Genomic DNA, 144,179 nt, shown 5'->3' with positions numbered 1-144,179 from the left:
ACAACCTGATCCACATGTTCAATGTGAAAGAAAAAGTGAACCCAGTTCCTACATTTGAATATAAAATTGATTGTTTTAAACAAAACAATGCTACATTTTATCTCTGGGACCCTCAGGATGACAGATCAGGGCAAGATTACTGAATGTAAGTACATTATTTACCTTCAGAGGTGAATGTATCAAACCAGTTGCCATGATGAAATGTTTTTGTTGTTGTGCACTCTCCTCAAACAACAGCATGGTATTTGTTCACTGTAATAGCTATTGTATATTGGACAGTTCAGTTAGATGAACAGGAATTTAAGCTTTCTGACCATATAAGACATGTCTGTGTCCCAGGAAATGGTCTTGTTACTTACAACGTCATGCTAATCACCTTAGCTCAACCATACTTGTGGAGGGACACCGATCCCATAGAGGTCATTAAGCTTATTTTTAATCATTTAGCAGATGCCCTTATCCAGAGCAATTTACAGTAATGAGTAAAACATTTTTTTTACTTGTCTCCCATGGGAATTGAACCCACAACCTTGGCATTCCAACTCACTGTGTGCAATAATAGTGTTTAACATGATTCTTTAATTATCTCATCTTTGTACCCTACAAATACAATTATCTGTAAGGACCCTCAGTCGAGCAATGAATTTCAAACACAGATTCAACCACAAAGACCAGGGAGGTTTTACATAGCCTCGCAAAGAAAGGCAGCTATTGGTAGGTGGGGAAAAACAACAGACATTGAATATCCCTTTGAGAATGGGAGAGTTATTAATTACACTTTGGATGGTTATCAATACACCCAGTCACTACAAAGTTACAGACGTCCTTCCTAACTAAGATGCCGGAGAGGAAGGAAACCACTCAGGGATTTCACCACGAGGCCAATGGTGACTAAAACAGTTTCAGAGTTTAATGGCTGTGATAGGAGAAAACTGAGGATGGATCAATAACATTGTTACAGACAACACAAAGATTCCTTGATGTCCTTCCAGACTCCCTCTGTCTACCCAAGGACTCCAGAGGACAAAAATCAGTTAACCACCTAACTGAGGAACTCAATTTAACCTTGCGCAATACCCTAGATGCAATTGCACCCCTAAAAACTAAAAACATTTCTCATAAGAAACTAGCTCCCTGGTATACAGAAAATACCCGAGCTCTGAAGAAAGCTTCCAGAAAATTGGAACGGAAATGGCGCCACACCAAACTGGAAGTCTTCCGACTAGCTTGGAAAGACAGTACCGTGCAGTATCGAAGAGCCCTTACTGCTGCTCGATCATCCTATTTTTCCAACTTAATTGAGGCAAATAAGAACAATCAGAAATTCCTTTTTGATACTGTCGCAAAGCTAACTAAAAAGCAGCATTCCCCAAGAGATGGCGGCTTTCACTTCAGCAGTAATACATTCATGAACTTCTTTGAGGAAAAGATCATGATCATGATTATTAGAAAGCAAATTACGGACTCCTCTTTAAATCTGTGTATTCCTTCAAAGCTCAGATGTCCTGAGTCTGCACAACTCTGCCAGGACCTAGAATCAAGAGAGACACTCAAGTGTTTTAGTACTATATCCCTTGACACAATGATGAAAATAATCATGGCCTCTAAACCTTCAAGCTGCATACTGGACCCTATTCCAACTAACCTACTGAAAGAGCTGCTTCCTGTGCTTGGCCCTCCTATGTTGAACATAATAAACGGCTCTCTATCCACCGGATGTGTACCAAACTCACTAAAAGTGGCAGTAATAAAGCCTCTCTTGAAAAAGCCAAACCTTGACCCAGAAAATATAAAAAACTATCGGCCTATATCGAATCTTCCATTCCTCTAAAAATTTTTAGAGAAGGCTGTTGCGCAGCAACTCACTGCCTTCCTGAAGACAAACAATGTATACGAAATGCTTCAGTCTGGTTTTAGACCCCATCATAGCACTGAGACTGCACTTGTGAAGGTGGTAAATTACCTTTTAATGGCATCAGACCGAGGCTCTGCATCTGTCCTCGTGCTCCTAGACCTTAGTGCTGCTTTTGATACCATCGATCACCACATTCTTTTGGAGAGATTGGAAACCCAAATGGGTCTACACGGACAAGTTCTGGTCTGGTTTAGATCTTATCTGTCGGAAAGATATCAGTTTGTCTCTGTGAATGGTTTGTCCTCTGACAAATCAACTGTAAATGTTGGTGTTCCTCAAGGTTCCGTTTTAGGACCACTATTGTTTTCACTATATACTTTACCTCTTGGGGATGTCATTCAAAAACATAATTTTAACTTTCACTGCTATGCGGATGACACACAGCTGTACATTTCAATGAAACATGGTGAAGCCCCAAAATTGCCCTCGCTAGAAGCATGTGTTTCAGACATAAGGAAGTGGATGGCTGCAAACTTTCTACTTTTAAACTAGGACAAAACAGAGATGCTTGTTCTAGGTCCCAAGAAACAAAGAGATCTTCTGTTGAATCTGACAATTAATCTTAATGGTTGTACAGTCATCTCAAATAAAATGTGAAGGACCTCGGCGTTACTCTGGACCCTGATCTCTCTTTTGAAGAACATATCAAGACTGTTTCAAGGATAGCTTTTTTCCATCTAAGTAACATTGCAAAAATCAGAACCTTTCTGTCCAAAAATGATGCAGAAAAACTAATCCATGCTTTTGTTACTTCTAGGTTAGACTACTGCAATGCTCTACTTTCCGGCTACCCGGATAAAGCACTAAATAAACTTCAGTTAGTGCTAAATACGGCTCCTAGAATCCTGACTAGAACCACATTTTTTAAATCATATTACTCCAGTGCTAGCCTCCCTACACTGGCTTCCTGTCAAGGCAAGGGCTGATTTCAAGGTTTTACTGCTAACCTACAAAGCATTACATGGGCTTGCTCCTACCTATCTCTCTGATTTGGTCCTGCCGTACATACCTACACGTACGCTACGGTCACAAGATGCAGGCCTCCTAATTGTCCCTAGAATTTCTAAGCAAACAGCTGGAGGCAGGGCTTTCTCCTATAGAGCTCCATTTTTATGGAATGGTCTGCCTACCCATGTGAGAGACGCAAACTCGGTCTCAACCTTTAAGTCTTTACTGAAGAATCATCTCTTCAGAGGGTCATATGATTGAGTGTAGTCTGGCCCAGGAGTGTGAAGTTGAACGGAAAGGATCTGGAGCAACGAACCACCCTTGCTGTCTCTGCCTGGCCGGTTCCCCTCTTTCCACTGGGATTCTCTGCCTCTAACCCTATTACAGGGGCTGAGTCACTGGCTTACTAGGGCTCTTTCATACAGTCCCTAGGAGGGGTGCGTCACTTGAGTGGGTTGAGTCACTGATGTGATCTTCCTGTCTGGGTTGTGCCATGGCGGAGACCTTTGTGGGCTATACTCGGCCTTGTCTCAGGATGGTAGGTTGGTGGTTGAAGATATCCCTCTAGTGGTGTGGGGGCTGTGCTTTGGCAAAGTGGGTGTGGTTATATCCTTCCTGTTTGGCCCTGTCCGGGGGTGTCCTCGGATGGGGCCACAGTGTCTCCTGACCCCTCCTGTCTCAGCCTCCAGTATTTATGCTGCAGTAGTTTATGTGTCTGGGGGCTAGGGTCAGTTTGTTATATCTGGAGTACTTCTCCTGTCCTATCCGGTGTCCTGTGTGAATTTAAGTATGCTCTCTCTAATTCTCTCTTTCTCTCTTTTGGAGGACCTGAGGCCTAGGACCATGCCTCAGGACTACCTGACATGATGACTCCTTGCTGTCCCCAGTCCACCTTACTGTGCTGCTGCTCCAGTTTCAACTGTTCTGCCTGTGATTATTATTATTTGACCATGCTGGTCATTTATGAACATTTGAACATATTGGCCATGTTCTGTTATAATCTCCACCCGGCACTGCCAGAAGAGGACTGGCCACCCCACATAGCCTGGTTCCTCTCTAGGTTTATTCCTAGGTTTTGGCCTTTCTAGGGAGTTTTTCCTAGCCACCGTGCCTCTACACGTGCATTGCTTGCTGTTTGGGGTTTTAGGCTGGGTTTCTGTACAGCACTTTGAGATATCAGCTGATGTACCAAGGGCTACATAAATACATTTGATTTGATGATTGTAGTTACTCAAGAACACTAACCTAATTGATAGAGTGAAAAGAAGTCAATCTGTAAAGAATAAAAATATTCCAAAACATGCATTGTCGTTGCAACAAGGCACTAAAGCAATACTGCAAAAAATGTGACAAAGCATTTAACCTTTTTTCCAGTGCCTTAAGAAAGTATTCAGACCCCTCAAACTTTTCCACATTTTGTTACGTTACAGCGTTATTCTAAAATTGATTTAAAAAAACTGAGCAATCGGGAGAGACGGGCCTTGGTCAGGGAGGTGACCAAGAACCCGATGGTCACCCTGACAGAGCTCTTAGAGTTCTTCTGTGGAGATGTGAGTACCTTCCAGAAAGACAAACATCTCTGCAGCACTCCACCAACCAGGCCTTTATGGCCTTTTACTACAGAAGCCACTCCTCAGTAAAAGGCACATAACAGCCCGCTTGGAGTTCGCCAAAAGGTACCTAATGTATCTCAGACCATGAAAAACAAGATTATCTGGTATGATGAAACCAAGATTGAACTATTTGGCCTGAATACCAAGCGTCACGTCTGGAGGATACCTGGCACCATCCCTACGGTAAAGCATTGTGGTGGTAGCATCATGATGTGGGGGTATTTCTCAGCAGCAGGGACTGGGATCGAGGCAAAGATGAACGGAGCAAAGTACACAGAGATTCTTGATGAAAAGCTGCTTAAGAGCGCTCAGGATCTCAGAAGGGTGGCGAATGTTCACCTTCCAACAGGACAACAACCCTAAGAAAACAGACAAGACAACGCTGGAGTGGCTTTGGGACAAGTCTCCGAATGTCCTTGAGTGGCACAGCCAGAGCCCGGACATGAACCTTCTATCTATATCTATATCTCTCTATCTATATCTATATCTATATCTATATATCTATATATATCTCTCTATATCTATATCTCTCTATATCTATATATCTCTCTCTCTCTCTCTCTCTCTCTCTCTCTCTCCTCCTAGTAAAACAATTCGCTGTCTTAGGTCAGTTAGGATCACCACGTATTTAAGAGTGTGAAATGTCAGAATAATACTAGAGATAATCATCACATTCCCAGTGGGTCAGACCTGGCCAAGATAAAGCGTAGCAATTCGACCACACATTTTCTATAGGATTGAGGTCAGGGCTTTGTGATGGCCACTCCAATACCTTGAATTTGTTGTCCTTAAGCCATTTTGAAGAACCATTTGCGACCAAGCTTTAACTTCCTGACTGATGTCTTGAGATGTTGCTGCAACATATTCACATCATTTTCTTCCTCATGAAGCCATCTATTTTGTGAAGTGCACCAGTCCCTCCTGCAGCATAGCACCCCCACAACATGATGCTGCCACTCCCGTGCTTCACGGTTGGTATCGTGTTCTTCGGCTTGCACGATGGTCATTATGGACAAACAGTTCCATTTTTGTTTCATCAGACCAGAGGGCATTTCTCCAAAAAGTATGATCTTTGTCCCGATGTGCAGTTGCAAACCGTAGTCTGGCTTTTTTTAGGGCGTTTTTTGAGCAGTGGCTTCTTCCTTGCTGAGCGGCCTTTCAAGTTATGTCGATATAGGACTCGTTTTACTGTATATAAAAATAATTTTGTACCCGTTTCCTCCAGCATCTTCACAAGGTCGTTTGCTGTTGTTCTGGGATTGAATGGCACTTTTCCCACCAAAGTATGTTCATCGCTCCTTCCTGAGCGGTATGGCGGCTGCGTGGTCCTATGGTGTTTATACTTGCATACTATTGTTTGTACAGATGAACGTGATACCTTCAGGTGTTTGGAAATTGCTCCCAAGGATGAACCAGACTTATGGAGGTCTACAATATTTTGCTGAGGTCTTGGCTGATTTCTTTTGATTTTCCCATGATGTCAAACAAAGAGGCAGAGTTTGATGGAAGGCCTTGAAATACATCCACAGGTACACCTCCAATTGACTCAAATTATGTCAATTAGCCTATCAGAAGCCTCTAAAGCATGACATAATTTTCTGGAATTTTCCAAGCTGTTTAAAGGCACAGTCAACTTAGTGTATGTACATTTCTGACCCACTGGAATTGTGATACAGTGAATTATAAGTTAAATAATCTGTCTGTGAACAATTATTGGAAAAATTACTTGTGTCATGCACAAAGTAGATGTCCTAACCGACTTCCCAAAACTATAGTTTGTTAACAAGAAATTTGTGGAGTTGTTGAAAAACGTGTAATGACTCCAACCTAAGTGTATGTAAACTTCCAACTTCAACTGTATATCATAGCACTTGTTGGTTTTTGCGACTACACTTGAAGAAACTTTCTCGAAATGTTCTTGAAATGTTCGGGATTGACTGACAATCCTGTTTTAAAGTAATGCTAGACTGTCATTTCTCTTTGCTTATTTGCGCTGTTCTTGCAATAAAATGGAATTGGTATTTTAACAAATAGGAATATCTTCTGTATACCAACCCCACCTTGTCAAAACACAACTGTGAACCAAGATGATGTAGCAGCGCAGACGTGGTTTCTCGTCCTCTCGTTTACTTTTTGTATTGTATCGTCTTTTTTGTATATATTCCAATTTAATTTTCAATATCTTTTTCCATTTTAAAATTAAATATACCTTCCGGTAACCCGCCTCACTCAATGTGACACCGATCCGCAATTTTTGTTTTAGACCTTATAGCCAAAACTTGCATCAGAAGCTAGGCAGCTACTAGCTATTTAGTCATTGTTAGCCACTGCTAGCAACCTTTACCCTCTGCTCAGGCACCAGCCTGTTTTTTAGCCTGGATAATACCTGCCAGCCTCGGACTGTTAATCTCCACTTCAACGCCCGATTCCTGCCGTAAACCCTGGACAATTGATCATCACAGCTAGCTAGCTGCCACTGAGTGACCCAGCCCCGAAGCTAGATCTGAGCCAGGTGCACAGCTCCGCACCACCCACAGCTACTTGCCCGAGCCTCCCCAGCTTCTCCTTCACCCAAATCCAGATCGCAGATGTTCTGAACCTCTCTTTAGTATCGTCCGAGATCCCTAAAGATTGGAAAGCTGCCGCGGTCATCCCCCTCTTCAAAGGGGGTGACACTCTATACCCAAACTGTTATAGACCTATATCCATACTGCCCTGCCTTTCTAAAGTCTTTGAAATCCAAGTTAACAAACATATCACTGACCATTTCGAATCCCTCCGTACCTTCTCCGCTGTGTAATCAGGTTTCCGAGCTGGTCATGGGTGCACCTCAGCTATGCACAAGGTACTAAACGATATCATAACCGCCATCAATTAAAGACAGTACTGTGCAGCCGTCTTCATCGACCTGGCCAAGGCTTTCGACTCGATTCTCAAATGACTGCCTCGACTGGTTCAAAAAACACCTTCATAGACAGAGTTCAGTGTGTCAAATCGGAGGGCCTGTTGTCCGGACCTCTGGCAGTCTCTATGGGGGTACCACAGGGTTCAATTCTCGGGCCGACTCTTTTCTCTGTATATATCAACGATGCCGCTCTTGCTGCGGGTGATTCCCTGATCCACCTCTATGCAGATGGCACCATTCTGTATACATCTGGCCCTTCTTTGGACACTGTGTTAACAAACCTCCAAACAAGCTTCAATGCCATACAACACTCCTTCCGTGGCCTCCAACTGCTCTTAAACGCTAGCAAAAACAAATGGATGATTTTCAATCATTCGCTGCCCGCACCCACCCTCCCGACTAGCATCACTACTCTAGATGGTTCTGACCTAGAATACGTGGACAACTACAAATACCTAGGTGTCTGGCTAGACTGTAAACTCTCCTTCCAGACTCATCAAACATCCTCAATCCAAAATCAAATCTAGAATTGGCTATCTATTTCGCAACAATGCCTCCTTCACTCACGCCGCCAAACTTACCCTTGAAAAACTGACTATCCTACCGATCCTCGACTTCGGTAATGTCATCTACAAAATAGCTTCCAATACTCTACTAAGCAAATTGGATGTAGTCTATCACAGTGCCATCCGTTTTGTTACCAAAGCACCTTATTTATTTTTTATTTTACCTTTATTAAACAATGCAAGTCAGTTAAGAACAAATTCTTACTTTCAATGACCGCCTAGGAACAGTCGGTTAACTGCCTTGTTCAGGGGCAGAACGACAGATTTGTACCTTGTCAGCTCTGGGGATTCAAACTTGCAACCTTTTGGTTACTAATCCAATGCTCTAACCACTAGGCTAACCTGCCAACCTTATACCACCCACCACTGTGACCTGTATGCTCTAGTCGGCTGGCCCTCGCTACATATTCGTCGCCAGACCCACTTGCTCCAGGTCATCTATACATCTATGCTAGATAAAGCTCCACCTTATCTCAGCTCACTGGTCACGATAACAACACCCACCGGTAGCACGCGCTCCAGCAGGTGTCTTTCACTGGTCATCCCAAAAGCCAACACCTCCTTTGGCCGCCTTTCCTTCCAGTTCTCTGCCACCGGTGACTGGAACGAATTGCAAAAATCACTGCAGCTGGAAACTTACATTTCACTCACGAACTTCAAACATCAGCTATCTGAGCAGCTAACCGATCGCTGCAGCTGTACATAGTCCATCTGTAAATAGCCCACCTAATCTACCTACCTCATCCTCATATATATATATATATTTTTTTTTTACTTTGCTGCTTTTTTTGCACACCAGTATTACTACTTACACACCATCATCTGCTCATCTATCACTCCAGTGTTAATCTGCTAAATTGGAATGACTTTGCTACTATGGCCTATTTATTGCCTAATGCCATTTGCACACACTGACTTTCTTTTTTTCTATTGTGTTATTGACTGTACGCTTGTTTATTTTTTGTGTAACTCTGTGTTGTTGTTTCTGTCGCACTGCTTTGCTTTATCTTGGTCAGGTCACAGTTGTAAATGAGAACTTGTTCTCAACTAGCTTACCTGGTTAAATTAAAAAATATATTAAAAAAATAAACTGATTGGCTCAAACGCATTAATTAAGAAGGAAAGAAATTCCACAAATTAACTTTTAACAAGGCACACCTGTTAATTGAAATGCGTTGCAGATGACTACCTCATGAAGCTGGTTGAGAGAATGCCAAGAGTGTGAAAAGGTGTCACCAAGGCAAAGGGTGGCTACATTTGAAGAATCTCAAATATAAAACATACTTTGATTTGTTTAACACTATGAAATAAAACATATGGAATCATTTTTTACTACATGATTCCATATGTTTTATTTCATAGTTTTGATGTCTTCATTATTATTATACTATGTAGAAAATTTTAAAAATAAAGACAAACCCTTGAATGAAAAGGTGTGTCCAATCTTTTGACTGGTACTGTATATATATTTATTTTGATCCTGACAAACTCATCTTTCCCTGCCGGTAACAGGCATAAACATAATATAATGCTACCACCACATTACTTCAAAATACAGAGGGGTTCACTCTGTGATGTGTTTTATTGGATTTGTCCCAAACCTGAAGGCAAAAAGTGTATTTATTTGCCATGTTGTCTTGCAGTGTTACTTAAGGACCTTTTTGCAAACATAATGGATGATTTGAAATAGATTTTTTAATAAAGGCTTCCTTCTTTTCATGTTGTCATACTGGCCAGCAATGTGAGTGAATGTCATATTGTTGATCCCTTTTGTGGTGGCAGCATTATGTTATGAGTATGCTTGTCACTGGCAGGGGCTGTAGAGTTATAAAAGGATCAAAAGAATATGAAAGGAGCAAAGCCCAGGTAAAAAGGTAGAGGAAAATGTGCCTCCGTCTTCTGAATATATGTTCTGAACCCTGGAATAGAGTTGTATTTTTCAGTGGGACAATTAAACAAATGTTTTTGCCAAAGCTAACAGAATGGCTGTCCAAGAGTTGTTGAGTGTTCCTGAGGGGTCCATTCTCAGTCCTGACATTAAAACAGCTTGCAAATGTTTGAAGATTGCCGCCAATAATGATTCTCAACCAAATCTACCGAGCTTCAGCATTTTTTACAAAAAACAATGGATATACACTGAGTCTACAAAACATTGGACCATTCTTGATGCACACGGCAAACTGTTGAGCATGAAAAACCCAGAAGCATTGCAGTTCTTGACACACTCAAACCAGTGCGCCTGGCACCTACTACTATACCCTGTTCAAAGGCACTTAAATCTTGTGTTTTGCCCTTTCACCCTCTGAATGCCACACATACAAAATGTCTCAGTTGTCTCGAGGCTTAAAAATCCATATTTAACCGATCTCCTCCCATTAATCTACACTGAGGTAGATTTAACTAGTGAAATCAATAAGGGATCATAAGTTTCACATGGGAAAAATCTAATTGAATCCCCTTTTAGATCCAATTTTAAGGCAGCAAAATGTGACAGGGGTGTGTAGACTTTCACTAGACACTGTATTTGTATGATAGATGTATGTGTCCTGAAGTGTGTGTTGTTGGTGTCTGGAAAGAGTACAAATTGTGAGTAGTCTAGGTCAGTGGTTTTTAACCGGTTTACCACGGCACACTGGTGTGACTTGAGGAACTCTCAGGTTCAATTTTTTGGAACACTCTTCTAACACAAACGTGACCTGTGGAATGAACATGGGATTTTGACTTGGGCGCACCAGTGCCACTTACAGTCGTGGCCAAAAGTTTTGAGAATGACACAAATATTAATTTCCACACATTTTGCTGCTTCAGTGTCTAGATATGTTTGCCAGGTGTTACTATGGAATACTGAAGTATAATTACAAGCATTTCATAAGTGTCAAAGGATTTTATGGACAATTACATGAAGTTGATGCAAATAGTCAATATTTGCCGTGTTGACCCTTCTTTTTCAAGACCTCTGCAATCCGCCCTGGCATGCTGTCAATTAAATTCTGGGCCACTTCCTGACTGATGGCAGCCCATTCTTGCATAATCAATGCTGGGAGTTTGTCAGAATTTGTGGATTTTTGTTTGTCCACCTGCCTCTTGAGGATTGACCACAAGTTCTCAATGGGATTAAGGTCCTGGCCATGGACCCAAAATATTGATGTTTTCTTCACCGAGCCACTTAGTTATCACTTTTGCCTTGTGGCAAGGTAATCCATAATGCTGTAAAAGGCATTGTTTGTCACCAAACTGTTCCTGGATGATTGGGAGAAGTTGCTTTCTGAGGATGTGTTGGTACCATTCTTTATTCATGGCTTTGTTAGGAAAATTATGAGTGAGCCCACTCCCTTGTCTGAGAAGCAACCCCACACATGAATGGTCTCAGGATGCTTTACTGTTGGCATGACACAGGAATCATTGTAGCGCTCACCTTATCTTCTCCAGACAAGCTTTTTCCCCGATGCCCCAAACAATCGGAAAGGGGATTCATCAGAGAAAATTACTTTACCCCAGTCCTCAGCAGTCCAATCCCTGTACCTTTTGCAGAATATCAGTCTGTCCCTGATGTTTTTCCTGGAGGGAAGTGGCTTCTTTGCTGCCCTTCTTGACACCAGGCCATCCTCCAAAAGTCTTCACCTCACTGTGAATGCAGATGCACTCACACCTGAATGCTGCCATTCCTGAGCAAGCTCTGTACTGGTGGTGCTCCGATCCCGCAGCTGAATCAACTTTAGGAGACGGTCCTGGCGCCTACTGGACTTTCTTGGCCGCCGCCCTGAAGCCTTCTTCACAACAATTGAAACGCTCTCCTTGAAGTTCTTGATGATCCGATAAATGGTTGATTTAGGTGCAATCTTACTGGCAGCAATATCATTGCATGTGAAGCCCTTTTTGTGCAAAGCAATGATGACGGCATGTGTTTCCTTGCAGGTAACCATGGTTGACAGAGGAAGAACAAGTATTCCAAGTACCACCCTCCTTTTGAAGCTTCCAGTCTGTTATTCGATCTCAATCAGCATGACAGAGGGATCTCCAGCCTTGTCCTCGTCAACACTCACACCTGTGTCAACAAGAGAATCACTGACATGATGTCAGCTGGTCCTTTTGTTGCAGGGCTGAAATGCGTTGGACATGGTTTTTGGGGGATTCAGTTCATTTGCATGGCAAAGAGGGACTTTGCCATTAATTGCAATTCATCTGATCACTCTTCATAACATTCTGGAGTATATGCAAATTGCCATCATACAAACTGAGGCAGCAGACTGTGAAAATGTATATTGGTGTCATTCTCAAAACTTTTGGCCATGACTGTAGATAATATATTGAATGGCACACATGGTTGCATCTGTACCATTGTTTCAAGTCCAATGCGCTGGAGCTGTTGTTACATTTGTATCATTTGAGGGGTGCACAACGAGCATGGTCATTCGTATAATTTTACTTCTCTTGTGAGAACCCTTTGCACAGGCAAGTCTGACGAGGCTTAGCAGTACCATAGCCTCTGCCAAAGAATCAAACGGAGCATTGCTTTGTGTTTTTGGTTGCACCTTTACAATGCCGAAAACCTCTCAGCTCTAGACTCTTCCATTCAAAATTAACCTATTAACCTATAGACCTATTTTACTGGAGCTACAAGAGTTTTTCTTTATATTGGAGATTTGCAGGATGCTTTAAATGGGTCCACACAAATTAAACATGAGTAAGGAACTATGAAAGTAGTTTAAATAAACCCTATTTATTCTATGAAAGAAAAAATGATACAGAAAATTGATTATTTGCAGTATGCATCAGATCACCACAAAATAAATTATTAGGAAAAGTTTAGGTGTGCCACAGAATGTTTTATCCCATCAAGGTGTGCCACGGTTAAGAAAAGGTTGGGAACCAATGGTCTAGGTTTATGTTATAGACAGAAGTAGAAAATAGCTGGTAGTGAGTGCTACTACTTTCCTAATGTTAAGGAAAGGTACAGACAGTAGTGTTTGTTGAATGAGACCACAAGTCTATGTTAATGTATGTATTGTCTTGGCAGATGTGTTGGTTGTGAAGTGTGTGTTGATTTTGTCTGAATAGATCAGGTATGTATTGTCAGTAGCCTACATAATCTCCCTGTGTATAACACTATATGATGTATTGATGTGTATAAGACTGTCCTCCTTTCCATGAACAGTAAAACACAGTGTCATCATTGACCAAGGCTTATATAACAGTAAATTCAAGTGTAGACATTACGGTCATCAAATATTCAATTATTCAGATAGGAAGTTTAAGCAGTATTTATGTAATTGTGAAACATGGCCCACTGCATGTTCATACACACAAACACACAAATACACAAACATGCACACAGTAAGACATTCATTTGAAAACACACATAACAACAAATGCTTTTTCAGCATTCTCACAATATATAGACAAGGACACAGACACAAAAAGGACACAGAAAGGGAGGAATGACAGAACGATTTGACAAGGTTTTATTTTCTTGGCCTCTGTTTTGATTGGATGACTTTCAGTAGGATAGGCCTTCTGTTTTTAGTTAGACTACTTCTTCTAAGAGCTAGGGAGTGAGAATGAAGAAGGCTGGATAGCTTAGTTCTGATTCGTGCAAATGGTTGAGTGACCTGTCATAGTGTGTGTGTGTATATGTTTGTGTGTGAGTGAGTGTGTGTGCATGTTGTTTGTGTATTGTGTGTGTAGCATGTCACTTCTGAAGCATCATATGCTGCCTCCCCAGAAGAGAGATACATATGTATACATCAATGAAACATGTTCAAAAATGGTTGATCACTCATAAAGAGATATAAGAAAAGTAAAAACTTGTTCCATAACCAACAGCATACACAAACACATAGTGCTCTCAATAAACATTCCACAAACAGTACCAGTCAAAACTTTGGACAAACCTACTCATTCAACGGTTTTTCTTTATTTTTTACTATTGTCTACTTTTTAGAATAATAGTGGAGACATCAACACTATAAAATAACACATATGGAATCATGTAGTAAAAAAAAAAGTATATTTTAGATTCTTGAAAGCAGCCACCCGTTGCCTTGATGATAGCTTTGCACAATCTTGGCATTCTCTCAACCAGCTTCATGAGGTAGTCACACGGCGGATGGAACCAAAAATCTCAAATTTGGACTCATCAGACCAAAGGACAGATTTACACCGGTCTAATGTCCATTGCTCGTGCTTCTTGGCCCAAGCAAGTCTCTTCTTCTTATTGGTGTCCTTTAGTAGTGGTTTCTTCACAACAATCCAACCATGAAGGCCTGATTCATAGAGTCTCCTCTGAACAGTTGAGGTTAAGATGTGTCTGTTACTTGAACTCTGTGAAGCATTTATTTGGGCTTCAATTTCAGAGGCTGGTAACTCTAATGAAAGTTATACTCTGCAGCAAATGCAGAGGTTGGTTGAGAGAATGCCAAGAGTGTGCAAAGCTGTCATCAAGGCAAAGGGTGGCTACTTTGAAGGATCTAAAATATATATATTGAATTGTTTAACACTTTTTTGGTTACTATATGACTCCATATGTGTTTTTTCATCATTTGTCTTCACTGATGTCTTCACTGTGATTCTACAACGTAGAACATAGTAAAAATAAAGAAAAACCCTGGAATGAGTAGGTGTGTCCAAACTTTTAACTGGCACTGTATGTTGTGTATACATACAGTGCTGCGGAAAAGCATTTGCCCCCTTTCGGATGTTCAACATTTTTGCATATTTGTTATTAGATTTTGTAATCAACCAAAACCTAATATTAGATAAAGGGAACCTGAGTGAACAAATAACACAACAATTACAACATGATTTAATTGATTTCATAAACAAAGTTATGCAACTGATCAACAATTACAGGAAGCTTTCTTTGCAGTCATTGCAGTTAAGGTGGCACAAACAGTTATTGAGTGTAAGGGGGCAATGACTTTTTCACACAGGGGAACTGGGTGTTGCATAACTTTGTTAATTAAATAAATACAAATAATAGATCGATTTTTTGTTATTTGTAAACTTAGGTTCCCTTTATCTAATATTAGGTTTTGGTTGAAGATCTGATAGCATTCAGTATCAAAAGTATGCAAAAAAAGAGCAAATCAGAAAGGGGCAAATGCTTTTTCATGGCCCTGTATATACATACATCAAACATGAAATTAGTCACATTTGGTCATTTTTAGAAGTAGAAGCTGCACATCTGCTAGGGGTTTGGGAACTGAAGGTGCTGCCAGGGAGAAAAGCAGGTAAAATGCTGTGTAAAAGACAGAACAGTTAAAATGCCAGGCATAGGTCAAAGTCCTGATCAATGTTTAGATTAAAGGGTCAGGTTATAGCATAGATGGTCATAGAGGTAAAAGAAAAGGGAAGATGGAAGGTGCCAGTTATGGACCAGATCGAAGTCCAGGTTAAGGGCCAGCTAAAGGCACAGGTGGAGGTAAGGTCAAAGTGCAGTGGTACGGTTCCAGTAAATTGGAAGATTCAGTCAGTGTACAAAGGGAAGGGATTAGCTGAAGTAAGTAAGGGCCAGCTAAATTAAGGAGGGACAGGTAGGTATAGTGTTAAAAGTAAAAGGAGGAGGGAGGAAGAAAGTTTGCCCTGGCTCCTTGTCCTGAGATGGAAACAGATTATTATATCACTGAGGTTTGATGTCTGTATATATGAGTATACCATTTAACTTGAAATACCACAGGATGAAGATGTCTCCACAAAAACAAAACACAAATAAGCAGAGTGACCCTGGATAAATGCAATACAGACGAGACAAAACAGCTACATAGTGGTTGGACAGGTGACAGGGGGATGGTGCTACGGGGTGATGAAAATACAATTTGGGGATGGGGTCAGACAGCCGACACACAGGTGAACACAGAGAGACAGGGACAAGGGCCCCACATGGGCTCACAAGCACTTTCTTTCTAGCTTGCTCTCTTATTCTGTGGTGGCATGCGGCGGTACCTGACTATAGCCTGTCTGGGGCTCGGAGGGCTGGTGCTGGGGAGTCCCGCACGGGGAAGGAACCCCCGATGTAGAGGCTGACCGGCCCAGCTTACACACCGCTTTGGATTCTGTAGGGAGACATGCTCAGTCGGTTAGGATGTACAGTACATTGTTGCTAGGGATGGTCTGAGGACCTGTGTTGTAAGGGCCGATAGTGTTCTCAGGACCTATAGGCACATTTGCCCTGTCCTTCGTTTAGCTGTGCTTTAGCCTTCAAAAGGAGTTAAACCCCAAATAATGAAACATAATTCTTTCGGTTAGCTAACCTTGACTGCTCTGTCCTCAGCACCTGCATTTTATTAACTTCATCTCAGTTGCACTGAATGTCAGAAATGCATAGTGGTCACACAAGTTGCATTTCAGTTGCATATGACTTTAACCAACTCAACAGTAAATTCAAGAAGAGATCAATCTTAATTTACAGTGCATTCGGAAAGTATTAAGAACCCTTGACTTTTTACAAATGTCACAGGCTTATTCTAAAATGAATTAAATGTTTTTTTCCCTCATCAGCAGCAGGCACTGGGAGACTTGTCAGGATCGAGGAAAAGATGAACGGAGCTAAGTACACAGAGATCCTTGATGAAAACCTGCTCCAGAGCACTCAGGACCTCAGACTGGGGTGAAGGTTCACCTTCTAACAGGACAATGACCCTAAGCAAACTGCCAAGACAACGCAGGAGTGACTTCGGGACAAGTCTATGAATGTCCTTGAGTGGCCCAGCCAGAGCCCAGACTTGAACCTGATCAAACATCTCTGGAGAGACCTGAAAATTGTGGTGCATCAATGCTCCCCATCCAACCTGAGAGAGCTTGAGAGGATCTGCGGAGAAGAATGGGAGAAACTCCACAAATACAGGTGTGCCAAGATTGTAGCATCATACCCAAGAAGACTCAAAGGTGCTTCAATAAAGTACTGAGTAAAGGGTCTGAATAGCTATGTAATTGTGATATTTCATTTAAAAAAATCTAAAAACCTGTTTTTGTTTTGTCACTATGGGGTATTGTGTGTATATTGATGAGGGAATAAAAAAATTAAAAAAACATTTTGGAGTAAATCTGCAAAGTCACAAATTGTCAACTGGTCTGAATCCTTTCCCAATGCACTGTATCAAGGATTCTGAGCCACATTTTGTACACATAAATATTTGATGATGTAAACATTCATTTCTTTCACCATATCTGAATTATTTAGCCTTCCATGATATAATGCATTTTTTTCTGTTATAAAATACTCATATAGCCTACTTATAATTCTCAGATGTCATGCCAATACATTTTGTAGACACTTTTCATGTGTCTTCCAAATTATTAGCTCTTACCATTCGAACACTATGGGCTCCAACATTGGAAGTCTAATAATTGTTTAACTATTTCCATCTAAAACACATTCTCTTTTACATTCATTTCTGTAATTAAAAACAATGTGTGTAACTCCAGGCAGAGGCCCTCACCTGTGACCCCACTCCCCAGCATCATGGTGGGGCTGACAGAAGAGCGTCCCAGGCGGCTGGGCATGGCAGTGGGGTTGGATGAATGTCCGGAGGGTCCATCCCACTCCTGGGATCAGCCAGCTAGATCTACTGTCTCTATTATATTATGACAGACCAGCTAGATCTACTGTCTCTATTTATTATGACAGACCAGCTAGATCTACTGTCTCTATTATATTATGACAGACCAGCTAGATCTACTGTCTCTATTATATTATGACAGACCAGCTAGATCTACTGTCTCTATTAATATGACAGACCAGCTAGATCTACTGTCTCTATTATATTATGACAGACCAGCTAGATCTACTGTCTCTATTATATTATGACAGACCAGCTAGATCTACTGTCTCTATTATATTATGACAGACCAGCTAGATCTACTGTCTCTATTATATTATGACAGACCAGCTAGATCTACTGTCTCTATTATATTATGACAGACCAGCTAGATCTACTGTCTCTATTATATTATGACAGACCAGCTAGATCTACTGTCTCTATTATATTATGACAGACCAGCTAGATCTACTGTCTCTATTATATTATGACAGACCAGCTAGATCTACTGTCTCTATTATATTATGACAGACCAGCTAGATCTACTGTCTCTATTATATTATGACAGACCAGCTAGATCTACTGTCTCTATTATATTATGACAGACCAGCTAGATCTACTGTCTCTATTATATTATGACAGACCAGCTAGATCTACTGTCTCTCTATTATTATGACAGACCAGCTAGATCTACTGTCTCTATTATATTATGACAGACCAGCTAGATCTACTGTCTCTATTATATTATGACAGACCAGCTAGATCTACTGTCTCTATTATATTATGACAGACCAGCTAGATCTACTGTCTCTATTATATTATGACAGACCAGCTAGATCTACTGTCTCTATTATATTATGACAGACCAGCTAGATCTACTGTCTCTATTATATTATGACAGACCAGCTAGATCTACTGTCTCTATTATATTATGACAGACCAGCTAGATCTACTGTCTCTATTATATTATGACAGACCAGCTAGATCTACTGTCTCTATTATATTATGACAGACCAGCTAGATCTACTGTCTCAATTATAATTTTCTTTATTATATTATGACAGACCAGCTAGATCTACTGTCTCTATATATTATGACAGACCAGCTAGATCTACTGTCTCTATTATATTATGACAGACCAGCTAGATCTACTGTCTCTATTATATATGACAGACCAGCTAGATCTACTGTCTCTATTATATTATGACAGACCAGCTAGATCTACTGTCTCTATTATATTATGACAGACCAGCTAGATCTACTGTCTCTATTATATTATGACAGACCAGCTAGATCTACTGTCTCTATTATATTATGACAGACCAGCTAGATCTACTGTCTCTATTATATTATGACAGACCAGCTAGATCTACTGTCTCTATATTTATGACAGACCAGCTAGATCTACTGTCTCTATTATATTATGACAGACCAGCTAGATCTACTGTCTCTATTATATTATGACAGACCAGCTAGATCTACTGTCTCTATTATATTATGAAGAGACCAGCTAGATCTACTGTCTCTATTATATTATGACAGACCAGCTAGATCTACTGTCTCTATTATATTATGACAGACCAGCTAGATCTACTGTCTCTATATATTATGACAGACCAGCTAGATCTACTGTCTCTATTATATTATGACAGACCAGCTAGATCTACTGTCTCTATTATATTATGACAGACCAGCTAGATCTACTGTCTCTATTATATATGACAGACCAGCTAGATCTACTGTCTATTATATTATGACAGACCAGCTAGATCTACTGTCTCTATTATATTATGACAGACCAGCTAGATCTACTGTCTCTATTATATTATGACAGACCAGCTAGATCTACTGTCTCTATTATATTATGACAGACCAGCTAGATCTACTGTCTCTATTATATTATGACAGACCAGCTAGATCTACTGTCTCTATTATATTATGACAGACCAGCTAGATCTACTGTCTCTATTATATTATGACAGACCAGCTAGATCTACTGTCTCTATTATATTATGACAGACCAGCTAGATCTACTGTCTCTATTATATTATGACAGACCAGCTAGATCTACTGTCTCTATTATATTATGACAGACCAGCTAGATCTACTGTCTCTATTATATTATGACAGACCAGCTAGATCTACTGTCTATTATATTATGACAGACCAGCTAGATCTACTGTCTCTATTATATTATGACAGACCAGCTAGATCTACTGTCTCTATTATAATATGACACAGACCAGCTAGATCTACTGTCTCTATTATATTATGACAGACCAGCTAGATCTACTGTCTCTATTATATTATGACAGACCAGCTAGATCTACTGTCTCTATTATATTATGACAGACCAGCTAGATCTACTGTCTCTATTATATTATGACAGACCAGCTAGATCTACTGTCTCTATTATATTATGACAGACCAGCTAGATCTACTGTCTCTATTATATTATGACAGACCAGCTAGATCTACTGTCTCTATTATATTATGACAGACCAGCTAGATCTACTGTCTCTATTATATTATGACAGACCAGCTAGATCTACTGTCTATTATATTATGACAGACCAGCTAGATCTACTGTCTCTATTATATTATGACAGACCAGCTAGATCTACTGTCTCTATTATATTATGACAGACCAGCTAGATCTACTGTCTATTATATTATGACAGACCAGCTAGATCTACTGTCTCTATTATATTATGACAGACCAGCTAGATCTACTGTCTCTATTATATTATGACAGACCAGCTAGATCTACTGTCTCTTATATTATGACAGACCAGCTAGATCTACTGTCTCTATTATATATGATGACAGACCAGCTAGATCTACTGTCTCTATTATATTATGACAGACCAGCTAGATCTACTGTCTCTATTATATTATGACAGACCAGCTAGATCTACTGTCTCTATTATATTATGACAGACCAGCTAGATCTACTGTCTCTATTATATTATGACAGACCAGCTAGATCTACTGTCTCTATATATTATGACAGACCAGCTAGATCTACTGTCTCTATTATATTATGACAGACCAGCTAGATCTACTGTCTCTATTATATTATGACAGACCAGCTAGATCTACTGTCTCTATTATATTATGACAGACCAGCTAGATCTACTGTCTCTATTATATTATGACAGACCAGCTAGATCTACTGTCTCTATTATATTATGACAGACCAGCTAGATCTACTGTCTCTATTATATTATGACAGACCAGCTAGATCTACTGTCTCTATAATATGACAGACCAGCTAGATATCTACTGTCTCTATTATATTATGACAGACCAGCTAGATCTACTGTCTCTATTATATTATGACAGACCAGCTAGATCTACTGTCTCTATTATATTATGACAGACCAGCTAGATCTACTGTCTCTATTATATTATGACAGACCAGCTAGATCTACTGTCTCTATTATATTATGACAGACCAGCTAGATCTACTGTCTCTATTATATTATGACAGACCAGCTAGATCTACTGTCTCTAATATTATGACAGACCAGCTAGATCTACTGTCTCTATTATATTATGACAGACCAGCTAGATCTACTGTCTCTATTATATTATGACAGACCAGCTAGATCTACTGTCTCTATTATATATGACAGACCAGCTAGATCTACTGTCTCTATTATATTATGACAGACCAGCTAGATCTACTGTCTCTATATATTATGACAGACCAGCTAGATCTACTGTCTCTATTATATTATGACAGACCAGCTAGATCTACTGTCTCTATTATATTATGACAGACCAGCTAGATCTACTGTCTCTATTATATTATGACAGACCAGCTAGATCTACTGTCTCTATTATATTATGACAGACCAGCTAGATCTACTGTCTCTATTATATTATGACAGACCAGCTAGATCTACTGTCTCTATATATTATGACAGACCAGCTAGATCTACTGTCTCTATTATATTATGACAGACCAGCTAGATCTACTGTCTCTATTATATTATGACAGACCAGCTAGATCTACTGTCTCTATTATATATGACAGACCAGCTAGATCTACTGTCTCTATTATATTATGACAGACCAGCTAGATCTACTGTCTCTATTATATTATGACAGACCAGCTAGATCTACTGTCTCTATTATATTATGACAGACCAGCTAGATCTACTGTCTCTATTATATTATGACAGACCAGCTAGATCTACTGTCTCTATTATATTATGACAGACCAGCTAGATCTACTGTCTCTTATATTATGACAGACCAGCTAGATATATACTGTCTCTATTATATTATGACAGACCAGCTAGATCTACTGTCTCTATTATATTATGACAGACCAGCTAGATCTACTGTCTCTATTATATTATGACAGACCAGCTAGATCTACTGTCTCTATTATTATGACAGACCAGCTAGATCTACTGTCTCTATTATATTATGACAGACCAGCTAGATCTACTGTCTCTATTATATTATGACAGACCAGCTAGATCTACTGTCTCTATTATATTATGACAGACCAGCTAGATCTACTGTCTCTATTATATTATGACAGACCAGCTAGATCTACTGTCTCTATTATATATGACAGACCAGCTAGATCTACTGTCTCTATTTATTATGACAGACCAGCAGATCTACTGTCTCTATTATATTATGACAGACCAGCTAGATCTACTGTCTCTATTATATTATGACAGACCAGCTAGATCTACTGTCTCTATTATATTATGACAGACCAGCTAGATCTACTGTCTCTATTTATATGACAGACCAGCTAGATCTACTGTCTCTATTATATTATGACAGACCAGCTAGATCTACTGTCTCTATATATTATGACAGACCAGCTAGATCTACTGTCTCTATTATTATGATGACAGACCAGCTAGATCTACTGTCTCTATTATATTATGACAGACCAGCTAGATCTACTGTCTCTATTATATTATGACAGACCAGCTAGATCTACTGTCTCTATTATATTATGACAGACCAGCTAGATCTACTGTCTCTATTATATTATGACAGACCAGCTAGATCTACTGTCTCTATTATATTATGACAGACCAGCTAGATCTACTGTCTCTATTATTATTATGACAGACCAGCTAGATCTACTGTCTCTATTATATTATGACAGACCAGCTAGATCTACTGTCTCTATTATATTATGACAGACAGCTAGATCTACTGTCTCTATTATATTATGACAGACCAGCTAGATCTACTGTCTCTATTATATTATGACAGACCAGCTAGATCTACTGTCTCTATTATATTATGACAGACCAGCTGATCTACTGTCTCTATTATATTATGGACCAGCTAGATCTACTGTCTCTATTATATTATGACAGACCAGCTAGATCTACTGTCTATTATATTAACAGACCAGCTAGATCTACTGTCTCTATTATATTATGACAGACCAGCTAGATCTACTGTCTCTATTATATTATGACAGACCAGCTAGATCTACTGTCTCTATTATATTATGACAGACCAGCTAGATCTACTGTCTCTATTATATTATGACAGACCAGCTAGATCTACTGTCTCTATTATATATGACAGACCAGCTAGATCTACTGTCTCTATTATATATGACAGACCAGCTAGATCTACTGTCTCTATTATTATGACAGACCAGCTAGATCTACTGTCTCTATTATATTATGACAGACCAGCTAGATCTACTGTCTCTATTATATTATGACAGACCAGCTAGATCTACTGTCTCTATTATATTATGACAGACCAGCTAGATCTACTGTCTCTATTATATTATGACAGACCAGCTAGATCTACTGTCTCTATTATATTATGACAGACCAGCTAGATCTACTGTCTCTATTATATTATGACAGACCAGCTAGATCTACTGTCTCTATTATATTATGACAGACCAGCTAGATCTACTGTCTCTATTATATATGACAGACCAGCTAGATCTACTGTCTCTATTATATTATGACAGACCAGCTAGATCTACTGTCTCTATTATATTATGACAGACCAGCTAGATCTACTGTCTCTATTATATTATGACAGACCAGCTAGATCTACTGTCTCTATTATATTATGACAGACCAGCTAGATCTACTGTCTCTATTATATTATGACAGACCAGCTAGATCTACTGTCTATTATATATGACAGACCAGCTAGATCTACTCTCTATTATATTATGACAGACCAGCTAGATCTACTGTCTCTATTATATTATGACAGACCAGCTAGATCTACTGTCTCTATTATATTATGACAGACCAGCTAGATCTACTGTCTCTATTATATTATGACAGACCAGCTAGATCTACTCTCTATTTATTATGACAGACCAGCTAGATCTACTGTCTCTATTATATTATGACAGACCAGCTAGATCTACTGTCTCTATTATATTATGACAGACCAGCTAGATCTATGTCTCTATTATATTATGACAGACCAGCTAGATCTACTGTCTCTATTATATTATGACAGACCAGCTAGATCTACTGTCTCTATTATATTATGACAGACCAGCTAGATCTACTGTCTCTATTATATTATGACAGACCAGCTAGATCTACTGTCTCTATTATATTATGAGACCAGTAGATCTACTCTATCTATTATATTATGACAGACCAGCTAGATCTACTGTCTCTATTATATTATGACAGACCAGCTAGATCTACTGTCTCTATTATATTATGACAGACAGCTAGATCTACTGTCTCTATTATATTATGACAGACCAGCTAGATCTACTGTCTCTATTATATTATGACAGACCAGCTAGATCTACTGTCTCTATTATATTATGACAGACCAGCTAGATCTACTGTCTCTATTATATTATGACAGACCAGCTAGATCTACTGTCTCTATTATATTATGACAGACCAGCTAGATCTACTGTCTCTATTATATTATGACAGACCAGCTAGATCTACTGTCTCTATTATATTATGACAGACCAGCTAGATCTACTGTCTCTATTATATTATGACAGACCAGCTAGATCTACTGTCTCTATTATATATGACAGACCAGCTAGATCTACTGTCTCTATTATATTATGACAGACCAGCTAGATCTACTGTCTCTATTATATTATGACAGACCAGCTAGATCTACTGTCTCTATTATATTATGACAGACCAGCTAGATCTACTGTCTCTATTATATTATGACAGACCAGCTAGATCTACTGTCTCTATTATATTATGACAGACCAGCTAGATCTACTGTCTCTATTATATTATGACAGACCAGCTAGATCTACTGTCTCTATTATATTATGACAGACCAGCTAGATCTACTGTCTCTATTATATTATGACAGACCAGCTAGATCTACTGTCTCTTATATTATGACAGACCAGCTAGATCTACTGTCTCTATTATATTATGACAGACCAGCTAGATCTACTGTCTCTATTATATTATGACAGACCAGCTAGATCTACTGTCTCTATTATATTATGACAGACCAGCTAGATCTACTGTCTCTATTATATTATGACAGACCAGCTAGATCTACTGTCTCTATTATATATGACAGACCAGCTAGATCTACTGTCTCTATTATATTATGACAGACCAGCTAGATCTACTGTCTCTATTATTATGACAGACCAGCTAGATCTACTGTCTCTATTATATTATGACAGACCAGCTAGATCTACTGTCTCTATTATAATTGACAGACCAGCTAGATCTACTGTCTCTATTATATTATGACAGACCAGCTAGATCTACTGTCTCTATTATATTATGACAGACCAGCTAGATCTACTGTCTCTATTATATATTATGACAGACCAGCTAGATCTACTGTCTCTATTTATTATGACAGATATATTAGACAGACCAGCTAGATCTACTGTCTCTATTATATTATGACAGACCAGCTAGATCTACTGTCTCTATTATATTATGACAGACCAGCTAGATCTACTGTCTCTATTATATTATGACAGACCAGCTAGATCTACTGTCTCTATTATATATGACAGACCAGCTAGATCTACTGTCTCTATTATATTATGACAGACCAGCTAGATCTACTGTCTCTATTATATTATGACAGACCAGCTAGATCTACTGTCTCTATTATATTATGACAGACCAGCTAGATCTACTGTCTCTATTATATTATGACAGACCAGCTAGATCTACTGTCTCTATTATATTATGACAGACCAGCTAGATCTACTGTCTCTATTATATATGACAGACCAGCTAGATCTACTGTCTCTATTATATTATGACAGACCAGCTAGATCTACTGTCTCTATTATATTATGACAGACCAGCTAGATCTACTGTCTCTATTATATATGACAGACCAGCTAGATCTACTGTCTCTATTATATTATGACAGACCAGCTAGATCTACTGTCTCTATTATTATGACAGACCAGCTAGATCTACTGTCTCTATTATATTATGACAGACCAGCTACTAGATACTGTCTCTATTATATTATGACAGACCAGCTAGATCTACTGTCTCTATTATATTATGACAGACCAGCTAGATCTACTGTCTCTATTATATTATGACAGACCAGCTAGATCTATTACTGTCTCTATTATATTATGACAGACCAGCTAGATCTACTGTCTCTATTATATTATGACAGACCAGCTAGATCTACTGTCTCTATTATATTATGACAGACCAGCTAGATCTACTGTCTCTATTATATTATGACAGACCAGCTAGATCTACTGTCTCTATTATATTATGACAGACCAGCTAGATCTACTGTCTCTATTATATTATGACAGACCAGCTAGATCTACTGTCTCTATTATATTATGACAGACCAGCTAGATCTACTGTCTATTATTTATTGACAGACCAGCTAGATCTACTGTCTCTATTATATTATGACAGACCAGCTAGATCTACTGTCTCTATTATTATTATGACAGACCAGCTAGATCTACTGTCTCTATTATTATGACAGACCAGCTAGATCTACTGTCTCTATTATATTATGACAGACCAGCTAGATCTACTGTCTCTATTATATTATGACAGACCAGCTAGATCTACTGTCTCTATATATTATGACAGACCAGCTAGATCTACTGTCTCTATTATATTATGACAGACCAGCTAGATCTACTGTCTCTATTATATTATGACAGACCAGCTAGATCTACTGTCTATTATATTATGACAGACAGCTAGATCTACTGTCTCTATTATATATGACAGACCAGCTAGATCTACTGTCTCTATTATATTATGACAGACCAGCTAGATCTACTGTCTCTATTATATTATGACAGACCAGCTAGATCTACTGTCTCTATTATATTATGACAGACCAGCTAGATCTACTGTCTCTATTATATTATGACAGACCAGCTAGATCTACTGTCTCTATTATATTATGACAGACCAGCTAGATCTACTGTCTCTATTATATATGACAGACCAGCTAGATCTACTGTCTCTATTATATTATGACAGACCAGCTAGATCTACTGTCTCTATATATTATGACAGACCAGCTAGATCTACTGTCTCTATATATTATGACAGACCAGCTAGATCTACTGTCTCTATTATATTATGACAGACCAGCTAGATCTACTGTCTCTATTATATTATGACAGACCAGCTAGATCTACTGTCTCTATTATATTATGACAGACCAGCTAGATCTACTGTCTCTATTATATTATGACAGACCAGCTAGATCTACTGTCTCTATAATATGACAGACCAGCTAGATCTACTGTCTCTATTATATTATGACAGACCAGCTAGATCTACTGTCTCTATTATATTATGACAGACCAGCTAGATCTACTGTCTCTATTATATTATGACAGACCAGCTAGATCTACTGTCTCTATTATATTATGACAGACCAGCAGCTAGATCTACTGTCTCTATTATATTATGACAGACCAGCTAGATCTACTGTCTCTATTATATTATGACAGACCAGCTAGATCTACTGTCTCTATATATTATGACAGACCAGCTAGATCTACTGTCTCTATTATATTATGACAGACCAGCTAGATCTACTGTCTCTATTATATTATGACAGACCAGCTAGATCTACTGTCTCTATTATATTATGACAGACCAGCTAGATCTACTGTCTCTATTATATTATGACAGACCAGCTAGATCTACTGTCTCTATTATATTATGACAGACCAGCTAGATCTACTGTCTCTATTATATTATGACAGACCAGCTAGATCTACTGTCTCTATTATATTATGACAGACCAGCTAGATCTACTGTCTCTATTAATATGACAGACCAGCTAGATCTACTGTCTCTATTATAATTATGACCACAGGGTTCAATTCTCGGGCCGACTCTTTTCTCTGTATATATCAACGATGCCGCTCTTGCTGCGGGTGATTCCCTGATCCCACCTCTATGGCAGATGGCCACCATTCTGTATACATCTGGCCCTTCTTGTGACACGGTGTGTTAACAAACCTCCAACAAGCTTCAATGCCATACAACACTTCCTTCCGTGGCCTCCACACTGCTCTTAAACGCTAGCAAAAACAAATGGATTGATTTTCAATCATTCGCTGCCCCGCACCCACCCTCCCGACTAGCATCACTACTCTAGATGGTTCTGACCTAGAATACGTGGACAACTACAAATACCTAGGTGTCTGGCTAGACTGTAAACTCTCCTTCCAGACTCATCAAACATCCTCAATCCAAAATCAAATCTAGAATTGGCTATCTATTTCGCAACAATGCCTCCTTCACTCACGCCGCCAAACTACCCTTGAAAAAACTGACTAATCCTACCGATCCTCGACTTCGGTAATGTCATCTACAAAATAGCTTCCAATACTCTACTAAGCAAATTGGATGTAGTCTATCACAGTGCCATCCGTTTTGTTACCAAAGCACCTTATTTATTTTTTTATTTTACCTTTATTAAACAATGCAAGTCAGTTAAGAACAAATTCTTACTTTCAATGACCGCCTAGGAACAGTCGGTAACTGCCTTGTTCAGGGGCAGAACGACAGATTTGTACCTTGTCAGCTCTGGGGATTCAAAACTTGCAACCTTTTGGTTACTAATCCAATGCTCTAACCACTAGGCTAACCTGCCAACCTTATACCACCCACCACTGTGACCTTTATGCTCTAGTCGGCTGGCCCTCGCTACATATTCGTCGCCAGACCCACTTGCTCCAGGTCATCTATACATCTATGCTAGATAAAAGCTCCACCTTATCTCAGCTCACTGGTCACGATAACAACACCCACCGGTAGCACGCGCTCCAGCAGGGTCTTTCACTGGGTCATCCCAAAAGCCAACACCTCCTTTGCCGCCTTTCCTTCCAGTTCTCTGCCACCGGTGACTGGAACGAATTGCAAAAATCACTGCAGCTGGAAACTTACATTTCACTCACGAAACTTCAAACATCAGCTATCTGAGCAGCTAACCGATCGCTGCAGCTGTACATAGTCCATCTGTAAATAGCCCACCTAATCTACCTACCTCATCCTCATATATATATATATATTTTTTTTTTTACTTTGCTGCTTTTTTTGCACACCAGTATTACTACTTACACACCATCATCTGCTCATCTATCACTCCAGTGTTAATCTGCTAAATTGGAATGACTTTGCTACTATGGCCTATTTATTGCCTAATGCCATTTGCACACACTGACTTTCTTTTTTCTATTGTGTTATTGACTGTACGCTTGTTTATTTTTGTGTAACTCTGTGTTGTTGTTTCTGTCGCACTGCTTTGCTTTATCTTGGTCAGGTCACAGTTGTAAATGAGAACTTGTTCTCAACTAGCTTACCTGGTTAAATTAAAAAATATATTAAAAAAATAAACTGATTGGCTCAAACGCATTAATTAAGAAGGAAAGAAATTCCACAAATTAACTTTTAACAAGGCACACCTGTTAATTGAAATGCGTTGCAGATGACTACCTCATGAAGCTGGTTGAGAGAATGCCAAGAGTGTGAAAAGGTGTCACCAAGGCAAAGGGTGGCTACATTTGAAGAATCTCAAATATAAAACATACTTTGATTTGTTTAACACTATGAAATAAAACATATGGAATCATTTTTTACTACATGATTCCATATGTTTTATTTCATAGTTTTGATGTCTTCATTATTATTATACTATGTAGAAAATTTTAAAAATAAAGACAAACCCTTGAATGAAAAGGTGTGTCCAATCTTTTGACTGGTACTGTATATATATTTATTTTGATCCTGACAAACTCATCTTTCCCTGCCGGTAACAGGCATAAACATAATATAATGCTACCACCACATTACTTCAAAATACAGAGGGGTTCACTCTGTGATGTGTTTTATTGGATTTGTCCCAAACCTGAAGGCAAAAAGTGTATTTATTTGCCATGTTGTCTTGCAGTGTTACTTAAGGACCTTTTTGCAAACATAATGGATGATTTGAAATAGATTTTTTAATAAAGGCTTCCTTCTTTTCATGTTGTCATACTGGCCAGCAATGTGAGTGAATGTCATATTGTTGATCCCTTTTGTGGTGGCAGCATTATGTTATGAGTATGCTTGTCACTGGCAGGGGCTGTAGAGTTATAAAAGGATCAAAAGAATATGAAAGGAGCAAAGCCCAGGTAAAAAGGTAGAGGAAAATGTGCCTCCGTCTTCTGAATATATGTTCTGAACCCTGGAATAGAGTTGTATTTTTCAGTGGGACAATTAAACAAATGTTTTTGCCAAAGCTAACAGAATGGCTGTCCAAGAGTTGTTGAGTGTTCCTGAGGGGTCCATTCTCAGTCCTGACATTAAAACAGCTTGCAAATGTTTGAAGATTGCCGCCAATAATGATTCTCAACCAAATCTACCGAGCTTCAGCATTTTTTACAAAAAACAATGGATATACACTGAGTCTACAAAACATTGGACCATTCTTGATGCACACGGCAAACTGTTGAGCATGAAAAACCCAGAAGCATTGCAGTTCTTGACACACTCAAACCAGTGCGCCTGGCACCTACTACTATACCCTGTTCAAAGGCACTTAAATCTTGTGTTTTGCCCTTTCACCCTCTGAATGCCACACATACAAAATGTCTCAGTTGTCTCGAGGCTTAAAAATCCATATTTAACCGATCTCCTCCCATTAATCTACACTGAGGTAGATTTAACTAGTGAAATCAATAAGGGATCATAAGTTTCACATGGGAAAAATCTAATTGAATCCCCTTTTAGATCCAATTTTAAGGCAGCAAAATGTGACAGGGGTGTGTAGACTTTCACTAGACACTGTATTTGTATGATAGATGTATGTGTCCTGAAGTGTGTGTTGTTGGTGTCTGGAAAGAGTACAAATTGTGAGTAGTCTAGGTCAGTGGTTTTTAACCGGTTTACCACGGCACACTGGTGTGACTTGAGGAACTCTCAGGTTCAATTTTTTGGAACACTCTTCTAACACAAACGTGACCTGTGGAATGAACATGGGATTTTGACTTGGGCGCACCAGTGCCACTTACAGTCGTGGCCAAAAGTTTTGAGAATGACACAAATATTAATTTCCACACATTTTGCTGCTTCAGTGTCTAGATATGTTTGCCAGGTGTTACTATGGAATACTGAAGTATAATTACAAGCATTTCATAAGTGTCAAAGGATTTTATGGACAATTACATGAAGTTGATGCAAATAGTCAATATTTGCCGTGTTGACCCTTCTTTTTCAAGACCTCTGCAATCCGCCCTGGCATGCTGTCAATTAAATTCTGGGCCACTTCCTGACTGATGGCAGCCCATTCTTGCATAATCAATGCTGGGAGTTTGTCAGAATTTGTGGATTTTTGTTTGTCCACCTGCCTCTTGAGGATTGACCACAAGTTCTCAATGGGATTAAGGTCCTGGCCATGGACCCAAAATATTGATGTTTTCTTCACCGAGCCACTTAGTTATCACTTTTGCCTTGTGGCAAGGTAATCCATAATGCTGTAAAAGGCATTGTTTGTCACCAAACTGTTCCTGGATGATTGGGAGAAGTTGCTTTCTGAGGATGTGTTGGTACCATTCTTTATTCATGGCTTTGTTAGGAAAATTATGAGTGAGCCCACTCCCTTGTCTGAGAAGCAACCCCACACATGAATGGTCTCAGGATGCTTTACTGTTGGCATGACACAGGAATCATTGTAGCGCTCACCTTATCTTCTCCAGACAAGCTTTTTCCCCGATGCCCCAAACAATCGGAAAGGGGATTCATCAGAGAAAATTACTTTACCCCAGTCCTCAGCAGTCCAATCCCTGTACCTTTTGCAGAATATCAGTCTGTCCCTGATGTTTTTCCTGGAGGGAAGTGGCTTCTTTGCTGCCCTTCTTGACACCAGGCCATCCTCCAAAAGTCTTCACCTCACTGTGAATGCAGATGCACTCACACCTGAATGCTGCCATTCCTGAGCAAGCTCTGTACTGGTGGTGCTCCGATCCCGCAGCTGAATCAACTTTAGGAGACGGTCCTGGCGCCTACTGGACTTTCTTGGCCGCCGCCCTGAAGCCTTCTTCACAACAATTGAAACGCTCTCCTTGAAGTTCTTGATGATCCGATAAATGGTTGATTTAGGTGCAATCTTACTGGCAGCAATATCATTGCATGTGAAGCCCTTTTTGTGCAAAGCAATGATGACGGCATGTGTTTCCTTGCAGGTAACCATGGTTGACAGAGGAAGAACAAGTATTCCAAGTACCACCCTCCTTTTGAAGCTTCCAGTCTGTTATTCGATCTCAATCAGCATGACAGAGGGATCTCCAGCCTTGTCCTCGTCAACACTCACACCTGTGTCAACAAGAGAATCACTGACATGATGTCAGCTGGTCCTTTTGTTGCAGGGCTGAAATGCGTTGGACATGGTTTTTGGGGGATTCAGTTCATTTGCATGGCAAAGAGGGACTTTGCCATTAATTGCAATTCATCTGATCACTCTTCATAACATTCTGGAGTATATGCAAATTGCCATCATACAAACTGAGGCAGCAGACTGTGAAAATGTATATTGGTGTCATTCTCAAAACTTTTGGCCATGACTGTAGATAATATATTGAATGGCACACATGGTTGCATCTGTACCATTGTTTCAAGTCCAATGCGCTGGAGCTGTTGTTACATTTGTATCATTTGAGGGGTGCACAACGAGCATGGTCATTCGTATAATTTTACTTCTCTTGTGAGAACCCTTTGCACAGGCAAGTCTGACGAGGCTTAGCAGTACCATAGCCTCTGCCAAAGAATCAAACGGAGCATTGCTTTGTGTTTTTGGTTGCACCTTTACAATGCCGAAAACCTCTCAGCTCTAGACTCTTCCATTCAAAATTAACCTATTAACCTATAGACCTATTTTACTGGAGCTACAAGAGTTTTTCTTTATATTGGAGATTTGCAGGATGCTTTAAATGGGTCCACACAAATTAAACATGAGTAAGGAACTATGAAAGTAGTTTAAATAAACCCTATTTATTCTATGAAAGAAAAAATGATACAGAAAATTGATTATTTGCAGTATGCATCAGATCACCACAAAATAAATTATTAGGAAAAGTTTAGGTGTGCCACAGAATGTTTTATCCCATCAAGGTGTGCCACGGTTAAGAAAAGGTTGGGAACCAATGGTCTAGGTTTATGTTATAGACAGAAGTAGAAAATAGCTGGTAGTGAGTGCTACTACTTTCCTAATGTTAAGGAAAGGTACAGACAGTAGTGTTTGTTGAATGAGACCACAAGTCTATGTTAATGTATGTATTGTCTTGGCAGATGTGTTGGTTGTGAAGTGTGTGTTGATTTTGTCTGAATAGATCAGGTATGTATTGTCAGTAGCCTACATAATCTCCCTGTGTATAACACTATATGATGTATTGATGTGTATAAGACTGTCCTCCTTTCCATGAACAGTAAAACACAGTGTCATCATTGACCAAGGCTTATATAACAGTAAATTCAAGTGTAGACATTACGGTCATCAAATATTCAATTATTCAGATAGGAAGTTTAAGCAGTATTTATGTAATTGTGAAACATGGCCCACTGCATGTTCATACACACAAACACACAAATACACAAACATGCACACAGTAAGACATTCATTTGAAAACACACATAACAACAAATGCTTTTTCAGCATTCTCACAATATATAGACAAGGACACAGACACAAAAAGGACACAGAAAGGGAGGAATGACAGAACGATTTGACAAGGTTTTATTTTCTTGGCCTCTGTTTTGATTGGATGACTTTCAGTAGGATAGGCCTTCTGTTTTTAGTTAGACTACTTCTTCTAAGAGCTAGGGAGTGAGAATGAAGAAGGCTGGATAGCTTAGTTCTGATTCGTGCAAATGGTTGAGTGACCTGTCATAGTGTGTGTGTGTATATGTTTGTGTGTGAGTGAGTGTGTGTGCATGTTGTTTGTGTATTGTGTGTGTAGCATGTCACTTCTGAAGCATCATATGCTGCCTCCCCAGAAGAGAGATACATATGTATACATCAATGAAACATGTTCAAAAATGGTTGATCACTCATAAAGAGATATAAGAAAAGTAAAAACTTGTTCCATAACCAACAGCATACACAAACACATAGTGCTCTCAATAAACATTCCACAAACAGTACCAGTCAAAACTTTGGACAAACCTACTCATTCAACGGTTTTTCTTTATTTTTTACTATTGTCTACTTTTTAGAATAATAGTGGAGACATCAACACTATAAAATAACACATATGGAATCATGTAGTAAAAAAAAAAGTATATTTTAGATTCTTGAAAGCAGCCACCCGTTGCCTTGATGATAGCTTTGCACAATCTTGGCATTCTCTCAACCAGCTTCATGAGGTAGTCACACGGCGGATGGAACCAAAAATCTCAAATTTGGACTCATCAGACCAAAGGACAGATTTACACCGGTCTAATGTCCATTGCTCGTGCTTCTTGGCCCAAGCAAGTCTCTTCTTCTTATTGGTGTCCTTTAGTAGTGGTTTCTTCACAACAATCCAACCATGAAGGCCTGATTCATAGAGTCTCCTCTGAACAGTTGAGGTTAAGATGTGTCTGTTACTTGAACTCTGTGAAGCATTTATTTGGGCTTCAATTTCAGAGGCTGGTAACTCTAATGAAAGTTATACTCTGCAGCAAATGCAGAGGTTGGTTGAGAGAATGCCAAGAGTGTGCAAAGCTGTCATCAAGGCAAAGGGTGGCTACTTTGAAGGATCTAAAATATATATATTGAATTGTTTAACACTTTTTTGGTTACTATATGACTCCATATGTGTTTTTTCATCATTTGTCTTCACTGATGTCTTCACTGTGATTCTACAACGTAGAACATAGTAAAAATAAAGAAAAACCCTGGAATGAGTAGGTGTGTCCAAACTTTTAACTGGCACTGTATGTTGTGTATACATACAGTGCTGCGGAAAAGCATTTGCCCCCTTTCGGATGTTCAACATTTTTGCATATTTGTTATTAGATTTTGTAATCAACCAAAACCTAATATTAGATAAAGGGAACCTGAGTGAACAAATAACACAACAATTACAACATGATTTAATTGATTTCATAAACAAAGTTATGCAACTGATCAACAATTACAGGAAGCTTTCTTTGCAGTCATTGCAGTTAAGGTGGCACAAACAGTTATTGAGTGTAAGGGGGCAATGACTTTTTCACACAGGGGAACTGGGTGTTGCATAACTTTGTTAATTAAATAAATACAAATAATAGATCGATTTTTTGTTATTTGTAAACTTAGGTTCCCTTTATCTAATATTAGGTTTTGGTTGAAGATCTGATAGCATTCAGTATCAAAAGTATGCAAAAAAAGAGCAAATCAGAAAGGGGCAAATGCTTTTTCATGGCCCTGTATATACATACATCAAACATGAAATTAGTCACATTTGGTCATTTTTAGAAGTAGAAGCTGCACATCTGCTAGGGGTTTGGGAACTGAAGGTGCTGCCAGGGAGAAAAGCAGGTAAAATGCTGTGTAAAAGACAGAACAGTTAAAATGCCAGGCATAGGTCAAAGTCCTGATCAATGTTTAGATTAAAGGGTCAGGTTATAGCATAGATGGTCATAGAGGTAAAAGAAAAGGGAAGATGGAAGGTGCCAGTTATGGACCAGATCGAAGTCCAGGTTAAGGGCCAGCTAAAGGCACAGGTGGAGGTAAGGTCAAAGTGCAGTGGTACGGTTCCAGTAAATTGGAAGATTCAGTCAGTGTACAAAGGGAAGGGATTAGCTGAAGTAAGTAAGGGCCAGCTAAATTAAGGAGGGACAGGTAGGTATAGTGTTAAAAGTAAAAGGAGGAGGGAGGAAGAAAGTTTGCCCTGGCTCCTTGTCCTGAGATGGAAACAGATTATTATATCACTGAGGTTTGATGTCTGTATATATGAGTATACCATTTAACTTGAAATACCACAGGATGAAGATGTCTCCACAAAAACAAAACACAAATAAGCAGAGTGACCCTGGATAAATGCAATACAGACGAGACAAAACAGCTACATAGTGGTTGGACAGGTGACAGGGGGATGGTGCTACGGGGTGATGAAAATACAATTTGGGGATGGGGTCAGACAGCCGACACACAGGTGAACACAGAGAGACAGGGACAAGGGCCCCACATGGGCTCACAAGCACTTTCTTTCTAGCTTGCTCTCTTATTCTGTGGTGGCATGCGGCGGTACCTGACTATAGCCTGTCTGGGGCTCGGAGGGCTGGTGCTGGGGAGTCCCGCACGGGGAAGGAACCCCCGATGTAGAGGCTGACCGGCCCAGCTTACACACCGCTTTGGATTCTGTAGGGAGACATGCTCAGTCGGTTAGGATGTACAGTACATTGTTGCTAGGGATGGTCTGAGGACCTGTGTTGTAAGGGCCGATAGTGTTCTCAGGACCTATAGGCACATTTGCCCTGTCCTTCGTTTAGCTGTGCTTTAGCCTTCAAAAGGAGTTAAACCCCAAATAATGAAACATAATTCTTTCGGTTAGCTAACCTTGACTGCTCTGTCCTCAGCACCTGCATTTTATTAACTTCATCTCAGTTGCACTGAATGTCAGAAATGCATAGTGGTCACACAAGTTGCATTTCAGTTGCATATGACTTTAACCAACTCAACAGTAAATTCAAGAAGAGATCAATCTTAATTTACAGTGCATTCGGAAAGTATTAAGAACCCTTGACTTTTTACAAATGTCACAGGCTTATTCTAAAATGAATTAAATGTTTTTTTCCCTCATCAGCAGCAGGCACTGGGAGACTTGTCAGGATCGAGGAAAAGATGAACGGAGCTAAGTACACAGAGATCCTTGATGAAAACCTGCTCCAGAGCACTCAGGACCTCAGACTGGGGTGAAGGTTCACCTTCTAACAGGACAATGACCCTAAGCAAACTGCCAAGACAACGCAGGAGTGACTTCGGGACAAGTCTATGAATGTCCTTGAGTGGCCCAGCCAGAGCCCAGACTTGAACCTGATCAAACATCTCTGGAGAGACCTGAAAATTGTGGTGCATCAATGCTCCCCATCCAACCTGAGAGAGCTTGAGAGGATCTGCGGAGAAGAATGGGAGAAACTCCACAAATACAGGTGTGCCAAGATTGTAGCATCATACCCAAGAAGACTCAAAGGTGCTTCAATAAAGTACTGAGTAAAGGGTCTGAATAGCTATGTAATTGTGATATTTCATTTAAAAAAATCTAAAAACCTGTTTTTGTTTTGTCACTATGGGGTATTGTGTGTATATTGATGAGGGAATAAAAAAATTAAAAAAAACATTTTGGAGTAAATCTGCAAAGTCACAAATTGTCAACTGGTCTGAATCCTTTCCCAATGCACTGTATCAAGGATTCTGAGCCACATTTTGTACACATAAATATTTGATGATGTAAACATTCATTTCTTTCACCATATCTGAATTATTTAGCCTTCCATGATATAATGCATTTTTTTCTGTTATAAAATACTCATATAGCCTACTTATAATTCTCAGATGTCATGCCAATACATTTTGTAGACACTTTTCATGTGTCTTCCAAATTATTAGCTCTTACCATTCGAACACTATGGGCTCCAACATTGGAAGTCTAATAATTGTTTAACTATTTCCATCTAAAACACATTCTCTTTTACATTCATTTCTGTAATTAAAAACAATGTGTGTAACTCCAGGCAGAGGCCCTCACCTGTGACCCCACTCCCCAGCATCATGGTGGGGCTGACAGAAGAGCGTCCCAGGCGGCTGGGCATGGCAGTGGGGTTGGATGAATGTCCGGAGGGTCCATCCCACTCCTGGGATTTGGGAGACTCCTGGCTGCCTCCGTGGTGAGCTTTGCTCTCGTGCCTAGATAGAGGTTCTGTACTGTGGCTCCTGGTCTTGGCCTCACCTGGGAGGGAGAGGGTTGTTTTGAAAAGGCTATTACATTTTGTAAATGCTTATACACAATCTATATGCACGCCACCACTACACTAAAACCTCTGGACTCAGTGTACCATAGTCCCCTTCCTGTTATTACTGAAACCAGGCCACCATCTAGGGTGGACTGGTTTCCATTGCTACATAATGCAGTTTTACAGAAACTCCCTACAGCTGCATTTACACATACAGCCCAATTCTGATCTTTTCCCCAAATATTGTAGAAAGAGCTGTCAAAAGACCAATACATGGAAATAATACCAGAATTTGTCTGCCTGTTTAAGCGCAGCATACCGATCTTTCATCTCTTTTTAATTGGAGGCATACCACCTGTGTCTATACTACCAAACTAATTCAGATTTGTTTTTCATATCCAATTTTTATTTATGACTGTCCACACTCAGATTTACATGTGACCCATATCAGATTTGTGCATTTACACTTTTAAAAAAATCAATTATTTCACCTTTATTTAACCAGGTAGGCTAGTTGAGAACAAGTTCTCATTTGCAACTGCGACCTGGCCAAGATAAAGCATAGCAGTGTGAACAGACAACACAGAGTTACACATGGAGTAAACAATTAACAAGTCAATAACACAGTAGAAAAAAAAGGGGGGAGTCTATATACATTGTGTGCAAAAGGCATGAGGAGGTAGGCGAATAATTACAATTTTGAGTGATAAATGATCAGATGGTCATATACAGGTAGAGATATTGGTGTGCAAAAGAGCAGAAAAGTAAATAAATAAAAACAGTATGGGGATGAGGTAGGTGAAAATGGGTGGGCTATTTACCAATAGACTATGTACAGCTGCAGCGATCGGTTAGCTGCTCAGATAGCTGATGTTTGAAGTTGGTGAGGGAGATAAAAGTCTCCAACTTCAGCAATTTTTGCAATTCGTTCCAGTCACAGGCAGCAGAGTACTGGAACGAAAGGCGGCCAAATGAGGTGTTGGCTTTAGGGATGATCAGTGAGATACAACTGCTGGAACGCGTGCTACGGATGGGTGTTGCCATCGTGACCAGTGAACTGAGAACTGTGAACACTGATGTAGCCAATGAAGTAGCATACAGATGGAATGCTCATTTTCTGTCACTGTTCCTTTACATTTTGGGTGCTTGTCATAGTAGCGGCAGGTCATATGCAAAAAAGCCAATTCACAGCAAAAAAAATCTGATATGAGGGTCCAGACTGAGGTCACATATGCAACATGAGAATTGTATCAGGATTGAGATCTACCAGCGGTGGTCAGTGCCGTTTAAGATGAGGGAGGACAAAACATGTTTATGAGCAAGGCCTTATTTCTATTACTGCATATTGGATGACTCTCATTCATATTCAATTCACCCAGTTCACATGGTACTTTCATTTTCCCTATACTCATGAGGTTGCTACAACCTAGCCTATGAATGAAAGTTTACAACATAGGTGCACACAGGTCGAGAGACAAATTTGAGGTGATAGACAGTGACATTCAATACCACCTTGCACACTCTAGCCTGCATCTAGCTGCTATAGGGTGTAATCATTAGTCCAACAGTTGCAGTTTTTTTTACTTTTAAGAAACATTTTTTAACAGAATCAGCGGAATGAATACACCTTTGATCACACGTAAACAGAGTTCACTCTCATAACAGCCACATAGTATTTGTTTGTGGACTTTAATGCACAACAAATCAAAAGCTTACCTTGACATGGAAGAGTTCCAGTGTTGTGTTGGAAAGTCATAGCCAGCTAGCTAACATAGCATCCCTCTGTTTGAGCAGTGTGTTTCAGTAGGCTAGTAGGCTAAGCTAGCTAGATGCATTTGCTGAAACTGAGAGTGAAAGAAATGACAAAATCTCTCTCTCTCTATTTCTCTCTTGCTTCTCCTTCTTTTTGGAAGAAATTAATTTACTCAAAACTGTTCAACTATTGTCTCCCTCTCTCTTTGAGTCAACTACTCACCACCTTTTATTCACCGCAGTGCTAGCTAGCTGTAGTTTATGCTGTCAGTGCTAGATTAATTATCTGATCCTTTGATTGGGTGGACAACATGTCAGTTCATCATTCAAGAGCTTTGATAGGCTGGAGAACAACCTCCTGAAGTTGTCATAATGTGTAAGTCTATGGGAGGGGGTGAACACCATGAGCCTCCTAGGTTTTGTATTGGATTCAATGTACCCAGAGGAGGACGGAAGCTAGTTGTCCTCCGGCTACACCATGGTGCTATCCTACAAAGTGCTGTTGAGGCTACTGTAGACCTTTGAATAGTGTGTTTTAATCAGTTATTTGGTGATGTGATTATGTTTAGTATAGTATTATCTAAAAGGGTTTTACTTTTAAAATGTTTTACAATTTACATTTTTATGAACTTCACTGAGGAGGATGGTTCTTCCATTCCTCCTCTGAAGAGCCTCCACTGAGATCCGCATTTGGAAGTGGTATAAATTGGAAGTCAAAAGATTAGATTCCATATTTATTTTGTCTGTTCACCTATTTCACCTGTTCACCCATTAGTGAAAAGATCAGATAGGTATCAGATATGGAAATAATTAGCATAAGATCTGATTTGGGCTTCCTGTGCAAACACAGCCATTGACTTGCTCACAGAACTGGCTTGTTCTTGATGTCCCCCGTACCTCATCATGATTAGAGAAAACTGCATTCGATTATATGCTACCCAGACATGGAATGAACTCCAGGAAAAATTGGACAAACCTTATGGTTGTTTTAATGCCATGATTGGTTGATTGATTATGTGTATTTTGTATTTGCTTCCCTGGTGTATACATTACATTTGATATGACTTCCCTGTCTAAGCAAAGGTTCATGTTTACTTCCAGAGTATATTTATTTTGTATTGATGTATGTGTTTATTATTTTGTATGCTGTGCAAGGGTCACAAAAAAAAAACATGAGTTTCAATATGACATCCCTGTCACGCCCTGACCTTAGTTATCTTTGTTTTCTTTATTATTTTGGTTAGATCAGGGTGTGACGAGGGTGGTATGTGTGTTTTCATCTTGTCTAGGGTTTTTTGTATATCTATGGGGTTTTGGTTTGTCTAGCTAAATGTAGGTCTATGGTGGCCTGAATTGGTTCCCAATCAGAGGCAACTGTTTATCATTGTCTCTGATTGGGGATCCTATTTAGGTTGCCATTATCCATTTTGGTTTTGTGGGTTATTGTCTATGTGTAGTTGCATGTCAGCACACGTGTTTATAGCGGCACGTTTGTTTAGTGTTCTTCGGTGTTCTTCGGTGTTCTTCGGTGTTCTTCGGTGTTCTTCGGTGTTCTTCGGTGTTCTTCAGTGTTCTTCAGTGTTCTTCAGTGTTCTTCAGTGTTCTTCAGTGTTCTTCAGTGTTCTTCAGTGTTCTTCAGTGTTCTTCAGTGTTCTTCAGTGTTCTTCAGTGTTCTTCAGTGTTCTTCAGTGTTCTTCAGTGTTCTTCAGTGTTCTTCAGTGTTCTTCAGTGTTCTTCAGTGTTCTTCAGTGTTCTTCAGTGTTCTTCAGTGTTCTTCGTTTAAATAAAGAGGAATGTATTCATCTCACGCTGCTCCTTGGTCTCCTCGTTATGACGAACGTGACAATCCCTGACTAAATAAATGTTAAATCACCCCAAATAAATAAAAATAAAAATTTATGTAGATAAGAAAGGATCAGATCTTCAATCAGGGCACCACTCCAATCCTCTCAGATCAACACTGCACAGGTCCCTAAGGAGTCCTTGGGTCTTTTGGGATGTTAAGATACTGCAGTATGAGTACAGCCTGTGTCACTATAGAGCTGAATACTGTTGGGTGCAGAGGTGTGTAGCTAGAAAGGAGGAGGCCATATTTCCAAAAATGTTGCAGATGTCTAAGGAGGCCAAGAGGAAGCTATAGCAATGCCAGATGGCCTATTATCTCTGTACAACCCCTCAGGTTGAATGGTCTAGCACCCTACACCAGCGAGATCATGGTGTCGTGTTCTGGTCATCCCTTCTCTTCTACACTGTCCATTTATGCATGCTTATTCTACTCATGCTTTCTCCGCCCGCCCACACTTCCTCATGCCTCTTTTCCTGTCCTCTGCTGGGCGGCTGGGCTGTCTTTTTAAACCCTGCAACCTGCGCTCACAGCCTGTCCATTTGCCACCACATTCATCACGTCCTTCATGTGCGCTAAAGGCATTAAGGAAATTGCTTTGCTAGCAGATGAAAGCTTTTTTCAATTATATTCACTGGCAAGTGTATGAGCCGTAATAACCTTCTTGAGCATGGTCCATTTGCCAGCCAGAGCAGAGGATAGAGAGAGGGCGAGAGAGAGAGAGAGAGAGAGAGAGAGAGAGAGAGAGAGAGTGTTTTCGTGTTGCTATGTCGCCCTGTAGCACTCACATCTCTAGTCAAGAAATGCTTTGAAAGGCTGGTCACAGCTCACATCAACACCATCATCACACCCTGGACCTACTCCAAATTGCATACTGCTCCAACAGAGCCACAGATGATGTAATCTCTATTGCACTCCACACTGCCCTTTCCCACCTGGACGAAAGAAACACCTACATGAGAATGCTGTTCATTGAGCACCTTGGCATTCTTGGGCACAGGGACTTCAAACATGTAGGTATTACAGACTTGGTCAAGGAGAGGTTGAAAAACACAAAATAGCACAATTGGTCAGGAGCGTGTGTGTGTGTGTGTGTGTGATCTGCCTCATGATAGGCCTATGGGAGAAGCAGTGTTTCACAGGAGTTCTGGTCTCCCGAGTGGTCTAAGCTACTGCATCGCAGTCGTCTAAGGTACTGCATCGCAGTGCTAGATGTGCCACTGGAGATCCTGGTTCGAGTCCAGGCTCTCTCACAGCCGGTCGCGACCGGGAGACCCATGGGGTGGCAGACAATTGGCCGAGCGTCGTCCGGGTTAGGGGAGCGTTTGTCCGGCAGGAATGTTCATGTCCCATCGCACCCTAGCGACTCCTGTGGCGGGCCGGTTGCAGGTGTACGGAGTTTGCTCCGAAACATTGGTTACGGCTGGCTTCCGGGTTAAGCAGGCATTGTGTCAAGAAGCAGTGCGGCTTGGCTGGGTTGTGTTTTGGAGGACGCACGGCCCTCGACCTTCGCCTCTCCCGAGTCCATACGGGAGTTGCAGCGATGAGACAAGACTAACTACCAATTGGATACAACGAAATTGGGGACAAAACGGGAAATATATTTAAGTTCTTAAGTTTAAGAAATATATTTAAGTTCTGGGCTCATGCTACTTCTCCTGGCTGGACAAACACTGACTGACAGCGTCTGTGCACACACACACACCACCTGTTAGTCTTGCCTCCTCCATGCTCCCTCAATTCCACAGCAGATAACATACACACTATAAACACATACACATGTATTTTGTGTTGTAGATATGTGATAGTATAGTAGTGGCCTGAGGGCACACACTTAATAAAGTCGGAAGTTTACATACACTTGGAGTCATTAAAACTAGCTTTTCAACCACTCCACAAATTTCTTGTTAACAAACTATAGTTTCGGCAAGTCGGTTAGGACATCTACTTTGTGCATGACACAAGTAATTTTTCCAACAATTGTTTACAGACAGATTATTTCACTTATAATTCACTGTATCACAAAATGGGTCAGAAGTTTACATACACTAAGTTGACTGTGCCTTTAAACAGCATGGAAAATCCCAGAGAATGATGTCATGGCTTTAGAAGCTTCTGATAGGCTAATTGACATAATTTGAGTTCATTGGAAGTGTACATGTGGAAGTATTTCAAGGCCTACCTTCAAACTCAGTGCCTCTATACTTGACATCCTGGGAAAATCTAAAGAAATCAGCCTCAGAAAAAAAATGTAGACCTCCACAAGTCTGGTTCATCCTTGGGAGCAATTTCCAAACACCTGAAGGTATCACGTTCATCTGTATAAACAATCGTACGCAAGTATAAACACCATGGGACCACGCAGCCGCCATACCGCTCAGGAAGGAGACTTTCTCTCCTAGAGAGTACTTTGATGCGAAAAGTACCATTCAATCCCAGAACAACAGCAAAGGACCTTGTGAAGATGCTGGAGGAAACGGGTACAAAAGTATATATATCCACACTAAAACAAGTCCTGTATCGACATACCCTGAAAGACCGCTCAGCAAGGAAGAAGCCACTGCTCCAAAACTGCCATAAAAAAGCCAGACTACGGTTTGCAGCTGCACATTGAGACAAAGATCATACTTTTAGAGAAATGTCTTCTGGTCTGATGAAACAAAAATATAAATGTTTGGCCATAATGACCATCGTTATGTTTGAAGGAAAAAGGGGGAGGCTTGCAAGCCGAAGAACACAATCCCAACCGTGAAGCACGTGAGTGGCAGCATCATTTTGTAGGGGTGCTTTGCTGCAGGAAGGACTGGTGCACTTCACAAAATAAATGGCGAGATGAGGTAGGAAAATTATGTGGATATATTGAAGCAACATCTCAAGACATCCGTCAGGAAGTTAAAGCTTGGTCACAATTGGTCCTTCCAAATGGACAATGACCCCAAGCATTTTCCAAAGTTTTGGCAAAATGGCTTTAAGGACAACAATGTCAAGGTATTGGAGTGGCCATCCCAAAGTCCTGACCTCAATCCCATAGAATATTTGTGGGAAGAACTGAAAAAGCTTGTGGGAGCAAGGAGGCCTAGAAACCTGATTCAGTTACACCAGCTCTGTCAGGAGGAATGGGCCACAATTCACCCAACTTATTATGGGAAGCTTGTGGAAGGCTACCCAAAATGTTTGACCCAGGTTAAACAATTTAATGGAAATGCTACCAAATACTAATTGAGTGTATGTGAACTTCTGACCCACTGGGAATGTGATGAAAGAAAGAAATAAAAGGTGAATGTAAACTTCTGACTTCAACTGTATGTTGTGAAATGTATTGTAATGTTTTTTAAATGGTATATAACTGCCTTAATTTTGCTGGGCCCCAGAAAGGGTAGATGCTAATGGGGATCCATTATAAATACAAACACTGTCTGTTTTCTCTCTCCACATATCACTGGCTCTCTGATACACACGACACACACACATACACAAACACACATATACACATATGACACTGCCTCCCTCTCTCTTTGTGCCTCTTAATCTATTTCCAACACTGTCTATCTTTCTCATTCTGAAAATGCCTCCACCTGCCCCTCCTCTTTTTTTATTTCTTAAATGGCTTGTCTCTCTTTATTTATCTCTCAGGGTATCTGGGTAGAAGACAGGTATAATCCGTAGGTGGATATATTCAATACTTTTTTGCAACTTTTTAGCAGTCACTCTGAATTTACCTAGATATTTTGAGACATTTGTAACAGAACTGAAGATTAACATTCATTGAAGTATTACTTTAAGAAGCTACACTTGAGGTGGGGCTCCAGGAAAATCTGGTTCAGTCTCTCTTAGTAAAACATTCTCAAACCAACCTTTCTCAACCAAAATAAAAATAAATATAGCAGCCATCTGTCATTCAAAAAATAATTTCCATATTTGAGTAAACATCTACAGTACCAGTCAAAAGTTCAGACACACCTACACATTCTAGGGTTTTCTTTTATTTTTACTAGTATCTAATCTAATAGTAGACATCAAAACTATGAAAAAACACATATGAAATCATGTAGTAATCAAAAAAGTGTTAAACAAATCAAAATATATTTTATACTTAGGTAGCCATCCTTTTGTCTTGATGACAGTTTTGCACCCTATTGGCGTTCTCTCCACCAGCTTCATGAGGTAGTCACCTGGAATTGCATATCAATTAACATTTGTGCCTTGTTAAAAGTTAATTTGTGGAATTTCAAATAAGCTCAAAATAAAGGAAGAGAAATAACAGTCCATAATTTCTTTAAGACACGAAGGTCAGTAAATCTGGAAAAATGCAGGTTTCTCAGAAAGGAAGACCCAGACTTCCCTCTGCTGCAGAGGATACGGTCATTAGAATTTCCAGCCTCAGATTGCAGCCCAAATAAATGCTTCAGAGTTCAAGTAACAGACACAGCTCAACATCAACTGTTCAGAGGAGACTGCGTGAATGAGGCCTTCATGGTCGAATTGCTGCAAAAAAAACGCCACAAAAGGACACCAATAAGAAGAGACTTCCTTGGGCAAAGAAACACGAACAATGGACATTTAGACGGTGGAAATCTGTCCTTTGGTCTGATTAGTCCAAATGTTGGTTCCAACCGCTGTGTCTTTGTGAGAATCAGAGTAGGTGAATGGTTGATGATCTCTGCATGTGTGGTTCCCACCGTGAAGCATGGAGGAGGAGGTGTGATGGTGTGGGGGTGCTTTGCTGGTGACACTGTCAGTGATTTATTTAGAATTCAAGGCACACTTAACCAGCATGGCTACCACAGCAGTGGGACTATCATTTGTTTTTCAACAGGACAATGACCCAAAACACACCTCCAAGAAGGAGTGTGATGCAGTGCTGCATCAAATGACTTGGCCTCCACAATCACCCGACCTCAACCCAATTGAAATGGTTTGGGATGAGTTGGACCGCAGAGTGAAGGAAACACAGCCAAAAAGTGCTCAGCGTATGTGGGAACTCCTTCAAGACTGTTGGAAAAGCTTTCCAGGTAAAATTGGTTGAGAGAATGCCAAGAGTGTGCAAAGCTGTCATCAAGGCCAAGGGTGGCTAATTTGAAGGATCTAAAATCTAAATATATTTTTATTTGTTCAACACTTTTTTGGTTACTACATGACTCCATAAGTGTTATTTCATAGTTTTGATGTCTTCACTATTATTCTACAATGTAGAAAATAGAATAAATTAAGAAAAACCTTTGAATGAGTAGGTGTGTCCAAACCTGTGACTGGTACTGTATACATATTTTCCATGTGGGTAAACACTACGACTCTCGACTATCATCCGTACCATGTGTTTGTTCCTATTCCTGTTCGTGTGTTGTATTCCTGCTACTCTCTGTGCTGTGCTGTGCTGTGCTGTGAGTCTCAGGATGCATGCAATGCCAGGCCTATAAATAGGCCAGCCATGCTGTGTTATAGTGCTGCTACACTGCTATGCTCCAGAATCTTCTAACCTCCCCTGTCTCTCTAGCCCCATGCTGCTGGATCCTGGAGGTTATACTTTTATTGGATGCACAGAGCTTCGTTGAGGTATCGCAGCCAATCAGAGGGCCCAAAATATCTCCCCCATGGCACAGAGCAAAAGCCAATCGGAAACTATAAAACAATAAGACAAGCACAGCCAAGTCCATTGACAGGAGACTGATATCAGCATGGCAAGTCAACACAGAATTATAGTGTTGCTGTGAAGAATAGATTCCTAATATGGACACCAAAAATTAAAAAGCTCTGTGTATTATTTCATAAAAACTGAAATCAATGGATTTAACCTAAATCAGTGCCATTCTAGACACAGAAATCAGACCTTACCCTCTTGATCCCATTTAGGGTGCATCACCTTATGGCTTGCCTTGCCGTGCATTACTGTGTGGCTTGCCTTGCATGCCAGTATGTGGTTGATGGTGAAGAGGTCCTCATGAGAGTTTACTATAATCTGTGGCGCACTTGCACTATAATCTGGTTCAATCTTCGACATCCACAGCAACGTTAAAGTTCCTATCTAACAGAATTCCAAGTGGGGATTAATAATCTCATTGAGAAAACTGGTTTGGAACATGTTTTTGAGTTGAGTACTTCAGTTGCTTTTTTATTCTTAGTCTGCACATGTGTGGGGGGATGAGTATGTGAGATTGAGGGAGTCTTTCTGTGTGTGTGTGCCCGTGCTTGTGATCTGCGTCATGACAGGTTTATGGGAGAGGCAGTGTGTCACAGAAGTTCTAGTCTCATGCTAATCCTCCTTGCTGGACACATACTCCTAACACTGGTTGACAGTGCCCGTGCACACACACCACCTGCTGATTTGGCCTCCTCCATGCTCCCTCAATCCCACAGCACACACTGTCTGCTGTCTCTCTCCACATCTCGCTGGCTCTCTGATACATCTGGGCTCACACACTACTGCTGAGTGATTAGTATTTTTTGAGGTCGGTTTGGTTACGGTTCGATGTTGAAAAAATGATCACACGTTTTTATTAGATTTTTACATTATGTGGGTTGAATGCTGTAAACAACACACAATATTTTTTTTAAAATAAAAGTCACATGATGGTAGTGACTGCCCATTACTGCTTCTCACTTATTAACCATAATTTATTGACGTTAATTTACTTAATAAAATATTTGTTTTATTTAATAACTTCCCATTTTTAACCATTTAATGTGTTTGAAGGGAGAACTCTGCATAACCTGCAGGCCCAGAGAGAAAAAATTAATGCAGCTATAGGCCTACTGCCGACCAATCAGAAAGCTCAGATTACTGTGTTTGCACAGTTTCAAAGACTGTAAAAACAAGCCTCGAGCGGACAGCAAATCAAATCAAATCAAATCAAATCAAATGTCTTTATATAGCCCTTCGTACATCAGCTGATATCTCAAAGTGCTGTACAGAAACCCAGCCTTAAAACCCCAAACAGCAAGCAATGCAGGTGTAGAAGCACGGTGGCTAGGAAAAACTCCCTAGAAAGGCCAATACCTAGGAAGAAACCTAGAGAGGAACCAGGCTATGTGGGGTGGCCAGTCCTCTTCTGGCTGTGCCGGGTGGAGATTATAACAGAACATGGCCAAGATGTTCAAATGTTCATAAATGACCAGCATGGTCGAATAATAATAAGGCAGAACAGTTGAAACTGGAGCAGCAGCACAGTCAGGTGGAAGTTGAAACTGGAGCAGCAGCATGGCCAGGTGGACTGGGGACAGCAAGGAGTCATCATGTCAGGTAGTCCTGGGGCATGGTCCTAGGGCTCAGGTCAGTTGAAACTGGAACAGCAGCATGGCCAGGTGGATACAGTGAAATTTCAAAACTTTTAAAACCCTGACTAGAGAGAGACTCATTTAATACAACAAAGAGCTGATGTTTTTATAAGTTCCTGCTTAAATTAGTATTGACAGTGCTAAATATCATCTTCAACACTTTTATTGTCACGCCTTGGTCATAGTGTTTTGTGTTTTCGTTATATATTTTGGTCAGGCCAGGGTGTCACATGGGTTTATGTGTTGTGTTTCGTATTGGGGTTTTATAGGATTTGGGATTGCTAATGATTAGGGGTGTGTCTAGTTAGGCTTGGCTGCCTTAGGCGGTTCTCAATCAGAGTCAGGTGATTCTTGTTGTCTCTGATGGGGAACCGTATTTAGGTAGCCTGAGTTTCACTTTGTATTTCGTGGGTGATTGTTCCTGTCTCTGTGTAGTGTTCACCAGATAGGCTGCATTAGGTTTCACGTTCCGTTTGTTGTTTTTGTATTTAATAGTTATTTCATGTATCATTCCGTTTTTTCTTCATTAAAGACATGAGTAACCACCACGCTGCATTTCGGTCCGACTCTCTTCCTTCTACAAACGAAGAACGCCGTAACAGAATCACCCACCACACACGGACCGAGTGGCGTGGTAACAGGCAGCGACAGCAGGAGCAGCAAAAGGAGGATGAATTATTCGGAGAATGGACATGGGAAGACGTGTTGGATGGTAAAGGTTGTTACACTTGGGAGGAGATACTGGCTGAAAGAGATCGCCTCCCATGGGAACAGGTGGAGGCACTTAGGAGAGCAGAGGCAGCCGGAGACAGGAGCCGACGATACGAGGGAACACGGTTGGCAAGGAAGCCCGAAAAACAGCCCCAAAAAATTATTGGGGGGGGGCTTACAGGGAGTATGGCTATGTCAGGTAGGAGACCTGCGCAAACTCCCTGTGCTTACCGGTGTGCTAGAGAGACCGGGCAGACACCGTGTTATGCTATGGAGCGCACAGTGTTTCCAGTGCGGGTGCATAGCCCGGTGCGGCACATACCAGCCCTTCGTATTGGCCGGGCTAGAGTGAGCATCGAGCCAGGTAAAGTTGTGCAGGCTCGGTGCTCAAGAGCTCCAGTGCGCCTGCACGGTCCGGTCTATCCAGAGCCACCTCCACACACCAGTCTTCCGGTAGCAGCTCCCCGCACCAGGCTTCCTGTGCGTGTCCTCGATCCTGTAGCACCAGTTCCAGCACCACGCACCAGGCCTTCTGTGCGCCTCGCCTGTTCAGCACAGCCAGAGCCTTCCTTCCCTCCTGCGCTGTCGGAGTCTCCCGCCTGTTCAGCGCTATCAGAGCCTTCCTCCTCTACAGTGCTGCCGGAGCCTCCTGCCTGTTTAGCGCAGCCTGAGCTGCCAGTCTGCAGGGAGCTGTCAGTCTGCAAGGTGCTGTCAGTCTGCATGAAGCAGCCAGAGATGTCAGTCTGCAAGGAGCTGTCAGTCTGCAAGGAGCTGTCAGTCTGCAAGGAGCTGCCAGTCTGCAGGGTGCTGTCAGCCTGCATGGAGCAGTCAGTGCTGTCAGTCTGCATGAAGCAGCCAGAGCTGTCAGTCTGCAAAGAGCTGCCAGTCTGCAAGGAGCTGCTAGTCTGCAAGGAGCTGCCAGTCTGCAAGGCGCTGCCAGCCTGCATGGAGCAATCAGAGCTGTCAGCCTGCATGAAGCAGCCAGAGCTGTCAGCCTGCATGAAGCAGCCAGAGCTGTCAGCCTGCATGAAGCAGCCAGAGATGTCAGTCTGCATGAAGCAGCTAGAGTTGTCAGTCTGCATGAAGCAGCCAGAGCTGCCAGTCTGCAAGGAGCTGTCCGTCTGCAAGGAGCTGTCAGTCTGCAGGGAGCTGTCAGCCTGCATGGAGCAGCCAGAGCTGTCAGTCTGCAAGGAGCTGTCAGTCTGCAAGGAGCTGTCAGTCTGCAAGGAGCTATCAGTCTGCAGGGAGCTGTCAGCCTGCATGGAGCAGCCAGAGCTGTCAGTCTGCATAGAGCAGCTAGATCCGCCAGTCAGCCATGATCTTCTAGATCTGCCAGTCAACCAGATTCTTCCAGATCTGCCAGTCAACCAAGTCTCTTCCAGATCTGCCAGTCAACCAGAATATTCCAGATCTGCCAGTCAACCAGAATCTTCCAGATCTGCTAGTCAACCAGAATCTTCCAGATCCGCCAGCCAGCCAGGATCTACCGGAGCCTACTACCTACCTGAGCTTCCTCTCAGTACTGGGCTTCCTCTCAGTACTGGGCTTCCTCTCAGTACTAGGCTTTCTCTCAGTCCCGAGCTGCCCCTCAGTCCCGAGCTGCCCCTCAGTTCCGGGCTGCCCCTCAGTCCCGGGCTGCCCCTCAGTCCCGAGCTGCCCCTCAGTCCCGAGCTGCCCCTCAGTCCCGAGATGCCCCTCAGTCACGAGCTGCTCCTCAGTTCTGTGGGGTTCTGGGTGAGGACTATTAGGCCATGGTCGGCAGCGAGGGTGGATTATCCCAGGACGCAAAGGGGAGGAACTAGGACATTAATGAAGTGGGGTCCACATCCCGAGCCGGAGCCGCCACCATGGACAGACGCCCACCCGGACCCTCCCTATGGTTTTGAGGTGCGTCCGGGAGTCCGCACCTTAGGGGGGGGGGGGGGGGGGGGGGTTCTGTCACGCCTTGGTCATAGTGTTTTGTGTTTTCGTTATATATTTTGGTCAGGCCAGGGTGTGACATGGGTTTATGTGTTGTGTTTCATATTGGGGTTTTATAGGATTTGGGATTGCTAATGATTAGGGGTGTGTCTAGTTAGGCTTGGCTGCCTGAGGCGGTTCTCAATCAGAGTCAGGTGATTCTTGTTGTCTCTGATGGGGAACCGTATTTAGGTAGCCTGAGTTTCACTTTGTATTTCGTGGGTGATTGTTCCTGTCTCTGTGTAGTGTTCACCAGATAGGCTGTAATAAGTTTCACGTTCCGTTTGTTGTTTTCGTATTTGTATAGTTATTTCATGTGTCACTATTTTCATTAAAGTCATGAGTAACCACCACGCTGCATTTCGGTCCTCTCTTTCTTCAAACGATGAACGCCGTTACATTTATAGAGTGCCTTCGGAAAGTATTCAGACCTCTTGACTTTTTCCACATTTTGATAATTTACAGCCTATTTCTGAAATGGATGAAAAAATAATTCGCAATCTACACACAATGACAAAGAAAAAACAGTTTTTTTGAAATTTGTGCAAATTTTTTAACAATAAAAATATCTTATTTACGTAAGTATTTTCTTTGAGATGCATCCTGTTTCCACTGATCATCCTTGAGATGTTTCTACAACTTGATTGGATTCTACCTGTGTTAAATGTTGGACATGATTTGGAAAGGCACACGCCTGACTATATGAGGTCTCACAGTTAACAGTGTATGTCCGAGCAAAACCAAGCCATGAGGTTCAAGGAATTGTCCATAGAGCTTCCAACCTGACAGAGCTTGAGAGAATCTGTAGAGAAGAGTGGGAGAAACTCCCCAAACACAGGTGTGCCAAGCTTGTAGCAACATACCCAAGAGACTCAATGCTGTAATCACTTTTAAAGGTCCTTCAACAAACTACTGACTAAATAGTCTGACTAGTTATGTAAATGTGATTAAAACTAAATTCATATATAAATTTGCTAATATGTCTGAAAAACAGTTTTTGCTTTGTTGTTATGTGGTATTGTGTGTAGATTTATGAGATTTTATTTATTTATTTTAAATCCATTTTAGAATAATGTTGTAATGTAACAAAATGTGGAAAAAGTCAAGGTGTCTGAATACTTTCCGAAGCAACGAATACAACAAATAATCTATTACCATTGTGGTCACATAGATTTAAAAATATGTATCATTTCTAAATGGTCTGAGAAGAACACTGGCAGGGCAATTCAACCAAAGCCAACATAGGCCTATAGCCTACTGTACAAACATTGCTTACAGAACAGTTTTGAATCCTAAAGAGTCTATTGACACAGCCTTCAAGTAACATAATTTTAAAAATCCCGACAGATTCTGTCAATTTAAGCTAGAGATATCAGTTTTTTGCATGGACCGCATTTCAATCCACCACATCTGCCAATGTCGGCCGATATACAGTTATGTTTGTCAGAGCATGAGAGTCCCGAAAATTGGCCTTCTTGTGAAAACAGTAGCGTACGAACGGTTTGGCCTTCAAACTAGTATGACCGCTATGTGGAAAGGGGAGACTCTCAAATACACAATGGTAATCTCTGTTTTTTTTCTCTCACAAGTGTCATGGGACTCGTCTGAAGGTAACCCATACACAATACAGTTGAAGTCGGAAGTTTACATACACTTAGGTTGGAGTCATTAAATCTTGTTTTTCAACCACTCCAAATATTTCTTGTTAACAAACTATAGTTTTGGCAAGTCGGTTAGGACATCTACTTTGTGCATGACACAAGTAATTTTTCCAACAATTGTTTACAGACAGATTATTTCACTTATAGTTCACTGTATCACAATTCCAGTGGGTCAGAAGTATACATACAATAAAATAACTGTGCCTTTAAACAGTTTGGAAAATTCCAGAAAATTGTGTCATGCTTTAGATGCTTCTGATAGGCTAATTGACATAATTTGAGTCAATTGGAGGTGCCTGTGGATGTATTTCAAGCACCTACCTTCAAACTCAGTGCCTCTGTTTGACATAATAGGAAAATCAAAAGAAATCAGCCAAGACCTCAGAAAAAAATTGTAGACCTCCACAAGTCTGGTTCATCCTTGGGAGCAATTTCCAAACACCTGAAGGTACCACGTTCATCGGTACAAGCAATAGTATGCAAGTATAAGTACCGTGAGACCACGCAGCCATCATACCGCTCAGGAAGAAGATGTGTTCTGTCTCCTAGAGATGAACGTACTTTGTTGTGAAAAGTGCAAATCAATCCCAGAACAGCAGCAAAGGACCTTGTGAAGATACTGGAGGAAACAGGTACAAAAGTATATATATCCACAGTGAAACGAGTCCTATATTGACATAACCTGAAAGGCCGCTCAGCAAGGAAGAAGCCACTGCTCCTAAACCGCCATAAAAAGCCAGACTACAGTTTGCAACTACACATGGGGACAAAGATCGTACTTTTTGGAGAAGTGTCCTCTGGTCTGAGGAAACAAAAATAAACTGTTTGGCCATAATGACCATCGTTATGTTTGCAGGAAAAAGGGGGAGGCTTAGAAGCCGAAGAACACCAACCCAAAAGTGAAGAACGAGGGGTGGCAGCATCATGTTGTTGGGATGCTTTGCTGCAGGAGGGACTGGTGCACTTCACAACACAGATGGCATCATGAATAAGGAAAATGATGTGGCTATATTAAAGCAACATCAGTCAGGAAGTTAAAGCTTGGACGTAAATGGGCCTTCCAAATGGACAATGACCACAAGCACACTTCCAAAGTTGTGGCAAAATGGCTTAAGGACAACAAAGTCAAGGTATTGGAGTGGCCATCACAAAGCCCTGACCTCAATCCTGTAGAAGGAGGCATACAAACCTGACTCAGTTGCACCAGCGCTGTCAGGAGGAATGGGCCAAAATTCACCCAACTTTTTGTGGGAAGCTTGTGGAAGGCTACCCGAAACGTTTGACCGAAGTTAATCAATTTAAAGGCAATGCTACCAAATACTAATTGAGTGTATGTAAACTTCTGTCCCACTGGGAATATGATGAAATAAATAAAAGCTGAAATAAAATCATTCTCTTGCCTATTATTCATTTCACATTCTTAAAAAAAAGTGGTGACCCTAAAACAGGGATTTTTTACCAGGATTAAATGTCAGGAATTGTGAATAACTGAGCTTAAATGTATTTGGCTAAGGTGTATGTAAACTTCCGACATCAACTGTATTTCCTGAGCTTTCTTATATCTCCTAGATACAGGACAGACACTTCAAAACCTTATTCCTGATTATTTATGTTACTTTTTTGCCATTTATGACTGTGTTATTCAATGCGTTTCTATGGGCTACAGTAGTAAAGGCAAAAGAAAATTGATCAAATAACGGCTTAGCCTTTTTTTAATGTAAGTTAATGTTGCATAGGCTTATGTTTTTTATTTTTGGTAACCACTGACTAAGATCATGTATTTTCAGGTAGAGATACTGTACCTCGCAAAGCAACTGCTTTCTTTCCCTCTTGTGCGTTCTCTCTTCTCTCCCTGACAAGTAAGGAAAGGAAAGGGGAATACCTAGTCAGTTGTACAACTGAATGCCTTCAACTGAAATGTGTCTTCCGCATTTAACCAAACCCTTCTGAATCAGAGAGGTGCGGGGGGCTGCCATAATCAACATCCAAGTGGGTTAACTGCCTTGCTCAGGTGCAGAATGACAGATTTTTACCTTGTCAGCTCTGGGATTCAATCCAGCAACCTTTTGGTTACTGGCCCAATGCTCTAACCACTCTAGGCTACCTGACGCCCCAAAGTGGGTGAGCAATGCATTATGGTCATTGTAGTTTATTGCCACATGTTCTGCACTAAACTGTGTAGAATATTGGTATTTTGGAAACCACAACTCCCTATTATATCGCACAGTCCTGGCTTGTTCTGACTCATCTCTACAGGACCATGTCTCAGGAGTGCCTCAGGACTACCTGGCCTGATGTCTCCTGGCTGTCCCCAGTCCACCTGGCCATGCTGCTGATCCAGTTTCTGCTGTTTTGCCTGTGGCTATGGAACCCTGACCTGTTCACCAGACATGCTATCTTGTCCCAGATGCGTTGTTCTCGACCCTCTCTCTATCTCTACCACACCTGCTGTCTCAACCTCTCAATGCTTGGCTATGAAAAGACAACTGACATTTACTCCTGAGGTGCTGAATTGTTGTACTCTCTACAATTTGACCACTGCTGGTCATCTGTGAATGTTTGAACGTCTTGAAAACACCTCTGACACTGCCTCCCTCTCTCTTTGTGTTTTTTCCTCTATTCCCAACACTGTTTCTCTATATTTCTCCCTCTAACACTGCCTCTCACTCTTTTTTCTCACTGACATGGCCTGTGTCTCTCTAGGTATTGCTCATGGTCTCTGGTTAGGAGACAGATTGACAGGTATAATCCATGTGTGAATTTAATCAATACCTTTTAGCAACTTTTTAGCAGTCACCCTCTGAATTTACATAGATCATTTGAGACAATTTAACCCTCATGAACAAAATATTGTGTGTGCCAATACCTAATCATAGGCACTCACATTCAGCGGACTCCTTGACCTTCCTCCCTCCCGATCCCTTCTTTAGCATATTCCGGCCACCAGTAAACAGGTTGGTGAGTTCATCCAGAGGGCTTGTAGGGGTGCGGGAACGCGACACATTCTGCATGGAGCTGTGGGCCGAAGAAGAGTTACTCAGTTTGCCTCCCCCTTCCTGACCAACTGAGCTCTTGGCGGCATGCGCAACGGAGGAGGTGGATCGGGGCATGCTGCCACCTATCTTCAGGGCGTCATAAGGTGGTGGACGCTTGAGGCTGAGTGGTGTGATCGAGCGGCCCATGCTTACAGGTGAGGGACACGCGGAATGGCTTCTGGGATACCCATGAGCCGACGCCGATGCCTTGTAGAGAGTGGAGGGCAGGGGAGGGGCAGAGGAGCGACCAGACGCAGTGATAGTGTGGGTGAATTGGAGATCCCGCTCTCTATCCTTCTCCTTCTCCCGTTCTCGTTTCCTGTCTCTGTCTCTCTCCCCCTTGCGGTGGTGGGGGGAGGAGGAGGGGGGCGGAGCCTCAGAGGTCGTGGGAGAGGCACCTCCCCCGGGCTTGTTGGTGTACCCAGTGGCAACATTCTCCAGCATGGGCAGCTTTGTGACGTCCAGCGGAGTGAGGGGTGACTCATCCGAGTTAGGCGAGCACTGGGCAGGGGCTGGCGGAAAGACCAGCAAGGGCGGCCGATGGGTGAGCAGGTTGGGGAAGGGGGCGGGGATGTCACAGAGGGACCCCCGGGGGGTGGTGTGAGAGGAGGAGGAACGACCCTGCTCCATGTCCTGTTCCCACTTAGCGTCCTGGAGCATGTCGTCGAACATGGGGTATTTCATTTCCTCGTAGACCGACTCACTCTGGTCCTCGTCCTCCAGGAGGCGTTGCTTCAGTTCCCTCTGAATGTTACCCACCATCTCGATGTAGACAGGCTCGTCCTCGTCCTCCGTATCTGGGGCTGGGCTCTGGCTCTGCGATGAGGACTTTTCCCTCCTTCCTTCCTTCCTGTTGCCATGATTCTGGATGTAGGACTCATCAAAGGAGGTACTCAGCTGCGTGTTAGGGTTCCTCTTTGGCTTGGGAGGAGGGATCCGCTTGTACTCCTCACTGAAAGGTCGCGACTTGGATCCTGCATGGGGGACAGACAGACAGTAGCGTTAAAACAGGTCATCAGCAGATAACCATGATACAAAGGACAATAGAGGCAGAATTGTTTAAGATTAAGATCACTTTATTGGTCACGCCAAAATTTTACTTGCGCTTTTTAACACTTCTGAAAGACAGATAAATAAATATACATGGAGAGGTGCAGGAGACTGCCACACTGGACTTTTTTCCCCCACTTGCAAGTACATGGATATTTGTTTCTTCAGAGTTAGGGTTAGCATTAGCCTCAAGGTTGGGGGTAGAGTTGTCATTCCAAGCCAGGCTCAAATTCCAGCTCGGGCTTGTCTGGCTGTGTACATAAAACTTTTTTTTTTTTTAAATGCAGCACCTTGTCTCTCTCCTCCTCTCTGTCAACGAGCAGGACAGGCAGTGCAGCCATCAACAGTGTGTATCCCGTTGTCCATGTTCCTGACACTATACCTAATTACAGTCATTTTAATTCATTGTTTTACTTGTTGTTTCTCTTACTGAAAAGTTCTGTTAATGAAATCCCTCATTTGTTTAGACAGCAAAAACATTCCCTATTCCCTTCAACCATTACCATGCTCTATTCACGTGGCACTTGCATGTAGTGCATGTACCGTGCATGTAGGGCATGACGGATAAGGTAGGGCCGGACCATAGGAGAGCCAATCATAATTGCATTAATAAATTGGTTATAACCTCAGAAAACTGTTATAACACAGAAAAATGGATGCGAAGGATGTGAAGAAGGGTTTTGCCACAGGCGAATTAATATTGGTTGCTCAGGAGGGAAAGGGGAAGTCTGATCTCTGGAAAACATTTGACCTGGTTGTTAAACCACTGGCAAATCCTCTGGCAATGAAAAAATGCAAAGGGTACGGGGCATTTTTAAAGTATGACATCAAGACAACTGGTACGTCTTCTCTGTAGTGCCATTTTGGTGCGACGGCCTGGTGCGACGGCCTCTTCCCCAGGCCAAACCTATATGTCTGCATTTGTTAACAAAAACGTAACTGTGCCACTTTACCTCTTGAAGCTAGGGGGCACTATTTTTATGTTTGGAAAAATAACGTTCTCAAAGTAAACGGCCTATTTCCCATGACCAGATGCTAAAATATGCATATAACTGACAGATTAGGATAGAAAACACTCTAAAGTTTCCAATACTGTAAACATATTGTCTGTGACTATAACAGAACTGACATTGCAGGCGAAAGCCTGAGGATAATCCAATCAGGAAGTGCCTCTTATTTTGAAACCTCTGTGTTCCTATGCGTGCCTGTCCTCCATTTAAAGGGATATCAACCAGATTCCTTTTTCTGTGGCTTCCCTAAGGTGTCAACAGTCTTTAGACATAGTATCAGGCTTTTATTTTAAAAAATGAGCGTGAAGGATCACATTGTGTAAGTGGAGAGGTGGGGGCTCTCAGAGTGAGATGGTGCACAATTGAGTGAAGCGGCCATTGTTCCTCCCGCTGTTATGGAAAAAGCTACACACTCGGTTGATATATTATCGAATATATATTTTAAAAACTACCTGAGGAATGATTATAAAAAATGTTTGACATGTTTCTGTGGACATTATGAAGACTATTTGGAATTTCCGTCTGCGTTGTCGTGACCGCTCTTTGCTGTGGATTTCTGAACATAACGCGACAAACAAACGTCGGTAATTTGGGTATAAAAATTATCTTTATGGAACAAAAGGAACATTTGCTGTGTAACTGGGAGTCTCGTAAGTGAAAACATCCGAAGATCATCAAAGGTAAACGGTTAATTTGATTGCTTTTCTGATTTTCGTGACCAAGCTTCCTGATACTAAGTGCACATAATGCTATGCTAGGCTATCGATAAACTTACACAAACGCTTGGATTGCTTTCGCTGTAAAGCATAATTTCAAAATCTGAGATGACAGGGTGATTAACAAAAGGCTAAGCTGTGTTTCAAAATATTGCACTTGTGATTTCATGAATATTAATATTTTCTAGTAATATTATTTGACTGTTGCGCTATGCTATTCAGCGGTTGAAGATGAAAATTATCCCGCTACAGGGATTGGTAGCATCAAGAAGTTAAAGTAAAGTAGTCGGTACATGACAAGGATGTTTGGCAAGGATGTTTGGCCCTTCAATACTGTAGAAGGGGCAGGCATTGACGAGCTTGCCCAAAAGCGTATTGATGTGCTGGCTACTTACGGGAAGGTGCATGCTACCTCTGTTCTGCCCCTCCACCAGACTGTCTCCGCCAGATGTCTGAGCCTGGCAGACGAAAAGAGAAAAAACCTGACAGAGAAGTTAAAACATCCTGACATACGGACTGACGACTATCGGCAGCTTAGTTATCTGACGATAACATGCCATTATATTACTGCAGATTTCCAGATTTCCAACCTGACCACAGCACAGTTTCCAGCAGAAGATGCCAAAACCGGGAGAAATAGTGAAGCTGCTCGTGACCAAATGTGGCCTCAACTCTACGTCATTAAGCAACATTGTTTGGGAAACTGACCAGGGCTCCAACATCGTTCTAGCCCTTCGGCCATATCAGAGACTGGACTGCCAGAACCAAGTTCTATACACGGTGCTGTGACATGGCCTTGAGGGAGCAGCACTGGCCATCGATGCACCTGACATTGCTGAAACGCTCACAGCAGTAAAGTACCTTGTCAGGTAGGTTACTTATGATATGATGATATAAGCTAAATAAATACAATGCAGTATGTTATCCTAATTATTTTGCTTTATATAAACATGTAATACCTTTAGCAACAGTGCATTTAGGAATATAATGAATATAGCCAATATAATAATAATAATTTAGACCTAATTCATTCATATTGCTTTCCATGGGCATCGTATTTGCCATGAAACGGGTTTGAAAGTTTATGTGCTTATTATACGCTCTACAGCTATGTCAAGCAGTCTGGGCTGGCTGTGCAACTCTCAAAGAGCCAGCTGCAGATGGGAGACACAAGGTTTAATACGGTGTACCTGACCCTCAACTCTGTTCAGGACATGTACAATGAAGTGCACGAGAAGCTGTAGGTCCGCAGAAAGAGCCCCACAGAGAGAGTCAAAAGAATTACATGCAGTATCCCCTGGAGTTCCTAAAGCCATTTTTTGACACACAGAAGGAACTGGAAAAGTATCTTACTCTTAATTAACCTGGTTTGTCTCGGGTCAGAGAGAATAAGGTATCACTGTCAGTGCGACAGCATCACAGCGGTTGATTGGAGCGGAAGGTGACCATCAAAGACCTACACAAGGTGGCAACATTCATCTGGCCCAAGTTCAACCAGTTGAGGATGCTGCCCGCCCAAGACAGGCAAGATGTCTATGACCATGTGTGCAAACTTTTACAATCCATGGCTGTGCCACCATCAGAGGAGCCTACAGAATACTGTGTCTGTGCCACAACCCGCCAAGAGAAGAGAGTTGGACTTTTCAGAGTGGAAAAAAGTCACAGAATATGCTGATGAAGAAGATGATGATGACGTGACAAGATATACAACAGAGGCCTGTGATGGCAGACAAAAGAGATCTGTTGGGCTGGTGGAAGTCCAAAAGAGCACAGTATATCCACAGCTAGCCAAGTTGGTGAGAAGTGTGATTTGCGTCCCGGCCAACAACAGCAGCAGCAGTGAAATAGTATCCGACTCGGCAAGCTGGACCATAGACAAAAGGAGAACCATGCCTCCACCGTGGAAGTGATAATTTTTCTTAACAATAATATGCAGCATTTATGTGAGTAAACAACTAATTGGAACTTTGAAATTAAAATGAAATGCATATGGCCTACAGTAGCTATTGGTATGCCAATTATTCTGACATTTCCAATAAGTTGCCTATTAAATTATTAATTAACTATCCATTAGTTAATTAGTGGCAGGAAGTGACTGAGTGGAAGTGATAATTTTTCTTAACAATAATATGCAGCATTTATGTGAGTAAACAACTAATTGGAACTTTGAAATTAAAATGAAATGCATATGGCCTACAGTAGCTATTGGTATGCCAATTATTCTGACATTTCCAATAAGTTGCCTATTAAATTATTAATGAACTATCCATTAGTTAATTAGTGGCAGGAAGGGACTTTCTTTGTCCCTATGACCACCAGCAATCCCTGACACTCGGGCCAGGCCTCCCTGGATCTGTCCAAAGATATGTGTTCTTCTGTTAGCCTAATAATAGCAACAACATGTATAATACGTCAAAAGTTTGGACACACCTTCTCATTTCGCAACAAAGCATCCTTCACTCATGCTGCCAAACATACCTTGTAAAACTGACCATCCTACCAATCCTCGACTTTGGCGATGTCATTTACAAAATAGCCTCCAATACCCTACTCAACAAATTGGATGCAGTCTATCACAGTGCAATCCGTTTTGTCACCAAAGCCCCATATACTACCCACCATTGCGACCTGTACGCTCTCGTTGGCTGGCCCTCGCTTCATACTCGTCGCCAAACCCACTGGCTCCATGTCATCTACAAGACCCTGCTAGGCAAAGTCCCCCCTTATCTCAGCTCGCTGGTCACCATAGCATCTCCCACCTGTGGCACACGCTCCAGCAGGTATATCTCTCTAGTCACCCCCAGAACCAATTCTTTCTTTGGCCGCCTCTCCTTCCAGTTCTCTGCTGCCAATGACTGGAACGAACTACAAAAATCTCTGAAACTGGAAACACTTATCTCCCTCCCTAGCTTTAAGCACCAACTGTCAGAGCAGCTCACAGATTACTGCACCTGTACATAGCCCACCTATAATTTAGCCCAAACAACTACCTCTTTCCCAACTGTATTTAATTTTATTTATTTATTTATTTTGCTCCTTTGCACCCCATTATTTTTATTTCTATTTTGCACATTCTTCCATTGCAAAACTACCATTCCAGTGTTTTACTTGCTATATTGTATTTACTTTGCCACCATGGCCTTTTTGCCTTTACCTCCCTTCCCACCTCATTTGCTCACATTGTATATAGACTTGTTTATATTGTATTATTGACTGTATCTCTGTTTTACTCCATGTGTAACTCTGTGTCGTTGTATCTGTCGAACTGCTTTGCTTTATCTTGGCCAGGTCACAATTGTAAATGAGAACTTGTTCTCAACTTGCCTACCTGGTTAAATAAAGGTAAAATAAAAATAAATAAATAATTCAATGTTTCGTCTTTATTTTTGCTACTTTCTATATTATAGAATAATAGTGAAGACATCAAAACTATAAAATATCACTTATGGAATCATGTAGTAAAAAAAGTGTTAAATAAATCAAAATATATTTTTAACACTATAGATTCTTCAATGCCTTGATTACAGCTTTGCACACTCTTGGCATTTTCTCCAACAGTCTTGAAGGAGTTCCCACATATGCTGAGCACTTGTTGGATGCTTTTCCTTCACTCTGCGGTCCATCTCATCCCAAACCATCTCAATTGGGTTGAGGTCGGGTGATTGTCCTTCTTGGTCAAATATCCCTTACACAGCCAGGAGATGTGCTTTGGGTCATTGTCATGTTGAAAAACAAATGGTAGTCCCACTAGGCGCAAACCAGATGGGATGGCGCATCGCTGCAGAATGCTGTGGTAGCCATAATGTTTAACCTCTCTAGGGTAGGGGGCAGCATTCGGAATTTTGGATGAAAAGCATGCCCAAATTAAACGGCCTGCTACTTGGGCCCAGAAGATATGATATGCATACAACTGGTAGATTTGGATAGAAAACACTCTAAAGTTTCCGAAACTGTTACAATAGTGTGAGTATAACAGAACTGATTTAGCAGGCGAAAACCTGAGAAAAATCCATTCAGGAAGTCGTTTTTTGGGGGGTTTTGTAGTTTTCTATTCAATGCCATTACAGTATCCATTGACTTAGGACTCCATTTGCAGTTCTTATGCCTTCCACTAGATGTCAACAGTCTTTAGAAATCGTTTCAAGCTATTATTCTTATAAATGAGGGAGTAAGACCAGTCTGAACGAGTGGACCCTAACATTTTTTTCAGGCGCATGTGCATTTCTTGTTTACCTTTTATATTGACGATGTTATTGTCCGGTTGAAATATTATAGATCATTTAGGCTAAAAAACTACCTGAGGTTTGAATATAAACATCGTTTGACATGTTTCTATGAACTTGGATTTTTTTGTCTGATTGTTTTGATTGAGTTTGAGCCTGTGGATTACTGAAGAAAACTCTCTAACAAAACGATTGCCACCATATGAGGATCATCAAAAGTATGGGATTCATTTTATCTCAATTTCTGAGTTTTGTAACGCTTCTGCTTGGCTGGTTGCTGTTTGTAATAATTTGTCAACTGGGCTATGTTCTGGGCTAGGTATGTTCTGGAATAGGTATGCTTTCGTCGAAAATCATTTTATAAATATGACACTGTGGTTAGTTTTACAAGAAGTTCATCTTTAAACCTATGTAAAATATGTTTTGTTTTCTGAATTTTTATAATGAGCATTTCTGTAATTGAATTTGGCGCGCCGCAACCTCACTGGATGTTGACCAGATGGGATGCTAGCATCCCACATACCTTAGAGAGGTTAAGAGTGCCTTGAATTCTAAATAAATCACTGACAATGTCACCAGCGAAGCACTCCCACACCATCACACTCCTCCTCCATGATTCACCTACCATGCGTCTCACAAAGACATGGCGGTTGGAACCAAAAATCATACATTTGGACTCATCAGACCAAAGGACAGATTTCCACTGGTCTAATGTCCATTGCTCATGTTTCTTGGCCCAAGCAAGTCTTTTCTTCTCTTCTTTTCTTCTTCTTCAAATAAATGTATAACAAAATGCGTTCTTTGTCACAACCAAACACTCCAAGTAGACTCAGGAAAACCCTATGGGTTTTAATCTCGTGAGATACATTATTCCGTCTTATTCTTAACAATTCTTGAATTGACGAAACGGAGGAGGGGTCACGAGTAATTATGTTTCTTTCCACTGTAATTTAAAACTTTTTGTTCACCTGGTAAAGTAAACGTTAGACGGAAAGACAGAGGTCGAGTATAGTATAGATTGTAGAGGGAAACAAGTGTTGCAGCAGAAGGTATATGTACTGGGTGATGGTGATTGAGAGGTCTTCTTAGTTAAAGGAAACAGAGATGTAGACTAGTGAAAGTAATGCGAAGTTAATTGGAAAGTAAGAATTTCGAATTTGAATTGTTTGGACTGATTAAGATTTCGCAAAGTGAAAACTAACAAAATGCTTATTTCCTCTCCATTTGAAATGTTTCCCGAGGCTGTTGCCTTGGGAGAGCAGTTAGTGAAATTCCACATTATAAATGTATTTTATAAATGGCCACTCCAATACCTTGACTTTGTTGTCCTTAAGCCATTTTGCCACAACTTTGGAAGTGTGCTTGGGGTCATGGTCCACTTTGAATACCCATTTGTGACCATCCGTCTTCCTGACTGATGTCTTGAGATGTTGCTTCAATACATCCACATCATTTTCCTCCTCATGATGCCATCTATTTTGTGAAGTGCACCAGTCCCTCCTGCAGAACACATTTGGGATGGTGTTCTTCGGCTTGCAAACCTCCCCCTTTTTCCTCCAAACATAATGATGGTCAATATGGCCAAACAGTTCTATTTTTGTTTCATTGGACCTTTCTCCAAAAAGTATGATCTTTGTCCCTGTGTGCAGTTGCAAACCGTAGTCTGGCTTTTTTATGGCGTTTTTTTAGCAGTGGCTTCTTCCTTGCTGAGCGGCCTTTCAGGTTATGTTGATATAGGACTCGTTTTACTGTGGATATATATACTTTTGTACCTGTTTTCTCTAGCATCTTCACAAGGTCCTTTGCTGTTGTTCTGGGATTGATTTTCACTTTTCGCACCAAAGTACGTTCATCTTTAGGAGACAGAACGCGTCTCCTTCCTGAGCGGTATAATGGCTGCATGGTCCAATGGTGTTTATACTTGCATACTATTGCTTGTACAGATGAACGTGGTACCTTCCGTAATTTGGAAACTACACCCAAGGATGAACTAGACTTGTGGAGGTCTACAATTTTTTTTCTGAGGTCTGAGTTTGAAGGTAGGCCTTGAAATACATCCACAGGTACACCCCCAAATGACTCAAATTACGTCAATTAGCCTATCAATTGCTTCTAAAGCCATTATATAATTTTATGGAATTTTCCAAGCTGTTTAAAGGCACAGTTAATTTAGTATATGTAAACTTCTGACCCACTGGAATTGTGATAGAAGTGAAAAGAGTGAAATAATCTGTCATTAAACAATTGTTGGAAAAAATACTTCCTAACCGAATTGCCAGAAATATAGTTTGTTAAACAAGAAATTTGTGGAGTGGTTGAAAAATGAGTTTTAATGGCTCCAATCTAAGTGTATGTAAACTTCCGACTTCAACTGTATGTGTGTTGTTTTTGTTGATATATGTGTATTGCTGTTGTTGTTTGGTTGTTCTTGTTTTTGGCTTTGTTTCGATACAAATCTCATCAGATTGGGTCTGCTGTATGGTAGGATTGACTCCTTAAGGATTGGCCATCTAACTCCTTGATTCTGTAACTTTGCAGTGAGAGATGATAGGGGAGTATAAATCAATTGCATTAGAAATCTGTATGAAGAATATTGATTGTAGTAATCATTTGTTATACAGTAAATAACATTTTAGTTAACAATTTACAGATAATATTTACAAAGTATACATAAGTAGGAGCAGATTAGGCTATAGTTTACATAAAATTGGGATGAACAACTGCAGCGTAATTCGACTGCAATAGTCTTCTTCAGGCAGCGTTGAGGACAGAAGTTGACGTGTCAGAAGTTGGACAGAAGTTGACGTGGAGCCATTGTAAACATCAATGCTAGGAAAATAAACTGTAAACAAAATATGTACAATGTTATCATGTCAGTGGGTTAGGGTTAAGTTTAGGGTTAGGATGAGGGTTAAGGTTAGGGTTGGTTGAAATGTTGTTGACAGTTATTGAACATCTACTGAAAATACAGAAGCCCTGAAGCCCAAGGAAAAACAAAATAATAATACTTTATATCTTGTTTAAATGACTTAGTATCTATTTTTTGTTTTTAACTAAGCCGTTCAAAAAACATACTAGGTCGTTCAAACGAGATACTAAGTCTTTGAACTACTTATCTTGTTTGAACAACTTAATTGTTATTTAGTTTAATTAGGCCCCATTTGTTATGCAGCTTGTCAGACTGTGTAATGGTTGTTGAAGCCATTCATTCACTGATTCCATCCATTGATATGATTATAAATTGACAGTTCTTTGATAGCCTAAGAAAGGGCTGCGTTTGAATGCCAGAGCATGTAAGTACGAAGATGTGTCACGTCCTGACCATAGAGAGTCCTTATTTTCTAGGGTGGAGTAGGTCAGGGCGTGACTGGCGGGTTAGTCTAGTTTATTATTTCTATGTGGGTGTTCTAGTTTTCATGTTTCTATGTTGGTGATTTGTATGATTCCCAATTAGAGGCAGCTGGTAATTGTTGTCTCTAATTGGGGATCATATTTAAGCAGTGTTTGTTCCCACCTGTGTTTGTGCGATATTGTATTTTGAGTAAGTGTACAGGTATGTAGCACCTCTGTAGTCACGGTTCGTTGTTCGTTTATTGTTAAGTTTTCACTATTATTAAATCATGTGGAACTCAACATTCGCTGCGCCTTGGTCCGTTTCTATCGTTTCGTGACAAGATGGTGTCAGCCTTTTCTCTTGCTCCAATTTTGCTCTGGTACTCCTCAGCCACAAGCTCTGGGCATGCTTGGTTTCCTTTATCACTATTCTTTCAATTAGGCCTATATGGTTGCAGCTATTTTCTTACTTACTTATTGTGTTCTTCATGTTTCTCGTGTTTTTTTTCTAGTATTACAATTGTTGTTGATTATTGCACATTTGGGTTTTGAGTTTGCAAGAAAGGCATACATTTTGACATGTGACATTTTGTAAACTTTTAATTAACTCATTTCAGTCCAAGCACATCTCCTGAGATGTGAAAACCTTTCAACAGGGAGATTGTCTTGGATTTGGTCTGTACTAAAATCCATGGTAAATGTCAGGTTTTTGTTCCATGTGTTGAGGAGAGCAAAGAAGTCAGGGAGCTCTTGTTCACTACCTGTCCACGGCATCAGTATGTCGTCAATGTATCTGTACCAACCCATGCCGTTGGGTAGGAAAGGGGGATAACACTTTATTTGTATAGTCCCACGTATTATGGTTTGTAGATGGTTTCATATGGAAGCCCTGAAGCCCAAGGCCAAAAATAAATAACAAATATGTAGACTCTTGAATGATCTCATTTGAACAATTTACTATCTCGTTTGAATGACTTAGTAAAAATAGGTTGGCAACTTGTCTTTTCTACAAAGTACTTATGCACCATTCGTGTGTGTTCAATAAAAAAATATTTTGTCAGACTGGGTAATAGTTGCTGCAGCCTTTCATTCACTGATTCCATCCGTTGATATGATAATTCATTGACAGTTCTTTGATAGCCTAAAGCAGGGTTGCTTTTGAATGCCATAACATGTAAGTGAGCGAGTGTGGAGCGAGGAGCAGAGCGTAAATTTAGCAGATAAAAAATGGTGTCGGCCATCTCCCCCGCTCCAATTTTGCTCTGGTACTGCTCAGCCACAAGCTCTAGGCTTACTCAGCCTAGCATTTTTGTTTATTTTATCACTATTTTAATTAGGCCTATGCGGTTGTAATATTTTAGCCTACCTCACCCACAGTAGCCTATATCTAGTTTATATTCTACATTAGGATATGTAGTTAATACATAGTCTACTGTAAGATCTACTGTAACATTCCTTTATGTAATTACATTTTTACGTGTGTATTTTTACCTGTCTTTACAAAAATAATGAATTTGTAGAGCACATTTCCCATGCTCAATGCACGTGAAGCTTGTTGTTGCTTGCTTTTGTGCTCAAATCATTTGTCCGCTGCAGTTTGATATAATTTATTTGCTTTTATTAATGAAAATAAGCTGACCCTGGCCTTTATTTCTAATTTATTTTTGATATTTTAACTGAATTACTTTGATATATATGGTGGTTCTATTCCAAGAAAAACAAAAATACATTTTACATTAGCCTAACTAACTACATATCCTAATGTTAGAAGGTAGAATATATGTCACAACTTCCACCGAAGTCGGTTCCTCTCCTTGTTCGGCGGCGTTCGGCGTCACCGGTCTTCTAGCCATCGTCAATTCACTTTTCATTTTCCATTTGTTTTGTCTTGTTTTCCTACACACCTGGTTTTCATTCCACTCATTAATTGTTGTGTATTTAACCCTCTGTTCCCCTCATGTCTTTGTGTGGAATTGTTTGTTGTATGTGCTTGTGCACATGTTTACTGGTGCGCATCGGGTTTTGTACCCATGTTGGTTATTTCTTTGTTGCCGTTGGTTTTGCAATTAAACTGCTCCGGCTATTACCTAGTTCTGCTCTCCTGCTTCTGACTTCCCTGCCACCAGTTACGCACCGCTTACAATATAAACTAGATAGGCTACTGCTGGTGAGGTAGGCTAAAATATTACCACCACATAGGCCTAATTAAAAGAATAGTGATAAAGGAAATGAAAATGCTTGGCAGAGCATGCCCAGAGCTTGTGAAAAGGGAGAGACGACTGACAATTCTTTAAAAATCTGCTCGATTACGCTCTGCTCCTTGCTCCACACTCGCCCACTGTTCTAGCATTCAAAAGCAGCCGTGATTTAGGCTATCAAAGAACTGTACATGAATAATAATATTAATGGATGGAATTAGTGAATGAATGGCTACAGCAACCCTTACACGTTCTGACAACCTTTTTACTAAGTCGTTAAAACGAGACACTAAGTAATTCGAACAAGATACTAAGTCGTTCAAACAAGATAATTCCAAGAGTCTATATATTTGTTATATTTTTTGCCTTGTGCTTCAGGGCTTCCATATGAACATCTACAAACCATCTACTTGAGACTATCCAAATGAAGTGTTACCCTCTTTCCTACCCAACATCATGGGTTGGTACAGATATGTTGACGACATACTGACGCTGTGGACAGGCAGTGAAGAAGAGCTCCTTGAATTATTTGTTATCCTGGAGCAATGGAACACAAACCTGAAATTCACCATGGACTTTAGTACTGACCAAATCCAAAACAATCTCCCTGTTGGACTGTTTGCACATCTCAGGACATATGCTCGTACAAAAATGAGTTTCAAGTGTCAATTTAAAAAAAATTCACATGCAAGTACAGTGAAATACCTTTCTTACAAACTCAAACTAATAATGCAATAATCAATAACAATGTAATACAACAAAAAAAACACAAGAAAGAAGAAATATGATGAACACAATAAGTAAGTAAGCAAGCAAATAATATACAGGGTCAATACCATAATTACAATTTGCAGGGATACTTGAGTGATGGAGGTAGATACTGTACATATAGGGGTAAGGTGACTAGGCAACAGGATAAAAGATAAACAAATGTTAATGTGTGTGAGTGTGTGGGCCCTTTGAGCGGTCAATAAAAGGTCAATAAAGATACAGTCTGTGTAGCTATTTTGTTAGCTACTTATCAGCCTCATTGCTTGGAGATAGAAGCTGTTCAAGAGCCTGTTGGTGTCAGACTTGATGCACTAGTACCGCTTACCATGCGGAAGCAGAGAGAATAGTCTATAGTTTGGGTGGTTGGAGTCTAACAATTTTTTCGGGCCTTCCTTACATACCACCTGATATACAGTGCTTTCAGGAAAGACTATTTCCACATTTTACGTTACAGCCTTATTCTAAAATTGATTGAATCATGTTTTTCCTCATCAATCTACACACAGTACCCCATAATGACAAAGCCTTATTTACGTAACTATTCAGACCCTTTGCTATGAGACTCGAAATTGAGCTCAGGTGCATCCTGTTTCCATTGATCATCCCTGAGATGTTTCTACAACTTGATTGGAGTTCACCTGTGGTAAATTCAATTGATTGGACATGACTTGGAAAGCCAAACACCTCTCTGTATAAGGTCCAGAGCAAAAAAACAAGCCATGAGGTCAAAGGAATTGTCTGTCTGTACAATATTGAGGGAAAGATGAATGGAGCAAAGTGCAGAGAGATCCTTGATGAAAACCTGCTCCAGAGCCCTCAGGCCCTCAGACTGGGGTGAAGGTTAACCTTCCAACAGTACAACGACCCTAAGCACACAACCAAGACAACGCAGGAAAGGCTTCAGGACAAGTCTCTGAATGTCCTTGAGTGGCCCAGCCAGAGCTCAGACTTGAACCCGATCTAAATCTCTGGAGAGACCTGAAAATAGCTGTGCAGCAGCGCTCCCCATACAACTTGACAGAGCTTGAGAGGATCTGCAGAGAAGAATGGGAGAAACTCCAAAAATACAGGTGTGCCAAGCTTGTAGCGTCATACCGAAGAAAGCTTGAGGCTGTAATCGCTGCCAAAGGTGCTTCAACCAAGCACTCCCTGTTCACCGACGATTGTGTGGCCATGCGCGACTCCAACATCATCATCAAGTTTGCTGACAACACTACGGTGGTATGCCTGATCACCAGCGACGATGAGTCAGCCTACAGGGAGGAGGTCAGTTTTATTTGTAATACATTTCCAAAAATGTCTAAAAAACGTTTTTTGCTTTGTCATTATATGCTATTGTATGTAGATTGATCAGGAGATAAAACGATTTAATGCATTCTAGAATAAGGCTATAACATAACAAAATGTATGAAAAGGCAAGGGGTCTGAATACTTTCCGAATGCAATGTTCTGTACTCAGTTCTGTACTGGGCTCTCCGCACCTCCCTCTGTAGTGCCATGTGATTGAAGGCAGTGCTATTGCCATACAAGGCAGAAATTCCTCCAGTCCAGATGCTTTCAATACTACAGATGTAGAACTTTTTGAGGATTTGAGGGCCCATGCCAAACTTTTTCAACCTCTTGAAGGGGAAGAGCCACTGTCGCATCTGCTTCAAAACTATGACTGTGTGTTTGGACCATTTTACATCTTTAGTAATTTGGACACAGAAGAACTTGAAACTCTCGACCCGCTCCACTGCAGCCCCAGGGGGTTGTACTCACCCCCCCCCCCCCCCCCCCCCCGCCCATTTTCCTGTAGTCCACGTAGTCAGCTCCTTTGTCTTACGGATGTTGCTCTAGCACCATACCGCCAGGACACTGACCTCCTCCCTGTAGGCTGACTCATCGTCGCTGGTGATCAGGCATACCACCGTAGTGTTGTCAGCAAACTTGATGATGATGTTGGAGTCGCGCATGGCCACACAATCGTCGGTGAACAGGGAGTAGAGGACTAAGAACACACCCCTGTAGACCCCCTGTGTTGAGGGTCAGCGTGGCAGAGATGATTTGGCCTACCCTCAGCAACTGGGGTCGACCCGTCAGGAAGTCCAAGATCCAGTTGCAGGAGGGAGGTGTTCACACCGAGAGTCCTATGCTTGGTGACGAGCTTGGAGGGGACAATGGTGTTGAAAGCTAAACTGTAGTCAATGAACAACATTCTCACAAGTTTTCCTCTTATCTATTTGGGTGAGGGCAGTGTGAAGAGAAATTAGTATTTGTATTTATTATGGATCCCTATTAGCTGTTACCAAGGCAGCAGCTAATGTTCCTGGGGTCCGGTAAAATTAAGGCAGTTATACATAAAACATTATTTTTTTACATTACATTTATTACAGAATTCACATCACACTAAGTGTGTGTCCTCAGGCCCATACTCCACTACCACATATTTACAACGCAAAATCCATGTGTACGTGTGTCTACAGTGTGTGTGTTATCATGTATGTGCATACATGTGTCTGTGCCTATGTTTGTGTTACTTCACAGTCGCTGCTGTTCCATAAGGTGCATTTTTACCTGCATTTTAAATCTGATTCTACTGCTTGCATCAGTTACCTGATGTGGAATATAGTTAGTTCCATGTAGTCATGGCTCTATGTAGTAGTGTGCGTCTGTTCTGGACTTGGGGACTGTGAAGAAACCTCTGATGGTATGTCTTGTGGGGTATGCATGGACGTCTGAGCTATGTGCTAGTATTTTAAACAGACAGCTCAGTACCTTCAGCTTGTCCACACCTCTTACAAAAACAAGTAATGAGGGAGTCAATCACTCTTTCACTTTGAGCCATGAGAGATTGACATGCATCTCATTAATGTTAGCTCTCCGTGTACTTTTAAGGGCCAGCTGTGCTGCCCTGTTCTGAGCCAACTGCAATTTTCCTAAGTCCCTCTTTGTGGCACCATACCACACGACTGAACAGTAGTCCTGGTGTGACAAAACCAGGGCCTGTAGGATCTGCCTTTTTGATAGTGTTGTTAAGAAGGCAGAGCAGCACTTTTTTATGGACAGACTTCTCCCCATCTCGGCTACTGTTGTATCAATATGTTTTCACCTTGACAGTTTACAATCCAGGGTTACTCCAAGCAGTTTAGCCACCTCAATTTGCGCAATTTCCACATTATTCATTACGAGATGTAGTTGAGGTTTAGGGTTTAGTGAATGATTTATGCCAAATACAATGCTTTAGGTTTTGGAAATATTTAGGACTAACTTATTCCTTGCTACCCATTCTGAAATTAAGTGTTGCAGTCATTTCAGTCTCTGTAGTAGCTGACGTGCATAGTGTTGAGTCACCCGCATACATAGACACATTGGCCTTACTCAAAGCCAGTGGCATGTTGAGATTGCGTCATTTATGGATCTGTAGGGGCTGTATGCAAATTGGAGTGGGTCGAGTGTATCTGGGATGGTGGAGTTAATGTGTGCCATAAATAGCCTCTCAAAGCACTTTATTATTACAGAAGTGGGTGCTACAGGGCAGTAGTCATTGTGGCATGAAGCATTAGAGTTCTTGGGAACAGGAATGAGCGTGATCATCTTAAAGCATGTGGGGATTACAGACTGGTACTACTGGTACTACTATAGGTTGAAAATTATTGTGAATATGCCTGCCAACTGGTCATTGTGGGACTTGTACTTATTCCTGTCGGCGTAGCCTCAGGGTTGTCTACTATAGTTCTGTGTGTGGTAGCCCTGTTCTCAACCTCTGTGTTATTCCAGGGCTTTTGATTGGGGAAGCAGGGAACCATCACCGTGGGGAAAATGCAGTCAATGCACTTTCTAATGAAGCTGGGGACAGAGGTGGTTAGCTCATCAATGCTATCGGTGAAGTCTCGAAACATATTCCAATCAGTGCTAGCAAAGCAGTGCAAAGCAGTCCTGTAGCATAATCTCTAATTACGGTGGCCATTTCTCAACGGAGCGAGTCACGCGTACTCCCTGTTTGAATTTCTGTTTGTAAACAGGAAGCAGGAGTACGGAGTCATAATCGGATGTTCCAAATAGTGGAAGTGTAGGTAGAATAGAAGTGGTCTAGGACTTTATCGCCCCTAGTGCCGTTGGAGATGTGTTGATGGAAGTTGGGCATCACGTGTCTTAGTGACACAGAATTCAAATCAGTGGCTACCAGAAAAGCAGCCTCTCGATACAGGTTTTCTTGCTTGTTTATAACCTTGTACAGTTCGCTTGTTATTTGTTTAGTCCTGACGTGGAATGTATACAGCAGTCATGATAACAGATGTAAACTCCCTCGGGGGGTAGAAGGGTCAGCGTTTGACCAGGTATTCCAAGACAGGTGGACACTTCCACCATGCAGGAGTTAGCACACCAGTTTGTTTTGACGAAGATTTCCCAGACTCAACTGTCCTGTCCGCCCGGTGAATGGAGAATCCATCAAGTTGGAGAGCCATGTTTCAGAAAAGCAAAGAATATTGCTGTTTCGAGAGTCCCGTTGGTGGTATATCCACGATAGGAAGTCATCCAGATTATTATCAAGTGACTGGCCAGTAGAATGGAGGGAAGAGGTGGCCGGTTTACCATTTGCCTTCATCCACCCTCTTGCCTCTGTAACGCCAGAGTTTCCTCTTGGGTAGCCCAAAAATTGGGTTGGAATTACAGAGAGCCCAGGGCAGATGAGTCAAAGTTGAAGCCAGAATTGGGGAAAGTAATTGCCAAGATGATGTTCAAAAGTTCTTGTCAATTGTAGGAAATAATAGCACCCACACAATAGACCATTGATGGCCTCCTATTTCCTATAGGCTTTTTCCTGTGCACACACTGTTCCTACAATGCACAATCTCAATAGCAAACAAACCTATCATCTTGAAATACTTCACTACCCAGTACGCAAAAGAAGGCCTCTGACTTGATATTTGCCATTTCCCTATACCCAAGGCTTTAAATTCCTACCACTAGAGGGAGAGCAGAGTTTGCCATTTTTAGATGTTATTTGCATCTCTGGCAGGTAGCCCCCACTCAGAGGACCACTGTAAACCCTCATCAAGCAATCTCGCAATGGGTTCATTTGAAAGACAATACATTTTATTTTTGCATTATTAAGTCTTTTGATATATGCTACAGTCTATGATTCATACTCTCACTACAACACTGTCAATACTAGAGAAATGCACACTACGTACAGTAGGTGGTGGCACCTCTTAAACCCCACAGAAGAATCCGAAAAGCCCACACCAACAGGAAGTTACCATCAACCATATTCTCCATTGAATGTAATAGCGGCAGAGATTCTCTTTGGAACAATGACACATTTTGGAAAGAAAATACCACATGCTTTTGGACCTAAAGAACAGTTAAATCATTTGTATTTATCACCACTGAACATTTTGAAATACAGAACTACAGTGCAGTAGTATTCAGATCTCTTGACTTTTTTGACATTTTGTCACGTTACAGCCTTATTCTAAAATATATTGAAATGTTTTTCCCCTCATCAAGCTACACACAATAATACTCCATAATGACAAAGCAAAGACAAGTTTTAGACATTTTTGCAAAATAAAAATAAAATGAAATAATACATTTACATAAGTATTCAGACACTACTCAGTACTTTGTTGAAGCACCTTTGGCAGCAATTACAGCCTCAAGTCTTCTTGGGAATGACGCTACAAGCTTGGCACACCTGTGTTTGGGGAGTCTGTCCTATTCTTCTCTACAGATCATCTCAAGTTCTGGCTGGGCCACTCAATGACACTCAGAGACTTGTTCAGAAGCCACTCCTGCATTGTCTTAGCTGTGTGCTTGGGTTAATTGTCCTGTTGAAAGGTGAACCTTCGCCCCAGTCTGAGATCCTGAGTGCTCTGGAGCAAGTTTTCATCAAGGATCTCTCTGTACTTTGCTCTGTTCATCTTTCTCTCGATCCTGTCTAGTCTCCCAGTCCCTGTCGCTAAAAATATTCACACAGCATGATGCTGCCACCCCCATGCCTTAACGTAGAGATGGTGCTAGGTTTCCTCCAGACGTGTCGCTTGTGCCTCGACACAATCCTGTATAGGAGCTCTACGGGCAATTCCTTGGACCTCATGACTTGGTTTTTGCTGTGACATGTACTGTCAACCTTATATATACAGGTGTGTGGGCTTGAGGTTGCTTCCTTGAGCACGCAGATCGTCAGTCTAGGTAAGAAACTTTGGAAAGCACGGAGTGGAATGTTTACCTTTTCTAGGCCGGTGTTGCCCGGAGTTTATTCGCAGGGAAGACATCTCCTGCCTCTCGTAGCAGAGTCGAAGGCAGCAAGAGGAGCATAGCAATCAACGCGGGTCGCATGTCACAAGTTGTAGAAGCCGAACACAGCGGCCTCCCGCAAAGCAGTCTACACTCCAAACGAGAGGCCCAGAACGGATTGAAACAATGAATAGTTTCACCACCCTGGACCCTGATCTTCCTGCACATTTGTCACTGGGGGTGCCTGTGTCTGCAGCCATTGTGCCTACTCCTTCCCCTAACTTGAGCCCCACTCTGGATCGAGTGAGGCTTCTCCATCGGTCGGAGGCCAGCACCAGGCGCTAGGAGCTACGGACTCAGGCTATCCTGCCACTCGCACATCCTTAAAGGGTCCTCCGAATCCCGTGGAGCGTGGGAGTGGGCGAATTTCATCATCCTTCTTGCCAGCTGTGATTTTGGGCAGCTCCATGGTAAGAAATGTGACTGGTCCTGGTGCATAAATGATGAAAACTTGTTCCAGAGCACTCAGGATCTCAAGTCAATGACATAAATAAGCTGCTCCCGAATGTACAACGTTAGTAGATAGAAATCGATTCTATTTTAGTCCATGTGGGTTTTAATGACATTATGAAGGGCAGCTCTGAACAGTTGAAACTGGATGTTAAAGAGTTGATTGACTCTCTGCTATACACTAGCATTTGCATACACATCACGGACAAACTGAAATGGTCCACCCACACAGACAGCGTGGTGAAGAAGGTGCAGCAGCGCCTCTTCACCCTCAGGAGGCTGAAGAAAATTGGCTTGTCACCAAAAACACTCAAAAACTTTTACAGATGCACAATCGAGAGCATCCTCTCAGGCTGTATCACAGCCTGGTACAGCAGTTGATCCGTCCAAAACCGTAAGGCTCGCCAGAGGGTAGTGAGGTCTGCACAACGCATCACCGGGTGCAAACTGCCTGCCCTCCAGGACACCTACACCTCCTGATGTCACAGGAAGGCCATAAACATCATCAAGGACAACAATCACCCGAGCCACTGCCTGTTCACCCCGCTATCATCCAGAAAGCGTGGTCAGTACGGGTGCATCAAAGCGGGGACTGAAAAACAGCTTCTATCTCAAGGCCATCAGACTGTTAAAAACAGCCATCACTAACATTGAGTGGCTGCTGCCAACATACTGACTCAACTCTAGCCACTTTAATAATGGAACAATTGATGTAAGAAATGTATCACTAGCCACTTTAAACAATGCCACTTTATATAATGTTAACATACCCTACATTACTCATCTCATATGTATATACTGTACACTATACCATCTACTGTATCTTGCCATCTTGATGTAATTAAATGTATCACTAGCTCCATTAAACAACGCCACTTTATATAATGTTAACATACCCTACATTACTCATCTCATATGTATATACTGTACTCTATACCATCTACTGCATCTTGCCTATTCCGTTCAGCCATCACTCATTCATATATTTTGATGTACATATTAGTATTCATTCATGTACACTTGTGTGTATAAGGTAGTTGTTGTGAAATTGTTAGGTTAGATTACTTGTTAGATATTACTGCATGGTCGGAACTAGAAGCACAAGCATTTCGCTACACTCGCATTAACATCTGCCAACCATGTGTATGTGACAAATAAAATGTGATTTGATTTAAAGTTGTTGTTACTTTGCTCTGACTGTAGTGCTGTAGGCCACTCCTGACCAGACATGTTGTTCTGCACCTGAGTGGCACAAAGGTCTAATGGTGCAAGCTACAGTGCCTTACGAAAGTATTCGGCCCCCTTGAACTTTGCGACCGTTTTTCAGGCTTCAAACATAAAGATATAAAACTGTATTTTTTGTGAAGAATCAACAACAAGTGGGACACAATCATGAAGTGGAACGACATTTATTGGGATATTTCAAACTTTTTTAACAAATCAAAAACTGAAAAATTGGGCATGCAAAATTATTCAGCCCCCTTAAGTTAATACTTTGTAGCGCCACCTTTTGCTGCGATTACAGCTGTAAGTTGCTTGGGGTATGTCTATCAGTTTTGCACATCGAGAGACAGAAATTTTTTCCCATTCCTCCTTGCAAAACAGCTCGAGCTCAGTGAGGTTGGATGGAGAGCATTTGTGAACAGCAGTTTTCAGTTCAATTCCAATTCTTGATTGGATTCAGGTCTGGACTTTGACTTGGCCATTCTAACACCTGGATATGTTTCTTTTTGAACCATTCCATTGTAGATTTTGCTTTATGTTTTGGATCATTGTCTTGTTGGAAGACAAATCTCCGTCCCAGTCTCAGGTCTTTTGCAGACTCCATCAGGTTTTCTTCCAGAATGGTCCTGTATTTGGCTCCATCCATCTTCCCATCAATTTGAACCATCTTCCCTGTCTCTGCTGAAGAAAAGCAGGCCCAAACCATGATGCTGCCACCACCATGTTTGACAGTGGGGATGGTGTCTTCAGGGTGATGGGCTGTGTTGCTTTTACGCCAAACATAACATTTTGCATTGTTGCCAAAAATGTTGGTTTCATCTGACCAAAGCACCTTCTTCCACATGTTTGGTGTGTCTCCCAGGTTGCTTGTGGCAAACTTTAAACAACACTTTTTATGGATATCTTTAAGAAATGGCTTTCTTCTTGCCACTCTTCCATAAAGGCCAGATTTGTGCAATATACGACTGATTGTTGTCCTATGGACAGAGTCTCCCACCTCAGCTGTAGATCTCTGCAGTTCATCCAGAGTGATCATGGGCCTCTTGGCTGCATCTCTGATCAGTCTTCTCCTTGTATGAGCTGAAAGTTTAGAGGGACGGCCAGGTCTTGGTAGGTTTGCAGTCGTCTGATACTCCTTCCATTTCAATATTATCGCTTGCACAGTGCTCCTTGGGATGTTTAAAGCTTGGGAAATCTTTTTGTATCCAAATCCGGCTTTAAACTTCTTCACAACAGTATCTCGGACCTGCCTGGTGTATGTCATTAGTCATTTAGGTCAACATTGGATCATTCAGAGATCCTCACTGAACTTCTGGAGAGAGTTTGCTGCACTGAAAGTAAAGGGGCTGAATAATTTTGCACGCCCAATTTTTCAGTTTTTGATTTGTTAAAAAAGTTTGAAATATCCAATAAATGTCGTTCCACTTCATGATTGTGTCCCACTTGTTGTTGATTCTTCACAAAAAATACAGTTTTATATCTTTATGTTTGAAGCCTGAAATGTGGCAAAAGGTCGCAAAGTTCAAGGGGGGCGAATACTTTCGCAAGGCACTGTATGTTGCTACAGATGCTGGTTCAATACTGTGCTGGCCTTGACTGGGAGACCCATGAGATGACTGTGGGTTTCTGGTTTCTCTCCCTCTAAAACCATAAATAAATCATTCTAAATAACAAACTGGCTTGATTTACAAATTAGTAACAATGTCTCACCCCCTGTTCAAGAATGGCCTTTTTCTTGCTCATTTTACGTTATTTGAAAACAAAATCTCCAAAATATTGTTATTATTAATTTAGAATTATACAAAAGCCTGTTGGATATTCTCACAGATATATTATTAACCCTGTTATTAGCAACACAATATATATTGGTCATGGCTCCCGAGTGGCGCACTATGGGCTTGCCTTGCAGGGCTCCAGCTGTATCCACTGAAAGCGTGCAAGGTTCAAGGCATGAGGGCAGGGGGCACAGGATGGGCCGCAGAGCCACGCACAGAAGACGACCTAGCCCATGGGGAAGGGAGGAGGATGGGGGAGGGGGTTGACCCCCACCCCGCCACACTGGCATCATTTTAAGGGGCATTGCACTAATAATGGCTCTGACTAGAGAAACGTTCCCGCTGTTCTGTTCTCAGTGCCAGTCTGCATGTTCAAACTAAAACAATGTAACAAATAATGGCATCTTCATGCTTTCATTAATAAAATAATGATACAAATATTATTTCAAAATGCCGATGTTAATTTAGTTATGGATCCATAAGAATTACTATGGGAATAAATATCACTGAATTACAGAAAGATCCTCCAATCCTCTATATGTAAATATTGTCGGAGAGTCACGTCATATTTTTCAATATATTGTAGGTTCACCATGAGTCTCACTAGTGTTGAGTAATGTGCTGTTAAAAGTGGTGTAGGTCTTTTTTATTTAAAGAGCATATTGAAGTTAGAAGCAGTAGGATTTCAATCATTAGTCTACAACTATTCTAGCACCGTTTTGCACTGCTCTGAGACAAGCATGGGGACTGGTCTTGATAAATCAATGAGATTTTTATTTTAACAGAATCTCTTTTTGAGTATTTGTTAGACTACAATTATGGTGTAGAAATGTTACTCTCTTAGTGTAACCTTCAGTTAAGAACAAATTCTTATTTACAAGGACAGCCTACTCCTTCTTCCTTGTCGGTGGAATTTAATTTAGCAAGTACCAGTCAAAGGTTTGGACACACCTACTCATTCCAGGTGTTTTCTTTGTACTATTTCCCACATTGTAGAAAAATAGTGAAGACATCACAACTTTGCAAGAACACATATGGAATCAGTGAAGAACAAATTCTTATTTACAACGACAGCCCACTCCTTCCTCCCAGTCGGGAGGCTTTCAAATGCTTCTCAAAGATGCCCTCTGGTGGTCAAACTAGCACTAACTAGCATTAATGGTACCAGGGGTTCACACTTAATAACATACCATAGAATTCTGCAGCACCATGCAAACTGCGCCACAGTACACGGCAACTTTTTAAGGAGGAACCACTGTATGGCAACTGCTCGGCATCTGACCATAAGGTGCCACAGAGGGTAATGCGTATGGCCCAGTACATCACTGGGGCTAAGCTTCCTACCATCCAGGACCTATATACTAGGCGGTTTCAGAGGAAGGCCCAAAAATTGTCAAACACTGCAGTCACCCAAGTCATAGACTGTTCTCTCTGCTACCACATGGCAAGTGGTATCAGAGTGCCAAGTCTAAGTTCAAAAGGCTCCTTAACAGCTTCTACCCCCAAGCCATAAGACTGCTGAACAATTAATAAAATGGCCACCTGGACTATTTACATTGACAAGCTCACAGACGGGACCACCGAGGGATGAAGTGCATCGAGCATAAAAAGTGGTCTGTCCTTTGTTGCAACACTCACTACCAAGTTCCAAACTGCCTCTGGAAGCAACGTCAGCATAAGAACTGCTTCATGAAATGGGTTTCCATGGCCTACCAGCCGCACGGACACAAGCCTAATATTATCATGTCGTAATGCCAAGCGTCGGCTGGAGCGGTGTAAAGCTCACCACCATTGGACTCTGTAGCAGTGGAAATGCGTTTTCTGGAGTGATGAATAACGGTTCACCATCTGGCAGTCCGACGGACGAATCTGGGTATGGCAGATGCCAGGAGAACGCCACCTGCTCCAATACATAGTGCCAAATCTACAGTCTGGTGCAGGGGGAATAATGATCTGGGGCTGTTTTTCATGGTTCAAGCTAGGCTCCTTAGTTTCAGTGAAGGGAAATCTTAACCTTACCGCATAATGGCATACATTATGGCATACAGACGATTCTGTTCTTCCAACTTTGTGGCAAAAGTTTGGGGAAGGCCCTTTTCTGTTTCAGCATGACAATGCCCCCATGCACAAAAGTAAGGTCCATAAAGCAATGGTTTGTCGAGATCGGTGTGGAAGAACTTGACTGGCCGAGACAGAGCTCTGACCTCACAACCCCATCAAACACCTTTAGGATTAATTGGAATGCCGACTGTGAGCCATGCCTAATCGCCCAACATCAGTGCCCGACCTCACTAATGCTCTTGTGGCTGAATGGAAGCAAGTCCTCGCAGCAATGTCCCAACATCTAGTGGAAAGTCTTCAGAGAAGACTGGAGGCTGTTATAGCAGCAAAGGGGGGACCAACACCATATTAATGCCCATGAATTTGAAATGAGATGCTTGACAAGCAGGTGTCCACATACTTTTGTTAATGATGATAATGTCCTACCCTAACTCTTTCAGGTAATACATTCTATGCAGTGTTAGCCTTATATTTAGCTAATGAATAATGGGTTATGCATGGCCTCATGCCTTAAAAAATGCTTCTTAGCTCCTGGAGTTCTTTAAAAAAGGAGCAGTTATTTATTCAGACCCATAACCATTCAGTCTTCGTGAAGAGAAGTGAAGGCTGTCTGCATCTAATTCTAGTCCAATATTATTCAAGCATGTCATTACAATGCTGACGATAAGGACAACGAACCGGATTTCAGTTAACTGTTGAAAGCGAGGAAGGAATGAAGCAAGAGAAAGAGTAATATATCAAATCAAAGTTTATTTGTCACGTGCACCGAATACAACAACACCTTACAGTGAAATGCTTACTTACAGGCTCTAACCAATAGTGCAAAAAAGGTATTAGGTGAACAATAGGTAAGTAAAGAAATAAAAACAACACTAAAAGACATAGAAAAATAACAGTAGCGAGGCTATGTACATTAGCGAGGCTATAAAAGTAGCGAGGCTACATACAGACACCGGTTAGTCGGGCTGATTGAGGTAGTATGTACATGTAGATATGGTTAATGTGACTATGCATACAGTGGGGAGAACATATATTTGATACACTGCCAATTTTGCAGGTTTTCCTACTTACGAAGCATGTAGAGGTCTGTAAATTTTATCATAGGTACACTTCAATTGTGAGAGACGGAATCTAAAACAAAAATCCAGAAAATCACATTGTATGAATTTTAAGTAATTCATTTGCATTTTATTGCATGACATAAGTATTTGATACATCAGAAAAGCAGAACTTAATATTTGGTACAGAAACCTTTTTTTCTAACAGATCATACGTTTCCTGTAGTTCTTGACCAGGTTTGCACACACTGCAGCAGGGATTTTAGCCCACTCCTCTATACAGACCTTCTCCAGATCCTTCAGGTTTCGGGGCTGTCGCTGGGCAATATGGACTTTCAGATCCCTCCAAAGGTTTTCTATTGGGTTCAGGTCTGGAGACTGGCTAGGCCACTCCAGGACCTTGAGATGCTTCTTACGGAGCTACTCCTTAGGAACCCTGGCTGTGTGTTTGGGGTCGTTGTCATGCTGGAAGACCCAGCACGACCCATCTTCAATGCTCTTACTGGGGGAAGGAGGTTGTTGGCCAAGATCTCATGATACATGGTCCCATCCATCCTCCCCTCAATACGGTGCAGTCGTCCTGTGCCCTTTGCAGAAAAGCATCCCCAAAGAATGATGTTTCCACCTCCATGCTTCACGGTTAGGATGGTGTTCTTGGGGTTGTACTCATCCTTCTTCTTCCTCCAAACACGGCGAGTGGAGTTTAGACCAAAAAGCTCTATTTTGTCTCATTAGACCACATGATCTTCTCCCATTCCTCCCCTGGATCATCCAGATGGTCATTGGCAAACTTCAGGCGGGCCTGGACATGCGCTGGCTTGAGCAGGGGGACCTTGGGTGCGCTGCAAGATTTTAACCTCTTGAAAATAGGGGGCACTATTTTCATTTTTGGAAAGATAACGTTCCCAAAGTAAACCTTCTATTTCTCAGGACCAGATGCTAGAATATGCATATAATTGACAGCGTAGGACAGAAAACACTCTAAAGTTTCCAAAATTGTCAAAATATTGTCTGTGAGTATAACAGAACTGATATTGCAGGCAAAAGCCTAAGAAAAATCCAATCAGGAAGTGACTCATGTTTTGAAACATTGTTGTCTTCCTATGCACCCCTATTGGCCACTGAAAGGGATATCAACCAGATTCCCCTTTCTACGTATTCTCTAAGGTGTCTACAGCATTGTGACGTAGTTTCACGCCTTTATATTGAAGAATGAGCATACACGACTACATTGCGTAAAGTTGCCAGCTTGAGGGCTCTCAGAGTGATTCTTGCGTAAAAGACAGAGGTAGTCATTTTTCCTCTCGCTCCTACTGAAAAGCCAATTGTCCCGGTTGATATATTATCGAATAGATACTTGAAAAACACCTTGAGGATTGATTATAAAAAACGTTTACCATGTTTCTGTCGATATTATGGATATAATTCGGCGTTGTTGTGACAGCTATTTCCGGTGGATTTCTCAACACAACGTGACAAACAAACGGAGGAATTTTGGGTATGAAAATTATCTTTATGGAACAAAAGGAACATTTGCTGTCTAACTGGGAGTCTCGTCAGTGAAAACATCCGAAGATCATCAAAGGTAAATGGTTAATTTGATTGCTTTTCTGATTTTCGTGACCAAGCTTCCTGCTACTAGCTGGACATAATGCTATGCTAGGCTATCGATGAACTTACACAAATGCTTGTCTTGCTTTGGCTGTAAAGCATAATTTCAAAATCTGAGATGACAGGGTGATTAACAAAAGGCTAAGATGTGTTTCACTATATTTCAGTTGGTATTTCATGAATATGAATATTTTCTAGTAATATTTTTTGACCATTGCGCTATGCTAATTAGTGTAGTTGATGACAATTCTCCCAGATCCGGGATGGGTAGTTCTAAGAGGTTTAAGCCATGACGGCGTAGTGTGTCTGTTAGTATAGTTTAATTATGACAATGTGCTTTCATCAATTGAAAGCCCTTAATCTATTTTATGATAATTTGTAAGATTTCTTGTTTGCATAAAATAGACGCAGACCAGTCCTTTAAATAATAGGTAATAGAATTTATTCTCGGAGCGCGCTCCCACTCAAACACATGCATTAGTTTAAATACAGATCATGACATCATTTCACTGTCTTAAACGACCCCCCCCCCCCCCCCCTCTCGACAGGACAAAGTAAGGTGAAAAGTTCATTCTAACTTACCCTCCCAGATAACTTTTGACCCCTCAACATTATCGATCACCACTGAACTGACAGGTTTAATTAACAGAAACCCTAGGAATGCACTCACTGCCTAATCTAAAAACCCCAGAGCTAAGTTTCAGGTTGGGTCAACCATAGGCTAACGACCTTATGTGTTTACACAGTCCACAACCCATTTGTTCCTGCCCAGTTGGAAATGGTGTTCATTAACATTCTATTCCTCCTTGTCCTGTCACACAATTTCTTCTTATGAACTCATATTGTTAATCAAACATACAGAGTATAAGTTTACCTAGACACAATTCTATTTAAAATGGGGATATTGTTTATTCATTTATCCATAATAAATCCAACAGTGTCATTAATGGTTTCCTTTGAGACTGGTCCCAGCTCTCTTCAGGCTGATCCTTCACCTTCCTCATGATCATTGATGCCCCACGAGGGAGATCTTGCAAGGAGCCCCAGACAGAGGGTGATTGACCGTCATCTTGAACTTCTTCCATTTTCTAATAATTGCGCCAACAGTTGTTGCCTTCTCACCAAGCTGCTTGCCTATTGTCCTGTAACCCATCCCAGCCTTGTGCAGGTCTACAATTGTATCCCTGATGTCCTTACACAGCTCTCTGGTCTTGGCCATTGTGGAGAGGTTGGAGTCTGTTTGATTTAGTGTGTGTCTTTTATACAGGTAACGAGTTCAAACAGGTGCAGTTAATACAGGTAAGGAGTGGAGAACAGGAGGGATTCTTAAAGAAAAACTAACAGGTCTGTGAGAGCCGGAATTCTTACTGGTTGGTAGGTGATCAAATACTTATGTCATGCAATAAAATGCAAATTAATTACTTAAAAATCATACAATGTGATTTTCTGGATTTTTGATTTAGATTCCGTTTCTCACAGTTGAAGTGTACATATGATCAAAAATTACAGACCTCGGCATGCTTTGTAAGTAGGAAAACCTGCAAAATCGGCAGTGTATCAAATACTTGTTCTCCCCACTGTATATGATGAACAGAGAGTAGCTGTAGCGTAAAAGAGGGGTTGGCGGGTGGTGGGTGGTGGGTGGCGGGACACAATGCAGATAGCCCGGTTAGCCAATGTGTGGGAGCACTGGTTGGTCGGGCCAATTGAGGTAGTATGTACATGAATGTATAGTTATTAAAGTGACTATGCATACATGATAAACATAAAGTATCAGCAGCGTAAACGCACATCGCACAACATTAGGATAAATATTATGAATGGTATATATGGGTCAGCCTACTAAACATAACAATTTTAAATAGGTCGTATTATATTTCAAAATTAAAATCAAATTCGCTAGCCTATAATTGCAACTTTGTGGGCCGTATGTCCTGCACCAGCATTGTATGTTCTCTCCCAGCTTCATGGTTTGAATGAGGTGTGTAATTCCAGTATATAATACATTATATTCCAATACAGTAATTACAGTCCACACTGAAAAAGATTAGCCTACTAGAGCTTGTTTAATTTATTTATCCAAGACAGCATAGCGACATGTATGGGCTTTTATGTTTTTCTGTAATGCGTAATGTGCTATCCATGTGTTGGATAACGGCACGGTCTTTTGGGCTTGGGCTCATAAAAACATCTTTAGCTCATAAAATATCAGTAATGTTTGGCTCATCAAGCTCAGGTAGCATCAGGCTTGAATTTTAATGCCAATCAAAGCTCAAATGAAATTCAGACATATTTATGTGCTTTATATGCTTTGAAATGACACTTCCGGTTTTGACAGGAAACACCGGGTTACCCGGGAGAAAAGTTATTTATTCTCAGGATGAAAGATTAGCAAAATATCATGAAAATATTAAACCGTAGTATGTAGGAAGACATGTGAAAGCCTAAGAGAGGAATGCCAAGAGTGTGGAGTGGGGAACAGAGAGATATGAAAGAGGGAAGTGATGACAATTGCATACAGACAATGGTAAGGAGAAGAAGAAGAATCCTATATTTCTCTCCTGAAAGATTCAGAGTATAGACATATACTGCACATCAGCAGCACACTGCTACTGCTGCTACCATCATGCTGTTACTGCGGTTGGGGAAATGACTGTGACGTAAATAAACGAGAAAATGCTCACCCAAAAGTAACGTTTCTAGTGGGAGGAGACTTTAATGTGGGGAGACATACACTTTTACCAACGCCTGTCCTGTGCCCCAGAGGCGCTAACACTCTGGACCACTTTTACTTTACCCACAGAAACGTATACAAGGCCCTTGCATACATGCCTCCATCCTCCTGTTTCCTGTTTACAAGCAAAAACTCAAACAGGAAGTACCAGTGGTCAATATGGAAGTGGTCTGAAGAAGCGGACGCTAAGCTACAAGACTGCTTCACTAGCACAGACTGGAATATCCTTGTCCCAGTCTGTAATCCCAACAAGTTTCAAACAGACCACCATTGTCCCTGTTCCTAAGAACTCAAAGGTAACCTGCCTAAACTCACATCTGTAACCATGTTTTGAAAGGCTGGTCATGGTACACAACACCATCATCCGACACTCTTGATCCACTCCAATTCAGATACCGCCCCAACAGATCCACAAATGACGCAATCTCTATTGCATTCCACACTTCTCTCTTCCACGTGGACAAGATCAGCATTCAACACCATAGTCCCCTCCAAGCTAGGGCTGGGCGATGTGGCCTAAAAATCATAACTCGATTGTTTCAAAAACTTGTGGGTGATTCACAATAGAAAAAAGATTTGTTGCGCAATTATAGGTCAATACACTGCGTTTCAAACAGTCAGGAATTATCTAATGAATGTAGGGCTTGTAAAATTATACCTATGCTAAATATAAGCCTTCCCGAACGATAAGGCCATGGACCCAAAATATCAATGTTTTGTTCCCCAAGCCACTTAGTTATCACTTTTGCCTTATGGCAAGGTGCTCCATAATGCTGGAAAAGGCATTGTTCATCACCAAACTGTTCCTGGATGGTTGGGAGAAGTTGATCTCGGAGGATGTGTTGGTACCATTCTTTATTCATGGCTGTGTTTTTAGGCAAAATTGTGACTGAGTCCACTCCTTTGGCTGAGAAGCAACCCCACACATGAATGGTCTCAGGATGCTTTACTGTTGGCATGACACAGGACTGATGGTAGCACTCGCCTTGTCTTCTCCGGACAAGCTTTATTCTGGATGCCCCAAACAATCGGAAAGGGGATTCATCAGAGAAAATGACTTTACCCCAGTCCTCAGCAGTCCAATCCCTGTACCTTTTGCAGAATATCAGTCTGTCCCTGATGTTTTTCCTGGAGAGAAGCTTCTTTGCTGCCCTTCTTGACAAAAGGCCATCCTCCAAAAGTCTTCACCTCACTGTGTGTGCAGATGCACTCACACCTGCCTGCTTTCATTTCTGAGCAAGCTCTGTTCTGGTGGTGCCCTGATCCCGCATATGAATCAACTTTAGGAGACGATCCTGGTGCTTGCTGGACTTTCTTGGGCGCCCTGAAGCCTTCTTCACAACAATTGAACCACTCTCCTTGAAGTTCTTGATGATCCCATAAATGGTTGATTTAGGTGCAATCCTACTGGCAGCAATATCCTTGCCTGTGAAGCCCTTTTTGTGCAAAGCAATGATGATGGCATTTGTTTCCTAGCAGATAACCATGGTTGACAGAGGAAGAACAAGGATTCCAAACACCACCCTCGTTTTGAAGATTCCAGTCTGTTATTCAAACATCAGCATGACAGAGTGATCTCCAGCCTTTTCCTCGTCAACACTCACACCTGTGTTAACGAGAGAATCACTTACATCATGTCAGCTGGTCCTTTTGTGTCAGGGCTGAAATGCAGTGTAAATGTTTTTTTGGGGTGGCTCAGTTCATTTGCATGGCAAAGAGGGACTTTGCAATTAATCTGATCACTGTTCATAACATTCTGGAGTATATGCAAATTACCATTATACAAACTGAGGCAGCAGACTGTGAAAATTAATATTTGTGTCATTCTCGAAACTTTTGGCCGAAGACTGTACAACGTGACTGTCATGAGTCTGCTACAGTGCTGGGCTGTTAATCTAAATTATCCCTGTGTTGTGTGGGCATGTGGGAGACTGGGGTTCAATTCCTGATTGGGAGGAAGGAGTAGGCTGTCCTAGTAAATAAGAATTTGTAACTGATTGTAACTGATTCCATATGTGTTATTTCATAGTTGTGATGTCTTCACTATTATGCTACAATGTAAAAAAAGTTTAAAAAATAAAGAAAAACCATGGAATTAGAAGATGTCGCCAAACTTTTGAGGCCATCAAGACATTTTGACTAGAGGATTGACGATACAACAATGCAACAAGGTTTTACACTTGGTCGTGGAGCAGGGTGGAAGTGCAACTAAAATGCGGTTTAAATAACCATCTGCATTTTGAATGTCTTTTTTCAAGTTATTTTATTAACGAAAGCATAAAGATGAAGAAATACCGTATCGCCCGTTTTGAGTGAGAAATGTAACACTTCAGAGTACTTAGGCGTTGAATATATTGCAGTTTGGGGGGTGTTCAGACATACAGAAGCCGGTCTATAAAGAGTATGTTGTCCTGATAATCGGGCTACAAATGCTCGAAAACCTGTTCTCAAAATGCCACCAGCTGTCCATCACTACTGTAAATTAAACACAGCATCTAGTTTACATTCTTTATCTTAATCACAATGTCACAAATAATTTATCTACCTTTCCAATTACTTTTAGAGTTTGGGATTCATTTGATTAATATTATGTTGTTGATATTCCAAGAAAGATGAAAAATCCTCTGGGTTTCAGTTAGGATGGAACGGAAAATAAGTCGCTGTACAACTTGATGGTTGGGAGTAGTCTACACAGTATTAGGCTATTTAGCTAAAGAATTCCTGTGTTGTGCTCAGGCATGCAGGAGACCGGGGTTCAATTCCCTGACTGGGAGGAATGAGTAGGCTGTCCTTGTAAATAAGCATTTGTTCTTAACTAAAGGTTACACTAAGAGCATAACATTTCTACACCATAATTGTAGTCAAACCAATTCCCAAATGGAGATTCAGTCCAAGTACAAATATTGTTGATTTATCAAGACCAGTCCCCATGCTCGTCTCAGAGCAGCGTGAAAAGATGCTGAAATAGTTGTAGGCTAATGATTCATATCCTATTGCTTCTAACTTTATTTTTTATTAAAACAATTATTTCACCTTTATTTAACCAGTTAGGCAAGTTGAGAACAAGTTCTCATTTACCATTGCGACCTGGCCAAGATAAAGCAAAGCAGTTCGACACATACAACGACACAGAGTTACACATGGAGTAAAACAAACATACAGTCAATAATACAGTATAAACAAGTCTATATACGATGTGAGCAAATGAGGTGAGATAAGGGAGGTAAAGGCAAAAAAAGGCCATGGTGGCAAAGTAGATTTGCAATGGAAGAATGTGCAAAGTAGAAATAAAAATAATGGGGTGCAAAGGAGCAAAATAAATAAATAAATTAAATACAGTAGGGAAAGAGGTAGTTGTTTGGGCTAAATTATAGGTGGGCTATGTACAGGTGCAGTAATCTGTGAGCTGCTCTGACAGTTGGTGCTTAAAGCTAGTGAGGGAGATAAGTGTTTCCAGTTTCAGAGATTTTTGTAGTTCGTTCCAGTCATTGGCAGCAGAGAACTGGAAGGAGAGGCGGCCAAAGAAAGAATTGGTTTTGGGGGTGACTAGAGAGATATACCTGCTGGAGCGTGTGCTACAGGTGGGAGATGCTATGGTGACCAGCGAGCTGAGATAAGGGGGGACTTTACCTAGCAGGGTCTTGTAGATGACATGGAGCCAGTGGGTTTGGCGACGAGTATGAAGCGAGGGCCAGCCAACGAGAGCGTACAGGTCGCAATGGTGGGTAGTATATGGGGCTTTGGTGACAAAACGGATTGCACTGTGATAGACTGCATCCAATTTGTTGAGTAGGGTATTGGAGGCTATTTTGTAAATGACATCACCAAAGTCGAGGATTGGTAGGATGGTCAGTTTTACAAGGGTATGTTTGGCAGCATGAGTGAAGGATGCTTTGTTGAGAAATAGGAAGCCAATTTTAGATTTAACTTTGGATTGGAGATGTTTGATATGGGTCTGGAAGGAGAGTTTACAGTAGTTGTAGTTGTATTTGTAGTTGTCCACGTATTCTAACTCAGAGCCGTCCAGAGTAGTGATGTTGGACAGGCGGGCAGGTACAGGTAGAGATCGGTTGAAGACGATGCATTTAGTTTTACTTGTATTTAAGAGCAATTGGAGGCCACGGAAGGAGAGTTGTATGGCATTGAAGCTTGCCTGGAGGGTTGTTAAAACAGTGTCCAAAGAAGGGCCAGAAGTATACAGAATGGTGTCCTCATTGATGTATACAGAGAAGAGTCGGTCCAATAATTGAACCCTGTGGCACCCCCATGGAGACAGCCAGAGGTCCGGACAGCAGACCCTCTGATTTGACACACTGAACTCTATCAGAGAAGTAGTTGGTGAACCAGGTGAGGCAATCGTTTGAGAAACCAAGGCTGTCGAGTCTGCCGATGTGGATGTGGTGATTGACAGAGTCGAAAGCCTTGGCCAGATCAATGAATACGGCTGCACAGTAATGTTTCTTATCGATGGCGGTTAAGATATCGTTTAGGACCTTGAGCGTGGCTGAGGTGCACCCATGACCAGCTCTGAAACCAGATTGCATAGCAGAGAAGGTATGGTGAGATTCGAAATGGTCGGTAATCTGTTTGTTGACTTGGCTTTCGAAGACCTTAGAAAGGCATGGTAGGATAGATATAGGTCTGTAGCAGTTTGGGTCAAGAGTGTCCCCCCCTTTGAAGAGGGGGATGACCGCAGCTGCTTTCCAATCTTTGGGAATCTCAGACGACACGAAAGAGAGGATGAACAGGTTAGTAATAGGGGTGGCAACAATTTCGGCAGATCATTTTTAGAAAGAAAGGGTCCAGATTGTCTAGCCCGGCTGATTTGTAGGGGTCCAGATTTTGCAGCTCTTTCAGAACATCAGCTGAACGGATTTGGGAGAAGGAGAAATGGGGAAGGCTTGGGCGAGTTGCTGTGGGGGGTGCAGTGCTGTTGACCGGGGTAGGAGTAGCCAGGTGGAAAGCATGGCCAGCCGTAGAATTCTTATTGAAATTCTCAATTATGGTGGATTTATCAGTGGTGACAGTGTTTCCTATCTTCAGTGCAGTGGGCAGCTGGGAGGAGGTGTTCTTATTCTCCATGGACTTTACAGTGTCCCAGAACTTTTTTGAGTTAGTGTTGCAGGAAGCAAATTTCTGCTTGAAAAAGCTATCCTTGGCTTTTCTAACTGCCTGTGTATAATGGTTTCTAGCTTCCCTGAACAGCTGCATATCACGGGGGCTGTTCAATGCTAATGCAGAACACCATAGGATGTTTTTGTGTTGGTTAAGGGCAGTCAGGTCTGGGGAGAACCAAGGGCTATATCTGTTCCTGGTTCTAAATTTCTTGAATGGGGCATGATTATTGAAGATGGTTAGGAAGGCATTTAAAAAAAATATCCAGGCATCCTCTACTGACGGGATGAGATAAATATCCTTCCAGGATACCCCGGCCAGGTCGATTAGAAAGGCCTGCTCGCTGAAGTGTTTCAGGGAGCGTTTGACAGTGATGAGTGGAGGTCGTTTGACCGCTGACCCATTACGGATGCAGGCAATGAGGCAGTGATCGCTGAGATCTTGGTTGAAGACAGCAGAGGTGTATTTAGAGGGCAAGTTGGTTAGGATGATATCTATGAGGGTGCCCGTGTTTAAGGCTTTTAGGGAGGTACCTGGTAGGTTCATTGATAATTTGTGTGAGATTGAGGGCATCAAGTTTAGATTGTAGGATGGCTGGGGTGTTAAGCATGTTCCAGTTTAGGTCGCATAGCAGCACGAGCTCTGAAGATAGATGGGGGGGCAATCAGTTCACATATGGTGTCCAGAGCACAGCTGGGGGCAGAGGGTGGTCTATAGCAGGCGGCAATGGTGAGAGACTTGTTTTTAGAGAGGTGGATTTTTAAAAGTAGAAGTTCAAATTGTTTGGGTACAGACCTGGATAGTATGACAGAACTCTGCAGGCTATCTTTGCAGTAGATTACAACACCGCCCCCTTTGGCAGTTCTATCTTGTCTGAAAATGTTGGAATTAAAATTTCTGAATTTTTGGTGGTCTTCCTAAGCCAGGATTCAGACATCCGGGTTGGTAGAGTGTGCTAAAGCAGTGAATAGAACAAACTTAGGGAGGAGGCTTCTAATGTTAACATGCATGAAACCAAGGCTATTACGGTTACAGAAGTCGTCAAAAGAGAGCGCCTGGGGAATAGGAGTGGAGCTAGGCACTGCAGGGCCTGGATTCACCTCTACATCGCCAGAGGAACAGAGGAGGAGTAGAATAAGGGTGCGGCTAAAAGCAATAAGAATTGGTCGTCTAGAACGTCTGGAACAGAGAGTGAAAGGAGGTTTCTGGGGGCGATAAAATAGAATCAAGGTATAATATACAGACAAAGGTATGGTAGGATGTGAATACAGTGGAGGTAAACCTAGGTATTGAGTGATGAAGAGAGAGATATTGTCTCTAGAAACATCATTGAAACCAGGAGATGTCATTGCATGTGTGGGTGGTTGAACTAATAGGTTGGATAAGGTATAGTGAGCAGGACTAAAGGCTCTACAGTGAAATAAGCCAATAAACACTAACCAGAACAGCAATGGACAAGGCATATTGACAATAAGGAGAGGCATGCTTAGTCGAGTGATCAAAAGAGTCCGGTGAGTGGAGAGGTTGGTTGGGGGTCACGGCGATTTAGACAGCTAGCCAGGCCATCGGTAGCAAGCTAGCATAGGATGGAGGTCTGTTATTAGCCACCTCTTGCGTTCCGTCAGTAGATTAGTGGGGTTCCGTGTGGTAGAGGGGATTAATCCAAATCACACAAAAAAAGAAAAACAAAAAAACAATAGATATAGTTATAGAGGCCCAAGAATTTAAAAAAAAAAATAATAATAAAAATAAATAAATCAATTGTCCGATTGTCTATTCAGATAGCAGCCGATAAGACAGCTAACGGTTAGCAGGCCGCAGATGGGCATTCAGGTAATGTCACGACGGAGGAGCCAGCCGGATAACTCCTTCGGGTAGATAACGTCGGCAGTCCAGTTGTGAAGGCCCGGTGGGGCTCCGCGTAAGCAGTAAAACAGGTCCGGATAGGTGACTGCAGCCCAGGAGTGATTGATGGAACTCTTCAGTTCCGGAATAATTGATGTTTGCTCCGGAATCGACGAAAGCCGATAGTCACACGGATAGCAGCTAGCTAGCTGTGAGATCCAGGTATGAATGTCCAGAGTTAGCGGTTGAAATCCAGGGACTTGGAGAGAAAAATTGGTCCGGTATGTTCCGTTCTGAGCCGCGCTGCGCCGTACAAAACCGGCGATAGATTTTCGAGCTAAAGGATAGCTGATGACCACAAACTGTGGTTAGCTGAATACTAACGATTTGCCAGTAAAGAAGCTAACTAGCTTCTGAACTAGCTTCTGAACTAGCTTCTGAACTAGCTTCTGAACTAGCTTCTGGATTAGCTTCTGGATTAGCTTCTGGATTAGCTCCTGGCTAGCTTCTGGCTAGTTTCTGGCTAGTTTCTGGCTAGCTTCTTGGAGTTTCTGGCTAGCTTCTTGGAAGATTACAGATGAGGTAAATAATACTTTTTTATAAATATAAATTGGTGAGGCGGGTTGCAGGAAAGTGTTTTGAAGATGAGTTTATGGAAAATGTAAAAGATTTGTGAAAAAAGTTGTAAATATATATATATATACGGGACACGACAAGACGAGGACAAAAGACGTCTGAACCAAAAGACGTTTCCCCCATAATTTGCAAATAAATTCATTAAAAATCCTACAATGTGATTTTCTGGATTTTTTTTCTCATTTTGTCTGTCATAGTTGAAGTGTACCTATGATGAAAATTATAGGCCTCTCATCTTTTTAAGTGGGAGAACTTGCACAATTGGTGGCTGACTAAATACTTTTTTGCCCCACTGTATGTCATACCCCCCTGTACATTGGCTATGTACCGGTACTCCATGTACATGACCTTGTTATTGCTATTTACTTTTTTACCATAATTTTTTTTAAACTCTGCTTTGTTGGGACAGGGCTCGTAAGTAAGAATTTTACAGTAAAGTCTTCACCTGTTGTATTCGGCGTATTTGACAAATACAATTTTATTTTGACACACACAAAGATACACCCCAGTTTGACAAAATCACTAAGTTGGGTATAGAGGCCTCTCTCCTCACGAGGAACACATTTGCCTCAAAGGGGCAATCTGCAGTTGCTACATCAATTTTTTACTTTTAATTCATGATTTATACTGATTAATTCTTGAAGAATATAACTTAAATGTTTCAGGAGCTTAGGTCAACAGATGTACCCCATCAGAACCCAAAATATTGGTTTTACTCCTTTGCTTGTAAAACAAAGGAATTGTAAACAAACACTGTATTGCCACAAAACAAGGTTTAAACTATGATTTTGTTATTATGAATGGTTAGTCCTTCCATACATAGCTCTATCCATACATTTGGGGTGGCAGGGTAGCCTAGTGGTTAGAGCGTTGGACTAGTAACCGGAAGCTGACAAGGTACAAATCTGTTGTTGTGTCCCCTGAACAGGCAGTTAACCCACTGTTCCGAGGCCATCATTGAAAATAAGAATTTGTTCTTAACTGACTTGCCTAGTTAAGGTAATCATTTGAGTGTTTAGATTTCTTCAGCCCCATCCCACATGGGAACACCACGTCATTTCAATGTGAATATAAAATCACATTTTATTAGTCACATGCGCCTGTAATATTTGTGTTGTGGAGAAATGACCAGGCAGGAGACGGGAGTACAGTTCGTTTTCGTTTAGTCAAAACCCCTCGTGCTCTACAGTTCACGGCACCCCAGTGCGCATGTGCATTTCCTATTAGGTGTAGTAACGTAACACTGCCGTAATGCATTACTGCTTAGTAACAGCACAGTAACTAATATAAACAGATGTAGATCCCAGATACTACAGCGCCTAATACAACAGGTGAAATATTTACTTACTACAAGCCCTTAACCAACAATGCAGTTTAAAGAAAAATAAGAGTTAAGAAAAGATTTGCTAAATAGGCAAAAGTTTTTTTTTAAAGAGTCAATGTGCGGGGGTACAGGTTGTCAGGGTAATTGAGGTAATATGTGCATGTACTGTAGGTGGAGGAAAGTGAATAATTGGGTAATATTTATTTGAGATGTTGATCAATGAGATTACAACCTATATTCACCAGCTCAAAAAGACAGCTAAAGGTTTGATTAATTTCCTATTGTGCACTATGCTTTCAACCATCTAAAACCACAACCAATTCCAATTGAAAAACAATACCCAATTTTTTGTTTAGTTGTAGTGATAGACATTTGGGTGACGTGCTTTCAAATATTTAAAAGCACAGCAAAGTTGCAACGGGAATACAATGTCAGATATTCTGTTTATTTATAGGTCTACAACATCACTGTGCTTCATCTAATAGCAGAACCAAAAGACCTGGATTGCAGTTGAGATTACATTAAAAGTACATGGTGCAAGTGGTCAATGCCGAGTTCTTTACAGCAATAGTGAAGCTCTCCACAGACCTGCAAGGACCTATTCATGTTATCTTGAACATGCACACCGTTGCTTTATATATTAAAATGTGGGCATTTATGTGTTACTCTTTTTAAGGTTGAGTATAACATTAGTTAATAACATTAACTAATATAACATTAATGCCCAAAATGTGGGCATTAATGTGTTACTCCTTTTAAGGTTGAGTATAACATTAGTTTGTAAGTTAACGTTAGGCTACTTATTGTATTTTCAAAAGTAATATTGAAATGTTTTTGGTTTACAAAGCAAACCAAATGTGACAGACTGGTTCAAATTGGTCTTATATAGCAAAATTTTAAATTGTGTTTTTTTTACATTGGATAAAAGTAGAGACACAGAGCTTGAAAATGGTATATCATACACTACAGTTGAGGAACAATGGGACCATAATTCCGCTTTGAAAGTGGATCAACTTGTAAACTCACTTTTGAGAAAATGGCCTTTGAATGTTTTGGTACTGTTACTGGAGAGCCCTTCTTTGTCTACATCGATTCAGCATCGTTCACACCCTCTTAGGCTTTAGTCCCACCCATCTCTTTAAAGTTTGATCTGAACATTCTGTACTAACAACAGCAGGCAAGCACCCAAGCTAACTTGCTAGATGCTTCCAGACACAAATGAGAGAACAGCTCATTCAACATTAGTTGCTGTGGCGGAGCTGGTTATGCTGTTATGTTATCCAGAGCGTTGGTGACTGCAACTGTGCTGTCAGATTGTCCGCTTTTAACGTTAGAAGGTTTCGCTCTCGGAGCATTCAGGATGCACACTGGACGCTCTGGCCGATGAGTAGGGTTGATCCGAATGTTCTGACCTCACAACGGCAGTCAAACACCTAAGCTAACTGGCTAACAGTGGCTAACTTGCTAGCTACTTCCAGACACACATGAGAGAACACCCCCCTCTGACCATTTTGCTTGCCCTAGCAGAGCTGGCTAGGCTATTTTCATGTTTTCCAGAGCTGTGCAGCTATAACTGCAGCTGGCCACAATTTAATTACTCTTTTTTGCCAAGATTTATTGACACAGTCCATACTCAATGGGTGTTGAGCATTTGTAAATTCATCAGTTATTCTGCACTCTGGCACACTCAGGCGAGAGTGCTCTGAAATCGGAGTAGAGGTTCCCTGCATAGTGGAGCCACACTAACACAGCCAGCTAATGTTAGCTAGCTAGCTAACAGTACACTAACTTGAAATGAAAAGACTTTATGTCCAAATTAGAAACATGTAATTTCGGAAAATGTAGCTGGCTAGACTATCTTACCCGTCCGTATACATTATGGTCAGACGCTTCTCCATAGTTTGAAGATGTAATCTGGAGACAGATGTTTTCTCCATTTCCTTAGCTGTCATACTCTAAATCCACTGATTTCAAAACTCGGTCCTCCAGAAAGTGGAGAGCAACACTTATGCAGTTCTACTAAGCAATATACTTGTTTTAAAAAGCCGCTTTAGACATGATTACCTACACATACTAGCCAGCTCAAATAGACAGTGCTATATGGCAGACCAATCCAAACTCATCTCTCGGCATGTCCAGCCCACTCATTATCTCAGCCAATCATGGCTAGCAGGAAGGTTGCTTACTTTCTCTGTGGCTAAACCAACTAGGCTCATAATTTAACTATTTTATTTGTATTTACAGATGGCATACATGTTTTTAATTAAGGCACATGAAAGTTCACATGTTCCAGAAGGCATTTCTTCCAAAATAACGCATTTTGTAGTGCTACCTGTCCCAGACCTGCTGTTTTCAATTCTCTAGACAGCATGAGACAGCATGAGTGGTAGAGATACTCTGAATGATCGGCTATGAAAAGCCAACTGACATTTACTCCTGAGGTGCTAACCTGTTGCACCCTCGACAACCACTGTGATTATTATTATTTAACCCTGCCAGTCATCTATGAACATTTGAACATCTTGGCCATGTTCTGTTATAATCTCCACCCGGCACAGCCAAAAGAGGACTGGCCACCCCTCAGCGCCTGGTTCCTCTCTAGGTTTCATCCTAGGATCTGGCCTTTCTATGGGGTTTTTCCTAGCCACCGTGCTTCTACACCTACATTGTTTGCTGTTTGGGGTTTTAGGCTGTGTTTCTGTACATCACTTTGAGATATCAGCTGATGTAAGAAGGGCTTTTTAAATGAATTTGATTTGATTTTGATTTTAAAAAAGATGTTCAAATGTAGTGACCCGTGACATATGTCTAGTTTCCTGAAACATGTCACAAATATCAAAATTTAAAAGAGATGTGTCTACTGCTTGGATAGTTCCATCTGAACCTCTGGCTTTAATTCGTATATGTTGGGCACTTATCATTACATCTGAAATCCTAGGAATCCCTTGGCCTATTGAACTGTCTATTTTTAGATACATTCTGGGTTGAATTGAAACAATAGCTGTTTGCAAATGCTATACAGTGTATAGGCCTAATTTTTTCAAACCCTTCAAAAATCATATTCTTATGAACTGTTAGTCCTATTGACTCGAAACATGGTATGTATGCTCAGGGCACTTGTCTTTAACAAGTTTTTTAAAGTTTGATATCTCCCAAGATGGCATGAAAATTGGCCAATCAAAAAATGTCAAACTGTTTCCCCTTTTAATTAAACGCATGATAACTGCATGTCACTTTGCTCAATTATCTTGAAACGTGTCATGTCAGTCAATGACACCATCCGGATGGTACATATCAAGTTTGGTGTTGCTATCTTTAAAAAAAAAGATGGACATTTCAGGCCAGTTAATAGCACTATAGCAAATTTAGGGATGTAACTTCTGGAATGTTAAAATTAAAGTAATGCAACTTGGTATACTTTATGTAAATAAGGACAGTAGCCTATGGCAGTGCTGTGCGGGACTGTAAACAGAAAATTGTCTAACCCTGTTCTTGTGCTAGGACAACAAAATGCGGCTTCATGTTGACTGTTTTGTGCTGTTGTATGTACCAAAAAATGATGCCAATTCCCATATTGTATGTACTGTAGCCAACTTCTCTTTTGTTGTCATGCCATATACAATATATAGGACCAGGCTACCTAAAAGCTTTCCTCATAAGAACATTAATCTAATTTGAAGTTGACATGGACACACACATACACACATAGCCCAGGCCACTCACGGTCAAACTTGACCAGGCTGTCTCTGTTGCAATTGCTGGAGGCAGATCCAGAGTTCACACCCTCAGAGGAGATGCTGAGCTTGGTGTTGGGGTCTCTCTTGGGTTTGGGCGGCGGTAGCTTACGGGAGTTGGGGCTCCCATCCTCATCACCCCCGCCGACAGAGTGTAGAGACTGGGAACGCACAGTGAAGCCCTGGCCACAGGAGGAGGGAAGGCGGTCCTGGGGTGCCGGCATGGTCATGAAGCCCATGCGGAAGTGTTTCCCTGCGTAGCTTCCCTCCGTCACCCTCGCCACATCCTCACCGATCCTGCCAGGAAACATCTTTTAAATAATTTTGTTTCATCCATAAATCACATTACATATGCAAAATGATTCAGACATACCAAATGTCATAGATGCAAGGACACAATCATGGAACCAAAAAGCACCTTCTCCTCCATATTACCAAGTTGCCTATGACTATGACAGCTGATGCACACACGTGCACACATACAGCCTCAGGCACGCACTCACTCACACACACACACACACACGACAACAACAACAGAGAATATATACAGACAGCTTAAATATGTGTCCTATCTGTCCCATATACACTGAGTGCATAAAACATTAAGAACACCTTCCTATTATTGAGGTGCCCTAGCCTTAATTCACCATGTTTGGTCATTGACTCTACAAGGACAAGCTGTTGAAAGCGTTCCACAGGGATGGTGTCCCATGTTGACTCCAATGCAGTTGTGTCAAGTTGGCTGGATGTCCCTTGGGTGGTGGACCATTCTTGATACACACAGGGAACTGTTGAGTGTGAAAAACCCAGCAGCATTGCAGTTCTTGACACAAACCGGTGCGCATGGCACATACTACCATACCCTGTTCAAAGACACGTAAATCTTATGTCTTGCCCACTCTGAATGGCACACATATCTATTTTCTCTCCTTCATCTACACCGATTGAAGCGGGTTTAACTAGCGACATCAATAAGGGATCATACCTTTCACCTGGACTCCTCTCCCCTGTAACTATTCCGCAGGTCGTTGCTGTAAATGACAATGTGTTCTGAGTCAACTTACCTGGTAAAATAAGGGTAAATTTAAAATAAATACAAAAAAAGATGCACCGCTCATGGAAATGTGTCATAATGTTTTGTACACCCAGTATATACCTACAGTCAAAATAGCAAGTTTAGCGGAAAATATTGTGTTTCACTTGCAAAGTTCATCAAAGTACTAATCGGCAGTTGTATGTTTGTTTGTAGACTCCGCTCACAAACCCAAAAAGGAGTAAGCACAAACTCCCAGAAAATTCTTGCCATATACAGTACCAGTCAAAAGTTAGGACACAACTACTCATTCAAGGGTTTCTCTTTATTTCTTTTATTTTCTACATTGTAAACTCAGAAAAAGAAGAAACGTCCTCTCACTGTCAACTGTGTTTATTTTCAGCAAACTTAAAATGTGTAAATGTTTGTGTGAACATAACACGATTCAACATCTGAGACATAAACTGAACAAGTTCCACAGACATGTGACTAACAGAAATTGAATAATGTGTCCCTAAACAAAGGGGGAATCAAAAGTAACTGTCAGTATCTGGTGTGTCCATCAGCTGCATTAAGTACTGCTGTGCATCTCCTCCCCATAGACTGCAACAGATTTGAAAGTTATTGCTGTGAGATGTTACCCACTCTTCCACCAAGTCACCTGCAAGTTCCCAGACATTTCTGGGGGGAATGGCCCTAGCCCTCACCCTCTGATCCAACAGGTCCCAGACATGCTCAATGGGATTGAGATCCGGGCTCTTCGCTGGCCATGGCAGAACACTGACATTCCTGTCTTGCAGGAAATCACGCGCAGAACAAGCAGTATGGCTGGTGGCATTGTCATGCTGGAGGGTCATGTCAGGATGATCCTGCAGGAAGGGTACCACATGAGGGAGGAGAATGTCTTCCCTGTAATGCACAGTGTTGAGATGGCCTAAAATGACAACAAGCTCAGTCCGATGATGCTATGACACACCGCCCCAGATGATGGACCCTCCGCCTCCAAATTGATCCCGCTTCAGAGTACAGGCCTCGGTGTAATGCTCATTCCTTCGACGAAAAATGCGAATTCGACCATCATCCCTGGTGAGACAAAACCGCGACTCGTCAGAGAAGAACACTTTTTGCCAGACCTGTCTGGTCCAGCGATGGTGGGTTTGTGCCCATAGATGACGTTGTTGCCGGTGATGTCTGGTGAGGACCGGCCTACAAGCCCTCAGTCCAGCCTCTCTCAGCCTATCGCGGACAGTCTGAGCACTGATGGAGGGATTGTGCGTTCCTGGTGTAACTTGGGCAGTTGTCGTTACCATCCTGTACCTGTCCCGCAGGTGTGATGTTCAGATGTACCAATCCTGTGCAGGGGTTGTTACACTTGGTCTGCCACTGCGAGGACGATCAGCTGTCCGTCCTGTCTCCCTGTAGCGCTGTCTTAGGTGTCTCACAGTACGGACATTGCAATTTATTGCCCTGGCCACATTTGCAGTCCTCATGCCTCCTTGCAGCATGCCTAAGGCACGTTCACGGAGATGAGCCAGGAAGCATATTTCTATTGGTGTTTTTCAGAGTCAGTAGATAGGCCTCTTTAGTGTCCTAAGTTTTCATAACTGTGACCTTAATTGCCTACCATCTGTAAGCAATTAGTGTCTTAACGACCATTCCACAAGTGTTCATTAATTGTTTATGGTTCAATGAACAAGCATGGGAAACAGTGTTAACTTCTTAAGGATGTAGCAGAATACAGTTCCCTGGCAGGAACACCACTCAGCGGAGTTCAGAGCGCCACCTATAGTTTTTGATAAAACTCAAACTGTCATTAAACTTTCATTAAAATACACATTCAAGGTAGTGAATTAAAGCTACACTCGTTGTGAATCTATCCACCAAGTCAGATTTGTAAAATGCTTTTCGGCGAAAGCATGAGAAGCTATTATCTGATAGCATGTAACACCCCAAAAGACCCGTAGGGACGTAAACAAAATAATTAGCATAGTCGTCGCTACACAAACCGCACAAATAAAATATAAAACATTCATTACCTTTGACCATATTCTTTGTTGGCACTCCTAGATGTCCCATAATCACTATTGGGTCTTTTTTTCGATTAAATCGGTCCATATATAGCCTAGATATCGATCTATGAATACTGTGTGAACAACGGAAAAAAATAGCGTTTTCTAACGTAACGTCATTTTTTTAAATTAAAAAAGTCGACGATAAACTTTCACAAAACACTTCGAAATACTTTTGTAATGCAACTTTAGGTATTAGTACACATTAATAAGCGATAAAATTGATCATGAGGCGATGTATATTCTTTAGCTGTCCGTCTGGAAATAATGTCCGGAGAAATCTCTACCAAAACATCCGGTCGGAGACCGGAGGAAATCGGCTCCCTAGTTTCGGTTTGACCAAGAAACAAAGCCGAAGCAAATGACAAGACTCTAGACATCGTGTGGAAGCTGTAGGTACTGCAACCTCGATCTCGTTTAATCCGGTTCACCTTGAACAATTCCTGGAAGTAGCGCATGGATATTTTTTTCCATTTTCAGTGATCAGATTTTCCTGCACTTTTCGATGAAACGCACGTTCTGTTATAGTCACAGCCGTCATTTAACCAGTTTTAGAAACGTCTGAGTGTTTCCTATCCACACATACTAATCATATGCATATACTATATTCCTGGCATGAGTAGCAGGGCGCTGAAATGTTGCGCGATTTTTAACAAAAAGCTGCGAAAATTCGCAACAGCCTTAACAGGTTTTAAACACTTTACAATGAAGATCTGTGAAGTTATTTGGATTTTAACGAATTATCTTTGAAAGACAGGGTTTCTTTTTTTGCTGAATTTGAATTAATAGTGAAGATCATGAAATAACACATGGAATCAGACAGTAACCAAAAAAGTGCTCAACAATTCAAAATAGATTTTTGATTTTAGATTCTTCAAAGTAGCCTCCCTTTGATGACAGCTTTGCACACTCTTGGCATTCCCTCAACCAGCTTCACCTGGAATGCTTTTCCAACATTTTTGAAGGAGTTCAAACATATGCTGAGCACTTGTTGGCTGCTTTTCCTTCACTCTGCAGTCCAACTCTACACAAACCATCTCAATTGGGTTGAGTTTGGGTGATTGTGGAGGCCAGCTCATCTGATACAGCACTCCATCACTCTCCTTCTTGGTCAAATAGCACTTACACAGCCTGGAGGTGTGTTTTGGGTCACTGTCCTGTTGAAAAACAAATGATAGTCCCAATAAGAGCAAACCAGATGGGATGGCGTATCGCTGCAGAATGCTGTGGTGGCAATGCTGGTTAAGTGTGCCTTGACTTCTAAATAAATCACCAGCAAAGCACCCCCACACCATCACATCTCCTTTTCCATGCCTCACGGTGGGAACCTACACTGCGTATTAGAAAGACATGGAGGTTGGAACCAAAAATCTCAAATTTGGACTCATAAGACTAAAGGACTGTTTTCCACTGGTCTTAATGCCCATTACTTGTATTTCTTGGCCCAAGCAAGTCTCTTCATCTTATTGGTGTCCTTTAGTCATGTTTTTTTTCGCAGCAAATAAACCATGAAGGCTTGATTCACACAGACTTCTCTGAGTTGTTGATGTTGAGATGTGTCTTTTACTTGAACTCATTGAAGCATTTATTTGGGCTGAAATTTCTGAGGCTGGTAACTCTAATGAACTTATCTGCAGCAGTGAGAACTCTGGTTCTTCCTTTCCTATGGCGGTCCTCGTGAGAGCCAGTTTCATCATACCGCTTGATCGTTTCAACCTTAATTTAAACAGGGAGTCACATTGAGATTAAAAATCTATTTTACAAGAGAGCCCTACACATTACAATACAAACAGAATATTAAAACAACATACACATATGTGTTTAACAGAATATAATTCAGCACAATAAACAAAAATAAACATATTGTCATGACTTTCACCGAAGTCGGTTCCTCTCCATGTTCGGGCGGTGTACGGCGGTCGGTGTCACCGGTCTTCTAGCCATGCTTGATCCACCTTTCAGTTTCCATTTGTTTTGCCTTGTTTTCCTACACACCTGGTTTTCATTTCCCTCATTAATTGTTGTGTATTTAACCCTCTGTTCCCCCCATGTCTTTGTGCGTAATTGTTTGTTGTAAGTGCTTGTGCACATGTTTACTGGTGCGCGTCGGGTTTTGTTCCCATGTTGGTTATTTCTTTATGCCGTTGGTTTTGAAATTAAACTGCTCCAGCTATTACCTTGTTCTTCTCTCCTGCGTCTGACTTCCCTGCCACCAGTTATGCACCCCTTACAGAATTACGCACCGAACAGGAGCAGGTGCCCCTGGTATAGGAGTCGAGGAGCACGTCCAGGAGCAAGCGGCGATGTTCCACCATCTCGGCGCTGCCATGGACCGCATCGTCCAAACCATGGACCGCTGGGAGAGACAAGGAGTTCCTACAGCGCCTCCACCAGCCCAACCAGGGCCTCCACTACTCGCCTCCTCTTCATCCTGTACCAGTTTGAGTCGTCTCGCCCTTCCCCAGGAGTACGACGGGACGGCTGCACTCTGCCAGGGTTTCCTCTTGCAGCTAGATCTCTACCTGGCAACCGTTCACCCAGCTCCTTCGGGCCGTGAGTGGGTGTCCGTCCTGGTCTTGTGCCTCTAAGGGAAAGCCCTGGAGTGGGCCAACGCCGTGTATGGAGAAGGAGACGCAGCGCTGGACCATTTCGAGGATTTCACCCATCTTCGATCACCCGCCCGAGGGTAGAGCGGTGGGGGAACGTCTCTACCACCTGAGGCAGGGGACGAGGAGAATCCAGGAGTTCGCAATGGACTTTCGGACCCTGGCCGCCGGCGTGGGATGGAGCGACAGGGCCCTGATCGACCAATATTGCTGCAGTTTGCGCGAGGACGTCCGTCGGGTGTTGGCCTCCCTCACCTTCGACCAGCTGGTGGACCTGTCCATTCGGTTGGATAACCTGCTGGCTACCCGGGGACGTCCAGAGCGGGGTCTGTCGGTTCCATCCCCCAGCACCACCACTCCGATGCCCACGGAGTTGGGAGGTGCAGTGCGCAGGGAGACCGGAGGAGGTTCCGTCTCGTGCACCATCTGTGGCCGCAGAGGTCACACTGCCGGTCGGTTCCTCTGTGGATCGAGGCAGCTGGCAGGGCAGTCTGGTGTCACCCCAGGTGAGCCGGCACCATTCTCACCCAGAGCCCTCTGTTAAACACATTTTTTTGTATGTCACTTTTCCTGAATTTTCCCCGCAAGAAGGTGCCTTCTTCTCAATGAAGCTCAGCCCGGCGGAGCGAATCTATGACGTGGGGGACCGGGAGCTGTTGACTGTCATCAAGGCTTTGAAGGCGTGGAGACATTGGCTTGAGGGGGCAAAACACCCTTTCCTCATCTGGACTGACCACCGCAATATGGAGTACATCCGGGCGGCTGAACCCTCGCCAGGCAAGGTGGGCCATGTTTTTCACCCGTTTTGTTTTCACCCTTTCGTACAGACCAGGTTCCCAGAATGCCAAGGCAGACACACTGTCCCGGCTGTATGACACAGAGGAGAGGCCCATGGATCCCACCCCCATACTCCCGGCCACCTGCCTGGTGGCGCCGGTAGTGTGGGAGCTGGATGCGGACATTGAGCAGGCGCTACATGCAGAACCCACTCCCCTCCAGTGTCCCTCTGGGCATCTGTACGTTCCGTCTGCTGTCCCGTGACCGGAAATGCATTCCAGGTGACTACCTCATGAAGCTGATTGACAGAATGTCAGGATTGTTTAAAACTGTCTTTAAGGCAATATATTTTGATTTATTTAACACGTTTTTGCTTATTACATGATAACATATTTGTAATTTCATAGTTTTGATGTCTTGAATATTATTCTACAATGTAGAAAATAGTACAAATAAAGAAAAACCTTGGAATGAGTAGGTGTGTCCAAACTTTCGACTGGTACTGTACACATCCCAACCAGAAGCCATGAATCACAGGTAAAAGCTGTCACTTTCAAGGAGTGGGACACTAATCCGGATGCATCTAAGAAATCCCACTACTCCTTCCAACGAACCATCAAACAGGCAAGGCATCATCAGTAAAGGACCAAGAATCCTACTACACCAGCTCTGACGCTCATCGGATGTGGCAGGGCTTGCAAACTACCAAATATTACACAGAGAAACCCAGCCTCGAGCTGTCCATCAATGTGAGCCTACAAGACGAGCTGAATACATTCTATGCTCGCTTTGAGGAAAGCAACACCGAACCATGCATGAGAGCACCAACTGTTTCGGACGACTGTGTGAGCACGCTCTAAGGCTGCAGAGCTAGACGAAATACCAGGATTCGTAACCCGATCATGTGCTGATCAGCTGGCAAGTGTCTTCACTGACATTTTATTTATTTATTTGAATTTTTTATTTTATTAACCTTTATTAAACTTTTCAAACTTTCCCTGACCTTGTCTGTAATACCTACATGTTTCAAGCAGACCACCATAGTCTCTGTGCCCAAGAACGCCAAGGGAACCTTTCTAAATTACTATCACCCTGTAGCACTCACATCTGTAGCCATGAAATACTTTGAAAGGCTGGTCATTGCTCACTTCAACACCATCATCCCAGGCATCCTGGACCCACTCCAATTCACATATCATACAAAAAGATCCACAGATGATGTAATCTCTATTGCACTCCACTCACACACAAACATACCCCTACCGACATGTTTTTTAAATTTTATTTAACCTTTATTTAACTAGGCAAGTCAGAAGGTAGAGAAAAACATTAGAAAAAGAAGGTAGAGACAACAATACATCACACGAAGCAGCCACAACTGTCAGTAAGTTTCCATTATTGAGTCTTTGAATAAAGAGATGGAGATAAAACTGTCCAGTTTGAGTGTTTGTTGCAGCTCGTTCCAGTCGCTGTCTGCAGCAAACTGAAAAGAGGACTGGTTAACGAGATGTGGTGTGGTCACAACAACATACAGTAACTCCCTGCCTACAGACAGAAGCTAAAACAAGAAGCTCCCACGCTGAGGTCTGTTCAACGCTGGTCCGACCAATCTGATTCCACGCTCCAAGACTGCTTCCATCACGTGGACTGGGATATGTTTCGTATTGCGTCAGACAACAATATTGACGAATACGCTGATTCGGTGAGCGAGTTCATTAGAACGTGCGTTGAAGATGTCATTCCCATAGCAACGATTAAAACATTCCCAAACCAGAAACCGTGGATTGATGGCAGCATTCGCGTGAAACTGAAAGTGCGAACCACTGCTTTTAATCAGGGCGAGGTGACCGGAAACATGACCGAATACAAACAGTGCAGCTATTCCCTCTGCAAGGCAATCAAACAAGCTAAGCATCAGTATAGAGACAAAGTAGAATCGCAATTCAACGGCTCAGACACAAGAGGTATGTGGCAGGGTCTACAGTCAATCACGGATTACAAAAAGAAAACCAGCCGAGTCACGGACCAGGATGCCTTGCTCCCAGGCAGACTAAATAACTTTTTGGCCCGCTTTGAGGACTATACAGTGCCACTGACACGGCCCGCAACCAAAAGATGCGGACTCTCCTTCACTGCAGCCGAGGTGAGTAAAACATTTAAACGTGTTAACCCTCGCAAGGCTGCAGGCCCAGACGGCATCCCCAGGCGCGCCCTCAGAGCATGCGCAGACCAGCTGGCTGGTGTGTTTACGGACATATTCAATCTATCCCTATCCCAGTCTGCTGTTCCCACATGCTTCAAGAGGACCACCATTGTTCCTGTTCCCAAGAAAGCTAAGGTAACTGAGCTAAACGACTACCGTAGCACTCACTTCCGTCATCATGAAGTGCTTTGAAAGACTAGTCAAGGACCATATCACCTCCACCCTACCTGACACCCTAGACCCACTCCAATTTGCTTACCACCCAAATAGGTCCACAGACGATGCAATCTCAACCACACTGCACACTGCCCTAACCCATCTGGACAAGAGGAATACCTATGTGAGAATGCTGTTCATCGACTACAGCTCGGCATTTAACACGATAGTACCCTCCAAACTCGTCATCAAGCTCGAGACCCTGGGTCTCGACCCCGCCCTGTGCAACTGGGTACTGGATTTCCTGACGGGCCGCCCCCAGGTGGTGAGGGTAGGTAACAACATCTCCACCCTGCTGATCCTCAACACTGGTGCCCCACAAGGGTGCGCTCTGAGCCCTCTCCTGTACTCCCTGTTCACCCACGACTGCGTGGCCACGCACGCCTCCAACTCAATCATCAAGTTTGCGGACGACACAACAGTGGTAGAATTGATTACCAACAACGACGAGACGGCCTACAGGGAGTGAGGGCCCTCGGAGTGTGGTGTCAGGAAAATAACCTCACACTCAACGTCAACAAAACTAAGGAGATGATTGTGGACTTCAGGAAACAGCAGAGGGAACACCCCCCTATCCACATCGATGGAACAGTAGTGGAGAGGGTAGTAAGTTTTAAGTTCCTCGGCGTACACATCACAGACAAACTGAATTGGTCCACCCACACAGACAGCATTGTGAAGAAGGCACAGCAGCGCCTCTTCAACCTCAGGAGGCTGAAGAAATTCGGCTTGTCACCAAAAGCACTCACAAACTTCTACAGATGCACAATCGAGAGCATCCTGTCGGGCTGTATCACCGCCTGGTACGGCAACTGCTCCGTCCACAACCGTAAGGCTCTCCTGAGGGTAGCGAGTTCTGCACAACGCCTCGCCGGGGGCAAACTACCTGCCCTCCAGGACACCTACACCACCCGATGTCACAGGAAGGCCATAAAGATCATCAAGGACAACAACCACCCGAGCCACTGCCTGTTCACTCCGCTATCATCCAGAAGGCGAGGTCAGTACAGGTGCATCAAAGCTGGGACTGAGAGACTGAAAAACAGCTTCTATCTCAAGGCCATCAGACTGTTAAACAGCCACCACTAACATTGAGTGGCTGCTGCCAACACTCAACTCCAGCCACTTTAATAATGGGAATTTATGGGAATTTATGTAAAATATATCACTAGCCACTTTAAACAATGCTACTTAATATAATGTTTACATACCCTACATTATTTATCTCATATGTATATGTATATAGACTGTACTCTATATCATCTTCTGCATCTTCATGTAATACATGTATCACTAGCCACTTTAAACTATGCCACTTTGTTTACATACTCATCTCATATGTACATACTGTACTCGATACCATATACTGCATCCTGCCTATGCCGCTCTGTACCATCACTCATTCATATATCTTCATGTACATATTCTTTATCCCTTTACACTTGTGTGTATAAGGTAGTAGTTTTGGAATTGTTAGCTAGATTACTCGTTGGTTATTACTGCATTGTCGGAACTAGAAGCACAAGCATTTCGCTACACTTGCATTAACATCTGCTAACCATGTGTATGTGAAAAATACAATTTGATTTGATTTGATTTGACCCAGGGATGTGTGTGCTTTGGGGACCTTTAACCTCTTGAAGCTAGGGGGCACTATTTTTATGTTTGGAAAAATAACGTTCCCAAAGTAAACAGCATTGAATATGCATATAATTGACAGATTGGGATAGAAAACACTCTGAAGTTTCCAAAACTTTCAAAATATTGTCTGAGTATAACAGAACTGATATTGCAGGCGAAACCCTGAGAAAAATCAAACCAGGAAGTGGCTTCTATTTTGAAAACTCCATGTTCCATAGCCTCCCATTGCTCCATTTAAAGGGATATCAACCAGATTCCTTTTCCTATCGCTTCCTCGATGTGTCAACAGTCTTTAGACATAGTTTCATGCTTTTATTTTGAAGAAAGAGCGTGAACGACCACATTGCGTAAGTGGACAGGTGGGGGCTCTTCGAGTGAATTGTGCGGAAAAGAGAAAAGGCGGCCACTCCCGGTCCTAGTGAAAAGCCAACTGTCCCGGTTGATATATTATCGAATAGATATTTGAAAAACACCCTGAGGATTGATTATAAAAAACATTTGACATGTTTCTGTGGACATTACGGATATTATTTTGAATTTGTCTGCATTGTCGTGACCTCTCTTTCCGCACCAAACTAACAGAGGTATTTGGTTAAATGTATTTGTTATTTGGATATAAAAAATATCTTTATGGAACAAAAGGAACATTTGTGTAACTGGGAGTCTCATGAGTGAAAACATCCGAAGATCATCAAAGGTAAACTATTCATTTGATTGCTTTTCAGATTTTCGTGACCACCTGATGCTAAGTGTACTTAATGTTTTGTCATGCGATTGATAAACTTACAAACGCTTGGATTGCTTTCGCTGAAAAGCATCATTTCAACGACAGGTGGATTAACAGTGTTTTGCAATATTGCACTTGTGATTTCATGTATATGAATATTTTTAATAATAATATTTGACTGTTGCGCTATGCTAATCAGCGGTTGCTGGTTGTTTTTTAAATATATCATCGATAATATATCATCCGCAAATGTCTTTATCAATAGGAGAGGGAAAAACAATAGCTGTCCAAATTCTGCTGTGCGAGAAAAACTCATGTTACCACCTGATGCGATGTTAGCTTTCTGGCTCATTTTTCCAAATAAAATCCTGAAACTATGTCTGAAGACTGTTGAAACCTTGAGGAAGCGATAGGAAAAGGAATCTGGTTGATATCCCTTTAAATGGAGCAGTGGGAGGCTATGGAACATGGAGTTTTCAAAATAGAAGCCACTTCCTGGTTTGATTTTTCTCAGGATTTCGCCTGCAATATCAGTTCTGTTATACTCACAAACAATATTTTGACAGTTTTGGAGGTTAACCTCTTTCAGCTAGGGGGCACTATTTTTATGTTTGGAAAAATAATGTTCCCAATGTAAACGGCCTATTTCTCAGGCCCATATGATGGAATATGCATATAATTGACAGATTGGGATAGAAAACACTCTGAAGTTTCCAAAACTGTCCAAATATTGTCTGTGAGTATAACAGAACTGATATTGCAGGTGAAACCTGATGAAAATCAAACCAGGAAGTGGCTTCTATTTTGAAAGCTCCATCTTCCATAGTCTGCCTTCGCTCCATTTAAAGGGATATCAACCAGATTCCTTTTCCTATCACTTCCCTTAGGTGTCAACAGTCTTTAGACATAGTTTCAGGCTTTCATTTTGAAAAATGAGTGAGAAAGATATCACGTTGGTGGATAGCTGGGTGTTCCATGAGTTTTGCTTGTGTAACACAGTGGGGCAGTCATTGACTCTCTTAATGAAAAAGAGACAGTGCCGGTTGATATATTATCAATTATATATTTTAAAAACAACCTGATGCTTGATTATAAAAAACTTTGACATGTTTCGGTGAACATTACGTATAATATTTGGAATTTTCATCTGTGACGTCGTGACTGCTCGAGCCTGTGGATTTCTGAACATAATGCGCCAAACAAATGGAGGTATTTTGGATATAAAATAATCTTTATGGACAAAAGGAACATTTATTGTGCAACTGGGAGTCTCATGTGTGCAAACATCCAAAGATCATCAAAGGTAAGCAATTTAATTTATTGCTTTTTTGACTTTCGTGACCAATCTACTTGGCTGCTAGCTGTTTGTAATATTTTGTCTAGTGAGAGAGATGTTCTTACATAAACGCTTGGTATGCTTTCGCCAAAAAGCTTTATTGAAATCTGATATGCCAGGTGGATTAACAACAAGCTAAACTGTGTTTTTCTATATTGCACTTGAAATTTCTTGTAAATTAAATATTTTTAGTAATTTAATTTGATTTTGGCTCACTGCAATTCAGCGAATGTTGACGTAAATGATCCTGCTAACGGGATGGGTGCATCAAGAAGTTAACAGTTTTGGAAACTTTAGAGTGTTTTCTATCCAAATCTACCAGTTCTATGCATATCATATCTTCTATAAACCCCATCTATTCCATAAGCAAGAAAACAGCAGAACTTGCGACAGACGCCCGGCCAAACTGAGCAGTCGGGGAAGAAGGGCCTTGGTCAGGGAGGTGACCTGATGGTCACTGACAGAGCTCCAGAGTTCTTCTGTGGAGATGGGAGAACCTTCCAGGACAACCATCTCTTCAGCAGTCTATGAATTAGGCTTTTATTGTAGATTGGCCAGACGGAAGCCACTCCTCAGTAAAAAGCACATGACAGCTAGCTTAGAGGAACCTAAAGACTCTCAAACCTTGAGAAACAAGATTCTCTGGTCTGATGAAAACAAGATTGAACCCTTTGGGTTCCAAGCGTCACGCCTGGTTCCAAGCGTCACGCCTGGAGGAAAGCTGGCACCATAGCTACAGTGAAGCATGCTGGTAGCAGCATCATGCTGTGGGGATGTTTTTCAGTGGCAGGGACTGGGGAGACTAGTCAGGGTCAAGGGAAAGATGAACAGAGCAAGGTACAGAGATCCTTGATGAAAAACTGCACCAGAGCGCTCAGGACCTCAGAGGGGGGCGAAGGTTCACCTTCCAACAGGACAACAACTCTAAGTACACGGCCAAGACAACAAAGGAGTGGCTTTGGGACAAGTCTCTGAATGTCCTTTAGTGGCCCAGCCAGTGCCCCGACTCAAACCAGATTGAACATCTCTGGAGAGACCTGAAAATAGCTGTGCAGCAACACTCCCCATCCAAACCTACAGAGCTTGAGAGGATCTGCAGAGAAGAATGAGAGAAACTCCCCAAATACAGGTGTGCGAAGCTACTCTCTGTTTAGCAGATGACCTCACATGTGAAACCTTAAAGAGATTGGTGGGGATGGTTTAAGAGGTTGTGAACAATGCTGAATGGGTGTAGGCAAAGGAGAGCTCTCCAGTAGGTATCAAAACTTTCAAAGGCCATTTTTTCAAAAGTAAGTTTACAAGTTTGTCAACTTTCAAAGAAGAATTACTTTGTAACGGCTGTTGGAAGAAGGTGTGGACCAAAGTGCAGCGTGGGAAGTGTTCATGCTTATTTATTAAACAAACTGAACACTGAGACAAAATAACAAATGTAACAACACGAAACAGTTCTGTCTGGTGAAGACACAAAAACAGAAAACCACCCACAAAGTCCATGTGGGAAAAAGCTTCCTAAGTATGGTTCTCAATCAGAGACAATGATATACAGCTGCCTCTGATTGAGAACCACACCCGGCCAAACAACAAAGAAATTGTTAACATATGGAACTTTGAGTTTTTATTTTATGAGTTTTAATTACACAAGTGAATTTTGATTTTAAGGATAAAGGGTTCTTTAATAGGTCTAATGTGGTATGGAACATGACTATAAAAGGGTGGTATAACCATTGACCAAGCTTCCATGGCTCTCCCAGTTGGTCTGATCAGCCACAGGGGGAGCCATTTGAATAATTAATTTGTGGTTATGGGACATACTGGTTTTTAAAGTAAATGTATTATATTGGAGTTTATAGTACTGCAACAGGAACAGAAATCATATTAATCATCGATAATAAATGGGGGTGGATGGTCCTTTGAGGTTTGGACAGGACACCGTATTAAGCCAATAGGGCAGGAAATGACATAGAAAAATAAGTTTCATTTTGGGGGGTGATAAATTACTGTAGATAAGGTATTCCACACACTATACAACATATATTAAATTATTGATGGCACTGATTTTAAGTTTAATTCATGTTATTGTCAGAAAATCCTGTGGATCCCTGAAGGAAAAAGCTTATTAGTGTAGGAAGGATTTGATATGTTTAGCATTTATTTTTGCTTTGTTTGACTATTAGGAGGTTTTTATTTAAATAGTATTACATTTGACAGGAATATATGACATATGTGATGATTTAGGATTATTGTTAGGATCAAGATAGATTGATGAAGGAAATGTAAAGAGATTGCCACTCATAGACACATTTTTTCTAAAATCAATGATTTTAGATAAAGTCAAACAGTGAGAGGCTAAGTGGTATTTGAGAGATAGTAGGGAAAAGGGTTACTGTTTAAATCGATAAATATATATTTAAGAAAATATATAAGTAGCACAGATACTTCTTAAAGTAGATAAAACACTTGACAGAGAATTGGTACAGGATTGACATGAATGGACGCCCAAGGACATGTGGAAAATGAAAGGGGCGCTCCTACATGATGATGTCAGACATAAGGATAATTTACTAATCATACCTAAGTCATTGTTTAGAGTAGGCAAGGTTGTTACCTGGGCAGAGCCAGGTATCAAAGGGGGGATGGGTAAATTGTGTTCTAGTATAGGATGTGACCTACTGGATAATAAACTAATTTTAAAAAATTGATAACAAGTAGGTATAGAAGTTAAAGATAGAACAAATGATAAACTGTTTGTTAACCAAACCTGTATGTCCACGATTTTATGCACTACAGGTGAATTACAGGTGAAGTCACTCAATCCAGCCTGTTGGGGGGACCATACCAAGGACTCCTGGTGACAGCTAGCTGAAAGAGCTACCCGGAGTCATATCACACTGCGGGACAGTATGACACATTGACCCTGTTGAACAATAACAGTGAGGAGAGGAGAACTGGAATTAACAGAATTCTGGGGGCCATCTCTCGAATGAAGATTTCCTTACCTGTCATTCCATCACTGTTTTTGTTCATAGAAGTGAAAGTGTGTCTGGCTCTTGCTGATGATGTGTTCTCTAGGAGAGGGTGGGGCTTTATAGGTGGGCTGTCCATCCTGAGCTGTCTGGTATTCCTGATACACCATGAACACCGAGAAGGCCAGAGGGTAATATTGACATAGTTAAACAATGAGGATTTAGTATTAACCAAGCATAAGAGATCACTTGATCTGGATAAACAGGAAGTGAGATTGGGAAGGATGTCTCAGTGGAGTTCTATGTAGACCAAATGGGGCCTCTGACTCCTTGGCAGTGCAGGATTAAGAGCAGCTATTATGGAAGACATCTATGCAAGTCCCTGTGTAGTTCATGGAAACAGGTTATAGCTCACATCATGTGAGAGGGCTACATAAATCTACATACCCAGTATGGAAGAAGATGGAGTGTAGTGAAAGTAAGGGTTTCAGTTGATAATCTAGTGCATTCTGGGTAGAAAAAGTTAGAGCAGATAATTGCTCTATAGTCAGCAGAATACAAACAGAGTCCCCCTGACAAAGCAGATACTGACTGTGGAGTTGTCCAGAGCCAAGAGCCGGTGTGGATAGTTCAGATGAAAGATCTTAAGGAAAGGGAAACTGGTTATGAGGATTCTAACCTCTGGTTAGAGTGGATTCAATATACGGCCAGATCAATAGCTAAAGAAGAATGCTATGTTTGTGCCACAGCAAACCTCAGTTGACAACCATCCCTTTTCCATTAAATGGAATTATTCACCTAAGGGAATGGCCTGTATGGTAAAGCTATTCATGGAAGCAGGAAAGCCAGATAATAACAGTTGTATGGATTTGCACTATTTATATCCACATGTTCCTCTGAAATCTACGTTTCCTCCTTTCACAGAGGCAAGGGGAGACTGTTTACTGTTTGATTCAGTATAGTACTTCTGGGAAATATGTGGGGGAAATCAGTACCTGCAATAGGACAGATAATGTTATTTCTGATGCGGCAAATGAGTGATTTGGCAGGCTGGTTGAGATCTGGGGATTTCAGTAAGATAAGGAGGCCCCGGGCTCACATCGGGTCGAGGTTGTGTGGGGGAATGACGTTATGGCCGAGTATTATATGACATCTGTGATGATTTAGGATTTTTGTTAGGATTAAGATAGACTGATTAAGGAAATGTAAAGACTTTAGAGATTGCCACTCATAGACATGTTTTTTCTAAAATCAACGATTTTATGGAAGGAGGTGGAGTATAGTGAAGGTGAGAGTTTTTGACTGTAGTCCGGAGAGGGGGATCTATTGCATAAAGATACGCCTTACCCTTTAAAAAGTAATGAAAGAGGATCTAGGGTTATTGTATGTTGGATATGACCAGTTTTCGGTCGACACCCTAGTACGGTTCCAGGTAGAGGAGGTTAGGCCAGTATGGCAGGAATGCCAGATAATGACAGTTACAGTTACTATTTATATCCACAGGTTCCCCTTTTAAATCAAGACTTCCTCCCTTTACAGTGACCGGAGGAGATTATTACTTTTTGGCCCAGTACAGTACTCTTGGGAAATATGTAGGGGAAGTTAGTACCTGCAATTGGACAGAGAATATTATCACTGAAGAGACCATGTCTAATTTGATAAGCGGTTTGAACTCTGGGGATTTCAATAAGGTAAAGTGGGCCAGGGCTGACATCTGGAGGTTGTGTGGGGGAATGATGTCAGGGCGAGGTTTTACCGGCAGATTGGACAGGATTATGCTCCCTTCTACATTTGGGAATGCCTTTCACACTCATTCAACACCAAGACATGAAGTTGGCCAAACGGGAGAAAAGAAGTACTCCATCTGGGTCTTTTGACGAGAGAGTATATATTGATAACATTGGGGTTCTACTGGGGATACCAGATGAGTTCAAAGCAAGAAATCAGATCGTAACAGGAATAGAGTTAAGCATTTCGTGGTGGTCTGCTCTCAATAAGAACATGGACTGGAATAATTATATTTATTATAATCAACAGCGCTTTACCAATTATACCAGAGATGCTATTAAAGGTTTGGCATAACAGACTGAAGCAACTAGCCTGATGGCTTGGCAGAATAGAATTGCATTAGATATGTTATTGGCTGAAAAGGGAGGAGTATGCGTGATCTCCGAGACCATGTGTTGTATTCTCATCCCAAATGACACAGCTCCAGACGAATCAGTTACCGAAGCCTCAGGTGGTTTGACCACCCTGGCTCTCTGTTTGGCAGAAAACTCTGGGGTGGATACTTATCTGACTAATTGGTTTGATAGTACGTTTGGAAAATGGAAAAATATCATGATCACTGTGTTATGGGCTACATTCACCTGTGTGACTGTTTTAGTTTTATGTGGCTGTTGTCTAATTACCTGTGTACGAGGCCTTATTTCCACGACTCTGGAGAAATCGATGACAACAGATGGTGAGGTACGGGCCGATTCCAGGTTCTGACCCGTGGAGTGCTGAATGCATGTCTACAGAACAAGTAGACGAATCTGGATCCTTCATTTGCGGGGAACTTATGTTTGATGAGACCATTTTTGATATTTAGGAAGGTTAGGTTGTATCTTGTTTCAATATTAGACTTTTTTTTATGAAGATTGTAACGAAAATCTTGATAAGAGGTATGATTCTGATGTAGGCCTAAAAACAGTCAGTGCGAATGCAAGTAATGGTTTATGTTAAGTGATATTTTGATAACAATAAATATTTCTAATAAAAATAGAAGTATGCTTTTTAATATTTCAATATAACTACATGTGTGATTGTATGTATAATATTTAATCATAGGGTGGATATGTTAAGGGTACTCTCGAGAAGGGTACTCTCGAGAATAAACACTGCTGGTTGACTTTTAAGACTGGTCTCTGTCCATTTTATACAAATAAAAGAGTCTTACAAATTGACAGAGTGTTTAGTTTTAATTGGGTATTAAAACATAGAGGAATATAATTCCTGTAACAGAAATACAAAACATAGAAACTGAACATAGAATTCCCACCCTAGTCACACCCTGGCCTAACCAAAATAGAGAATAAAATCCTCTCTATGGCCAGGGCTTGACATACCTCCCCATTGTTCCTTAAATGCAATGTATGATATACCATTTTTGCAGCTCTGAGTCTCTACTTTTATCCAATGTAAACAAATAACACTTTCTATGGCGCATTATTTATTGTCAGCCATTTTTTACGTTAATGCAAGTTGGTGCTAGTTTGATCACCAGAGGGCTTCATTGAGAAGCATTTGATTGTCTCCCATATTGGCATTAATAGAGAATTGACACTTTTTTGTAATAACATAGTACATGGGATTGATTTTAAGAAATTTGTCTCAATACATTTGATTAAAACTATGGGGTTTCTATTCCGAGTAAAAAGAAAAACTAAACCCTCAGGGTTTCTGCTAGGATGGAATGGAAAATAGGGAGTAGGCTACAGCATAATAGTTTTGGAGGATTCTAAATTGTTTGCCTTCATGAGATAATTTTATTCCAATATTTCTGTAAATCATTTTAGTCTACCTTTTGATTGACTCATTTAGCGAGGGGTCTAACACTTTAAAATGTCATAATTTTTGCCCTCTGAAATCATATCTAAATAGCATTTTTACACCATTATTAGTTACATTCTATAGGTTAAAACATGCAGACATACACTAAGAACAGCGGGACCGTTTCCCTAGTCAGCGCCATTATTAATGCACTGCCCCTTAAAGTTTCTCTCTGTGGCGGGGTTGGGGTCACCCCCCCCTCCTCCTCCTCCTCCCTTTCCCATGGGCTAGGTCCGTCTTCTGTGCACTGCTCTGCGGTGCGTCCCACACCCCATGCCCTCGTGCCTTGAGCCTTGTGCGCCCACAGCTATCTTAGTGGATAAAACTGGAGAACTACAAGGCAATCCCATTGTGCACCACTCGGGAGCCATGACCAATACGACCAATATATATTGACCTGCTAATAGCCCATCCTAGAAATGTTGTTTGCAGAATTCACTGCCTGCTACGCATGTGAAAAACAGGGTTAGTAATATATCTGTGAGTATATCTAAGGGGCTTTTATATAATTCTAAAATAATTAATAATAAATATAATCACTTTGTTTAAAAAATAACAATATTTTGGAGATTATTTTGTTTTCAAATAACGTAAAGTGAGCGGGAAAAGGGCCAATCTTGAACATGGGTTGAGACATTGTTACTAATTTTTAAATAAAGCCAGTTTGTTATTTTGAATTATTTGTTATTTTTTTTAGAGGGAGATAAACCAAAAGCCTACAAAAGCCTCTCCCAGTCACAGCCATTGAACCAGCATCTGTAGCAATGTATTTTGCACTGCAATGCAGTGTCTTAGACCGGTATGTCACTCAGCCCTGTACAATGTGACTAGTCGGGAGTAGGCTACAGTACTACAGTAAGAGCAAAATAATCCTAACATTTCCACACCCTGATTGTAGTCTAAGTTTCTCTTAGAATAAAAACCTTAGTGTAACAAGAGTTTTAGTAAGTAATACTGAAGTTGTGCACAATTATCAGTTTCTATTTGGTGCATGTCGCCCATTCATTGTCAGTTAGAGACACAGTAGCGCTTTGGGACCCAAAAGCATAATCAATGCTCTAATTTCCCCTTTCGCTGGTCTGGAGCAATGAAGTAGTACCTACTAAACCACAAATTACCTCTAAGTACAGCAGCAAAATCACAAAACTTTTAGTCGAGCAACCACAGTAAGCTTTGGCCAACGAGGCATAGTGGAGTTAGTGTTCACAATAATAAGCCATTACTATTGCTCTCTATTCCCTAGAGCAGTGGTTTTCAGACTGGGGTACTGCAGGGAGTCCACCCAAAAATATATTTGGGGGGATTTTTGCATGTGAAAAATAATTGTTTTATAAATATTGTTAGCGGCAACAGAATACCATTATGGATACCATTTTTATGTCTCTGTCGCCAGTATGAAGGAAGTTAGAGGTAGTTTCACGAGCAAATGCTAACTAGAATTAGCGCAATGACTAGAAGTCTACAAGAACAGTTAGCATGCTAACTCATTACCATCTGAAGTGGTCTTTTTTGGGATGGAAAACTGGTTCAGTGTCAACTTTAATGACCAAAACCAGATAGAAATCATGCAGAAAAATAACTATAAGTATGTTTCAATAATACCATCATAAAGAACTAACAATCAAATAAATAAAAAATCCCAGACCCAGGCAATCAGGGCACATGCCCATTGATTTTGTTATAATGTTTGAGAAGAGAAACACAGTATTATCCATTGCAAAATGCATAGAATTCCTGGAAATTAGCTTTAAAAAATGCTACATTTTCCTCAGCTCAATTAAAATAAATTGAGAATTGGAGAAAATTTACTTTACAACAGCAACGTTTTTTTACACTGCCAATATACTTTTCTATCTAATAGACATGAACAGTCAGAATAATTAAACAGTCTACTAAATCAATTCATTTTAAAATGCTGATTACTTCTACTTGTCATTATCATACACCTGATGAATGATGGTCTGTGGTAAGATTGTAGGAAGAAAGCAAGAGAATCTCAGAGACATTTTCAAAGAGCTCACATGTAAGAGGGGTAAATAAATAATTTTGGATCTTATACATCCACTGAACAGCCAATATGCAGTATATCAGTGTTCAGACTCAGGTCTTAAAACCAAGAGAGCTATGTCTTGACGTGCCCCCTCCCTCTCTCTTTCTTTCTCCACAGTTTATGACAGTCGTAAATATTTGCTTCTGGGTCTGTATTATTGAGATTGGAAAGTGTAACTGTGGGACACAGTGAGAGACTTGGCCAAACTCCTAATCCCCAAAATGGGAGAATAAAACAATATTTCTACTTTTGAGAATGTGGGAATGGTCCGTGCACACTTAAGGGACAGTTATGACGAGTGTGTTTCATTTGGTAATCTCATGAAGGATAGAGAGCACACATAACTGTATCTCCTAAAGTGTACATTTTGCAGCTGTCAGGGTTACATCTAAATATTGTGAAACATATGTGATTAAACATGAAAATATTTGTGAAAAGATGTAATGTGACGTTAACCTTCTACATGAGAGTATAGAGTTTCATATAAAGATTAACTAGTCAGTGGCCACACCCCCAGTGAGCCCACATTAGGCATCATAGAACCGTCCCTTTTTCCACAGAGTATAAAACCCACTTACTACAAAATATGCATTAAGTCAGAGAACGCCGGGAAGGAGTCCCCACGTTGGAATGGCTACAATTCTATAGGCCACAGAGACCATACAGCTGTAGTTTTGGCTACATGGCTGGAAATGGTTCAACTCTGAGACTATAGATCACTACAGAATAAGAGAAAATTCTAGACGACATGAATTACTAGCCTGCAGCTAGAAATTACGTAAACCTAGATCGAGAATACCGCCAACCGCCGAAGCAATCTATTCTATGAGACCATTTCTGAATGGTACTCGTTCTAACCACAGTTCTAACCACCTACAACCACGAAAGACATTGTGACTTTTGGGAAAGTTAACCAGAGACTCTGAGGAACTCTACAGGACGATTTAATGTTTTCAACGGAGAGACAACAACGACATCCATTCATAAACATGTACATTGCAATTTCTTTCAGAATGAGCAGCCGTTCATGTGCAAAGTATATGCATGTCCATGAGTACAATTATCCACTGTGTGTAGTGAATCCATTTAGTCTTTCGCACTCTCTCAGTCCCCACCAATTTCCTTGGTCTACCAAGCCGTCATATGGGCTTTGTCCGCTAGGGACTTTTTCTTTGTATCATGTAGTAACCCAAATATCTATTGTTTGTATGTTATGTAATTCTGTGTGATTATTTAGTTCGTTAGTAAATAAATAATCAAGTACATTTGTATATCGCTGATTCATGATTTATGCTAGTGTTCGTGCAGATATCCAAGGGTTTGTGGTGTTCAGTAATGAGAACTGATGAGGTAATAATAATACATTAATGAGAATGACTAATTGATCAGATATTAAAATATCTGAAAAGTTATATTCAGAAAATTACAACTCTGTAAATCTCAACATTTTCCATGGTGCCCCGACTTCCTAGCTAATTAATGTTGACATAATTAGTTTAATCACGTAATAATTAAACTTAGAGAACTGATTTTATATAAATAAGTCTTCACATTCAATGATAGTCCAGACATGACAGCTACTAACACTATTGTACCAGAATCAGTATTGCTTTTCAATGAAAATGGCCACCTAATCATCCCCAGGTTACAATTGGCTCATAAATCTCTCCTCTGTAACTGTTCTCCAGGTTATTGCTGTACATGATAATGTGTTCTCAGTCAACTTACCTGGTAAAATTAGGGTTACATAAAAAATTTGTGTTGTTGCTGTGTATATGTTTACTATATATATAGTTTGGACACACCTACTCATTCCAGGGTTTTTCTTTATTTTTACTATTTTCTACATTGTAGAATAATAGTGAAGACATCAACACTATGAAATAACACATATGGAATCATGTAGTAACCAAAAAAGTGTTAAACAAATAAAAATACACTGCTCAAAAAAATAAAGGAAACACTACAATAACACATCCTAGATCTGAATGAATGAAATATTCTTATTAAATACTTTTTTCTTTACATACTTGAATGTGTTGACTACAAAATCACACAAAAATGATCAATGGAAATCAAATTTATCAACCCATGGAGGTCTGGATTTGGAGTCACACTCAAAATTAAAGTGGAAAACCACACTACAGGCTGATCCAACGTTTATGTAATGTCCTTAAAACAAGTCAAAATTAGGCTCAGTAGTGTGTGTGGCCTCTACGTGCCTGTATGACCTCCCTACAATGCCTGGCAAGCTCCTGATGAGGTGGCAGATGGTCTCCTGAGGGATCTCCTCCCAGACCTGGACTAAAGCTTCCGCCAACTCCTGGACAGTCTGTGGTACAACGTGGCGTTGGTGGATGGAGCGAGACATGATGTCCCAGATGTGCTCAATTGAATTCAGGTCTGGGGAACGGGCGGGCCAGTCCATAGTACCAATGCCTTCCTCTTACAGGAACTGCTGACACACTCCAGCCACATGAGGTCTAGCATTGTCTTGCATTAGGAGGAACCCAGGGCCAACCGCACCAGCATATGGTCTCACAAGGGGTCTGAGGATCTCATCTCGGTACCTAATGGCTAACTCTGGCCAGCACATGGAGGGCTGTGCGGCCCCCCAAAGAAATGCCACCCCACACCATGACTGACCCACCGCCAAACCGGTCATGCTGGAGGATGTTGCAGGCAGCAGAACGTTCCCCACGGCGTCTCCAGACTGTCACATGTGCTCAGTGTGAACCTGCTTTCATCTGTGAAGAGCACAGGGCGCCAGTGGCGAATTTGCCAATACCACCCTCATGGAATCTGTTTCTGACCGTTTGAGCAGACACATGCACATTTGTGGCCTGCTGGAGGTCATTTTGCAGGGCTCTGGCAGTGCTCCTCCTGCTCCTCCTTGCACAAAGGCAGAGGAAGCGGTCCTGCTGCTGGGTTGTTGCCCTCCTACGGCCTCCTTCACGTCTCCTGATGTACTGGCCTGTCTCCTGGTAGCGCCTCCATGCTCTGGACACTACGCTGACAGACACAGCAAACCTTCTTGCCACAGCTCGCATTGATGTGCCATCCTGGATGAGCTGCACTACCTGAGCCACTTGTGTGGTTTGTAGACTCCGTCTCATGCTACCACTAGAGTGAAAGCACCACCAGCATTCAAAAGTGACCAAAACATCAGCCAGGAAGCATAGGAACTGAGAAGTGGTCTGTGGTTGCCACCTGCAGAACCACTCCTTTATTGGGGGTGTCTTGCTAATTGCCTATAATTTCCACCTGTTGTCTATTTTATTTGCACAACAGCATGTGAAATGTATTATGTTGTTATTACATTATGTTGTTCTGTCCATCAGTAAGAATTCTGGGGTGGAAATCCATCTATCCATTTCTCTATCACATGTTTTTTTTTTAGCTTGTCATGGTGGTCTCCCTTTTAACAATTTTGAATGGTCTTTACTTTATACACGTTGAAGGTCATGGTCTTGACTTTTTATGCACCATTCAACTGAATGAATACACTTTCTTCACATACTGTAAATACAGCCAAAGTACAGTAACAATTTTATAACATGATAACATGATCTTCTTCCGGCGCCGACAGAGATGGCCGCCTCGCTTCGCGTTCCTAGGAAACTATGCAGTTTTTTGTTTTTTTACGTGTTATTTCTTACACTAGTACCCCAGGTCTTCTTAGGTTTCATTACATACAGCCGAGAAGAACTACTGAATATAAGAACAGCGTCAACTCACCATCAGTACGACCAAGAATATGTTTTTCGCGATGCGGATCCTGTGTTCTGCCTTACAACCAGTGCAACGGAGCGGATTACATGCAGCGACCCAAAAAAAACGACTCAGAAAAAGAGGGAAACGAAGCGGTCTTCTGGTCAGACTCCGGAGACGGGCACACCGTGCACCACTCCCTAGCATTCTTCTTGCCAATGTCCAGTCTCTTGACAACAAGGTTGATGAAATCCGAGCAAGGGTAGCATTCCAGAGGGACATCAGAGACTGTAACGTTCTCTGCTTCACGGAAACATGGCTAACTGGAGAGACGCTATCCGAAGCGGTGCAGCCAGCGGGTTTCTCCACGCATCGCGCCGACAGAAACAAACATCTTTCTGGTAAGAAGAGGGACGGGGGCGTATGCCTTATGACCAACGTGACATGGTGTGATGAAAGAAACATACAGGAACTCAAATCCTTCTGTTCACCTGATTTAGAATTCCTCACAATCAAATGTAGACCGCATTATCTACCAAGAGAATTCTCTTCGATTATAATCACAGCCGTATATATCCCCCCCCAAGCAGACACATCGATGGCTCTGAACAAACTTTATTTAACTCTCTGCAAACTGGAAACGATTTATCCGGAGGCTGCATTCATTGTAGCTGGGGATTTTAACAAGGCTAATCTGAAAACAAGACTCCCTAAATTTTATCAGCATATCGATTGCGCAACCAGGGGTGGAAAGACCCTGGATCATTGTTACTCTAATTTCCGCGACGCATATAAGGCCCTGCCCCGCCCCCCTTTCGGAAAAGCTGACCACGACTCCATTTTGTTGATCCCTGCCTACAGACAGAAACTAAAACAAGAAGCTCCCACGCTGAGGTCTGTCCAACGCTGGTCTGACCAAGCTGACTCCACACTCCAAGACTGCTTCCATCACGTGGACTGGGAGATGCTTCGTATTGCGTCAGACAACAACATTGACGAATACGCTGATTCGGTGTGCGAGTTCATTAGAACGTGCGTTGAAGATGTCGTTCCCATAACAACGATTAAAACATTCCCTAACCAGAAACCGTGGATTGATGGCAGCATTCGTGTGAAACTGAAGGCGCGAACCACTGCTTTTAATCAGGGCAAGGTGTCTGGTAACATGACTGAATACAAACAGTGCAGCTATTCCCTCCGCAAGGCTATCAAACAAGCTAAGCGCCAGTACAGAGACAAAGTAGAATCTCAATTCAACGGCTCAGACACAAGAGGCATGTGGCAGGGTCTACAGACAATCACGGACTACAGGAAGAAACCCAGCCCAGTCACGGACCAGGATGTCTTGCTCCCAGGCAGACTAAATAACTTTTTTGCCCGCTTTGAGGACAATACAGTGCCACTGACACGGCCTGCAACGAAAACATGCGGTCTCTCCTTCACTGCAGCCGAAGTGAGTAAGACATTTAATCGTGTTAACCCTCGCAAGGCTGCAGGCCCAGACGGCATCCCCAGCCGCACCCTCAGAGCATGCGCAGACCAGCTGGCCGGTGTGTTTACGGACATATTCAATCAATCCCTATACCAGTCTGCCGTTCCCACATGCTTCAAGAGGGCCACCATTGTTCCTGTTCCCAAGAAAGCTAAGGTAACTGAGCTAAACGACTACCGCCCCGTAGCACTCACATCCGTCATCATGAAGTGCTTTGAGAGACTAGTCAAGGACCATATCACCTCCACCCTACCTGACACCCTAGACCCACTCCAATTTGCTTACCACCCAAATAGGTCCACAGACGATGCAATCTCAACCACACTGCACACTGCCCTAACCCATCTGGACAAGAGGAATACCTATGTGAGAATGCTGTTCATCGACTACAGCTCGGCATTCAACACCATAGTACCCTCCAAGCTCGTCATCAAGCTCGAGACCCTGGGTCTCGACCCCGCCCTGTGCAACTGGGTACTGGACTTCCTGACGGGCCGCCCCCAGGTGGTGAGGGTAGGCAACAACATCTCCTCCCCGCTGATCCTCAACACTGGGGCCCCACAAGGGTGCGTTCTGAGCCCTCTCCTGTACTCCCTGTTCACCCACGACTGCGTGGCCACGCACGCCTCCAACTCAATCATCAAGTTTGCGGACGACACAACAGTGGTAGGCTTGATTACCAACAACGACGAGACGGCCTACAGGGAGGAGGTGAGGGCCCTCGGAGTGTGGTGTCAGGAAAATAACCTCACACTCAACGTCAACAAAACTAAGGAGATGATTGTGGACTTCAGGAAACAGCAGAGGGAACACCCCCCCATCCACATCGATGGAACAGTAGTGGAGAGGGTAGCAAGTTTTAAGTTCCTCGGCATACACATCACAGACAAACTGAATTGGTCCACTCACACAGACAGCATCGTGAGGAAGGCGCAGCAGCGCCTGTTCAACCACAGGAGGCTGAAAAAATTTGGCTTGTCACCAAAAGCACTCACAAACTTCTACAGATGCACAATCGAGAGCATCCTGGCGGGCTGTATCACCGCCTGGTATGGCAACTGCACCGCCCTCAACCGTAAGGCTCTCCAGAGGGTAGTGAGGTCTGCACAACGTATCACCAGGGGCAAACTACCTGCCCTCCAGGACACCTACACCACCCGATGCTACAGGAAGGCCATAAAGATCATCAAGGACATCAACCACCCGAGCCACTGCCTGTTCACCCCGCTGTCATCCAGAAGGCGAGGTCAGTACAGGTGCATCAAAGCTGGGACCGAGAGACTGAAAAACAGCTTCTATCTCAAGGCCATCAGACTGTTAAACAGCCACCACTAACATTGAGTGGCTACTGCCAACACACTGTCAATGACACTGACTCTACTCCAGCCACTTTAATAATGGGAATTGATGGGAAATGATGTAAATATATCACTAGCCACTTTAAACAATGCTACCTTATATAATGTTACTTACCCTACATTATTCATCTCATATGCATACGTAGATACTGTACTCTATATCATCGACTGCATCCTTATGTAATACATGTATCACTAGCCACTTTAACTATGCCACTTGGTTTACATACTCATCTCATATGTATATACTGTACTCGATATCACCTACTGTATCTTGCCTATGCTGCTCTGTACCATCACTCATTCATATATCCTTATGTACATATTCTTTATCCCCTTACACTGTGTATAAGACAGTAGTTTTTTGGAATTGTTAGTTAGATTACTTGTTCGTTATTACTGCATTGTCGGAACTAGAAGCACAAGCATTTCTCTACACTCGCATTAACATCTGCTAACCATGTGTATGTGACAAATAAAATTTGATTGGATTTGATTTGATTTGATTTGGATAGCTAGCTCAATTCATCATGTAGAAATATTGGAGTAAATCTTGCTCGTAATTCCAAAACTCGAGTTTTAGACTCCCAACAACTGAGAGAACACACACACACACACACAAACACACTTTCCCTGACACAGACACTAGTTGAAATCTGACTCCATTCCTAATGCAAACATCTCCATTAGTACCAAGTGGTCAGGGGACTTCCAGCTCCATTCACAGTGTACAGGTGTCATACCCTACTATACCATGCAAACATTGGACAGACCCAGATCTTATTATGATAATTCTCTCAAGTGCTCTTAAAATAGGTGGGGGGAGGATGGATGGGGGTAGAGACTCAGCCAAAGTCACTTTCAGCTATAAGACCGACTGTGGTCACAGAGAAACAAAGAACATGCGCTGACCAGGTGTCTTCACCAAGATTTTCAATATCTCTCTAACCCGATCTGTAATACCTAAATGCTTCAAGCAGACCACCATTGTCCATGGGCCCAAGAATGCCAAGGTCATCTGTATAAATGACTATCGCCCCGTAGCACTCAAATCTGTAGCCATGACATCTTTTTAAAGGCTTGTCATAGCTCACGTTCAATACCATCATCCAGACACCCTTGACCCACCCCAAAGTTCACATTCCACCCCAACGGACCCACAGATGACACAATTTATATTGCACTCGATATTGCACTTTCCCACCTGGACAACACCTATGTGAAAATGCTGTTTATTGACTACAGCTCAGCATTCAACACCCTTGTGCCCTGCAAGCTCATCTGGATCCTGGACAAAGGAGCTGTTCATGGACTACAGGAAATGGGATGGTCGAGCACGCCCTCATTCACATTGACAGGGCTGTAGTGAAATGGGGTTGAGAGCTTCAAATTCCTTGGTGTCCAAATAACTAAGGATCTATCATGGTGCTCACACACCAACACAGTTGTGAAGAGGGCACTGCAATGCATTTTCCCCCTCAGGAGGCTGAAAAGATTTGGCATGAGCCCTCAGATCCTCAAAAAGTTGCACAATTGAGAGCATCTTCACTGGCAGCATCACCATTTGCTACGTTGACTGCTTGGCATCTGACCACAAGGCGCAACAGAGGGTAGTGCGTATGTCCCAGTACATCACTGGGGCCAAGCTCCTTGCCATACAGGACCTTAACACCAGGCGGTGTAAAAAAGAATACTCCAGCCATCCAAGTCATAGACTGTTCTCTCTGCTACGGCACGGCAAGCCGTACCTATGCATTAAGTCTGGAACCAACAGGACCCTGACCACTTCTACCCCCAAACCATAAGACTGCTAAAAGGTTTGTTAAATAGTTAACCAAATTGCTACCCGGACTATCTGCATTGACCCTTATTGCACTAACTTTTTTGGCTCATCACATACGCTGCTGCTACTGTTTATTAACCCTGCACATCGACTCGGTACCGGTACCCTGTGTATATAGTCAAGTTGTCATTACTCATTTTGTATTTATCATTACTTTTATTATTACTTTTCTATTATTTCTCTATTTTCTTTCTCTCTGCATTGTTGGGAAGGGCCCGTAATTAAGCATTTCACTGTTACAATACACCTGTTGTTTACGAAGCATGTGACCATAAACATTGATTTGATTTGAGAGTGAGATAGTATAAGCAAAACCAGGGATTTCATTCTGTACATCTTTGCTGCCTCAGTCTGTATATGTTTGTGTGTGTACTAGGAGAGAGCTGGGACAAAAGTAACACGGGGCGATAGTAACAGGCCCATTTTCTCAGATAACACAGAAGCTAGAATGATTAGGTGAAGTCAGCATGTTCCTACTGTAGAGGACAAAAAAACAGTTTTGGAGCAATGCAAGTAAAAAAACAGAACTGAAAGTGTTTAATTGTTTATGGTTCCAAAATATGTCATTTTCTTAACCCATTCTGTGACTAAACTACAACATAGGTGTTACGTCTACTCCCGCACCGACGCTCGACGTCAACGGTCTACTAGCCACCAGTCCTGGCAACCCATCTTTACGCACACCTGGCAACCATCATTACACACACCTGGGCCCTATCAGTCACAACTGGACTTCATTAATACCTTCATTACTTACCCTTTATCTAGCACTAGTTCTGTCAGTCATCAGGTAGTATTGTTTGTGTTCCCATGTCAGACCCTTCTCTTGTTTTGTATCATTCCATGTTCATTATCATTAAACTCACTGACTCCCTGCGTCTACGTTACAATAGGTTTCAAGTATCATGCTAGCTAGTCTTGGGTGTTAGCCTGGGAGAAGTTACACGAGAGACAGGTGACATGAAAGTAAACACAATGTAAACTGATGACTTTCATATTGCTTTTATAATGTTAGCAAAGTATCAACAAGTGACAGAATGTTTTAAACCGAAATATAACATTATTAGAATTATGCCTTAATCAATTGACTTGATGGATCTGCTTTCCACATAAGCTTTTATCAACAGGTTAGCGCTTAAAAATGTATATCTTTATGATTTTGGGGGTCAATGGAAATGTGATAATCATGATGAGTGCTGTTTGTGAAGGGAATAAAGACATGTATTCTATCAAGACACAAGGAAAGCTCATGATTTGTAGGGATAAGCATGAATAGCCTTTGCAAATGGTTTGAAAGATATCCTACTACAATTCCCATTAAAACCTTTTGGGATAGGGGGCAGCATTTTCACTTTTGGATGAACAGCGTGCCCAGAGTGAACAGCCTCCTACTCTGTCCCAGATGCTAATATATGCATATTATTATTAGTATTGGATAGAAAACACTCTGAAGTTCTAAAACTGTTTGAATGATGTCCGAGTATAACATAACTCATATGGCAGGCAAAAACCTGAGAAAAATCCAACCAGGAAGTGGTAAATCTGAGGTTTGTAGTTTTTAAAAGCTTGGCCTACCAAATACACAGTGTCTATGGAGTCAAGTTGCACTTCCTACGGCTTCCACTAAATGTCAACCGTCTTTAAAGAGGGGCTGATGAGACCTGCTTGAGTCAGTGGTCTGGCATAGTGCCTTGGTCTCATGACGCGCGGTCACGAGAGAGTTAGCTCTCGTTCCAGTGCTTTTCTTCAGACATAGGAATTCTCCGGTTGGAACCTTATTGATGATTTATGTTAAAAACATTCTAAAGATTGATTCCATACATCGTTTGACTTGTTTCTACGACCTGTAACGGAACATTTCGAGTTTTTGTCTGGACTTGCGTGCTTGTGCCTCATGAAGATGGTTACTGGGCTGAACACTAACAACAAGTGGCTATTTGGACATAAATGATGGACTTTATGGAACAAATCAGCCATTTATTGTCGAACTGGGATTCCTGGGAGTGCCTTCTTATGAAGATCATCAAAGGTAAGTGAATATTTATAGTGTTATTTCTAACTTCTGTTGACTCCAACATGGAGGATATTCCTCTGGCTGGATTTGGCTCTGAGCGCCGTTCTCAGATTATGCTTTTTCCGTGAAGTTAAAAAAAAAATCTGGCACAGCAGTTGCATTAAGGAGAAGTCTATCTTTAGTTCTGTGAATAACACGTGTATCCTTTATCAATGTTTATTATGAGTATTTCTGCAAAATCACTGGATGTTTTGGAATCAAAACATTACTGCACTTAACGCGCCAATGTAACTGAGATTTTTGGATATAAATATGCACATTATCGAACAAAACAAATGTATTGTGTAACATGATGTCCTATGAGTGTCATCTCATGAAGATCATCAAAGATTAGTGATTCATTTTATCTATATTTCAGCTTTTTGTGACTCCTATCTTTGGCTGGAAAGATGGCTGTGTTTTTTTGACTTGACGGTGATCTAACATATGTTGTGCTTTCGCTGTAAAGCATTTATGAAATTGGACACGATGGGTAGATTAACAAGAAGTTTCTTTCATTTGCTGTATTGGACTTGTTAATGTGTGAGAGTTACATATTTCTAAAAAATATTTTTGAATTTCGCTCTCTGCCTTTTCAGAGGATTGTTGTCGAGGGGTTCTGTTAGCGGAACGCCTGCCCTAGAAAGGTTAAAGTGAGATGAGAAAATTATGGTTAAAATAGCTATTAGTTTATCTATTTTAATTTGATTAATATTGTAAGGCAAAATATTATGGTTACACAACCTTGTGATGTTGACACGTGGTTAATTTTCATAAATGTCGAACCGAAAGCAATACTTATTTAAAACGACTGATAGTACATTTGTGACCCATTTCAAGAAGCTAGGTGTACATCATTACTTCACAGGAGATGCATTTGAATGTTTAAAAATATATGTATTATCAAAGTGTGTTTTTTGTAGAAATGTCTTCTGGAACATGTACATGTTCATGTGCCTTAATGACAAACTTGTATGCCATCTGTAAATACGAATCAAAATGTTATATTACGAGCCTACTTGGTTTAGCCACGGGAAAAAACAGGAACCTTACTGCTAGCCATGATTGGCTGAGATAATCGATGGGCTGGACATGCCGAGAGTAGCACGCTTCTGTCTATAACATGAGCTGCTCAGTATTTGTAGATAAGCCTTGCTTCCGCGGCTTTTTTGAAATATATAACGTTAGCCAAGGAAAACTGCAAAAGTGTTGTTTCTGCTGTCAACAACATCGCTGAGCAAAGTTTAGCAGGCACTATCGACAAAGCTCAGTGGGAAAAAGTTGTGAGGGACTACTTTCTGCACACAGTTAGTGTGATCCGGAGTGACTTAACACAGCAACGGCCCAAACAAGCTGTAGCTAGTTACAAACCAAACGGACAAGATACCAAGTGTTCTTCCATGTATACGGGTTAAAGTCTAGCTAGCTACATTTTTAGATTTTTATTGGTTTTACATTTTTTTCAGGAAGTTGTTTTCATTGCAAGTTAAAGCGTACTGTTAGCTAGCTAGCGAACATTAGCTTGCTGGCTCACTAGCTAACTTTACGTGTATGATCTCTGTAGCAATTTTATTTGTATCCCAGAAAGCCATTTGATATGTATAGCCTGTTAGCTAGCTATCTAACATTGAACCTAGATGGTTCGTTTTAGCTACTTGCAGATTCATACTACAGCATTTCATGTGGCTAGCTATGACAATAACTTTGTATTGCTAATAGTATGGGTTGGGGTTTTAGATCATTGTCCAGCTAACTAGCTAGCTAGCATCATGTCTAAACAAAAGACACCACTTCAAACACCTGTCTAAATTGATGGGTCATGTGACATCCAGCCACATCTAGTTAAGTGGATGGGTCACTATTGTCTATATGTCTACACATGTGCACATGGCAGACAGCGTGTATGGTGTCATGTGGGTGACTGGTTTTGCTGATGTCAACGTTGTGAACAAAGTATGCCATGGTGGCGGTGGGATTATGATATGGGCAGGAATAAGCTATGGACAACGAACACAATTGCATTTTATCGATGCCAATTTCAATACACAGAGATGCCATGACGAGATCCCGAGGCCCATTGTCGTGCATTCATCCGCCGCCATCACCTCATGTTTCAGCATGAGAATGCACAGCCCCATGTTGCAAGAATCTGTACACAATTCCTGGAAGCTGAAAATGTCCCAGTTCTTCCATCGCCTGCATACTCACCAGACATGTCACTCATTGAGCATGTTTGGGATGCTCTTGATTGACGTGTATGACAACGTGTTCCAGTTCCCACTGATATCCAGCAACTTCGCACAGCCATTGAAGAGGAATTGGGACAACATTCCACAGGCCACAATCATCAGCTTAATCAACTCTATGCAAATGAGATGTGTCGTGCTGCATGGAGCAAATGGTGATTCCACCAGATACTGACTGGTTTTGTGATCCACACCCTTAACTTTAAAAAAAGTATGTGACCAACAGATGCATATCTGTATTCACAGTCCTGAAATCCATAGATTAGAGCCTAATTTATTTATTTCAATTGACTGATTTTCTTATTTGAACTCTCCAGAGAGTGGTTCTTCCTTTAAAAGTTGCATCGTACTGCAGCACAGCTTGCAGGCTGCCGCAGAATTCCATTGTTGCCATTAATGCAAGTTAGTGCTGGTTTGACCACCAGAGGGCATCTTTGAGAAGCATTTGACTGTTTTAAATATTGGCTGTTCTAGAGAATTTATGAATACATTTTTGATTGATATTATGGTGTTTCTATTCCAAGAAAAACAATAAACTAAACCCTCAGGCTTTACGGACAATATGGCGCTGTACAATGTGACCGGTGACTGTGTAAAAAGCAAAATAATCTTTACATTTACACACTCAAATTGTAAGCTAACCAAAACTCAAAACAAAGATTCAGTGAAAACTAAAATCTCATTGATTTATCAAGACCAGTCCCCATGCTTGTCTCAGAGCAGCACGAATCGGTGCTGAAATAGTTGACCACACACAGGTAGGCTATTGCTTCAAATCCTATTATAACAATTGGATGACTTTGGGTGTTCCAGTAAGCAAGAATTTGATGCCTTCATTAGCCTATTTTATTCCAATATTTCTGTCATTCAGTATTTTTTATTCCCATAGTAATTAGTTTTGGATCCATCCAGATGTGGTTAGAAAACAATGCATTTGGAGAACTCGGTAGCAGTCTATTGTCCTGCTGATACTCAATCAAGTGTGGAAGAGCAAGGAACCTTGACTAATTACACATGTTGGTCAAATACGGTTAGACTTGGGGACTATGGTCACAGACAGTGCTATTCGCCTGTGTTACGCCGATCGCGAAGCCCAGGAATATTAACAGGTATAGTAGGCTACAATACTGTAATGTAGGCATAGTAATGATCAAAAATAATGCTTAAATCGACTGCTGGACTGTATGTATTTACTGTATGTTGAACATTTTTACATTGTATTCCATTTACAGCAAGACCATTCAAGCGTTCGACTCAGTGATGGTTGAAGATGATGAACGATCGGCAAAGGAAATCTGGAATCTGCTGGCATCACGGTACAATATCACTCTAATCACAGTCAGAAGATAGTTGAAGAAACTTGAGTGGACTTATGAAAAGGCTCTGTAAGACATATATATATATACAGTGCCTTGCGAAAGTATTCGGCCCCCTTGAACTTTGCGACCTTTTGCCACATTTCAGGCTTCAAACATAAAGATATAAAACTGTATTTTTTTGTGAAGAATCAACAACAAGTGGGACACAATCATGAAGTGGAACGACATTTATTGGATATTTCAAACTTTTTTAACAAATCAAAAAACAGAAAAATTGGCCATGCAAAATTATTCAGCCCCTTTACTTTCAGTGCAATGGCCATCCTGCAGCAAAGCACCCCACAACATGATGCTGCCACCCCCGTGCTTCAAGGTTGAGATGGTGTTCTTCGGCTTGCAAGCCTCCCCCTTTTTCCTCCAAACATAATGATGGTCCTTATGGCCAAAAAGTTATATTTTTGTTTCATCAGACCTGAGGACATTACTACCAAAAGTACGATCTTTGTCCCCATGTGCAGTTGCAAACCGTAGTCTGGCTTTTTTATGGCGGTTTTGGAGTAGTGGCGTCTTCCTTGCTGAGCGGCCTTTCAGGTAATGTCAATATAGGACTCGTTTTACTGTGGATATAGATACTTCTGTACCTGTTTCCTCCAGCATTTTCAAAAGGTCCTTTGCTGTTGTTCTGGGATTGATTTGCACTTTTCTCACCAAAGTACGTTCATCTCTGGGAGACAGAACGAATGTCCATCTGAACGCTATCATGGCTGCATGGTCCCATGGTGTTTAATACTTACTTACTGCGTACAGTGGTTTGTACAGATGAACGTTGTACCTTCAGGCATTTGGAAATTGGTCCCAAGGATGAACCAGACTTGTGGAGGTCTACAAAAAGAAGTCTGAGGTCTTGGCTGATTTCCCCATGATGTCAAGCAAAGAGGCACTTAGTTTGAAGGTAGTCCTTGAAATGCATCCACACGTACACCTCCAATTGACTCCAATTGTGTCAATTAGCCTATCAGAAGCTTCTAAAGCCATGACATAATTTTCTGGAATTTTCCAAGCTGTTTAAAGGCACAGTCAACTTACTTTTCAAAAAGTAAGTGAATATTTATTTGTGATTTTATGAATTTTATGAAAATATTTTGATGTGGGGCGCGGTCCACAAACAATCGCATGGCATGCTTTCGCTGTAAAGCCTATTGTAAATCAGACAATGCAGTTAGATGAACAAGACTTTAACTTCTTTCGGATCAGTGGGACGCCCTCGACAACATCCGGTGAAATTGCAGAGCGCCAAATTCAAATTAAATTACTATAAATATTTAACTTTCATAAAATCACAAGAAAAATACATCAAAATAAAGCTTAACTTGTTGTAAATTCAGCCGCTGTGTCAGATTTCAAAAATACTTTACGGCGAAAGCAAACCATGCGATTATCTGAGGACAGCGCTCCACATACCAACACATGAAAAACATATTTCAACCAGGCAGGTGCGACACAAAAGTCAGAATTAACGATATAATTCATGCCTTACCTTTGATGCGCTTCTTCTATTGGCACTCCAAAATGTCCCAGAAACATCACAAGTGGTCCTTTTGTTTGATAAATTCCTTCTTTATATCCCCAAAATGTACATTTATGGCGTGTTTGATTCAGAATTACACCGGTTCCAACTCGCCCAACATGACTATAAAGTATCTAATAAGTTACCTGTAAACTTGGTCCAAACAACTTTCCTAATCCAACCTTAGACAACCTAAAATGTAAATAATCGATGTGTTATAGCAGATAGCGAGCTCCAGTTCACTGAAGCGAGCTCCAGTTCACGCGCGCCACACAGAAGAGTCCACTTGGCTTGACACTCACAATGAACAGTCCTACTACTTCATTTCTCAAAAGAAAAACATCCATCAATTTCTAAAGACTGTTGACATGTAGTGGAAGCCATAGAAACTGTAACCAGGTTCCTCATAAATATAGTTTCCCATAGAAAATGATTGAAAACACAGAAGTTTACATACACTAAGTTGACTGTGCCTTTAAACAGCTTGGAGAATTCCAGAAAATTATGTCATGGTTTTTGAAGCTTCTGAAAGGTTTATTGACATAATTTGAGTCAATTGGAGATGTACCTGTGGATGTATTTCAAGGCCTACCTTCAAACTCAGTGCCTCTTTGTTTGACATCATGGAAATATCAAAAGAAATCAGCCAAGACCTCAGGAAAAAAAATTCATCTGTACAAACCACATTATAAAGTACAGTATAAACACCATGGGATCATGCAGCCGTCATACCGCTCAGGAAGGAGACACGTTCTTTCTCCTAGAGATGAACGTACTTTGGTGCAACAAGTGTAAATCAATCCCAGAACAACAGCAAAGGACCTTGTGAAGATGCTGGAGGAAACAGGTACAAAAGTATATATATCCACAGTGAAACGAGTCCTATATTGACATAACCTGAAAGGCCTCTCAGCAAGGAAGAATCCACTGCCATAAGAAAGCCAGACTATGGTTTGCAACTGCACATTGGGACAAAACTGTTTGGCCATAATGACCATCATTATGTTTGGAGGAAAAAGGGGGAGGCTTTCAAGCCGTAGAAGACCTTACCAATAGTGAAGCACGGGGGTGGCATCATGTTGTGGGGGTGCTAGAAGGCCGGCGATGCCGAATGCCTGAGCTGAACAGGAAGGGGAGCCAAAGCAAAGGCTGGCGTGACAAATGTCACAAATTGAACACACAACATGAGCAGATTAACTTTGTAAAAAAATAACAATATTTTGGAGATTTCATTTCAAATAACTGGAAGTGAGCATTTGTAATCTGAATAAAGGGAAATGCCATTTGTGAACATGGGGTGAGACATTCATACTAATTTGGAAATTAAGCCAGTTTTTTATTATGAATTATTCATTTCTGGTTTCGGATTGAGAGAAACCAAAATCCCACCGTGCCTAACTTTTCGAAAATTGTCAGTCCACATGTCAAGTGAATTTCCCTCATTGCATTTACCCAAGTTCTCTCTTAACTCCAGGATCGCTGGCAGTTTTTTTGTTGCCTGATGCAGGACTCCAGTGCCAGAGGAGAGACTCAGATGGAAAACACCTTCAATAATTGCCACAGTTTAGACTACCGATAGATCAGCGTTCTAACTCCCTCTTGTGACAGTGTGGTACAATGACAAAATGCCACCATCTCCCACTAACAGTCGCGGCATAAGCTCGTAACTTTTAAAGGAAAAACCACTGTCTCTCAGTAAAATCTTTGAAATTGTTGTATGTTGCATTTATATTTTTGTTTTGTGTAAAATATTTATAAAATATTTTCATCTGGACACTTTCTAATTTTGATATTATAACTATGCAAATTTGCAAAATAATCATTTCACTGTACTGTTTACACCTTCTGTATCCTGGGCATGTGAAAAATAAACTTTTATTTGACAGTCAATATTTTCTTTACTGTAGGTTACTACTTTCACCACTTTTAGTCTTGAAATCTTTGGTTGTTTACTACACTACCTTAATTACTCTGTTTAGCACATGGCCTCACATGTGAATCCTTAAAGAGATGGGTTGGGCTAAGACTTAAGAGGATATGAACAATGCTGAATAGGTGTAGACAAAGAAGAGCTCTATTCAGTAGGTGTACCAAAACATTCAAGTGCCATTTTCTCAAAAGTGGTTCAGGTTTATCAACTTTCAAAGCAGAATCACTTTCCCATTGTTCCTCAACTGCAGTGTATGATATACCATTTTGTAGCTCTGAGTCTGTACAATTTCAAATTTTGCTACATAAGACTGAATTGAGCACGTCGGTCACATTTGTTTAAAGTAACATACTACAAACCAGAAACATGGAGATAAGACATATATTGTGCACTTACTTCCGTCCCGAGACAGTGTTCCTTCAGTCCCCACCCGCAGGTACAAAAGTAACGTTAGGCTAGTTCTCTTCTCGGTCTATTTAATTTAAACAAATTTACCCTAGAAATTAAATTACTAATGGTGGAGGACATCTGTCTGTTTGTAATAAAATATGGTGTCTCTAGTTCTATCAATCTCTGAGCAATTAGAAAGAAACAAAAATTGTGACTTTCGTCCCAGTTCTCCACTACTGCATTGGTGTGTATTTCTCTGTATATGTGTGTGTGAAGTTATTGTCCTGTGAAGTTAAAATTAACACAGTCCCACAGTCTGTCATTCCCACAGTCTGTCATTGATTTCACACAGGTTTTTAGACATATGACGTGTCTTAGTTCGTATTTGTGTGCATGCGCATGAGCTCTTTGTCTTACCTCTTTATGGCTTCTTCCTGTCTTCTCTTCTTATCGTGTTTCTCCTGAAGGTAGGCCCAGTTGGTCTCTTTGCGGACGCGGTCGCTCTCACGGGCGATGTCAGAGGCATTCTGGATGACCAGTCCGTCATAGGCCCTGAGTCCACTGTCCTCCACATACTGGAAGAACCTGCTGAACGATGCTTCCTCCTCTTGAGAAGTCATTGTTTTTCACTGGCAGTGGAGCAGAAAGCACTGCAAGTAGAGGGATAGGGTGGACACACAGACAGGGCTGAGTTACACGATAAGGAGGTCAAGTCAATAGTAATGACGTCTGGTGTATAACGACGTTGAGCAGGGAAATGACATGCAATGTCCCACTGGGAGCAAATATTGGTTAACGTATTGTGACGTGGAGTCTATGTGGAAAATACATTGGATTTTAATAAAGTCATCAATGTAAACTGTTGTTTTGAGGGTGACATTACAACCATAGGATTATGTCATCACTGTAAACAATTTTCAACAGTCAAATCTTGTTTGTAATATGTTGAATTTGAACCATTGAAACAACATCAGATCGTTAGCATTATATTCACTTTCAGGGGCAACACCCCCATTAACACTGATGAGGCTGTAGTGGTGCGGGTTGAGAGGTTCAAGTACCTTGGTGTCCACATCACCAACAAACTATCATGGTCCAAACACACCAAGACAGTCGTGAAGTGTCCACTACAACACCTTTTCCACCTCAGGAGACATAAAAGATTTGGCATGGGTCCCCAGATCTTCAAAAGGTTCTACAGCTGCATCGTCGAGAGCATCCAGCCGTAAGGCGCAACAGAGGGTAGTGCGTAAGGCGCAAAACATCACTGGGAAGCTTAGAAGCTTCTACCCCAAAGCCATAAGACTGCTGAACAATTATTCAAATGGCACCCGGACAATTTACATTGACCCCCCCCACACACACACTTTTGTTTTACATTGCTGCTACTCACTGTTTAGTATGTATGCATAGTCACTTTACCCCTACCTACATGTGCAAATTACCTCGACTAACCTGTACATCCGCACATCTTATTGTGTTACTTTATATTTTGTTTTTTACTTTAGTTTATTTTGCAATTATTTAGCAATTATTTAGCAATTAACTCTTTGTTGTACTACATTGTTGGTTACTGACTTGTAAGTAAGCATTTCACGGTAAGGTCTACACCTGTTATAGTCAGCGCAAGGGACAAATACATTTTTATTTTATTTAAGGCTACGGGGCAGTATACTGAATTTCCGCCTGACTGACGTGCCCAAAGTAAACTGTCTGTTACTCAGGCCCAGAAGCTAGGATATGCATATAATTGGTAGAATTTGATAGAAAACACTTTGAAGTGTCTAAAACTGTTAAAATAATGTATGTGAGTATAACAGAATTGATATGGCAGGAGGTCACTGGAATATTATCATTTATTTACATATTAGGGTACCTGAGGTTTGATTACATACATTGTTTGACTTGTTTGGACAAAGTTTACCGGAACTTTCTGGATTCCTTTGTATGCATGTTGAAGGAGTCGATTGCTGAAATCAATGGCGCAAACTAAACAGACTTTTTTGGGCATAAAGAAGGACTTTATCGAAAAAACAAACATTAATTTGTAGCTGGGACCCTTAGCATTGAAAACAGAGGAAGATCTTCAAAGGTAAGTGATTTATTTAATTGCTATTTACGGTTTTGTGAAGCCTGTGCTGGTTGAAAAATGATTTTGACGTGGGGCACTGTCCTGAGATAATCGCATGGTATGCTTTCACCATAAAGCTTTTCTGAGATCTGACAATGCAGTTGCATTAAACAATAAGTTAAGCTTTTAAATGATATAAGACACTTGTATGCTCATGAATGTTTAATATTAAGATTTTGTCATTTGAATTTGGAGCGCACCAATTTCACCGGAGGTTGTCGACAGGTGTCACGCTAGCGGTTCGCGAGCCCTAAGAGGTTTAATAACAGATTGGGAATTCAGCACACTTTTGGCTGTCTTTTCGAGTGGGTGAATAAAGGTTGAAATTTCATTGATCGACTTGTTAATCAAACGTTACCCACATTTCCACGTTGATCTAGAGTAGATTTCCATTAATATAAAATGTCAACAAAACTGTGTGTGTGTTTGAGCACAAAGAGCGTTGTGTATGATTTTGTGAGCATATTTGAAATTATACTGTCTATCATTGTTGGATTGTGTGTGTAGTTGTTTGAGAGCAAATCTAAAATTTGTGCTAAATGCAAACAAAACCAATGTTTTTTTCTAGGTCCCATAACCCATATTTAAATACATTTGTAATGACTAGTTTGAACGGTACACAAATTTAACGAGTGCCATCCTTCAAATATCTTGGTATCTGGCTTGTTGACAAATGTCCATTTAAAAAACATGTCACTGAGCTGGTGAAGAAGTTGAAGATCAAGGTTGGTTTCTTTTACAGAAATTAATCATGTCTGACTTTTGTAATTAGGAAGGAAATCGCAGAGGCCACTTTTATGTTTTTTTAGATTATGCGGATATTGTCTAACATGCATACAGCAGCATCTACACTTAAACCACTAGATGCTGTTTTCCATTGTACCCTCAGGTTTATTACTGGTGATGGTTGTAGAACTCACCATTGTGTTTTGTATCAAAATGTGGGTTGGGCCTCTTCGCATGTAAGGAGTGAGCAGAATTATATTGTGTTTATCTACAAAGCACTCATGCAGCAACTTCCTATGCATCTATCATCATTAATACAATTTAGACTTACAAATGAACAAAGCCGGTCTCAGGCTTGGATAACACTGGATGCCACTTCAGTCTCCACAGAGTTGGGTAAAGCTGCTTCTAGTTGTTTTGCACCCTGAGATGTTCTGGTCCCCTTTGGTCAGTTCAGAGTAATGATCAGAGACCTCTATGTTGATAAATGTGTCTGTTTTTCTTAATATTTTTTGTAATTTTGTATATTGTGTGTGTTTGATGTATTTATGCAGGGCTCATCTGCGAAAGAGACCCTAGTCTCAGTATGAATTCGCTGTCAAAATAAGGTTTATAAATATATAAATCACAAAGAGATTATTTGTGAGCCTATGTTGCAGTGCATTTTGGGTGAATTTGGGCATGTTGTTGAGATCCTATTAGCCACACCAGAGACCACAGAGAGATCTGATTGGATGAGAAACCTCTCGCTCAGAGTAACAGTTGCATCATGCCAGAGATACTAGGCACCTTTAACATTGCAGCCGACATTGAAGTTGAGTCGAGACTGACTGATCTACAAATCGCCCCATAAATAACTACTCATTTTTTATTTGATTTATTTGTCAGTCAGTGGCAATTTATCAATGATACATCATGGTTTTGATGCTCTCTAACACAGACAATGGGGGAGTGGTACGGACCTCAGCCAGCTGGTGATATGCAAGCTGTGTGTAGCCCATTGCAAGACTCTACATGGCTAACAGGCTGATCTGCTGCTAGCCCAGACTTGCCACCCCCCCACAAATGCACACACCGATACATAGCTGATGGGGTGAGAGTGTGTATTTTTGTTTGTATTTATAGGGATTGGAGGATGAGTTTTCTTGTATGTGGTGAGGGGAAAGGTATGTGTGTGTGTGTCCGTGCACATGGGTGTGAATAAATCAAGGTGCAGAATGTAAAAGGAGTTAATCGATCTCTTTTCTCCTTTGTCATTCCCTGCACTCTCACTTACCCACTCTCTCACTTACCCACTCTATCTTTCTCTGCGCTTGTCCCTCTTTTTCCTATTCTAAATTTCTCCTCTAATCCTTGGCCCAATTCTCCTAATCCACCCCCCACTCCTTGCTCTCCTGATGGAGTCACAGCTGCATTCTAAAAATGGAATGGAGAGCGAGCCCGGCTGTTGCCAGGCAACAGCATCTCACGGTGGAGGGTGACATAATGCAGAAAAGGGAGTTCCTAATTCATCGTTTGAGACACATTTGTTCCGCCTCAGAGACGGGAAGCGTGAAATTTTATATCTGCAGTGGTTTGTGGTGAGCAGTGCACCACCAATATAGCTACAATGGACATAGATTCTGTATACAACTGACATTAACAAATAGTCTGAATACAAATAACAATATGGATAGACAGTATGTACAATATAATGGGCTTACTGTATACTCCAAGGTTTTTTTTGAGGACTGTCTTTCCCTATTAACATATACTGTATACAACCAACAACATATAGCTCAAAGTAGGTAGACTACATTCTACAAACAATCAATGTTGACAGTAGAGCATTGAAACAGATCCATAGGCAGACGCTGAAGCGGAACCGGAAAACAGAATAAAAGCAGGATAGTGTAGCACGCAAAGGGGAATGATACTTACAGTGGCTGGGTAGTGCTGGGGTCAGACCAAGGTAACCTAGAGGTTGACCACACTAGTGGGTGTTCAGTCCTGTCCACCACACAGGCTAGGAGGGAGGAGAGGGGGCTGAGCTGCAGGTAAACAGGATCACCCGGAGCTTAGCACCATAGAGCCCCCAGTGGTACAGAGCATGACAGAGGAGAGAGCCTGGTAGTGCTGCTGCTTCTGTTGGAGATCACAGGGACGCATGAGGAGGAAGAGGAGGAGGTTGACCATCTTCCAGTGACTGAGTACCGCGTTGTAAAAAAGCAAGGGCCACCTCCAACCTCAGTGACGGACAGATAGACAGGCACAGAAGGGGCACCCAGGACACTGCAAGCTGGGCTGGACACAGACAACCACTGGTTCCCCCTCCCTAGAACAGTTCAGACACACATTCTTGCATCAGTCGTCACTAGAAACAGCAGGCTGTGGTGCTGTCACGGCAACCTGCGAGCATCCAGCTCCCTCCCTAGTTGCTTGGCTCCTCCTTCCTCCGCTGCGGCTGTGTTTCTCTCTGTGTCACACACACATATCCACACAGACACACACTGTTCTCTCACATACACACAACACAGCAAAACAAACTGAGAAGGCTAGGTGCAGGAGGCAGCGATCAGAAGCAGAAATGGTCCAGGGCAACTCTCACTCCCTGGTGATGGTGTCACCTCCTTGGCAGTCTGGCTCTCTATCACATTCCAGCTGCCTCACATGATGATACAGTAGTAGCCTCACAGGCAACCTGACAAGCACAGAGTGGCAGAGCGGCTGTGAATTAATCCCTGATTCCGAGTGGTAAACCACAACACAGATGAAGAACAAGTGTGCTAATCTACACTTCCCATCCCTTCTACTTCAATCTCCTCCCCTGCTCCTCACTGGCTCGCAACTGCCTGTTCTCCTTCGCTCTACCCCCACAATGCGGTATCTCTTCCACACATCCTTATGCTCTGTCTCATCTCTCTCTCCAGATAATTAGTTTT

At 41.5% G+C, this 144,179-nt stretch overlaps 2 protein-coding genes across 2 annotated transcripts in view; both read right to left on the bottom strand.

The window, feature by feature from the left end:
* LOC116355097 (neuronal tyrosine-phosphorylated phosphoinositide-3-kinase adapter 1-like) overlaps nucleotides 1-17,490 on the bottom strand; it is a 20,180-nt gene extending 2,690 nt beyond the window's left edge. Inside the window, exons 1-2 of the mRNA XM_031798603.1 lie at nucleotides 17,385-17,490; nucleotides 15,889-15,998 (exon numbers count right to left, since the gene is read on the bottom strand). Of these exons, the coding sequence (XP_031654463.1) occupies nucleotides 15,889-15,998; nucleotides 17,385-17,448 (174 nt within the window). The 5' untranslated portion in view covers nucleotides 17,449-17,490. The remainder of the gene's footprint in view (nucleotides 1-15,888; nucleotides 15,999-17,384) is intronic.
* A 17,981-nt stretch (nucleotides 17,491-35,471) lies between these two features.
* nyap2a (neuronal tyrosine-phosphorylated phosphoinositide-3-kinase adaptor 2a) lies at nucleotides 35,472-143,966 on the bottom strand. Its single transcript, XM_031798602.1, has 6 exons — nucleotides 143,179-143,966; nucleotides 138,819-139,051; nucleotides 99,267-99,574; nucleotides 55,977-57,101; nucleotides 37,690-37,890; nucleotides 35,472-36,302 (listed from the first exon to the last, which is right to left on the bottom strand). Exons 2-6 carry the CDS (start codon nucleotides 139,019-139,021, stop codon nucleotides 36,166-36,168), a joined length of 1,974 nt encoding a protein of 657 aa, XP_031654462.1. The 5' UTR covers nucleotides 139,022-139,051; nucleotides 143,179-143,966; the 3' UTR covers nucleotides 35,472-36,165.
* Between the last annotated feature and the right edge of the window lie 213 nt (nucleotides 143,967-144,179).

Source organism: Oncorhynchus kisutch, linkage group LG19 (assembly GCF_002021735.2).
Source record: "Oncorhynchus kisutch isolate 150728-3 linkage group LG19, Okis_V2, whole genome shotgun sequence".
NCBI classification, from domain to species: Eukaryota; Metazoa; Chordata; class Actinopteri; order Salmoniformes; family Salmonidae; genus Oncorhynchus; species Oncorhynchus kisutch.
This window is presented reverse-complemented; position numbering and strand designations above follow the sequence as displayed.

Bases quoted from the DNA above. Each gene is read 5' to 3' on its own strand.
- nyap2a (XM_031798602.1), bottom strand. From the start codon at position 139,021: ATGACTTCTCAAGAGGAGGAAGCATCGTTCAGCAGGTTCTTCCAGTAT. The intron at 99,575-138,818 runs GTAAGACAAAGA...GTTTCCTGGCAG, and splicing joins CAGGAAGAAGCCATAAAGAG to GATCGGTGAGGATGTGGCGA. The intron at 37,891-55,976 runs GTGAGTGCCTAT...TCTCCCTCCCAG, and splicing joins GGTCAAGGAGTCCGCTGAAT to GTGAGGCCAAGACCAGGAGC.